Genomic DNA, 130,890 nt, shown 5'->3' on the forward strand with positions numbered 1-130,890 from the left:
GCAAATCTCTATTTTAGTTTTATTTTTTAAACATATACATAAAAATTCGTACTTTCATATTAAATAATAACATATCTTATTTATTGCAATAATAATATTGGAATTTAAATCTGGATTCCAGACTTAAGATTCCAGATTTAATTCCCATAGACAGATCAAATGATCTTTTCGGACAAAAATTACATTTAGAATATTTTCTAAATGTTCATAAGAACCACATTTGGTTCATTACACTTACTATATAAGTGTAAAACAACAAATACAACTTCATGTTGTATTGTGGCAATACTCTATATACTTATATATGTAATGTAATATATGAATTATGTATCATTTTTTAACAAATATTTGTATTATTTTATTACCTGAACATTTCGATATTCGTTAGATGTTATATATTGTAATAGATTACGTTACAAAACGAGAAAGCAACGCCACATAGTGTCGAAACATAGCAAGAGGAATAACACAAATATTAATGACTTTGAACGAAGCGTCTTTATTGTATTTATTTACAGGATATCCCATTCGAAATAATACATGCAGTTTTTTTAACTATTATATTTTTTTAAAAAATTTTTCAAATAGAAATTGTATTTCGAGGAAGACGTTTAAAAAAAAAATCTTATTAAATCTTATTAAATTAAATCTTATTAAAGTAGATGTAAAGCTGATTACTTTAACATATAAATTATTATAATTATAATTAACTTATTTTTTCATAACTATAATATATTATTATTGAAGCTAATTTATTTTTTTATGTGAAATTATTTCTTCATATTTTTTTTTTATTTTTTTAAATTTCTTTAAACATAAAAATTATTACGTGAAATTATTACGAAAGAAGAAATATGATGAAGTAACGAACATTGAAAACTTACAATTATTTTAATACTTAACTAAAGTCCATATCCAATGGAGTAAAATCAATTTTGCAATCAAGTAATTGAAAATCACATTTAATTAAACTGATTAAAAGTGGTTTCTTTTCTTCCATGTACATGATCTATTTTATTTCCAGGCACGATCGAACAAGTGGGAAACTGACTTCCGTTCGAGGACATCAATCTTTTTATTCGCTTCGAATGCAAAGTGTATTCCAATGAATCGATTAGAGATAAACAAAAGAAGTGAATCGTTAACTGAAACGTTTCTTCTTTGTCAATGAAATCCCTTTCTTTCATAAATATAATAGGATGTTACTCGAAGTTAAGCAACATTGTTTGAAAAATGATTGAAATATTATTTATATAAAATAATGATGAGGTAAAAAAATAAATATAAATAAAAATAAAATATAATCTTTTCTTAAAAAATTATGTATATTTTTATATTAGAAAGTTACACAATATTTTATCGTTCAATGTAAATCATATATTTAAATAATTTCATAATCATATATTTAACCAATTTTGAAAAAGAAAAAATTTAATTTAATTTTTTTTAATAAATTTAAAAATTCATAAATTTCATAGATATGCAAAAATATACATTAGTAGATAGAAATTTTATTGTCTCAATAAAATTAAAAATATCTAAAATTACTGCTATTTTTGTCTATTTTATTCTATCTATATTTTATCTATATTCTTTATTAATTATTTAATAAATACATAATTAATAAATTATCTAAATACATAATTTTTTAAATAGATAAAATATTTTAGATTTATTTGTCATGATTACTTTAAAAATCCATTGGTTTTTTATATTTTAGAATGTAATTATAAAAACAGGTACAATTTTGTATTACATTTGTAATTTTGCAATACTCTACATAATTTTTGAAAAGAAATTATTTTTTATTTGAACTTCCACATTTTTTACATGTTAATATGATATTGTATCATAAAATAAGAAAATGATGCCATCTAGTGTGTAACAAGTATGAAATAAATAGTTATGATTTTATATGAAATGTTTTTTTTTATTTATTGACATTTACACAGTTCATATTATTATGAATTAATATCTTTGCTATATAACATTAACATAATTTAGAATAATTTTAATGTATTTTTCAGTAGAATATATTTCTATATTTAAAATTATTTTCTTCTTTCTTTTTGCAAACAATAGATTTTATTTTACATTTTTCATTTATTTTCTCTCAAGAAATTATTTCATATCAATTTATAATATATTTAATATATTTGAACATTATATTAATTTGAATTATTATATAAATTCTATTCATTCTTTTTCATCATATAAGTAGCATATTAACCTCACAATAAATACAAATTTAAGAATATATAAAATAATATCAATTGCATGAAGTTTAAAACTTGATGTAAAATATTTTCATTGATTTTCTTAACATTTCAATTATCAATATTTCTACTATATTATCTGACACTTATTATTAATTTTTAATTTTAATATTTAACGTTCTAATTTTAATTTTTTTATATAACTTTAAATAATTTCAGCAATCGTCACCAGATGTCACATTAATTTATACTTTCTTATAAATTCTTGCCTAGTTCCAATTTTTACAAATATAAAAATGAAATTATTATAATTATTATAATCTTAGGCATTCTTTATCTGCAATAACTCTACTCAATCTAATCTAATAAAATCAAATAATGAAAAGAAAAGTATTTTACAATATATTGTTGCAGATATATATTATTGCTTCATTTAAATTGAATGATTCATTTTATCCTCTTTTTTCTTCAAAAAATCAAATAGTATTAAAAAAAATGTTAAAACTTAACGATAGAAAATTTATAATCAATGAGCGAAAAAGGTGTTATTCTGTATTTACATGTTTTCAACAAGTTAAAGTATTTACGAATCTTTCATGACTTCCGTGACGAAAGAAAGCCACAGCTGGTTTTAAAATAGGCCTAGAAAAATATTTTGGTGAACGGTTGACGCGAAATAAACGGGAATTAACGTCAGCTTGAAAACGTGCCAGGTCCTTTCACACGATTCCAAACCCGAGGACGTGTCGGCGGAATTCCCTGACATGGACAATCCTTATTTTCGGAACGTGTCATCCCGTCCTGTCCATGATTATTTGGGGAATCGGTCTGCTGACTTGCTCTCATTCGTCACTTAGCTCTTCCAACGGCAAACAACGGACCAGGAAGTCGTGCTATAAACTTTTAACTCTTGGTAAATTACACTGGCAAATTGATAGAATAAAATAAAAAATATTTATTAATTATTGCGATTTTATATCAAAATTATATATAAACAAAAGAAAATATTGAATAATAAGTTATTAAAATTTTATTTTGATTATTTTTAATTTCATTTATTGTGCATTTGGTTAATAGTTCAAAACTTTTATTTTATTTAAAAATTAAAAAAGAAAATTTGAAAAGTGATTATAAAAATAATAATAGTTATTGAAATTTTAATTAATTCACTTTCAGTTATTTTTAATTTTATTTATTGTGCGCTTAATTAATCAAGATTTAAATATTTATATTAATATTTGAAAATTAAAATTGATATTTGTCTAATATAAATGTCTAAACAAAGTAGATATAAAGTTTGAAAAGTGATTATAATAATTATTGAAATTTTAATTATTTTTATTTCATTTATTGTACGTTTAATTAACTCTTCAAGCTTAAATTTTTATATTGTTATCTAAAAATTAAAACTAATATTCAAAATGTTTAAATAATATGAATAAAAAATTTAAAGAGTGAGAAAAATAAGTATAAAAATTACATAAAAGAAATAATTTATTGAAGCTTATTATTCAAGCCATAAACAATTTTGTATTAAAGGAAATAAATAATAGCGATAGAAGACAAGATTCTATCTTTATTACACTTTATTTTCATTTAAAAATTAAATTGTTTATAATTTGAAAAATAATCTTCAACTAATATTTTTGCATATCAATTTATATATATTTGTTTTAATGTCTGAAATTGCTCTTTAAATTTTCTATCTTTTATCATTACTTATATATATCCTATTTCATTATATTATAGATAAAATTATTAATATTAAATCTATAAAAAATTCACTATTTTAACGTATGTTTACAGGCAACATCATTCATTAAACAATTTTCAATCAGTCAAACAAAAATTAATCAATTTCACATCATTTAAAATCAGCTTAGCTCTGAAATTGTCTAATAAGCATAAATAGAGGAGAAGAATTACCAGATTTTATTGAATTTTTATTTAGAAAAAAAATTATAAATATTTTGAATAAAAATTATATATATTTAAATAAAAAATTTCTATACAATCATAATTTTTAGAGAAAATTATTAGATATTGTATTGTAGCTAATAATATTTTTGAAATATTCAATGTAATGTTGAAATTATTAAAAAATATTTTTAATTATATATTTTTAATTTTTTAATTTAAATATTTTTGTTTAATTGTATATATATATTTTTTTTGATTACAAAAGAAAATTTAACATTAATCATTAATTTGATTAATTTTTTTTACATCATTTTTATTCTTCTTTTTTTAAATATTTTTAAATATTCAATATCAAATTTCACGATATTAAATTAGAAATAATTCTTAAATAAAGCAATAAAATTATTTTATGTATATTATTTTACATTTTAGGAAGTGTTAAAGAAATTTACAATATTATAACTTATAGATTATATAACAAAAAAAAAATTATGTTTTAAACATATTTTCATATGTAAGTATTTTACGTCAATTGATATTCAAATTACAAGCATATTTATCGTTAAAATTTAAATTATGTATAATTTATAACAAAATAACTTAAAAATAATGTTTTGCAGATAAAATAGAGACAAGTAGCTAACAATAAATTCTCGATTTTTATGTATTTCGAAAACTAAATGTGCATCATTACTATTATATTACTATTATATTACTATATATATATATATATATATAAATGGGTATTATATTATATATTTACATATATAATATATTATTATACATATAATATAAAACATATAAACATACATAATATATGTATGATAATTATTGAACGTAAATCCATTATCTTCTTACAATAATATTTCTTTTAAAATAGTCTTGAAAAGTCTTCTAGATATTTGTCCCATAATATTTGTTAATTTTTAATTTTTCTTTACAATACCAAAACATATTATTTTATAAAACTACATTTGTAGTGCATAATATGATATATAATACGATAAAATTAAATTTTATACAAATTAATATATTATTTTGAATATAAACTTGATATTATCTATTTCATAATATACATATTTCAAAAATATTTGTTAAATACAAAATAATATACATTTTCTTTATTTCTTAATATTTGAAATATTCCATTTTAATAAAAAGTTACGCATTTTTTTTTAAGACAAACAAATAGAATTTGAAATAGAATTTTTGTATTAGATATTTATTTATAATTTTCTTTAAAAATTCAAATATGTTTAAACTTTCAGTAAATCATTTACAAATACATAAACTTAATTTTCAAGAGATAATTATTTGAAACATTATATTATCATTTTCCTTTTCAATATACAAGAAAAAAAATTTTCTTTTCTTAAAAAAAATATTTATTTTTTATTTATATTTAACAATAATTAAAATACTTTAATCTGTTTTATATATGTATATGATACATATATAAATATGATACAAATAATTAATATATTAAAGGCCTAAACAATTTAAGTTAGCAATTTAAATAAATGAAACATAGAGTGAAAAGATTCTATTCATCTTAAATTGCTTATAATTTATTGAATAAAGATATTTGTGTGATCAATTGATATTAATTTTTTTATTTATTGCAAAATTGATTCTCCATATATTAAATATTATACATTTAATTAGTATACTTACATTTATAATTTATCTAAAATCTAAATATTTGACAATAAAATAAACATTGCGATATAAACTTTTAACGTATATTCATTTTTCAATTTGTACAAACATTGTACAATTCATTAATTCATGAAATTTTTAATTTATCTTATTTTTAACAAGCAAAATCGAAACGAACTTAGTGGATCATTCAAAGGTTAAAAATAGTTTAATATTCTAACCGTGTGTAAATTCACGTTAATATATTACAAGTGCAATGCCAAGATCCATGATCTGCGTTCATTCTGCTTCAAACAATTCGTTGATTCACTTTTCGTGATTGATATTATTTACACTAGGAAAGAAAATATAAAGATAAGATTCTTTTCTGCTATTCATAACTTCTAATAAGAAACAAAAGTATTTCACAAAAAAATTTTTGTTACAAGACATTTAAAAACTATCATTTTTATTAATTTTATAAATTTTTATTTAGTAATTGTAAACTATCATTTTTATTAATTTTATAAATTTTTATTTAATAATTGTAAGTAATTTAATTTTTGTGTGAATTATTCATACGAATTTTGAATGTTTTTTTTAATACCTTGAATATATATTTATATTTTATAATCTTTTATGTATATCAGCAACATATCTATTTCCTTAAAATTTCATAAGTCTTAAATTTTGAAATCAGTCATTGTATGTAACCATTGACAAGAGAACAAAAATAAAGATTTTATATTAAATCTCACTGCAATCAAGTTTCAATATTCACAAATTAATTAACAATAAATCATGAAAATACGATTAAACAACTGTTCTTCTCAATGAAGATCCGATGGAAATATAACGAGTTTCTTAATCTAATGTAACTTGAAATAAGGATTTTCTATTCTATAGTGAATGGCTCATACGGTTATGTTATGGATTTTTTTTTTCAAATAAAAAAGTATAAAAAATTTTTCAATTATATAGTTTTCTTTACATACACGTTTTATACGAGTATTCAATATATACAGTTTTGGATTTTTCGTCGTTCTGCAATTTTTTTTTTTTTTTTTTTTTATATATATATCAAAAAATCGATACATCCACTATCGAGAATTGTTCTTTCATTTTTGGTATCGTATTGAATGTGTTAACACCAACACATTCAAGAAATATTTCAGCATTTTTAACAGAGATACAACAAACAAAATATTTTTATCAATATCAACAAAAAACAAAATAACAATAACTCATAAAAATTAGAAATTGGCTGGAAATTAATCACAACAAAGGAAAACAATCTTTCATTGCTCAAATAAAGAATAAAGAAAACTTCATTCTGGTAAGGATATCGATAAGGGTAAATGGTAAATTTCTAGCAACGTCATCGAGTAATCCATTATAAAAATTTCTATTTTACTGATTGATGATACAAATGGAATAGAACCTAGAATCTTTATTATTTAAACTAATGACGAAACTATAAAATATAATTCCGATAAATTTTCAGATAATGAAATATATTTTCTTAGATGAATTATTTATTAATTATTCTATATTTTAAGAAAAATAATAAACTTATTTACAACAAAATTGAGATAATGATAATGAAATAAAAAATGGTTTTTATAAAATTGGAAAAAAAACGTATTTGGTAAATACTTTTCTATTTTTTAATAGTAATGGATTTTCCAATATTATATATATTATATTATATAGCACTTTCATCTCTTTTTCATCTTTTAAAATTTCTTTTTATATATATTGTGTAAATGTATTGTTTAATGTCAAATTAATTTTTTTAATTATTATTGTAAAAGAAAAAAATATTGTCATAACTAGAAATACTATACAGAATAATATAATATTCGAATAACCGATGAGAGATTCTATTAAATCAATATCTGACATTATAATAACACTATTGGTCACATCACAAAATAAATTATTTGTGATTTGATATTATTATTCAATACTTAATTTTGATGAAAATAATTTACTACTTAATGTATAATCATCAATTTTTATATTATTTTTTTTATTATTACTATTATATTATTACTTTTTTTTTTATATTATATTTTTATATTATTACTATTTTTTATCATTACACACTTATTATATTCGATATTTATTCTAAGTATCATTTACAATAAATTTTTAATTAAAAAATAAATGTTATCTTCTCAAATAATCAATTCTTTAATTCTTTAATCATTTTCTAAATAATTTCACTCCACTGAAGTCTGCCTCGCTATAGCTAGCAAAGTAATATTTCTGTAACATTCCTCGAAATACATATATCATCGGAAAGCTTCCATTGCACGTCCACGTTTCATTTTCGATTATTTCACAGAGCAACGATGATGTATCATACAGATTTTGGATTAATCAATGTTCAAATTTCACAATGGAGGAAAGAACATGGTTCGAAGCATAGAAGAGAAGGCTGAGACTTGAAGGGAGACGCGAAACAAAAGTAAGATAACGAAAGAAGAGACGTGTTCTCCGCAATTTTGACGTCAGGTTGGCGATGTGCCATACCCTCACGCGGCATCTCAACATCGAGAGAACGTGGGAGTGGAATTCCCTGATTCTCACGAGCCTTATTTTGGGAGCGGCTCGTTCAGCCGCCCGGAAGCGGGACTAACAAATTTGGAGCGGTGGCCCATTTTTTCCCGCCGCTCCCCAGCTTGCTCTGGCTCAACCGAATTCACCGGCCAATTCTTGGAACCGGTCTTTCTTTGGAATCATCAACCTTTGATTTATTTTCCTTTCGATTTTCCCTCAACGATCTATGTTTTCACTCGTTTCATATTATGTAGGAGAGATGGCACGAAAGAGATGCGTATTGAACGAGATATTGTGAGTTCAAGATGGAAAATCTGCTCAGAATGATCATTTTTTTTTATTTTCTAACGATAATCCTTCATGCCAATTAAATCATTGTATGAAACATAATAATACACGATTGAATTTTGATTAACATCAAAAGTAAAATTTCTGTATTATTAATAATTAATTTCTATTTTGAAGTAATTGTTGATTAAATTTTTAATTTATTACTTATTCAAATTTGTGGATCCAATGAGTGATTATGAAAGGATGTTCCTTTCAGAATTGTATCTTCCAATTTTATTTCTATTTTGAACTTTGCACTTATTTTTTTTTTTTTTAATTTTTAAAATATTAATAAATTTATCTCAAATATATATCTAAAAAACAAAATTATATTATGCAAATAATATAGAAAATAAATTAGAAATAATATAGAAAGAAAGTCAATAAGATTGGTTGTAAAATCTTTTAATATAGCTAAAATTACACTTAATTAGACTACAGATTAAAAACATTAAGAAGTTAAATAAATTAAAAACTTAGAAATTAACTTATTTGTTTATTGAATCAAATATTAATAATACAGAAAAATTTATCATAAATAAAAAATTATTTTTTAAAATTAATTTTTTAAATTATTTAAAAATTTTAATAAAAATATATTATATTAATTATTACATAGATTAAAAACTAAAATATCAATAATGTATCAATATTATACGGCTAAATAACCAGTCTGAACACATATTTAAAAAAAGTGTTATATTGTTAATAGCATAATGTTTAGTTAATGATCATGATCATTTTACAAAAACTTTTATTTTTTAAAAACGAATATTATAATTTATATGAAAATAAGATTTAAAAATAATTAAATGTTTAAAAAGAAATAAAAATTAATACTATCTTGTTACACTTTAAAAATTAATTTAGAATAAAATTTATTTTTTATATATACAATATTTAGAACTAACTTTTTTTAATTTTTTTATACTAAAAAATAATCATATCCAATTTTGGTCTTTTTGTTCCATCCTAATACTCACATTTCCAAGAAGAAGTTCATCGTATTTGAATATCTTTTCCAAGAAAAATAATGTCATTATGGAAAAAGCCTACGTATCTGACAAAGCACAGCCTACACCTACGCAATTGCATTCTTCTCTGTATATCTCTCGCTTCCTTCCCTAGAAAGGACGCACAGTTTGCAAACAGGCAACTGTTACGCTCGAATAAATGAATAGCTAACGGTTCGATAACGATCACGTGGCCATGTCACTTCGACAACACCCACCATTCTGGATCTTGAACGTTCATGCAGCCAGGAAACAGTAGCACGATGACCTTCGTGTGATCTCTCTTTCTCTCTAGGAATTAACGACATTCCTAGCTGGACTATGTCACTAAACCGTCCTATAACCATGGAAGAATCATTTCTTAGAATCTACAAATCATAATACACAAGTTATCACAATTGATATATAATGAATAATTCGAAGAAAGACAAAGAATGTTTGTTACTTTTTACATGTTATTTATCTAGTAAAGTTTTATATTTTACATTTTACGTACATGTTATTTCTATAATTTTTGAAATAACTTTATTATAAAAAGACTTCTTATATTATATATTCATTATTAATTCATTAAATTTAAATAAATCTTATAGTATAAGTCAGATAATATCACTAAATATAAGTTACAAAAATTAAGAGAATTGGATATCAACATCTATATGATTGTTTTAAGTAGAAAATAAAATTATAATATAAATTATAATTTGCTAGATAATTGTTTTTAGTAATTAAATCTGAAAATTTTCGTTATTCAAAAAATGTATTTTTATATCTTTTTAAAATTTTGTTGAATGTATATAATAAGAAAAATGTTTAAGAAAAATGATAGAACGTATTAAATGATTTATAAAAATATTATGACAACATGAATTTATTTATATATAAGTAATAATAATTTAATTAAATTTGTATTTAAATTTAAAAATCACTTTAATTATATTTATAATTAGAATTATTCTATTATAGAAATCATTATAGATCATATCACGAATAATAAATAATTTATATGAAAAAAAATTAAATATTAAAAAATGAATGAAAAAAATTTTATAGATCCAACTAAAATAGAAGTATAAAAGATGTATAATAATATAAAATATAAAAAATTATAAGAAATAATAATTATACTAATGAATATTAATTAAAATTAAAAACTATTAAAAATGTATTATTTGAAATTTTTTACATGAAATAGTATTATACATAAAAATAATCATTTCAAAATAATATCCGCTATATTATTATTTAAAATATTATTTTTTCATATGTACTATTAAAGAAAAGTTTACTTACAAAATCTTATATCGTTTAAAAAAAGAAAAATATTTATTTGAAAAATCTATTTTTCACCAATCCTGCTAATTACAGCAAAACTTTCTTCTATAGCATCATACTGCTTTCCTTTTGAGAATGTTCCTCACATCGGATCAAATAATGACAGTTTATAGTTCTTACTTTTAACCATGATTTATATTTATTATTGCATCAATTATGTTTCTGTTGATATGACTAGCACAAGGAGAGAGATTGTTGTTTAACGATTCTCGACTTTTACGAAATCTCATAATGTCATTGGAAGGGATACATACTTATCTTTATACACTTTCCATTAAGTTGGACGTTTCTAACGATGTCTTGCTCAATTTACCTCCGTAGGTCGTGTGACATTCTCATTAAATTTTCTTAATTATTTTCAGAGAACTAGAAAGAAATTACCACTACTTTATTACATACATTTATTTTTTCATGTATCAACTTCAAGTGTTTAGTTTCTCTTCAAAATGGAGAAATTTTATTAACCCTTTGTAGGCAAATATATTCACACCTTTTATAAGCAATCTTATTGTTAATCATTTACAACGATTCACGAAATCGATCGTATAAGAAAATTGAATAAGAATGTCATAAGAAAATTCATCTAATCCGATTTTAATGAAATTTTGCATGTTTACTGTATAATGAATTATAGCGCGCATTTTTTATCATTGGAAAATTTCTTCAAAGAAATGAAATCAATTTCCAAAGTTTCAACATCTTTTTATGTTTTGAAAGAAATTTCGTTTAAGAATATTTTCACAAGATGATAGAGCGTTAAAAATTAAATATTTTTTATATATGAATACTTTTGCTTTGTTTCAGATCATTATTATTATTTAAAAAATGAACAAAAAATTATTTTATTTTATTTTTAATAAAATCTTTAATAACTTTGATGAAATTAAAATTAAAAGGAAATTAATGTCACATTTCATATAAAGCTAGGATTATAATGCATTTTTATATGAATTACGTTTTAATGAATACATCAGAACAATCAGTTTCACGAACTCTTATGTGAGTACTTATGTGTTTCCTTCTTCAAAAAAGCGAATTAATACAAAAATGCATAACCTAAATGTTAAAAAATACAAATGTATCATGTTCGAACGTCATTGGATAATTAACATGATTATTTTTACAGATTCAGATTTGATCAGATTCAGCACATAATAATATATAAGAAATCTATTTTTTATGCATGTATTGTCATTTTATATCATTAATTTTTCATAAAGTGATTCAAATTTGATAAAAAAAAATGTTAATGTTTGATCTTTTTTAAAGAAAAATATATAAAATTTAAGTATATTTCATATTAATTGTAAGGTACCAATTTTATTTCCAATTCTTGTATTAAAACCAATTTTTTTGAATTTTTTTGAATTCTTTATTTCTTCAATAACAATTAAAATCACGAAATTTAATTTGCTAAGAATTTCGTATAAAAAATAAATTAATATTAAATAATTTGCCACTTTATAGTAAATAAATTAATTATTATACATCAATAAATTTTTTGCTATTATTATTTATTATCTATTTTAATTATCTATAAAAATAATTAGTTTCTTAAATATTTATATTATTACTATTTTTTTTAATAACGTTATTGTAAACTTACTACTATTATTATCTATTAGTCACATTCATTCTGTAACATTTTATTCTGAATATAATTTCAAGAACAAAGTTTAAATTAAGAAATAAAATTATTTTTTCAAATAATAAATTCATCGATTTATTATTCTTCCTCAAATATTTTTGTTATCTCAATTTTTTTTAACCGACAAGTAAAATATATAACATCAATTGAATATTTATCAAATAATAATTAGTTTAATATAAAATGATTTATTACAAATAAATTTCATCTACATATTAATATTTACGGAAAAAAAGAAACAATGTGAATTTTCTAATAATTATACTATACTAATAAGTTACATTTTGGTAAAACACAGTGAATCATAATTAGAGATTTCCATGGCGTTGCAAGTGACGACATATTTAACTACATAAAATGTATCCTCTATTTACGGAACGTTTCTTGGTAAGCTAAATATCCTGCCTTTATATTTCGTTGGAAATCTTCTAGTTTCTGTAAATGCTGACTGTCAATCGATTCATATTAGAGATTTATGATCATCATAAATTCATCAAATAATTGAATAATCGGATTATTGAAAGAGATATATGTTGAAAAATAAACAATGTATTTTCATACAATTAAGAAGAGATCGAATGAAAATGTTGATAAATATAAATTAAATAGTAATTTTTTTATTTTCGTCTTTTTATCTTGTAAAAATAATTATGCAATGAAATGTATTTACTGATACGTTATTCCATGCATTCTTGCATAAATAGAGAACTTCTATTTTCTTGGAAAATAGAAAATAATTCCAGTTAAATAGAAACATTTATTCTACTTTAAAAAAGGTTTAGTTGAAGTTATGACAAATAGATTTCCCGTTATGGGATACATATGTAGATTTGAAGTTAAAACTATTCAAATTCATTGTTGAAGTTGTATATGGTAAAGTTCTATTTATATACAAACTATATATACTATTATTCATTTTCTGAAACTAAAGAAACTCTAGAATATTTATGAGCGAAATATATAAATAATTATCTGCTTTGTTGAAAATCGTTTTGTTCGAAATTTTCCTATTACTGTTTAAAAAATAAAATAATTAGTTATATAAAATTTGCTTTTCCTTTTATACTTATCCTAATTTCAATTTTTTAAATAACGCTAAATAAAAACATAACATTCTATTCTATATTTCGTTTTAAAATATTTGCTAAGAAATATATTCTCAGTCACAAAAGTCTTCATACATATGTCTATCTTACAAGGAAATTCACTTAAGTCAAAAATGTATATGTAAAGCATATAATTTATTAAATCAGTTATGCATGCAGCAATTTTCCTTCCAACGAAAAATTTGATAAAATATGAAATGGAGTATTCCTTTATATTTTCTCTCTATCTAAGATACAATTCTACCTAAGAATATTTTTTTTCAAGAAAGAGATAGAGCATTAGAATCGGAATATTTTGTATTTAAAATTATGCTCTATTTTTCATTATATATTTAAAAAAAAAAATCTTTAAGAATTAATTTCATCTCTCAAAATGATTCTTCTAAAAAAAAAAATTGCTTAAATAATTTTGCTTTACATACAAAGTTTGTAACTGACTGTGTATACATTCTGACAAAAGCACAATTTAATTTTTTAAATTTTGCATAGATACTTATATATACCATAGAATATAAAATATCCCTTTATATAAGAAGATTTTTTTTTTCCAAAATATATTATTTTAATGTTATTCTATTTTTAAAACATATAAATAAAGACTCATTGTACGATATTATTAATTGTTAAAATATTTAAGATACGATACGATATTGTTAAAATTATTTCGATATTCGAAGAATTATAAGTATACATTTTCATTGTATTAATCTTTCATCAGAGTTGGGCATTAATCCATTGAAAAAGTAATTAGTTAAAAATTTCGAATAAAGTTATTTTAAATAATTATTAAAGTACTCGAATAACATTTATTCGTAGATATTATAATCGATTCGATTTTCGTATAATGTTATTTGGTATTACAATTATTATTATATTTTGATATATAATCCATAAAAATTAATATAATAAAATTGAATCGTACAAATCGTAAATATGCATGTATTCTTTTTTTTATTTTTAATAATTTAATAATCTATTATTTTATTATATTAATTTAAAAACAAGAATTTATGAAAAATAAAATTTAAAAGCATTTGATCAAAATATTAGTTATGTAAAAGAATAAAAAATATAATCTTGAATAACAAAATTGATTTATTAAGAAAATAAAACAATTTACTTGTATTCTTATATTGCATTATTTTATAATAGTAAATAGTTTAATTTATTATTAATATATATACTATATTAATATATAATTATTATTACTATGAATATATTAATATTATTGAAATCTTAAAAAATTCATCATCAAAATTTATACATTATTGTATTTGCGTTTTCCACTCTTCAAAGCAGTTATACAATTGAACTTTTGCCAAGACATTTAGCAACTCCGTCGTTTCTTTTTCATTTCCTGTAAATACTGAAAATAGATACACTTCAATATGTTTTATATTTCATAAACTAATCGTATTTCTGATTATTTAATTGTTAGTCAATAATATTAATATTTTACTTTTGAACTAAGAAAAAAAATTTGATGTGAAATGATAATTTTCTTTAATTTATCCTATATATATCTTTATCTAGAATTATTTTTACTACTTTATAATTAAAAAATTTAAATTATAATAAATAAGTGAACAAAAGTTCATAAAATCAATCAATGAAAATTATTATAATTTTATTTATAATTTATATTTTAAATTAATTCTTAATAAATTCTTACATTTTAACAGCTTAAATATAATAGAAAATAACTTCTGTTTATTAATAAAAGTTATCAAAATCAAAAAAATAAAAAAATGTCACTCTATTTTATTATCATTTATTATCATTTTCTTAAAGAAAACTTATTTCGAAAATCGCAATTTAATTAAAATATTACAAATTTAATAAAAAATACATAGAAAAAAATATTGAACTAATATTTTTTTGTTATAATACAATTTTTTAGAATAAAACATTTTATTTAATGGAATCTATTATAAATGTTAGTTTTACTTAATTTAAATAGATTTGGAAAATATATTATAATGTTTAACAAGAATTAATTTAGATCTTTTTTAATTAAATTTTTAATGTTTTTGTGAAATTCTTTTTATATTAAATTATTTCTAATATCGATAAATATTTAATAAAATTATTTAATTAAAATTTGATTAATTAATTTAATTGAATTTAGACAAGTAATGAAATTTTAAGTATTTCGAAATCGATCAATTTTCTTAATCAATCTAAACTTGCTATCTAAACTAACTAATATATGTATAATTTTAATGAACAATATTACATCCAAACGATATTTGTTAAAACAATAAATAATTTATAAATTGATTTAATACACAACTAATACGCTATCATATTATCTTATAAAGAAATTCTAAAATTCAAAAATTTTGATTTTAATAAAAGTTTGTACATATTCTTATAATTTTATTCATAATTTATTTATTTTTTTATTTTAAATAAATTTTTATTCTATTTTGTAAATCTCTTTAAATGCATAAAATCAGTATATTATAATTTTCTTAATTTTTTCATGTTTTGAATACAATTCCGTTTAGGAATATTTTTTTCAACATAAAAAATAAAACATTAAAATTTAAGTTTTTAAAATTATATATAAATTATATATATATATCATTTTTATTATTTTTTATGGCAGATTTTGATGCCATTTTCTTAGCTAATATCAGATTTTCCGTATGAATAGTATTCGTTCCAGTTATTCGATAATATAACTTCCAACAGTTATTTTTTGAAATGACGTCTGAGTAACTTCCCTTGTGAATGTAGACTATCACCATTTACAGCCGATTCGCAGAAGTTAGTTAACGACCTAATACGATGAAGTAGTCGAACCAGCAGAAAATTGAAGCGAGACCTTTCTGTACCCTGCAACTCGTAGACACTCGGATTCACGAAGCTCTTGGAACAAATCTCAATGGTGAAAATTACTTCGAAGTCGGCACGAAACTATTGGAATGCTCGATAAAATCCATATAAAAACCGATCATTGACCGCGCTTCACGAGAATTTGGATGAAATCGTAATTAACTTTTTCTTCGAAAGAGAATTGTGGTTAAGAAGCGTGTAACAGATCTTGAGAAACTTCGTAAAACCTATCCAAAAGTAAATATGCTGTAAAAGTAAAAATTTATAAGAAGTTTTTAATGTAATAATTTAATATAATAAAAATATAATAATAATAATAAAAAATTATAATAAGAATAAAAGGAAAAAAATAGTGACGAGTCATGATAAAAGCATTTATAATGTTACAATGTCATTATATACAATCTAAAATATATTTGGATCGTGTTTAGATATAAGTAAAAGTAAATTTCAAATAAATATTATTTATTATTATTATTTTGAATAAATATATTTTTTATTTTGTTTGAAATAGTTATTAGTTATTTTTATTTCAATTAAAAAATGATCCATCCTCTTTACTACTTTATTTAAAATAAAAAAATAAAAAAAATTAACACAAATTGCTTCGTATTTACAAATTGAATACTTAGAAGAAATTAAACATATTAAATTACGAATTTTTTATTAATTTTCTTATCTTATTATGCACATATTTTTTAAAAATTGATTATTGTGACTTTATGTTATAAAATATAATTGTTCTATTTTAATTGAGAATAGAGAAAAAAAAGCTAACTAAGAATATACTGTCCTATGCATTTATTTAAAATAAAATAAGATTATATTTTATTAAAAGTTTTTTCGCAAAGGATATAATAATTAACATATTACGAAAATCTTAATTATAATGTAGAAGCTAAAATAATGATTAGATTTAAAAAAAAATATTAAATTTATTTCTAAATGTTTAGTAATTTAAACGTATCTCATAGACATAATATATAATACATTTTTCATTTAATATAGAAAGAAAAAAATATCTTATTTAAAAATCTTATTAAAATTCTAAGCTTTTTATATATTTTTTAAATTCTTTTTTAAGATTTACAAAAAAATCATACCAAACCATATATTACAAAAGATTATAGTTATTTTCAATACTAACGGAATTGAAATCTTTAAAATTGAAACACTTTAATCGCTTTTATATTATTTTATATAATTTTTTTTCTTTTAAGTAAATATACTTATTAATCGATTGAAATGGTTTTTATTAAATTTTTCGAAACTTTTCCACGTGATTTTTCTCAAATTAATATATATAATATACACGTTACATATATATGATTTTTATTATCAGCAATTATCAGTAGGCATCATATATGTGTTAGCTACTTGAGCAACTACTCAATAAGTATGTACTGTAACTATATGTTCTGAAATGTGCGTCATCTCTATCGCGTGATATGTTTATAAAATGCAACTTCCGATATTCTAAGCAAGATCTTATCTTATTTTTTTTTGTACATATATATAATTTTTTAAATAAATTTTCAATATATAAATAAAAATAACATCTTCTCTTATTGATCATAATTTATTTTTCCATTCATTATGACGATTAAAAACGATTAAAAATATTAAAAAACAAAATTATTTATAATAAAGTCATCACTTATAAGGTCATATATAGTTTTTTTGTACATGGAAGATCAATTGCAACATTATAGAACAACATCTGGATTAGTAGATTCATTTTTCAATTTTTGATTTTTAATAAATTATGTAAACAAAGTATTATTATAATAGTTGTTGGATCTAATAAGATATATTCAATTATGTGATGAAAATAATTAAAAATGATTAAAATTGAAATATTTAAATGTTTTTCTAGAAATTTCTATATTAGTCAACTAGTTCTATTCGTCGAAATTTATATTTATAAATAAAAAAAATGTTATTAATAATTTATTTTAATGGTAATTAAATAATATAATATCAAGAAAATTATGATATTACAAAATATTAATAATCTTTCACATTTTAATAATGAAAAAAATTATTTAACTAATTGAACATAAATTGTAATGTATTTATAAATTTAAACAAAACATAAAAATTACTTTCTTAATAACAAGATAATAATTTAAATTTTTATAAAAAACAATACAAAGAAGAAATTATAAGTACTAAGTTAAATAGACTCTCATTTTGGATTCAATATTCTTCTTTGATTTTAACAATTTATATGTAAAAAAAAATTGATAATAAACGAAAAATTTATTAAAATTTATTAGAATTTAAAATCATTTAATATCTATAACGTAATTACAAAGAATATAAAAACATAAAACTTACATAGCCAATTTTTCAATAAATAATAACTTTCCAACAATATGTTGGAGCTACAATTGGTACAAATCAAAGATAGATGTCATAATTAATATAGTAAAAGTTATCTCTTATTGTTATATATATTTCCACGGTCCAATATATCTACATGCAATGTTATTAACAATTAATTAATTTACTGCATTTAATCAATCCCTTTTTTCAATTAAATAAAGTTAGGCCTTTAATCAATATATGGAACGAAAAATTTACGTGTTAAAAAAGAATATATTTATCTCGAAGATGAATCATTGAAATTGTATCGTTAATAAAATTGCAACGAAAATTTTTGTTCCTTGAAATTATCTCAGAAATGACCAATTAATCGATATTTTTTAAGATATCCTTCTCCAATTTATCATTTTTGCACTTAACAATTAATCAATTTATTAACTAATCTCGATCTCTTCTATTCATTTATTCGTTCACGAAATAATCGAAAACTTACATATATATAAAAATGCATTATCTTTGAAATTAAAAAAATAAACAAATACCTTAGATCGAAATAAATAAACGAATAGTTAAAATTTATTGAAAATTTATCATGTAACAAAAGTAAACTAGGAATATCTCAGCCGTATTGTTCGGATCTAGTTGGGTCAGAAGCTTGAAAGGAACAAAGCTTCTGGGTACCGTTTCCCTGGAACAAATGCGAAGGAGTTAAACGATGCGAGGCCGACAAAAGAGCTGGGTCCCGCGTGGTGAGACGAGTTCACGAGAGAGTTCTGCTCTCTGCCTGTAAATCGTAAATATCCCGATTCCGCGGAGCTGGTGGAACAAATCCCAATGGTGAAATGTACAGGGGACGAAACGGAGGCTGGAATGCCTCGGCTCCTCGATGGAATCCGTGTAAAGGCGATCGTCAACCAGCGAATCGGGACAAAATCGGCCTCTCCTCCTCGTGGAAAAGAAACAAGATATTCCCCGCGCGTCAGGATTTGCTCTGGAATCTCGTTCGGTAATTCATGGAGGCAAAATCGTACGATCCAATGCCTCTTCCACGAACAGGAGGTTCTTAGTTGGGGATTTCGTCGCGACTTGGTCGTTTCGAGTCGAACTGCCATTGCTTTGTCGCCGATTCTCCTAACTGAATCTTTCTCTCCCTCCCGCCCCCTGCTGCCCCTTCGTATGAACGTGCTCTTTGTCTGTCCTCTTTAATCTAATTATTAATACCGTGAAATGTCAATGCACATCCGGGCATATCTAGAAACGAAATGCAATATATCTCATATAATAATTTAAAAGTAATTATTTTAAATAATTCCAATTATTATTTGACTAAGTAAGTATGTTTCGATTGATGTTGTGGTTTTTATTTAATTAATTAAAGAAATTTTAGGTAAGGCGACATATTTTGGTAAATTATATTCTTACAAGTGAATTAAATAATAAATAATAAATGTGATAAATAATAATTGTAATGATATTTGTGTAATAGTAAAAAAATAAATAATTGAAGACAAATTTCTCATTATTTATATGTATATACATATTTATTACTTGTAATTAATCAAATAAATAAAATAATTTATTATAAATTATTAATAATTTATTAGTTTATGCAATAATATAAAAATAATAGTAGTAAGTAAAAACATTTTATGTTTTCAATTGCTCAGAGATTAAATTCAATGTGAAATATGCAATTCTAATTTTTTTCATGAAATTTTCCATGTCGTGATTGGAATATTGGCAAAATTTATTCCCTGGATGTACAATCTCGAAATTTAAAAAATATTCAAATTTTGAAAAAATATTGAAATTTGGAAGGATTCGTTTACACTCTTATAGAAATTTCCTATATAAAATGTATTATACATATTATAAACTTTCATTAAAATTTTCAAATTAGATAAATTTCTTTGTAAAATAAACATATATATGAAATCTTTTCTAATTGAAGTATGTACATTGTAGTTAGATATTATGTTATATGATATTGTATTAAGCAATACAAGTATTTAAATGATGCAGTTTCTTGATCGATTTCATTTTATTGAATCACTAATAATTGAAAGCATTTACTTTATATTTTTACCAAGAATTTAATTTTCATGTGTATATGTTAGTTTAAAAAAAATATTCTAAGAAAATTTATACATACATATAGAATATAATGGATACATAGAATAATATTATATTAAAATAATTTATTTTTTGATGGAAAATCTCTTAAGTGTGTGCCATCACTGCCCAAATTTTTACCATTTTTTTTTTTATGTTTTATATATTTCAATTAGAAATATTTTTTATAATATCATGTTAAAATATTAAAATTTGAATATTTTATAATTTAATATTTTGTTCTATTTTGTACCATTATATAGTTATATTTAAAAAATATTATTAAATTTTTAAAATTGTGTGATTTTTCATTAAAAAGTTAAAAATTAAAAATTAAAAAATTATTCCATATGTCATTATCATTACAATGTTCCATTCAAAAAAGAATTATTCGTTAATTTTGAATTATTTGTTAATAGAATTTATTAAATGAATTTATTAATGTATATGAATATTTTTGCAACTATATTTTTGCAATTATATAAATCTACTTATTCTATGATTTTAATTTTTTATTTTATATAATCTTTCTATCATCATCCATCAATAATATTATAATAATATTATAATAAATATTTATTCAACTAATATAAATTAAGATCAGATGCAGTATTATTTTTATTCCAATATTACTCTACAATAACCCAACATTATAAATTTTTTTTATAAACAATCAAAAAATTGTATCTTTTTCTCACAATAAATAAATAAATATAATATCTCCAAAATATCATATTTATAATTGAAAAATTAAAAAGAAAGTAATTTTAAAATTAGAAAAAATTTCTTAATTTTATTTTTTTTTTATTTTTGTTCAAACTATTATAAATAATTAAATTAAAAATCTATCCGCTTTTAATTTCATATCATTTTTTTTTCTACAGAATCAATTCTATTATAAAATCATAAATATCACTTTAATATTTAATTCTTTATCCATAATTTACCAATAAAGTTCTCTATTAAGAACTTTCTCTCTATTATATCATTAAAATATTTTTAAATATTTTTATTTTTGGTTTAAACCAAAACTATAAATAAAATGTCTATTTCTATGAGTTTTATATTTCTGCATACTGTAAAATGATGCTGAAAAATTTTGTACAAAAACATTTACCATTTTTACTTTTTTTTTTTTTTTTTAATGAAAAAGATCGTAAATTCAGAGAAAGTAATCCGATCGAACACGAGTCGACGCGTGGGTCCAAAAGAGTTGATCGATTAACGATCGGCATGGACGAACGAAAATCGTGGAGCGGGTCGAGGCGAGACGGCTCGATTCCTCGTATCCACGCCTCGTAGGAAAAAACTGGGGACGCGAAACTCGAGGAAAGAAAGGGAACAGTGCGTGCAGCGGCATGAATCGCGCGCTGGAACGCCGAGGCGCGCGTCTGCCCAGAACTGGAAGAGCGGGAGGGATAGGAAAGAGAAAGGGCAGCAAAGCGAGCGTTCACAGTGCAGGAGGGAAAGAGATATAGTCCATTCAACGGGCAGCATGTACGATTTCCAATCGACGACCGCTTCCTCGAAACGGGTGCCCCTTCTGCGGGATCCTGAACGACGGCACGGGAGACCGCATCTCGCAATACTGGTTCTACCCGTGGCTCCATTCAAGTGTTCTTGCACCGCTGGCATCCCTCGATTGCTCCTCAAGAAACTCCTTGATATTCCATTGCCGTTCCGATCCAGTTTCTTCATGCGAGTTGATAATACCGACTGGGCAAAATGAAACGAGCAAATATGCTAGTTTAGGGGACGCATAGAGATAGATTCATCTGGAACGATTCGGTGATCTAACGCAAAAAAAAAATAATAATGTGTAGACATAGTGATTCTCAAAATTTGAACATTATTTTTTATTTTTTTTGATTGAAATATTATTGAACAATTTTTTATTCTTAATTAGTCAAATAATAAATAATTTATTTCGTAAAATACTATATAATAACGACTATATTTTATAATGTGTAAATATACTTATTTATTTTTCGAAATACTTCATGAAATATTTCATTTCAAAATTTCTACAAGCAAATCTGAATTTTAAGAAATTTTATTATTATTGTATTATTTTTTAAATTATTTGAGAAACAGTTTATTTTCTAAATAACACAAATATTTTTTTTACAGTGTGTTTTATAGGAAAATAAATGAATGTATTTACAATTAAATAATCAATTTGTTACGAAATAAATTATTTGTTACTTAATTTTAATCAAATATATATTTGTTTAATATTGTTAAATATTAATTATTATTATTGCCTTCTAACTAATACTTATTTATTATTGTATTTTTTATTTAATATTCATTCTAAATATTAATTTAAGAATTTTGCAATTAAAAAATGTACATTATTTTTTTAAATAATAAATTGTTCTATTTATTGTTATTTAAAATATTCGTCTTGCTTCAAATTCATTTAATTGACTAATTAAAGAAATAATATCAATTGAAATACATTACTCATTAAATGATAATTAATATTATTTAAAATAATTATTTTTAAATTAAATTATTTGAAATAAATAATGTTTATGTCGATTTATAATTATCTGCAATTTTAGAACTCTAATGTCAAAGCTTAGTTTACAAATAAAAAAAAGAAATAAGAAAATAATTGTTTGAAATTATTATTATTTTAAATAAATTTTTAATATTATCAATTTATATTTTCAAATTGAAAATAATGATCCAAAGCGTCCAATTAAAAATAATTGGATTTTTCTATTATTACTTTTACGATTTTTTGTAAAGTATTATATTAATATTATATTAAGAGTATCTAATAAATTCTGCATAAATAAACAAGAAATCAGAAGATATTCAAGCAGTAATAAAATGAAATATTAATAAAGTTTTAATAATAATAAAAAAGTACTTCTTATTTACCTTCCAATGCTTTATAATGTTTAATTTCAAAAGTAACTAATATGACTAATATGAATAAAATAATTATTTTACTCATTTTTTTTTTATACTTACTAATCAAATTAAAAATATAAAGTTTACGAAAAATATATTTAAACTCGTAGAATCTTGTATTTTATTATTTAATTTTTGAATCTAGATTTCAGATATTTAGAATCTTTTTTTTTTTTACATTTCATATACAATGAAAATCAAAAATATATATATACATTTTAAAAATGGAGAATTTATTTGATAAATATATAAATGTAAATTAATAACAAAAAATATAGACATTTCAAATCATATATTTAAAATTACATATTTACATTTAAATAATTATTTGCATAAAGTATACATACGTACATATTCATTTTTTCATCATATATATATATTTATATATAATAGATTTACATAAAATAGAATACATAAAATCTTTACATTAAATACAGTTTCAAAAATAAACAGAATATTTCAGATTTATATATATATATGTAACTGATAATTTAAAATATATTATACAAACTCTTCTTTCCATATAATTCTACATGTGAAAATAAGCAAAAAATATAGAATAAATTTGTTTCACTTAAAAATTAAGTTTTTAAGAAAATTAAATTTAAAAATTTGCTGATTATTGAATTTATAATGACATATGTTCAATCTTTTTTAAAACAAAAATTTATAACAACTTATAAAAACTTACAACTTTTCAACAAAAAAACTTAAGCGATAAAATTTTATATATTTTGTATATTTTTGTTTATTTTCACATGTAAAATGACTTATATTTGATTCATTTTCAAAATAATTTAATTTTACTTGAAAATTTTTTAAATTTGATTTACTCGAAAGTAAAGCTTCGATTGAAAGAATTTTATTCATTCTTTTCGACTTTTTTATGATATATTGTATCACGAATAATATGCGTATATACATACTTACATATATTCATTATTGATTAACTGTTAATAATTAAAAAAGTAAAAGAAAAATATGAAATATCATTTAGAGATACTCTAGATCTTTACAATATAATATAAAAGAAAAAAATAATACACATTAAAAACACTTGCATATAAGAATAATAAATCATCAATAAATTTTTCCCACTCATAGAAATGTCAATTGCATTCAACAAATACCATAAAACAATCCAATAGTTGATACGATATCTGTCGATCCTCGAGAAAAATCGCGTTAAAAAGCAGGCAAAGGAAAAAAAATTGGGAAAAAGTAGCAACACTGGTTCATGCTCGTAAATACGTACATACAGGTAGGACCACGTGGACGAAGGCGAAATCTCGTGGTGGCGAGTTCCCAGGAGAATAAAGCGCGAGAAGGAGAGAGCTACGTGGCCAAAGCGGTTGAACAAAGACGGAAGAAAGGGACTTGCTCCGGGCCCCACTTCTTTCTCTCAGAAGTTCCACCAGGTCCCACATTACGTGGACATAAAAGGCAACCCCGGCACGGAGACCGTCTCTCTGACACATTGACACAGCCTCTGAACCACCGGCTGCGCCGTGCTTCCCTCCTTCCTATACATTTCTCGAGATTCTCGTTTTTCTTTGGCCGAGATCATCCGCTCCCTTCCTTTCGTTTCCGTTCAGCCACCTCTCTCCTCGATTCGATATCGTTGTTATCCGCCGATCTCGCTGTCGGCTCGCTGCTTTTTTGCACCGCAAAATCGCCAAAGTGTATAAAAGTATGCTACGTGGTCCGACAATGGGATCACGAGATCTTTTTATTTTCAGGGAGTCGAAAGGTTGAAAGATCGTGAATCGGAAAATAAAAGAAAAATGAAAATTCGTGAGAATGAAGGGATTATTCATTTAAAAGTAGTGCTGGCACAAAGAAACTGAAGTATTTCAATACTAAAAATATTGGGGATAGTAATTGGGAGAATTTTATATAAATATAATATTTAAAGATTTTATTTTATTTTAGAATTATAGGTAAGTATAGATAAGTATAGAAATGTATGAAGAATTTTTGAGAATAAATGATTGTTCAGTTGGAAGTAATGTTATGTAATGTACGTTTTAAGCTAAAAGTATTGGAAACAGTAATAGAAAAAATTTAAGTATGTATTGATATTTGATAGTTATACAAATAAGCGAAATATTTATTTGAAACATATGAATTAAAATTATTAATTTTGTAATAATGAAATATATGTTTGATTAATTAATTAATTAAGCATAATAATTGTATTTTGAATCTTATAGGAAATTTTATATATAAAAAAATAATAAAGATAAAATGTTGCACTTTTTTCAAATGATAAAATATTACTATTTTTATTTTAATTTATATATATTATGTTATAATAGCCTATTTAATTTTTATTGTAGTTTATAAATAAGTAAAATAATTTTTTTTCATCAACCCAAATATTTCCAATAAGATAGAGATTTAAATTAAAATCCGAAATTTCTGATTCAAAAGAAGAAATCTTAATTATGACTTATTTTCTTATTTTTATTATTTATATTATTACTTATCTACTAGTTTCCTTCTTTTTTTTTTATTTTAGGATGGTTTGAATAATTATTTATAAAATAAAATATAAAAACAAAATTCTTTTTGTTGCCTTTTATAATAATATTTAAGTATAATAATATTTATATAATATTCAAATTTGAATTCGATTGACAAATTTTTTGAAGTACTGTATATACTGCATATATATATCATTTTATATATCTATTTTAAAATATAAATTTGATATAAAATTTAAAAAATTTAATTATTATAATATTATATAATAATTGATAATATATTAAAAATAAAAATCAAAAAACTAAAAAATATATTTAAAAATACATATTTAAGACTTTTATTATAATTAAAAAATTAAATTTACAAAAACTATTTTTGCACATAAAATCTTAAAATCTAAATCTAAAATTAAAAACAAGTTTTTTCTATTATTAAAATGTAATAATATAATTTTACTTTTTCATTCTATCTTAATTATTATTGAAATTTATAATTAAAAAGTATCATATTTTCATTTTAAAAATCATTATTCAAATAATAATAAAATAAAATAATAATAGTACAATAATAAAAGTATAATTTAATGTTGAATAAAGATATATATATATTATACTATTTTATTATATTCTCAATATATTATATTAATATATATTATATTATATTATATTTCTCAACATATTATATTAATATATAAATATATTGAAAAATAAGTAGTCATTCGAACATCATTACAAAATTTTCTATATAATTAATCATAAATTAAAGTAAATCTAAAAAAAATAAATAGTATCTTTCAAAAACTATTTTGTTATATCCTTGAGACAGCTACGATTAACTAAAAAAGATATTGCATTAATGTATTATTTTACAATAAATAGTTATTAATTATTCGAGTTTTACGTCAAAAAAAAATTTTACTGTTCTAAAAATATTTAATTTTCACATTATCACTTGTTAGAATTATTATTTAACCCACCATGTATCGATAATGAAAAATATTCTTTTTATAGAAATATACAAAATTTACAAAATGTGAATTTTTAAATCAAAAAAAAATTTTTACTTTTCCACAAATATTCACATTATCATTTAACATTACTTAGTGTGACGACCGAAAAATATTTATTTGAGTCGTTTTATAAAAAAAATACAAAATAAATATTACTTTTTCCGATGAGAACATGAATTTTTAAGAAAATATCTCTTGAATTCTCATATGAATATGATCATTCTCTACACAGTTGACATAATGAATCCTTGTACGCGACTGATAGAATCCTTCTCAGCTCGTAAGAAACCAGTCAAGAAAGACTCGTTAGAGTTAAGTCATCATCCATCTCTCGTAATTCAGAACGCGGAGGATGCACGAGTCCATCTGGTCGAAGCAAGATCTCCTTGATATCTATACAACGGTACTGAATAAGGTGAGAGAGGAAAGCTCGACTGGTTTCGCTGCGTGTTGAATCGAACAACAGCAAAAGAATTCGCTTTGAAACGATCTATTTTTTTTTTTTCTAACTCGCGTAACTTATTCCATGAATTTTCTTTCAAAATTATTTTATTTCTATCTTTTATACTATGTAAAAAGACTGTAAAGATTTTTATTTATTTCTATTATAATACAAAATAGATATAAATACAAAGCACTTAAATATTTCAATATTATAATATTCTTTTCTTTAATATTATTTTTAGTTTTGTCAAAAAAGAACTTTATTAAAAAAATTATATATATATATATTTATTTTCTGCTACTTATGAAATTACCTAATATTTCAAATCTAATCTAAATTTCTTTGTTTGAAATTATTTATATATTAGAAAGAAACATTATTTCCTGGAAATAAAAAAGAACTATTATAAATTACAAGAATTTATAAAATCAATGAAAACAATAGTTTTTAAAAAATAATTTTAAAAAATTTACGAATCAAATTCAAATTTGAATAGTTTAAATATTATTATATAAAACAATTTTTGTTCGCTACCAAAACTCATAAATAATTAAAAAAAAAAATTTCTATATATTTCATTTCATTTTATTATATTATTAACAAAAGTTAGTTAGAATTAGAAAATAAAATTAATATTCACTACTTTTCATAAATGTAAAATAAATTTTTAATTATCATATAAATATTATTATTTATATTTATTCTTCCAATTCAATACAAATACGTGTAACCGAGTACCAATATATATATATTACACATAATTTGAATCGATGAGAGATTGTTAGTATTACAACTAGCGACACAGCGGTCGTTAGATCAGGTGAGAGCCAGCGGTATAAGGAGAAAGAGAAAAAGAAAGAAAAGGACGAAGAAAGGAAGGCAGGTGAGGCAAGGTGAGAGACATGGTTGGCCGGTCGGCAAGGTTTAACCACCTAACGAGTAAAAAGCATGAATGGACGCCAGCACGGCGCCGTACATTATCTTGCCTCCTTGTCTCTTTATTATTATTCTCTTGGCCCCTTTTATCATACCTACGCTGCCATGCCGCCACTCAACCATCTTCTCTTTCTCACTCTTCTCTTTTACTCCTTTCATTCTCTTTTCATTTCATTCCTCTCTCTTTCTCTCTCAAACCATGAGAATTTACCTTCGTTTCTCTTTCTCTTTCTTCTCTCTCATACCGATCATTCCATCCTTGCCCCGATGGATTCTCTCGTTCCGATATTCCGCTTGTTTCGAAGGAGATCAGATCCACGTTGCACTGAAAAATCGTGTGTAATCTGCTCCTAAAGGATTGCTATAAATACACACATATATATATATAAGATTTGTTGATATTATTTAAAATCGAATATACAATATTATCCGAGTTTTCATGATATTTTCAGAAAATCTTCCCGAGTTTTTTAGAATCTATGAATTATGACAGATTTCTGTTAATTTGTTGTATGTAATGTGTATGGAAAAATTAATATAAGTAATACATTGTTATTAATAAAACGAAGAATTAAAGAAATTGATGAATTATGAGCTTCTTATATCTTTATAAATCAATAAATAATTAATAAAAATGAAAAATTTCTTAATATTTATTATTTGTTTAATATGTTTAGTTTTATACTTGAACTATAATTTTTGACATAAAAAGAGCTGCGATATAAAAAACGAACGTTAAATATACAAAAATATTTAAAGGATCCATCAAATTTAAAGGAATATTATTTTTAAATATTTATATTATTTATTTTTTTTATCATAAAAATAATTTTATTATACTTTAAGACTATAAATAACAAAAATATGTTATATAATAGATATTTGCAAATTTTTATCTCCTAATTAAACTTGTTAAACAAAATAATTATAAAAAAAAGTGAATTCACAATTTTGTCCGACACTGTAAATGATATCAGTAAGAAGTTCGAATGTTTTTTGATGATTCATAAATGCGACAAAATAATTATCTTATATTATATTATATTATATATGTATATTTATTAAATGCAAATAGTATATATATACTTATTAAATGAATTTATTATATTTTCTAAAAAAATAGAAAATAATATAATATGTATATAATAGTTTTTAGCTTTGGAACAACTTATCATACATAATAAAAGAAATTCAATTTTTTAAATCATTATTTTAGTTTATATTTTTTGCAATTAACTTTTTAAATCGTTTCTTTTTTTTTTTTTGTTAATCTTCATCAATATTTTGTTACGGTAGGTCATTTATATACAAAAGTTTACAATATACTTAATCTTGAGGTCATATTGTTTACATATTCTTCTTATTTTCTTAATTTTTTTATCAGAAATCGAATATTGTTATATACAAAATATTAAATCCAATGTATCATTCTTTTGTATTATTATATGCGTTTGCATAATATAAAGTACTGAGATAAAGTGATCCGTGACACCATCGTTTCATTTTGTTTTTATTCCTCTTTATCTGATAGAAATTTAAATTACACATAACCTAATAAACTTCAATCGATATTTTTGTATACCAATTTTTATGTTTATTTTGACTTCTTGAATCGACCTTCCAAAAGTAAAACACATATATTACGCACAAATGTATTAACATCCTATATTGAATGAAAATAAACAAACTTGTAATCTCTTTTCTTATAGAGGTTTTTATTGAAAGTAAGAAATATCAAAAAAATTATTCTCCATTTTAATCATACTTGCTAATCATACATATTTCGTATAAGGTTACTTCTATTTTAAGTATTACTAGGCGTATAATCACATTGAAAAATAACAGTCGATACGTATGGTAAATAATAAGATACAATATATAATAAATATTAATGCTAAATATTTTAATAACATTTTAATTTTAATTTTTTATTTTAATATTTATTTATTTATGTTATTGAGATATAAACATAATTTTAATTTTTTATTAATGAATAAATAGAAACAAATGCAAAACAAATGAAAAATCATTCGTTGCAATAACACTAAAGAGTAAGTTAATGCTTCAAAATCGATATTAAAAACTATTCAAACTAATTTATTAATAATGTAAACTTTAACTTTAACTCTATAAAAATATATTTATTTTATTATCTTTTGCCAAAATTAAAATAATCCCATTTTAAATAATCCTTCAGATTAAATTCAGATCAAAACTCTATAAAAACTATTATATTGAATATTATTTTCTTCGAAAAATTTCATAATAATTTTTCAGCTTGTATTTGGAATCATTTTATTAAAAAATAAAATAAAATTTTCAACTCTCATTTCGATTGCAAAATCGAGTAAATTTTCTTTCAACATGTCTATACATTTAATTGTTGTTCATTCATCGTTGATAATTATTAAATTGCCTAATCTTTGAGTGAACTGAATCATCTTGAGGTCAAGATCGAGCCATTCTTTTTAAAAGTTTTTCCTGTTTTTCTTTATATATAATATCATTTATAATACTTCAAACATTGACTCATCACTTCATATAATGTTTCTCTAAAAGTTCACCGGATCATTTAAATATTTATATGCAATCATCTCATAAATTAACTTACTCAGAAATAACTTATTTAACTTATTTTGCAAGATTATATATGTACGTGACTTTCATCTTTACATTTTCAAAAAAATTCTCGAGATACGTTTCAAGTATACATATATTTATTTCAAACGATGATGAGAAAGTCCTTTCAAAGTTATAATTTATTTAAAAATTTTAAGTAGTTAATGGTGAAACGTAACCTCCGTTCCAAACGATACGAGCAAACTGTAATAGCACTGTGAATCCCGGAGAAAGAAAATTACGCATAAAAAGAGACATAAATCAGGAGAGTTATCGGGACGCTATATCGATCCAATAAGCGTTGAATTAATCACGCATACATGCATTATACATTCATTTTGCACAATATCCGCTGGTGGAGAAAATCGAATGAATGGAAAGCGATTCCACCCACGTGGTATGATAAAGAACAGAAAGCGGGAGCGTGATATCAATTATCGCGTCCGGTTCATTACTTTTTCGAGTTCTCCCAGAAACAAAGCTGAAACACAAGAATTGAAAATGACTCGTGAAAAAAAAATCATCGATAGAATTTTTTTCTTTCATTAGCCGCTATTATTAGAAATTGATTGTGATATCGTTTCGTTTATTTATCTATAATTAACGAAGTACTGCTTTATTCTACTTTATTTCTTCATTTCATTCTACTTTACATTTTCGTATTTAAATATCTAAAGAAAATATCTAAATTATATATAGGAATACCTACTGTTGGTAATTTGAAGTATCGAGGTGTTTAAAAAAAGTAATGTTACGTAATTTATAATTATATATAATTTATAAATAGTAAAAACGAATGATCCGTTAAACCAATGACATTTGTAAAAATTGTAATTTTAATATTTTTGAATCCGCAGAAGAATATGTATGCGTAACAGGATGGAACGATACATGGAACAAAATTTTTTTCTTGTTATTTATAATTTATATATAATAATCTATTCAAATCTGAATGTGATCGAGAAATTTTTTAAAATTCCAGAAACTGTTTAAAAATTATTTATTTATTAATTAAATTATATATCTATTTTCATTAAATTTGAGAATTTTTATTCAATAATTTACAGCAATATAAATTATTATATTAATTTCCATTTAATAATAATGTTTCTATTTTTTATTTCTTTTTTTTTATAAAAATAATTTCGAAACGAAAAAATTTTTACTATATTTAAACTTAAGGAAAAGAATCATTTCACAAGAATTTTCAATTTATTGTTTTATATTGTAAAATATCAATAAATTTATGAAACAAAATAAGAAAAAAATATTATAATTAATAATATAATAAAAATAAAAATTAAAAATCCAAACACATCAAAATTTTCATGATACTTCGAACATTAATTTTACAAAAATCATCTTTTACACTAAATCTAGATTTAACAAGTTTATTTTAATATTGAAAAATAGTTATACAATTTTGATTGTTTCATTATACTAATTTATTATAATACGTATTTATTATATATGATATAGTATAGTATATTATATATAATACTAATATATGTACAATATGTTTGTAGTATAGTTACAAATATACATACTATGTACCAGATATGTAACTATATTAATAAATAAATATATCATATAATTTATATTTCCATAATATTTCGATAATACATGCTCGAACAAAGAAAAACAAGAAGATAATATATTAGCACATTTTATAAAGATAAAAATCTTTATCCGTCGCAATCCGTTTTGTGCCTTTAGTAAAACAGGAATTCTTTCGTCTCGTATCCCTAAGAGATCATCGACAAAGGGATTCGTCTCATCCTAGTCTGGAAAGCAGGTAGTTCCCGGAAAAATGTTCAGATTTTTCCTGGATACTTGTCCACCACTGCTGCAAAACCACCTTACAGCTCTTTGTCTTGATTCCGGTGCACAGGATTCCGAAACAACCCGGTTTGCATGTTGAGAAACGAAAGTTCGAGCAGGTATATACACAGACATGGAACGAGAAAGAAAAGAGGGAGAGTTGGGTGGCGAAAGAAAGAGGTTGGGACCGAACCCAGCCTCCCTTTTGCTTCGATCGTATAATTTACTGCTCGGATTTCTGGTCGTAGCCCTTCGCCGTCATTTAAAGGGACGATGGACTGTTGTAAAATTCACAAGAAAATAGTTCCTTTTTTAGTTTCCTGGAACGGTGTTCTGATGTAACCTCGAGGATGACGTACATATGTTTTGGATTTTTAGTGGCGCCATAATTAATTTTAAGGACATCAAACTTTGAAAATCTATATAATTAGAGAAACTATTATAGTATGTCATGAACTTTTTTAAATTTTGTATTCTAAAACATTAAATAAATATTTAATTAATTAATTAAGATATTTAATTAATTTTTCAATACTCCTCGATGTAATTCGATGATGACATATGATATATTTTGATTTTTGGTGGTGTTAATTTTAAAAATTTGTGTAACTAGAGAGATAGAATATTAGAATTGTAAATTTTTTCTAAATTTTTCTATTTTTCAAATAGAAAATTTCTGTAACTATAGCATAATAATTTTTATTAACACAACAATTTTTATTAATTTATTTTATTAAAAAATTAAATGAAAGAAAATATTTATATTATAATATTGTTTTGCTAATTTTGTCATGAAAAAAATGTCAATAATATCAATACTCGATCTTAAGATAATAATTCTTCTACATCAATGAACATTGAAATCACTTTATTATTATAATAATTGATTTTTTTTTATATTTACGAAATATAAGTTTCAAATTGATTTCATCTGAATTACAATAATAGAATCTTTCATTTTTAATGGACATACTTCAATATAGAAATTTTAAAATAAATTTCGATTAATTTATAAATCGATATTGATATTTAAATATTTAGATTTAAATATTTTATCAGTTATTTATAAATATATTGTACTTTATACAATATGAATGAAAAATATTATTTTAATCAAATTCATATATACTTATTTTAATAAATTTCCAAATTTGTTTTCTTTCGAAAAAAATATTTTTAATGCAATTTTATTATTCTTAATTTTTATCCTGAAAATGTAAAATATAACAAGTTTATACCAGAACACCTTGTATATTTTACACAGGAAATATTACAGATTAAAGTACTTTTCGAACAACTTTGTGAAACGTGTAACAACTTTTATCTGTTACTTTGCAAGGAAATATCAAGTTACAAATTATGATGAAAAGCTCGATGACTCATCATAATTTGGCAAAACCACTTGTAAATAAAATGATAAGGAAGATTGTACGTATAATTAATCTATGAATTGATAAGATTGCTTTTTACTCTAATTGTCCTTTATTTTATACGTATAATAAATATTCTAACATAAATACAATTAAATTGATAAATAAGGAAATAAGTAAAGATTATTTGATTTGCCATTTTAAAATTTTATTAACTATTAAAATTTTATTAATGTAATAAATTTTATCAACTATTAATATACTCGTAATACTTTCGACTATTCTTTCTAAAAAGATATTATTAAATAGATATATTTAAACAATGGATTATATGCATAAGAAACATTGTAAAAATTTTTACAGATTTTTTTAAATAAATTTAATTCCTTATACATAAAAAAAAAAAATATTGAATTTTCTGATAAACTTAAAAATATAAAAATAGATAAACATATAACATTAATATTTATAATATTTATTGAAAATTTTAAGTAAATTGATTTGCAATTTTAAATTATCTGCGTCTGTCTTAATTCTTCTTCAATCGTAATCTATTCTATCGTTGTTTAAACAAATTTATGCGTAGATTTTTTCCAAAAATCAAAGAAATCACAATTTTTCAATTCTATTTTCATGTTATTTATTTATTCATTTATTCGTTTATTTCGCAATTATAGGTTTGCCAAAAATCTTTTAATAATTTTATTTTAATCATAATCTTTAATAAATCTAAACATCGCTAGATACTTTTATATAAAATATAATAATATTTATATTTTAACTTGCAATTTATAACAGTATATAACAATATCAATTCATTTTTTAATGACCATACAAAGAAAATTGGCATTCGTACAAAATCTAATTCATTTAAATCGGATGACATCAAGATGAGAAACTATAAATAAATTAATCTTTACTACTGACGAATGAGCTTCGCATGTTTGATCCCAGGCGAAATAGACATATATTTTGAAAAATATGGAACTCTTAAAATAAAGCAAATACTTGAATAAATCCAATAAATATTAGTAATATTTACTTAAGGTTTTGTATCATTCACGTAATAGGATATTACGTACAATTAAAAAAATTAATAATATTAATAAAAATTAAAAAAACTAATAATAAAAATTATTATATAAATTATAATTAATTATTTATTTTCTCTAAAAATATAGTTTTGATAGAATACGAGATGCAAAAATTGCGACACTTCTCTTAAACTTTATGATAAAATTGTAAAAATACTTTATAATTTTCAGTATTTCTTTACTTATACAATGTAAGTATCCAAGTTTTATATACCTATATAGATTCGATAAAATATATATTAACAAGATATTGTTATTTGATAAGAGTTTCTTTGCAGAGGTTTCTTATATATTTTCATGTTCTGAATCCAAATTTTAATATAAAAATTGCATATTATATTTATAAAAGTGAAGATATTTCATTTAAAAAATAATTTTTTTTCCAATACTTTTGTTAATTCCATTGTATAATATTATATTCATTATCCTTCTTTCATAAAGTTGAATTTATCATTTCTAGCATTCTCTTTTGCCAAGATATATTTAAAGTTTCATTAAAAACATTAAAACACTGGAATATATTTTATGAGATACTTTTATGTAGTAATTAATATTAATGATAATATTAAAATTTGAATTATTGATAATAAAAATTAATAACAAAATTTAAATTATATTAATCAATTATATTGATATAATTGTATAAAGTAAATATAAATATTCTTTATATGTGATGCTATATACATATAGTATATTATAAATATATTGTAATATACTGTCTTTTATTGTTGCAATACAGATAAGATACAATGAGAAGATGACAAAAAGGAGAATTCATAATTTTCAGAGTAGATAACATTTGCTAAATAAAGAAGAAAAGTCTTAATAAACATGGAGATAATTTATTATCGGAATTAATGAAAATTAATGTCTTCAAAATTATAAACAATTTTTTGCTTCCATTAAAGCGAGTGACTTGCATACTTCAGAGGGAATTCTCTGATACAAAGGTACTAAGTATATGTGGAAAGATGGATGGAGAATATATAAAAAACAAAAATATTAATATAACAAATGTTGTAAAAGAAGAAATGATAACGTAATTCATTATTTTTTCGTGTAAATAACAAACAAGTCACTTGTTTTAATCGGATCAAAAAATATTTAAATTTTGAAAATAATAATTATTCGATCCATCATTCATTAAAATTATTTATTGAAATGAACATTTCAATAAAGAGAAAAAACTTAAGAGAAAGTTATTAATTGATTTGAAAGAATTTTTAAATTTTATTTACACCTAATATTATAATACTATAATATTTATAAAATTTATAGAATTTAATAAAGATAAAATTTACAAAGAATTTCTTTTTAAAAATTTGAAAAATTCAATCGGCTGTAAAAAATATCGAAAAATTTTTTTCGTAACTGAATCCATAATAGATTTAAAGATTGAAATCATCTTTTTATAGTAATTTCCCAAATCTTTTTTCGCCAAGTTAAATTAAACTCTAAATATTGAGATTAGAAGATCGTTTTCAATCACATATTCAAAATTCTAAGTTTTGAAAGACACGAAAGAAAAACGGTTTTGAGAAGAGAAATATCTTTATTTTTCTATATTTCTTACATGAAATTCAGGCTTGTGGAAATAGACATAATTAATTAAATGTTTTAAAACGAGACAAATAATTGTTGTATAATTTTTTCTTTTACAAAGTTACAACAGTTTAAATTATCATCAATTTTTCGTCGAATATTCACTTATGCTCTTCATTATATCTGTCTAATGAATTCGTTTAATAAAGATACTGCGATACGGAAGATTCTACAAATCAAAATATCGATGAAAAATTCAAAATGAATGTTCTGTGACTTCTATTTTTGTCTTGATACCATTCTTGACTCTCTACTTCGAAGAATTCGTTCGATTTCGAGTCTCGACTAACTGGATAATTGGACAGCGAAGTGACAAGCGACAGGTGACACCAGAATCGTGAACTGATTCGCACAATCATTCGGACGGCGAAATGTACAATGAAAATTGATCCAACGAACGATTCGTCACAAAACGGATATCAGAGAATCGATTTTCTTGCTCGGATAACATTATTAATATGCGATCTATTATACGGAATGTTCGATTGTTTAAACATTTAAGGAGTGTTTATTCCAGATAAAATAAGAAAAAGATCAAGATTAAAAAGATGTTTTTCCAAGCAAGTAAGTGACGATTTATGAAACATCTCTGCACGAAAACAGTTCCCTCTACAATGCAAAATGAAGAAGTTTAAGTAGTGGGGATTCTCAAACTGTGATCTTCAATATTATACATTTCTTTTCTACAATTTCTGTAATAAACTACATAAGTTTACAAATTTGAGATTGAGAATCACTGTATATTATTTATATATTCGAAACTTATTTAAATTTATTTTGTTATATGAGTATATGAGTATAAGTAAGTTATTACTCATGTGTTGTTAAATTTGAGAATTACTGTACACCATTTATTATTTCTATATTCGAAATATTTATTCTCAAGTATATTTTATAATAAAAATAATAGGACGAACAAAATCAAATATCTCAGAAACATACTTTATATACATATGTAATATACCTTACTTTTATACTCAAAATTCGCTTTATTGAAATTGGATATAATTATTAGAAATTCTATTTAAAAATACGAATTTGACTTCTGGAATCTTTTTAAATATCAACTTGTAAAGAAATTATTGTTATTATATATATTATTGATAACAATTGTGTTGAAAATCTAGAGTTAATGTTCTCGTGAATCAATCTTTCCGTTTACGCAAAGATAAATAAAATATGAAAAAATTTTATTCTAAATTTTCCATTTTATTTTGAATCATAAAATCTCTCTGACCTCATTTATATTATGAATTATAGGTCATATGTATAACAAGGAAGATATAAAGTCATGCTTGTTCGTATTTTTCTTCTGTTTCATATTAAATAAATATGAAAGAGATGATAAATTTTACAAAATTAAAATTAAAATTCCTTAAACTAGTAGTTTTTGAAATTAGATTTTTTTTAAAGGAAACGATTGCATCATCTACCTAAAAAACAAAGTTGATCTCTATCTGTCCTTTATAGTTCGATTTAAAAAAAAGATCTCTCTCAATTTGGAACTCTTTAAAATATTCAGTTTTTGTTTAAATTACCTTTTAATGTCATTAATATCATTTCAACATTATTTATCTGTTATTTTAATATTTATCTATAAGCTGTTCGAGTGAACTGATTTAAATAGGATATCCTATATATGTTTCTAGGGAAAACAAATTAAAAATAAAGTTTATTTGAATCAGTAAACAGTTATAAATATGCACGTTTATTGAGATATTATTAATCTCTGACACATTTTCAGAACTCGCGTCAGTTTGGTTTTAAATCAATTTGTACGAGTTAATTTCGATCGAATGTAAGATTAAATGGATTCTTGGTGAATTCGTTTAATTTTGAATTAAACTCCATCGCGAAGTTTCTTTAGTGCGACGTGCCTGTCAAATATCAAATGGAACTTTAATAGAGGAAGTGCATTTAACCGCAAAGGATGATCTCACACATCCAGTTGCATTACATATAACAATGGGATCAAATGTATGTATCGCAAATATCAAGTAGCAAACAAAATTTTATCCTTACTTTACAAAAAAAATATATATATATAATAAAATAAATAATTATTCTATAAAGTCTGTATAACTATTATTATTAATATATAAATGTTATGTAATATGTTAATGTAAGACAGATTTGGAGAGTGGATTCTAATGACTGAAATAAATATGAAAATAGATATACAAAAATATAAGTCTATTAAAGCTTATTAAATTATTAAGCTTTATTAAATTATAAGCAATAAATTATGAAGTTTCTATTAGATGAAGTAAGATGGAGAGAGAGTGAAACCGTTTTCTCTCTGTTACACCATTGTTGTACTCTACTCTCACCTCACCTTCAATCTAATATGAACTTCAATAACTTAAATTAAATAAATTTAATAAAGAAACCTTAATAGACACTTTTGTATGTTTTCGACATTTTGTCTAATTCTTATATTTATTTTATCTCTAGAATCTAAAAAAATATGAATTTACATTTACATAACATCTCTTATACACAATTGTAAATAATTATATTGAGACTTAAAATTATATAATGCATAATTAATATATAAGAATTTTTTATATTTTTTATATTTTTACTTTTTATAAATTTAATTTAAAAGGAGAGATTTTTTAAATTATTTTTACTTTGACTTATATTAAATTCGAATCAAATAGATTCATTTTTGAACAGATAAATTCAGATCATCTATGAATAATTTCAAAATTGACGAAAAATATCGTTTCTTTAAGTAAGACGAAATCAATTTTCTTGAGTATTTTTAAAAATAACTAATATTATTGTAATTTTTATGCATAATTCTCATGCATTCGTTATAAATAAATGATTATATTTATATAAAATAGTACTATTTTTCTTTAATACTTATCCTAAAAACATTATTTTCACATTTTTAATGAACATTATTTTATTTTAATATTTCTTCTAAATAGAAAAATAATAAATAAAATATAATAAAAAAATTTTTCTATTTTTTAGCCAAAATTTTATAAATATACAAAATGTCTTGTACTTTTATTCATATTTTTGTCTCATACAGTATAAAACGAAGCAACTGTGCTTATAATATACATATGTATGATATAAATGATATTTATTCACAATTGTAAATATTATGAATATATATATGTATGATATGAATATTTATATATTATGTATCATGTATTTAATGTATTTAACGAATATTGCAATGTATAATAATTAATTTGTAAAAAATATTAAATCAATATTCAAATTTCTGTATCATTAAAATTTACATATAGATCTTACTTTTTCTTCATTCTACATTCGAGAAACATTCGTTTAATTACAAACATTTAAAAATTCCACAATTAATTGAATTAATATACATACATAATATCTTCTTAGAAAACTTCAATTTATCACATTTTTGCAAAACTTTCTATGTTAGAAAATTATCTAAAATTCACTATGTAATATACAAGAATAAAGATTATTAAAAATTTCAAAAAACTTTTTCAAATATTCATAAATATTTCGAAATTATTAATCTTCTTCATGATCTAAATTTTTTTTCTTTAAATCTCTCAATTAAAAAGAGAATCTTAAACACACAATCTCTGTATATCAAAGTTTCATTGTTTATGTTCTAATCTCTTATGTCAATCTGTTTATTGATTGAATCAATGAATTAACTCAAATAATATATTATTTGAACATAATTTATTTATAACTTCATGAAATAAAAATAATAAATTAATTAATATCAAATTGTTATTTATGTTACATGTGTTATTTTATTACAAATAAATTATATCTAATTCTGTTATTTGTAACTAAAAGTACTTTATATAAAGTATCTTATAATAAAACAATCATAATGCAATCAAACATTCTTCATGAAAAAATAAATTAAAAAGAAAGAATAAAATTTTTTCATTTAAAGTTTCATTTTTGAGTAAATTATATTTGATAAATTTTTCAATATACTTTTATATATATATATGTATAATATGATATATAATAAATATAATATATATAATATATATATATAATTTATTACTTCTGTTGATAATAAACTGGGAAATTCTATTCTCTTTTATCTCATAGTGAAATCACACTTTCTTTCTCCTTTCTTGTGAATCTTTATTATTTTAATTTGCAACATTATGTATTACAATGAATATTTTCAGATTAAAGGATTGTTAAGAGATTAAGAGATTTTTGCAATAAAAAATGAAACGAATTTTTAGGATAATTTAACATTTTAATAATAATAATAATATCATTTCAGTTATGTCTAACTATAAATTGATATGCAATATATATATATAATCAATCCCAAGTCGCATACGTATAACTTTATTCGCTTCATTTTAACTCATGTTATTCAAGAATTAACTATACTTTCTTTGCATCCACGTATGTAAATTAAAAAAATTACCTTTATCACTTTAAAACAGTTCAATAAATTATTCGATAAATTCGATGAAAAATTCGATAAAAAATAGCTTATATATTTGACATTGTCTTTATATTTAAAGCAATTTAAAGCAAAAGTTTAATAATTGATACGTATTCATTTTGTTCTCATTCGTCGAACGAAGTGCTTAAATTATTTCAAAGAAATTGGATGAAGTATAAAATAGTAGAATGAAGAATAATTATTAGCCAACTAACTCCACGTGTTCAATTTGGACAGAGACAAAAATCGTTAATTATTATCGTTGACCTACTTATTTGCTGTGTAATCGTATTTTGTTTTACATATGTTGGAAATTTACTAAATAAATTATTATCATAATGCCTCCCGAATATATTCTGAATAATCTTTGAATATGTATCATCGAAACATAATTTTGATATTTACCTTGGCGATTATATAGATTGCCATTTCATTGTTAAAATAGCAAATACAAATCAGAATGTGATTTTACATGCAAAACTGAGATTAAAGAAAAAAAAAAAAAAGAATCTTTTAAGACTAAATTAATAAAAGTAATGTTTATTAATTTTTTTCGTTATAATGATATACAGATTGTTTTGTGTAGGATGATTACAATACTCGAATAGAATATACATAGTATAAAATTTTTTCCATTGAAGCCTTCATTTTCGAGTGAAAAGTCTGAAAAATTTTTAAATACTTAAATTTTTAAGTACTAAGCAACTAAGCATTTCTCGATTAAATGAATTAGATGATTATTCTATTTGTAAAAATAAATGGAAAAATATAGAATAAAATTTTGTTCGAATTTTTTTTAAGAAAATCAAGATTGAATGTATGCAATTGGAGGAATTGTGTAATCGACGAATTTTGAAATTCAAGTTTATTTTTAAATGAAAAAAGTTTATTCTATATTTTTTGCTTATTTTCATTTAAAAAGTAATCAATTATTATTCAATCATATTAATTCATTCTAATCGAGATATAGCCAATTTTAGTTGTACTTGAAAATTTTTTTAACTTGTTTTATTCAAAAAACGAACTTTCAAATGAAAAAATTTTATTCTATATTTTCGATTTATCTTTTCACATAGAATCTGTTTGATTATACTATCAGTTAAAGAATATCTTGTATATTTATTAATATAATTGAACATTTTTAGAGGATTAATTGCCAAAACAAACACAAAAATATCAATTAATGCTTTTATTAAATTACAAGTAATTTAATTTACAATTAGAAGAAATCAAACATATATAAGAAACATCAGAGAGACACCATTTTGTCTCTCTACATTATCGCTGCACTTCATTTCCTTCTTCTTCTAACTTCTTCATCTAATTTAAATTGTAAATTATAATTTAATTAATAAGTTTCGGTATTTTTTTATAATAAGTTTTGTTTGTTTTGATCTCTAAAATCAATTCTTCGAAAATATCTTACGAATATATTAATAATTTGTAAAAAAAAAATACTTAATCGAAATGTAATAAATGAAATTGAAATAATAACTTTTTAAGATTAAAAGTAATTATTTGATACAATACTGACGAATTTTCATCGATAATTATTTAATATTTAATAAAAAAAATAAATAAAGAAATACAGAAAGAAACATATTCATTCAAAAAAAAAATAAACTTCTTATATTTATTAATTAATGAACTTAGATAAATATTAATCAATAGCTCACTCTGCGATATGTAAACACAAATTGTAAGATGTAATCGCAATTACTTGGTGGATACAAGTTTATGAAAATAACATTCAAATATTTCATTGCATGAGCAATGAAATAAAATAAATTAAAATATTAAATTGCAATCGATATATTTATATATTTTAAATAATATTAATTAAAATATTTAATTATAATTTTTCATAAAATCAAGTAAATATATTTAACAATATTTTATTTCGAATAGGAACAATTTATCGTTTCAAATTAATCATGTCTATTTAACAAATATATATACTCCTATTTCTTACTTTAAATATTATTATCAAGAACTGATTATAATATGTAATTTATCTGCGACATTAAACCGTAATATTATAGTGGAATAGAATGTACGCCGATATCATATGATTCATGGAGCAGCATATAAATTAACTCGTTTTACTCATTTTTGGTCAACAGATGAATAAGTATAACATGTATATAATTATTATATTGGATAATGATAAAAGCATGAAAAAGCAGCCGAAAAAATAAATTGCATGTACAGAGTATTCAGACTATAAATTTTGTGTATTTTTTTTTTTTATAAATTATATTTTAGAAAATAAAAAATGAATTATTATTTCATATATGCAATACGACGATTAAAACTTTTTTTAAATTTACAATGAAATTGCAATGACTTTTATTACATTGATAGATATTATATTTTTTAATATTATACTTTATGACGTATTGTCCAACAAATTCGATATCATATAAAATATATAATATATATAAAATAAATAATGATTTATTAATATAATAGGTAAATAACTGTTGTTGTAAATTTTTGGGATATTAAATTTCCCCATTATTTAATTTATTATTTATTACATACAAAAAGTTGTGTCCACTTATTTTTACGAATGTATATTGTTATAAAATAACAATATAATAAAAGAATATATTACATTTAAAATAATCTGTTGGACATTATGATATAATATAAAGTCACTGTATATATCATAAGAACAAAGTAATACATTTCGATATCCAGATGGATTAATTCATATCGATTAATGATTAAATTATATCAGTCGTTACGATTTTAATCTGAGATATACATCGAGATATACATTAAAGATTCCAAGAAAAATAAGTCAACAAAAAACAGTGGCATATACCGATTTACGTCATGATCGATTACTAATGACTACTAATGAGTGAATGACTCTATAGGATCTATTACGTTGCGAAGAAATTGTCTTGCGTTCAAGTAAATAAGTAAGAAAGAAATAAAATGATGGATAGATAATGCTAGATAACCGGTGAGAATAAACAGACGCCAGATATCTTTGGAATTGCCAAACGACTCTTATCAGCTGTAACGATTCCACAGTTTTATTGTTTTTACCGTAAAAACTCAACACTTCAAAGATTATCGATGATTTGCGAAAACAACACAATTGTGTTACGATTATTGTTTCTTTACAAATTAACGCAATTGTATTATAATTAACATTTGGATTTATTTATATATTTAGAAATATATATATTAACACTATTGGATCTATTTATTTTTTATATACATTTGAAAATTATTTGAATTTTTACCACAAGTTCCATAAAATGTAAATATTTATATTGTTTATGATTTTTATTAGATTATATACGATTAAATATATGTATAGTCGATAAGATAAGGTAATAAATATATTAATTATAATGCTATTCCTAAGTGTTAATAAATAGAATATTGTCAAAACTACGCAATTTACGTTAAATCAATCCAATAGGTTGTTCTGAATATTCTGTTTATTGTTGCTCTATATGAGAGCAACGTATTTTATGCTATATTATTTATGAGTGAAACAACATACAATATTTTTTACACTGACTCATTTCTTTGTTCAATATGAATTTCTTCTTTTGTTTTGTTCATAATAGTTGAGATAAAAAATAACTTTTAATAGTTATATAAAATCTGTTGGAAGAAAAATGATCTACTGTGACATATTGCTAGAACAATTGTTATCCTAACTATAATAAAAAAAAAAAAGAAAAAAACATTTAATAACAATCAAAAAAGAAAAATTAATCACTTTTATAAGAATATCATGTTAAATATTATTATATGGTTATTTCAATTGAATTTTAAAGAAAATATTACGTCAAAGATAATTTATAAAAATTTCTTAGAAATATTTTGATTTATTATTTTTTAGTAAAAATTAATATATCTATAAACAAACAATTTATATATATACGTAATTACAGTCCTGATTCATTGATTATCGATTATCGTAAATCAATACTTTCCAATCACACATTTCAAAACTAGTTATATTTTGTTGCCACATTTTTAGGATGAAAAATTCTATTTATTTAAAACGATGACATTTAAAAATTTTGAAATTTGTTATAGTTTATCATTTCTTTAAAAAGAATATTTTCAAAATATGACTAAATATAAAGTTTATAATATCAATCAAAAATTAAAACATTTCTAACTAAATATTGTTAAAGATAATTTAAAATTAAGTAATAATGTGTAGTTTAAAAAATTAATCGGCTCGTCAATGAATCATATTTCTCGATTAATTATAAATATTAATAAATATTAAGAATATTAGAATTAATAGAATTTTAATAAAATTCTTGTAACACATGAGACAATTTTGCAAAACATTGATATACCAGTTAACAAACACTTGTATTAAATTAAATATAATTTAAAAAAATTTATAAGAAACATTTTTAAACATTTTTCATTAAAAATAATAAAATAAATATAATTTATGATATATATCATATACTGATATAGATAATAAATAATATAATTAATATTATTAATCCATATAATAAATCTACATGATAATATCTATGATACTATATATATACTAAACTAAAGACAATTTGAAGAAATTTGTTTTAAAATATTTGTTTCACTAAAAGTAAATATAAATCAATATATATAGAACGAATGTCATTATTAAAATTGAATTAATAAATTATTATAGATATAAACATAAAGATTATAATGAAATGAAGATTATATTAAAATAATAGTTTGTTATTTACAATAATTGTTTGTTATAAAATAATTGAAAGAATATGCTTCAATAGAAACACATATCCTATACAATGACAAACAATATACATACATTTAGTATAATATTTTTACATTTAAGATGAAAGATTGAATATTAATTGTATATTATATCATTTAGTAAATAATGAGAAATAATGCAACAACGTGGAAAGCAAATATTTTTTTCTATTTAAAGTACTTTATTATTTTAGTAGATTTTTTTTTAGAATTTTAATAGATTTGTTAGAAATATATGTTACACATCTAAATACTTACATATGTACAATTTAGAAAAGAGTGGAGAACGAATGGAATTTATTTTAAATTGGAATAATAAAATATAGATAATAATAAAATATAGATAAATAAAATATTAATGATAAAATTAAGTTAATACATGTTAATACAGAAATTAACATGTATAATTTATTATGAAGTTTCTAGAAAATACAAAATACTTAGTTATATTATGTAATTTCAATCATCTGAAGAATAATCATATTAACATCATTCGATTACTTATTGGAAAAAGATATTTATATGTTAATGTAGTATACATTATTTGAGATCTTGATTAATGATCTAATGATTTAGCTTTATTCTAAACATGTTTATTATATTGTTTGAACATTTATTATTATTATTATATATTAACAAATATAATACGCATCAGATTAATTACATAATATTAGCCTAGTGTGTATTCAGATTTCATTTTAAAATTGAAGAAAAAATTTAACTTACGTATTTTCATATATAATTCAGTTTTTTTAACTTCACTTTTAACCATCTACTATTTATACAAATTTATATAAAAAATATAATAAATTATATAATAAATAATATAAATTTTTTCATAATTTCAAATAATATATTTTCCATATTTTAAAAAATATTCCATTTAATGTAAATATTCGACAAAATGTTTCGAATTATTTATTTTCAATTTAATAGATATAGATTCATAAATCTATCGAATGTAATATCAAATTGAATAAAACGAAGATACGATATTTCTTGTAATTACATGATTGCAATTTGAAACATGTAAAGAGATCTATGAATCACTATCTTCTTTTCCAATAAAACAGCTCATTCCCAATAAATTATTATTCCTCGATAAATTATTATTAACAGATTTGGTTCAACGTTCTATGACAATTTGCAAAATTTCGTGTGTATCGAATTGTTCTTCATAATTTCCATATCGATTAACTAATTAATCGAGAAAAGAGCGAGACTGAAGGCAAACGTATCAACGAGTAATTCGCAGTTATGCTGCATTCACACTATGCTTCGAAGATTTGTTCACGAATTGTTTAAAAGATATTTTCAGAACTATTATCAGAAGTACTGCATTTATACTAGAATTTGCAAACAATTGTAATTAATACATAAGCAGTATCAGATTCATTGAAATTTTTATATTGTAATTCACAAACATTTGACTACAGTTGTTCACAAGTTGTTTGGGAACTATTCTTAAATAGCAAAAGTACCGTGTTCATTTCTGCTTTTTAGAAATAGTTTCCAAACATAATCAAACATAGCCAAATGCTCGTGAATTACAATATAAATACGATATAAGAATTTCAATAAATCTAATATTACATATGCATTAAAACTGTTTGCGAATTTTAGTGAATACAATATTTATTTTCGAATAGTTCTTAAATACACTATAGTCAAATATTTATGAATTGCAACATGAAAGCAACATAAAGATTTCAACGAATTTAATATTGCATCTGTACTGACTAAAACTTTAATGTAGAAATACGATATTTCTATTGTTTAATTAAATTAGAAATAGTTAGCATGCAACATTAACTTTGTTAAAATTCTTATGTCGTATTTATTACAGTTTATAACAATTCTTGAATTTGCAAGTTAGGTTAAGTTACTGCGAACAAATATTCGCTCGAGAGACAATATAAAATATAACGAAGAATTTAAGCTCAAATTGTGCGTGAACATATTATTTTATTTTTAACAAACTTTTTAACGATTACAGTCGTTGTCAGCAGACAAATGTTTGCAACTACTCGTGAGTTGTTCGTAAACTCTTATAGATACAACATTTCTGTATTGACAAACTGTGAACAATTCGTGAACTTGGATTAACTAATGTGGACACGGCATTATGAAACGTATCTCTATCTTTTTCTCTGTCTCGTTGGCAACGCGATAACGCATCTGTGTGACGAATGCTCGTGATCGTTCTGGAGAATCCTCTTCGTGACTTTACCGCTGTTTTGCAAGTAAAAACCTTCCAAATAATTTCATATACTTATATACGTATGTATATTAATTTACAGTGATGTTCATTCAGAATTTTTTGTAATCAATTATGGTTTCATAAAGTTTAAAACAATAAATTCAATAATAATACGTAAAATTCATAGAAATGTTATATAATTGATATAACTTGATTTGTTAATTGTCAAGAATTTAACTTAAAAGTTAGAATTAATTTCATATGGATATTCTTAAAAAATTCTTAAAAAATTAGAAGTCAATATGCATTTATTGATAAAAATTAATAAACAAATTAATGAATTTTTTTATATATACTTTATGCATAATATTGTTTTATATATATTGTTACAATATATTTTAATATATTTCTTTTAAAAAGGAATATTCATTGTTTATTATTCAGCAAGAAATAAATCAATAAATTGTTGTTTATTTGCAATGGTATATAATGCAATGATAGATCTATATAATTCACTTTTTTATCCTCTATGAAAAACTGTTAAAAGTATTTACGTTGAAAATTAACTAGTTTAAAAAATATTTTAACTTTAATAATGTCAAATCACTTTATCGCTTTCCTTATCTTTCATATGCTAAAATTTGCAAATTTAGAATTAACGTATTTGTTAAGCTAATCAATTTTTAATACAAATACATTTTTAGAAAACAAAAAATAAATCGATTAGCGTATAAAAAAATATATTCCATTAAAAAAGATATAACTGAATCAATTTTCTATCTGATTAACATAATATATTAATTTATAAAAAATTACAGGAAATTGCTTTTGAAAAATAAAATTTAGACATTAAGAAGTAAAACAATTAATTTATAAACACAGGTGTATATAAATGTTTGCTTACATGTTACGTAATACAATTCCTTATCGATATTTGTTTTATTTCATATGAAAGAATTGCATCCCTGTTTCGAGTATTTTCTCGCATAAATCAGCTATATAAAAAAGAAAATAGATTCCAAAATTCGAATTTTCAACAAGAAATATAAAATGCAAATCCATTTAAAAATTTGTATTTTCAAAAATTATTAAACCTTTAAGCTTTCGAAATTAATTTCTCTCATTATAGTATTCACTTGCGAAAAATATTTTTGAGAGCAATTTTTATAAAATTCTTAAATATAGTTGCATCCATAGAGGTGCTTTTTTCTAAAAATTCATTTAAAGAATAAAACTCTCGAAAATTATTCTTTTTTAATGCATATTATGTTGAAAATGTCATTATCAATCACATTTCATTACAGAATTTATTTACAAAAGATACTTTTGAGAGGCTTTTATTTTAAAATATATATTCGACGTGTTTCATACGCAAAACTGAACAGTTGACTTTCGTGGAATTCGTTCGATAATAGAGGCGTGAGATTCGTGTGCAATACGACGTATCGTATCGAAGGTTCTTGCGAATTTAAACGTGTATTGGCTCGTGCACGGCGAACGTGTGTTTTCGCCTGACTCATCGCGAACACATGGACGAGTAAAATATTTGGTACGTAGGCACTCGAATTGGAGAGGAAAAAAGATGCGAAAAATGTGATTCACTGACCGCATAATATATTATACGTTTGATATATAGATATATTGAAAACCATCGAAACACCAAGAACACAAATGATAAATAAAAAAGTATACTTCAGACTTATCGTCGCGAGATACTTTGCGAGTTTTCTTTCTTTTATAACAAAAATTTGTTATATATTTTTTAGTATTGATTTTTACCAACAACTTATTTAATTTAATATTATAAATTTAATATTGTAAATTGATAAATTTATATTATTATGATTAATACACCATTAAAAACATCACCAAAAACATGTATGACATGCATGGTACAACCCAATAAATATTTATTTTTTTATTATTAATGTATATGTATTTTTATTATCAATTATTCTTTTATTTTTATAAAATTTTATGAATAATTTATAATTATTAAGAATATTAAAAATGCACTTCACTTAAAATATTTCTTAATTAAGATAGAAAATAAGAAATAATTATTTACACTTAATAGATTGTTAAATTACCGAGCAAAAAATAAAATTCTAGAAAATACATTGATATATTTCAAATTGACATAAATTAAACTAAATTAATTTGAAATAAGTATTTAGATAAGATAAGTAAGATAGATTTTGAAATTATTATTAAAAATATAGATAATTTTGATTAAAATAATTAGAAATATATAGGTACAGATTAATAATAGATTTAATACAATATAAATAATAATAAAATTCTTTTTAAAAATTGCTTATAATATATTAAGAAAAGAGATGTAAAATATTGAATAATTATAAATTATAAATGCGAATTTATTAATTATCAATTTATTAATCATTTTAAATATGATTAAAAAATAATCCGTTTAAAGTTATCAAATTGAATAATATTTGTTTAATTATTATTTATTTTCTAATGTTTTTATCGTATTATATATATATATTTAAACATATTTAAACATATATGTAGATATCAATGTTCATATTTTTTTCTTAAACTTTTAGTTTTAATAATAATATAATAATATAACTGTAATAGTATCCTTCAAAAAATGACCATGTTGTTAAAAAAGACTAAATATAATAAAAAAGACTATATTTAAGATTAATATTAAAAAATACATACATATGTATAAACAATAAAGCATGTAAAAGTTGAATTATTTAGATGAAAGAATGTCCAAAAATCTTGATATGATCACAAAATAATATAAGATTGAATCACTTGCAAGATAATAAATTATATTCTACGATTTTAAAATATCTGATAACATAGCAGTTACACAGCAATGATACATACTGGTATTTGTTATATAATAAACGATAATTTTATAAAATACTGTATTAATTAAAATGGGGAGAAAGATTTTTTAAATAAATAAATAGAAATAAATATTTTTATTTAATATTTAATTATTTATTATATTTTCTATTTTTTTTATTAATTTTTATATGTTATGTTTAATTAAATTTAATTATCTATTATGTTTTTATTCTTATTTATTCGAATGAAATTATAAGATTTTGCGAATAAAATAATAATAAAATATACATTGAAAAATAGTATTTCAAATATATTTTTTAATATCAATTTATAAAAATATTTTTATTATTTTGAAATAAATATTCATTGAAATATAAAGAAACAATATTTTAAATAAAAATAGGTAAAAATAACTAAATATCATTTTTAACTATCGTTTTTAACATCATTAAAATACAATATATTGAAATGATGCTATATTGTATAATTATATATATATATATATATATATATATATATAATATAATAAAAAATTGTAAGGAAATAAAAAATAAAATATATAATAAAAAATAAAATCATCTTTGATATATATTGCGTTTCGATTAAATGGAAAATAAATGTTTTATTTACATTTAATCTGAATGTAAATAATAGATAATATTTGTCCATGATTTCAACATTAGATGAAATAGTATGTTCAAGTAATATTTACTTACTAAAAATATTTTAGTTCTCTAACATTTGTTTTAATTTATTTTATCTAACTCTGAAATTAACCAATTCCATGTAAAATATTAATTGTTCCAATTTTTGTCTATGCAAAAATGTAACTAAGTATAATATTAATTTTTATCTATTCCGATTTTACCGTAATAATTATGTATCGATTTTCATTTTAATATTATATAGATAACGAAAAATTTTGACGAAAATTAAATATAAAATTATTTTGGTTTAGTTTTATAATTTATATACTTATATACTTAGATAATGGATATTCAGTATCCAAACAATATAAAAATTAAAAATAGGCACACGTGTAATAAATTATTAATTTTAATAATTTTAAATTTAATATAAAAAACAATTGCAATCATTCGACTATCTAAAAGATTAAATTCAATTTTTCTAATACCAATTAGTTCTTAATACTAATCAGTACATCTTCTACTAATTATTTTGAATACCTTCACATAAACAAATTTTGTACTATTGATACTTAAACGAATTAATCTTTTTATATGTATTATTCTAATTAGACAATTACGTATTATCATGGGATTATAAATATTTAAATTCAATATATACTAACTTATATGATTTAACCTAATCATAAATTAAACTTAAAAATAATTTTTTTTTCATATTACAATCATGTTTCTTTAATATAAATAAATTTGTAATATTAACATTGTTTTAAATAGAAAAATACGTATTATTATATATTATGAACATTTAAATTTGATTATAATAAATCATTTTCATATTAAATAAATGTTAAATAAAAACAAAATACTTAAAATTCAAATGATATAAATATATCGTTAAAAATATTAATATATACTAGAATGAAGGCATCGATATATTTTCGATAAAACCAACGTATAGAGTAAGTACAGTAAGCATTTCATATCCAATCAATCGATTAATTTTATCGATAAGACGTCCAAGTGTCTCACGCGTATTTCAAACTTCATTTGAGGTTATAAAGCAGGTAAGGAATTCCCTGAAGAGGGACGAGAGGCAGGTGTAGAGACGGTACGAAAGGATCCGTTTCACCTGCGGTTTCCACGCTTCAAGGTCCCTTCTCTGCTGGAGCATAGGTGGTTGATCGCCAGTTGGTTCAACCGATATAACAGGTAAACGGTAGCAGTGTTAATTGACGAGTTGATACACTTATGTAAGCAGCAAGAAGAAACTCGATTTTATCTTCGATAGCGAATAATGGCTGTCGAGACACGTGGAAAGCTGGAACATTTAATAAGAGCATTCCTTGGAAAATGGGAATGCCGCAAATGTCTTTATTCCACTTGATTCCGAGCAACTTTTGTAATTATTAGGTCACCGATAGTAGGTCAGAATTTTTTAACCATGCTCTTTCTGTTCCACAAAGAGGGTGCTACGTATTCGGAGCGCGATGTTGAGAACGACAGTGCGATTTTAAATCGAATTTCAGACAGAGCGGGAACGTGATAGTTCGTGGAATCTGTTATCGGTTGAAATTCTCCTTAGAAAGATGCTCAAAGGGGCGTTTACGAGAAATAAAGTAAAAAAGTTAAAATGGAGTTGAAAAGGAAAAAATATCCTGTGCTGGATTATTTCAAATTTTTGAATAATTATATTTTTTAATATCTTCTTTTATCTTCGAAATATTTAAAAATTCGATAAATTTTGTCGTAATGTATTATATGTATGCATATATATATGTATATATACCTATAATATTTTTCGTTAAAATATATCTTTACAATATGTATTTTATGATCAATTAATAAATTTCTTTTCTTGATTATTTGATTGATCAGTTTTATTAATAATTTCATTATTAATGAAATATATCAAAAAAATTTGTAATAACATAAAATAAAATATTATAATTATAGTACAGTAACATCTTACATGAACATTAACATCAAAACAAACAAATTATCACGATGAAGGATTGATATTAATATTAAAATACTTAACGAAAAAAAAATAGAACAATTGAGCCAAAGTTGAGAGTGAAAAAGATTAAAGAATGAAGGAGAGAATCCAGCGAAAAAGTAGAACGAAAATTCGAAAAATGAAAGTAGATAGAAGGAGAAAAGCCGATGGAAAAGTGGAAAGCTATCGCGAAGAATCAACATGAAAAGAGAAAGCAGGTAATAAATGTAGAAAAAAAATGATGAAAAAAATACGCGTAAAAAGATAGAAGAAGAAAAAAAAAGAGCATAAAAAACAGGAATCAGGAGATGATGGAGAGAAGTGGAAGGAAAAGAAAGGACAAAGAAGAAAGGATGGTCGAGGATGAGAAGGGGAAGAGAAAAACTGGTCGTGTAGTATACTATATATATATGTGTGTGAAAAAGAGAGAGAGAGAAAGACATATATATATATATATATACTACGTGAAGAAAAGAAGAAGGAAGAAAGAAAGAGAAGAGACGAAGGAAGACCTCGACCGATGATTGTCGAGCCGACGTAAACTGAACCGTGAAACGTATACGTATAGAAGTCGACCAGACTTGTGTAGACGTAACCAACCAGCTAACCAACCAGTCAAGCCAGAGACGTGGGCCTGTGCTTGATCGGAGTTCCGGAGGAGTCCGGCTGTTGTTCGTTCGAGACGCTAGGACATTCCACGAAATGCCCTGCTGTTCTACTCCTCCCTGCACTTTCCCCCTCCTTTCCTTCTTCCTTTACGCCTCTCCTGATTTCCACTCGCTGCCCCAACGTCCTAAGATCCGTAAGGAGTACTTACTCTACTCCAGTGTAGTGATGGGATCGATCCGCTGTAATCCCAATAAATATTACAAACTTTTTGAAAAATATTTGTTTAATAATTTAACATTCTATTGGGTTTTATTATCTTTTCTCGAATTCGATAATGTTAATCATTTAAACGTAATATAATTGTAGAAAAATTTTGTTAATATTGATAATTTTATCTGTATTAAATAAAATTGATAGAAATGTATACGTGTATGTCAGAATTTGAATATAAAATGTATTTGAATTAATATAAATGTAAATGTTAAATGATTGCATGATTAAAAAAAGTAAAAGAGAATTTAAAAATGACAAATAAATGTTCATATGTTATAAACATTAAACGATAATATTATTATTGTTAAATTCAAGAATCGATTTAAAAAATTCAATTGCAAATTGATTCCATCACTACATAAAGCGTGCACGATCTGTGCATCATATGGCAGTCACTTTTATACATGTGGATCTTCCACATACGCATACAAATTCTATGCAACTGAACGTGCCTTTCTTCATATTCTACTACTACAAATGTATACTGCTTATTGTTCTTTTTACAGGGCCGTACACTCATCGTTGTTTATATAAAAAATTGTGAAAGTTACTCTTTCGTTTTTCACGTAAACATAGTTTTTTATTTTTGTATTAGCTATTTACAAAATTAATTATTTCAAATATATGTATTATATTATACATGAAAATATTTTCTATCAATTTATATATAAAATAATTTTTGAAATATCAATTAAGAATAATTTATATAATTATTACTTATTTCTTTTTTTATCTTGTTAAATTTTTCATTCATCAAATATCTGTTTAAATTAGTAATAAATATTTAACGTGTTTATATTCTTGAAACTTGCAACTTTTTGTATAATTAAGATAATATTCATATTATTTTAATTTAGTATATTAAATTTCAAATATTTTATTAAAAACATATATAATGATATATATATAATAAATATATGTAATACTTACATATATATAAAATCTATTTTTAGTGTTTCTGATAAGAAAATTGATTTTAAAAGAATGATTTTATTATGTTAATTCTAGCAATCAATTTGTTCAAATAAATTCCACCAAAAATCTATATATAAAATCATTAAATCAATATATAATATCTATATATAAATTTTCAGTTATATATGTTTATTGTATATATACAAAGTATTTAAAAAAAATAGCTTCTTCACCAAAAGCAAAAAATATTCAATCAACATAAATTCTGTAATCAATTCTTTCAACATAAAATCATTGGCGAACATTTTACATATGAATGACTTTATTTGTAATATAATAAACGTAAACAAAGCGATAGATTCAGAAGCTCTATTCTAGATTCAAGACTGTAAATTATTAATTGATATTAGTAATATTGTTATCATATAAAATTTCAAAATTAGAAAACTAAAAAGTTTAAATTTTGCACATTGTTACATATTATTATCCAATATCTATATTTAATACTATTACTAACATTTAATATCTAATTGTTTATTCAAATTATTTAAACTTCATATATCTTTCCGTATACGTAACTGTATATAATTATAATTTTCAATTAGCATTCTTTATCACTCAAATATTATTAACTTCAATTCACTTCATTATTATATTATCATCATAAATAAAAGACAGGAACATTAGAAAGTCTTATCATTATTTATCTTTTCTATTTCCTGTTCACTTTCATGATTAGTATTTTCTTCCGATCATTCTTTCCGAGAAACGGATGCTTCGTAGAGGTCAACTCCCTGAAGGCCGTCCTTCCGGGACTGGCAGACGCGTGAGAAGAAGGTTGTATGTATTTGTTAGATAGCAGCTACTCCCTGTACAAGTCTCGAACAGGGACGATGAAACATAGTTGAAGCGACACCTTAGAAGACTGCGTCTGTCCTTGGCTTTACCGATCCGGAATAGATAAGGTAGATTATCACAAAGATTTCCTATTTACCTGTTATTCTCTCTTCTCATATTAGTATTTATAACGGTACTATATATATATATTTGAACACGATGTCACAGAATTTTGTCAATTTCTTTCTCATATTTTTTTTACGTCATTATGAAAATATAGAATTAAAATAAGAATAGAACAGGATATTTTTAAATTCATGGAAATATTATTTTCTCATTAAGAATTTCAATTGAAATTTTTTATGATGTGATATGTGATGAAAAAATGAACAAATTTGTTATCGAATTGCAATGATTTTAAAAAAAATTTTAAGAAAATTGATATGATATAATCTCTTGATTAACATAATCCAGATAATATAATAAAAAACAAAATTACGTTAGCACAAATTATTTTTTATTTTTTATTTTATCTTTCACGGTTATTGAAAAGCAAACTTTTTGATTTATTTTTTATATTGTTTATATATTATAGCAAAGTGTTTAAAAAAAATTCTATTTGAATTCACAAAAGTGTAAATAAGTTTTTTTTATTTTTCTTTTTAAAGTCATTTGTCATTTTTTTTTTTATTTTTTTCGTTATACAATATGTATAACGAAATATTTAAAAAAGTCCATTCATGTTGGAAGTAATACTTCAACAAATTCATCGTATAATATATATTTTAATATAATAAAAGACGTGTATAATAAAAATTGTATTCATTTTTCAATAGGAATTTATAAAAATATAATTTAATTTTTTTTATGATTAAAAATATTGTAAATTACAATATTTCAATATTAAAATTAGTGATAAAAGATTAATAGAACAATAGAATAGATCGATAAAATGTAAGGATAACTTTTGAAATTTAAAAATTTAAATGATTAATAATATTATTTTAATATTAAAAAAATTTCATTATTTAAATGATCGATTATCTGCACACATGATGAACATTCAATTATAAATACATATTTGCATTCTGGAATAATATTTAATAACGATTAATTCATTTTTCATAATACATTTCTCTCACTAAATTTATTTTTTTATATAATAAGCATTCATATTTAAAAATTGTTTAATTTTTAATTGTTTCGTAACAGTATATCAGTAAATTTGATTTTTCCTAATTGATTATTCGAAAAATTATTTATTTGACTAAATTTTTCTTCGAATTAATCCGAATAATAATTAATGTTAAATAATTTAATATTAAGAAACAAATTAATCACAAATCTCATTTATAATTTACGCAATGACGCCAAGAAAATCTATGTGACGTAAAAAATGTGTAAGGAATTGAGATATTTTCTTGATTTTTCATTCAGTATGTAAATTTATAGTTAAAAGTCTCATTATCGTCTTCGAATATGAAGTATAAATCAGAAAGAATTTAGTACAGACTGCGTTCCTAAAGATTTTAACTTACGTATCCGTAATTTTCTCCGAAAACTTTCTGATACCGGTCAGTGTTAATGTTTATCCACATATTTTTTCCACGTTTTATTATACAATACAAAAGTATAAGTTTTCAGATGATATGAAATATATTGCATTGTATATATAAAAATTGCATAGTTTATGTAAATTAAAAAAAACTGTTTATGATTTGCTATTTAACTTTATAATTAAAACAAATTATGAATTATATAAAATTAAAGTACATAAATGCTTAATATTATTACTCAAGAAAATAAATAATTTAAATTGATTTCTATTTGGAATAATTAATGATTAATATTTATAATAATCAATATCTTATTTACGTCATTAAAATTTTTATCAACGAACCTTTGAATAATAAAACAAAATATAAATATTATCGAAATTTGAGAAGAATATTATTTATGAAAATATTATAGTATTTTTTAATAAATTACAATTTTTTTATATAACATTTAAATAACACATATGTAATTAATTATAAAGAATATTTTTTCTCAGTATAATTATTATAATATTTATGTATGTATGTATTTACAATATATTTACAATATATTATTATATATTTTGAAATGAGCAAAAGAAAAACATATAACAAAAATTTATCGATAATTTAAAATACACTAAAATATAAATTATATATCTGAAATATTAAAAATTGTAACTAATTGACCACATTTTTAAATTGGCATTTCCCTCGATGTAATTGCATATTACTAAACAGCTGTAAATCTGAGAAATCGGCTGAAAAGTTCGAACGTGGAGTATTAACCTATCGCAGAGAACCCGTTATAACTCACGAACAGTGTACATATATACATATACATATACCGAGAGCGTTTCGAAAGAGTGAATGCGTGTGGATAGGGCTTTATGCTCGTCTGAACGTCGAATCCGTCCCCTGTCGTCCCACCAGGATCCCCCACTCTGATGGTTCGAGTCCATCCCTTCAGTGGCTCGGCAGTGCGCGTTCGATACACGGAATCGCCTCGTGGTTCTTGGAAGGCAGTAGACTGTCGTCAGCCACGCCAGACGGCGCACTGCTCGCACGCTCATTGCTCTCTCGTCAGAGATACTCGCCCACTGGTTCACCCACGGCTGCTGTTACCTCGCTCTCGCGACCTCCCCTCTCTCTCTCTCTCTTTCTCTGCTGCTGGCAGCAGCACACTCGACTTAGCGGGCCGCCAGTTACGCAATAATAACAACGCCGTCAGGAGGTGTAGCATGCGCGTGCTGTGCCACCTATACGCCGACGAACGACCCTGGAACGACGAGCTGCCGGTTCGTCGTCGTCGCCGCCGCTTCTGCTATTACTGCTGCTGCGATCACTTGTTGAAAACCCGATAGGAGAGCGCGCATCCGTATTGCAAAGCAGTCGTACTACACGAGCATCTTCGTTGGGTGGGAAGAGATTGTGGTGATAGTAGTAGTGGTGGTGGTGGTAGTGGTGGTGGTGTCGACCAACAGGAGCGTGGAAAGTGCGTGTAGTGTTGTTGAACAGGAATTATCTTACAGGAAGAGTGATGAGTAGTAACGTAGTAGACACGGCGGATAGCGGATTGATTCTGTGCCGAGTGAGTGGCGCGGATCAAATGCTCGATACGCGACACGCGCTTCGAGATCCTACCTTACGGTGGATCGAATCAATTCCTTGCCGTTTGAATCAAGGATGAATAAACGAGGAATCGCAATGCTTATAGTGTATCACAATTATTCGCTCAAAGCATCGTTGTCTTTGTTATCTGCCGAGCGAAGATTCGTCGAAACGCGGAAATTGACTTCTATAAGTCTCTACCACAGAAAATTCGTGTGAAAAAAAAAAAAAAAAGAAAAAAAGAAAATTCCGTGATGGATACTTGTTGAATCATTGACTGAAATCGTATCGTTATATATTATTCTTGGGACCCATGTGACAAAAGGAAGAGGAATGACATAAGAAAGATATATCGTTGGAGAAAAACACGAGGTGCACGTTCGAGAGAAGTACACGAAGTGGTAAGTACACGAAATATGTCGCGATTAGGCGCCAATGACGTCAGACAAGAGTCGTGGAGCCGTGTAAGTCGTAAGAGGAATTCATTTGTGGAGTTCGCGGTGCGTTTACCGACACGTTCAAGTCGATGTGTTCGTTATATTACTGCTGGCGATAGTAATCGTAGTAGTAACGACAACAGTATCTGTCAGAATAGTATTGGTGCTGGTAAGAGTTGTGTAGTGGTTTCGGTATCAGTGTTGCCGAACAGAAGAGTGGTGGGGCTAAAGGAGAACCCGTGTGGAATTGCTGCGTGGTCCGTCGTGGTAGCCAATTATATTTTCTACGTGTGTGCTACGCGGGCAATGACTAACTGCTCGCCGTTAAGTGTGTTAGTAGGAGATATCGTCGACGGACTCGTTTCTGCGTTGGTGTTACCGTCTACGTCAGCACCGGTCGGACGGGATTTGCATAGCAAACAGATTGACGCGCTAGTAAGTGGATAACGAGAGAGGAGTCGCGACTTTGTGTCCCACCGCGTACCAAAGAGAAAAGGATAGTGCATGTCTCTCTGTGTTGCTCTCATGTTTCTGTAAGAAAGAAAGAGCGAGGAGAGTAGAGCCAAGAGACGCAGACGACGGGGCAAATGTGGAGCTTAAAATAGAAGAGTGACTTCGGCTTAAGTACGCGCCAGGGGGACAGGCAAATAAAGAGTAACCGAAGAGGGTGTCTCCTTTCCGATTTTCTTCCAAGGAAATCATTATTGTGCTTCTTCTGTGATACGTTACTCTAATATGTTTGGTACTATTGCGATCGTGGTCATATAAGAAGACAAAAGACAGAGAGATAGTATATTTATATGTACAGAAAATTTTTTCATTTGCACCCTGTGTAAAAATAGTGAATGAAGACTTGAATATTGAATAGACGGCGATTGGTTATCGTATCAGAAATTTCGGTAGTGAGTGTTCTGTGATAACGTAGTGCGAATCGAAGAATGAAAAAAAGCAAAGTGTGATTCTTCACTCATTTTTATCAGCCTGACATTTTTTGATTTGAGTAAAAACGGATCATCGTAACCGACAAACTGGAGGCGTCTGCATCTCGGTCTCTCCTATAATGGATCGTGACTCGCGTTCGTATTCCTGCGGAGGCTGCGAGAGGACCGAGGTCCGAGCTATGCCGATGGAGTAACAAGTGAGCGGCGAAGCGGCGTTGCCATGACGACAGGTGAACCATGAGCTATACTCCTCTCTCCTATATCTCTTTCTCTTTCTTTCGCTCTGTTTTTCTCGCTTCTTATCCAGTCTTTCCTTTCCTTCGATCTTTCCTTTTCTTTCTATCTCGTCTCTCTCTCTCCTTTTCTCTTGTATACCTGCCCGCGCGCGTGTATGAATCCTTTCCTCTCTTGGAATCTCCTATTTGCTCTCTTTCTTCTTGTCTCTATCTCCATCTCTGTCTTCGTTCGTGTTCCACCTCCCTTGTAACTTCCCGTTTGCCGACCCTCTTAGAATCTATCCCTCTCTTTTTATCTCTCCTCTCTTCCTATCTTTCTTTCTTTCTTTCGTTCTTTGGCCGATTCTCGCAATTGTCCCTCTTCTCGTCTCTGACCCCGTATACTTGCGAGATACGGCGCGACAACAGTGCCGTCTGTCTTCTTCCTTCCCAGCATAAACCGCATTTATCTACCTGTCTCCGCTTCATGGCCTTTCTTCCCCCTCTCGGTTTTCTGTCCTCTTCTCGTATTCAAGCTCAGTTTCTTTCTTTTTCCTCAACGGTCTTCCCTCGTACGTATTTCCCACTCCTCGAAGGAACCGTGTAATCTCTCGCGCTCTCTCGCACTCGCTTACGCTTGGTGAGCACTCGGTGAACGCCGTTGTAGCATGCCTAACGCGTAGGCCGCGCGATATTCCAAGTACGCTTGGCTATTTTCATGCTACGCCAGAAAGATACCTAGCGACGCGCCACGCTTGTAGGTGACACGACACCGACGACTGATCGTCGACTGCTGTATAAAATCGAAATCGAACAATTAGAATGACTAACCTAGGAATTATTGAAATTCTTTATTTGTTTAATTAGATAATTTGCGAGGAAAGGATATCAAATTAATCATTTTTCTCTTTTTTAATTATTAGTTATTTTTAAATTATTATTTTAATATCTTTTTAACTATATTGCATTTGTAAACATTATATTTTAAATCATTATTTAAAAATAAAAGATATTAAGTCTTTGTATCATTTCAATGAATTATATAAAAGTATGTACATACCTTTTTTATATATATACAAGTATATATGAATAATTTATTCAATGCAATTGAATAATATCTTTTTTTATTGTATATTTATCAATATTTTATAAAATAAAATCTATGAATTATATTTATTATATTTTAAATATAAATATATAAAAATTTTTCACTATTATTCACGAATATTTGGAGTAAATCGATTATATTTAATATAAATATATATATATACATATTTAGTACACAATAATTTATTAACTTTTTTAATTACTACAAATATATGCATTTATAAATATATGCATTTTTCAACTTTTAAATATCATTATTTATTATCTTCTGCTAAATTTTTTCCACAAATTTTTTATATTAATCTTACACCTAATTAGTATATTTTTAAAATTCAAATAGTTCTTTGTAATTCTATATACAATGAAGAACTGCTTTATTATACTGGAGAATAAAAGTTATTTTTTAGCTATTTTACTAGTGAATTTATTCTTAGATTAATATTTTGACATTTTTTTCTTTGTTTACACCACAATGATATATTAAAAATCTTTTTCTTGCATTTTTTACACTATTTTCTTAACTATATATTTACATTATATTACTCTACATATTAATAGGAAATAAATGAATATTTTATAATTAATTTCATCAATATATGTGAATATTTTCAAGCTATCATATATTATAAGTAAATGTTTCGTACGTTTCGTATCTTGAACTACTTAATCCGATTAAACATTATTACAACAAAATTGTGAATTTATTACATATTTATAACTATTTTAACTAATAAATAATTATTGAAAATAAAAAATTAAATATTTATTATCTAATATATATGTGTTCTTTATAGTCTTAGATTATAATAAAATTCTTCTTACAATATAAAAAAATAAGTATAAAATAAATATACAAAAATATTTCAGATCCATTAAATTTGAAAGAATATTATTTTTAAATATTTATTATTTATTTTTTTATTATAAAAATAATTCTATTATAACTTAAAACTGTAAATAAAAATATATTATATAATTTGCAATAAATATTTGCAAATTTCTATCTTTAATAATTGAATAAAATAATTGAATAAAAGAATAGTGAGTTTATAATTTTTGATAGTATATATTACATTATATTTTTTCAATTTTTTTTTTAATATTTTTTTTTAACTATGGAAATAACTACAGTTGAGTTATTTTTATAAGGAAAATATTTGTTCAATCAGAATAGTAAAAATTCGTATTATATATAACTGAAGATATTTCCAGTTAATACTATGAGATAATTAATTCCATTCAATTAAATTCTTTTGATTTTGAACATCACAATAACATATTTTATATTAAGCATGAGAATAGATTGAGAGTGTTTAATTAAAACTTAATTTTGCTGGAACATGTCCCATTCAAACAAACAAACAAACTGAGACACGTGCCAATATTTAAAACCGGGAACAAAATTTTTTTTATATTTCTGTCAGATTAAGAAGTTAAGAAAGAATGAATACATATACACAATATAAATATAATTGTGAAATGAAACTATTTTTATTTTATTATTTTATTTTATCATTTTATCATTTTATATTTTCATTATTAAAATAATATTCTGTGAATGCAAATAATCATATTTATTTTTTATATTTTAAATATTGATTTTAAATATTTAAAATATTCATTTATTCATTCAAATATTTAAATCATGAAAGATATGTGACGAAATACTAAGAAATACAATTTGTACATTCTACGTTTGAATATTTCGTAATTTTTGTCATTTATTTGTATATACATATTTGATTGACAGTAACGTTAATCGTGTATAATTTATAAATTATTACATTGAAGTGCGTTATATATTTCATAATAATATACTTTTGATTCGATATAAATAATGCAATGTATATTATTTGAATAATAATAATTTTTTTTTTTTTTTTACTAAAATTTTATGAAAATTATCTAATTCTTAGTCATAAAATTACATCGTTAAAAAGAAAATTATACAATAATATACACAAGTAAAAATTTTTCAATTTATATAATATTATAAATAACAATATTAAAATATTATTTATACATATTCAAAATTATAAATATATAAAATATTGTTTTCAATTCTCATTGTAAGATTAAATTGTGAAAAAAGTTTTCTTAGCATCTCGATATTAAAGGCGCAAATAATACATATACATATAATGTGTATATGTTGCAGATTTTCTAAGAAGAAATTCCGTTGATATTTATAGGTTTGAAAATTTTTTCTATGATGAAAGTTTTGTGTAAATTCGAGATAAAATTAATTTAAAATGAAGAAATATTATTAACTGGATCACATTATTTTATACGATAATTTTAACATATTGTGAATGATTAAATTATTTTGAATATTTCGAGATTATTAATTATTTGAAGTTAATAATGAATTTGAATTATAGTACGTATCTAGTTTCTATTCTAAAAAATATTATTTTCATAATATATTATTATATTTTATTATTATTATTATGTATTATTAAACAAATAGTATTAAGTATTATGAAATATATAGTAAAATATATTTTACATTTTTTTATTTGTAATTATAACCAAAATTATGATTTTAATATTTAAAATCATATAATTTGACAATGAAAATTTTTTTATCTTTTTACACTTAATTTGTTGCAATTTATTTTAAATTTTAAAACATTAGATTCGCATTTGATTTCAACAAACTTGCTACTTAAAATGATTGTGATATGTTAAAAACAAAAATATATTTAATAACGAAAAAAATATCATTTAGGATTCCTATGTTTTCAATTTTATTCTTGATTGAAATTCGAATAAATCATAATTTTATAGGATTCGTAATAATTTTATCAATCATTGATATGGAGGTATTATTATTTAAGAAATTTATGTATTACACATGCACGAAATTCATTGATTTATTAAAGAATTTTGATTAATTTTGATTATTGTTATATTATTGTTATTCATTATGAAATCAATGAAATTTAAATCAATTATTAGTAACTTTAATGAAATTTTTGTAAGGTTTTTGATGCGTCGTGTTTTTAAGAAGTTTAAAGAAAAAATTCGGGAATAAAATTGGGAAAACAGTTGCGAAACGTTGGCCTAGATTCAAATCTTATTTCACACAGGTGCCACATATGAATGATTTGGGGAATCTAGTTCTATCGAAATATCATTCAAATATACTTAATGAAAGTCTAAAATTTATTTATAATTTAAAAGTAAAGTTTGAAAAATTAATTTACTCGTTTTTTATTTAAAAGTGTGAAAGAGAAATTCTAATATTAACAAATTCATCAATGGAAAATTTTAGTTAACTGTTTGTTATTTTTTACTTTTTAATTCTAGATAAGTTTAATAATTAATGAAGAAATATAATAATTTATATTTTAAAAAAATTTCATATTAAATGTAAGAATAAGTTCGAATCTACATTTGATGAAATGATAAAATGAGGGCAAGTCCAAATTTATCAATATCTGTACTTAATTTATATACATGATGTAGAATTTTTTTTTTTAAATATATAATAATCCAAAAATGTCAAATATTGTCAATGTCAAAAATCCACATTTACTTCAGTTGTAAAGTTTTGAATTTTGGTATTAAAAATTAAAAGCATAAAAAAAGCAAATGCTTAAATTCGATTAAAACATAAAATGACGGTTATCTTTGACAAGAAAATTAAATATGTAACTATATTTAATCTGATGGTCAAATTTGCTTTAATAGCTAGAGTTCTATGTCGAATATCTGGAAAATTTAGTTATGCGTATTGTACATTCGTTCAGTGATACCATAAAGTAGTTACAGCCATATAATAAGCTTAAAAGCACTTGAATGCACTCGCTTTTCTCGTTCAAACTGTATTTTCGATTTTCGATTTTAACTTTGACGGCTTCAATGACATAATTTTTTTTTTTTCGTAATTTTTCAATTAAAAATGATATTAAAATTGTATAAATTGTGTTAAAAAAAAATGTTGCATGTAAATTTGTTTTTCTTCGAAATGCAAATTATCTGTCTTCTTCTCTTATCTTTTATATTTTTATCTTAATGCAAATATTATTTAGCGTGTTATATATTCTTAGTTCATAACGATTACTATAGATATCTATATAAATATATATATATATATATATATATATATATATATATATATATATACATAAGTATATACATATAATTTATATGCATTTTCTATGTAAGAACATATATTATACATTATAACTGAACGCTTATGTGCGTTCAATAAGTTAAATTCTCTTTCTTCAGCAAAAATTACAATGTTTTTAAAGAAACCAAGAATATATATAAAACCACGTATATATCTTATTTCTTTTTATGTTGAACATTGCTGTATAATATAAGAAAGAATTCGGAAAGATTAATATTATTATTAATAATTATTTATTATTATAGGTAAATATCAGGAAATAATTTCATGTATTATGTAATAGAGTTTATAAAGAGTCATATAAGGAACTGAATAGGAAGAATGAATCATCAAGATATTTCTCATCATATTCTTATTCTAGTAATAAAATTATTATCTTATCGAGTTTTTAAATCTAGTTGAAAAATTATATAATTTTAATTTAATTATATATAGTTTTTCCTAATGAAATATAAATGGTTGCAATAAAAAAAACTATTACATTACTTTTTATTTATTCATATTAATTGAAAATTAGCAATAAAAATAGGAGAATGGTAACAATTTATGAAAAAAAATTTGTATCATTCTAGTTTTCATTTAATGATTTACATCAAAAAGTACAATTAACATTTATTTTAAAATTTTTATGATATTCGTATTTTCCACGGAAACACATACTCTAAATAAATATAAAAAATATATAGCGAAATTTTTTGATAAATTGTTCCAATTCCTAGCTAAAAATATGTGTTAAAAATTTATAGAATCAATGGAAAATCATGTACTGTACTTCAAAGATAACGATGTGTTTTGCGATATGACATTGTACTTCGTTGAAAATCAAGATTAGATTAATCAATGTTATTTTGTCACTGCGTAATTTATATTTGAAATCTCAATAAATGAAGAATTATATGAAGAATTTTTACAACTTTTCATTTAAAAGAGATATTGAAGAAAAAATTTAATAATCTTAGATTAAAATATTCGTTCAATGGATTGATATCTTGATTGACAAGTAAAAGTAAATTTAGAAAGAAATCTCTTTTATTTCTAACATATTATATCTAATAATTCTTACTTTAATTCCTTCTTTGTGCATGTAATAATATTTATTACTTTTAAGATTGAAAAATCTACGATAATTTTATATTAAAATTTATAAATATAAATGATACTGATTAAATTATTTAGTTAAACGAATTATTTATAAGTTTTTTCAATGTTTTTTCTTTACTTAATTACATTATATTTAATATATTTTTTTAATATAAAAGAGATTATCCAATATTAATATAGAACTAAAAATAATTGAATAATATTGAAAGAAGCATAAGAAAGAAGTTTAGATATGAAAGAATATATAAAAAAACAATTAATTTTCTATCAATATTGTTTGAAATATTTATAAATATTTAGGAATACAGATGATATTATTATCATGCGATAATAAAAAAAAATAATTTTTCTTCTTCTTTATTAATTATTTATTTACTTCTTCGAATATTGTAATCGGTCTTATAAATCATTCTAGTTAATAAAAAGAACAGTTAAAGATGTTTTTCATCATAGTATTAATGAATAAACTGTGAGTAAACAATGAACGATTCTTGGCTGTGAATGTCCTACGATATGCTGTGCTTAGGACTTGTGACCTAATCACCCATTCACATACATATGTATAGTATTCCATCATTACCGTGCAATGAATGCTATTACAACGATGAGAAACTAAGAATGCCATATGAAATTCATTAATAAAAAGATACAATATTTATCAGTTTTTAATTTTTAATTATTTTTTTTTATAATTTTTTTAGAAATATAAATTTATTACGAGTTACGAAAATATTTCAACGTTGAAACGAAATAATAGCAAAATGAAAAGATGAATGAATAGGTGGAATGAATCTATTTTAAAAAGATAATCGAATTCTTAACATTCTTGTTCACTGAATTATTGTGAACTATTAATTTCACATTATACTAATATGAATGGTAAAATAAAAATAAAAATAATATTTTGTCATATTTTATTTTTAAATAAAAATAAAAAATAAAAAAAATTACTATTTGTTTAAAAAATTATTTGTATAATATAAAATATGTGAAAAAGAAATAATAAAATTGTTAGAAGAATCAATAATAGAAATAAAAATATGATATTTATCGTGAATTATTGTTATTTTTTATTTCTTTACTATTTATATATTTTTATTCTGATTAATAACAAACATTAAAGAATAAGGATAAAAAGAAAAAATATTTAAGAATTTTTATTCAAATCTTAAAAATACTATATAATACAGTGAAATATATAGAAATTACTTACTTGTGGCAAAGATACAAAACAAGCAATTCTATTTTTAAGTTATATATTTATCTTTAGAGCATCTTCAATGTTCAGTAGCAATCTGCCAGCTTGAGTATCAACTGTCAATTATGAATATTTCTTGGTAAAACCACTTACATTATTGTGATATTTACATTCTTAAAAGCATGTAAGTTTAGAAAAATTCTCTGCAGTAATATCCATTTTTTATTATTTTTTACTCTATTATTCCATTATGACGTATTAATTTTTCAAAAATATTTTCAATTTTTTAAAAACATTGTTTAAAAAAAAAGATTATGCTTTCGTCTTTTTAATTTTATATTAAAAATGATATTATTAAGTAATTATAAGACATTACTAAAATTTAACGATAATAATAAAATTTTTTTTATTTATCATCATTATTATATTCATTAAACTTATTATTATTAAAAAAATTATTTCAGAAACAATATTAAATTTAAAAAAAATTCCTTTCATCCGATTTCTCTATTCTAACTCGTAATTCATTCAAACTAGTTTTAATCATTTCGAATTATGTTTAAAAAATACATAAAAAAATTATCTCGATACAAAGAAGAAAAAAGTCATCATGTTAATATTATAATTTGTATAAAGAATAAAACAGTTTGCAACGAATTATGAAAGTCGTGCATTCCAGATTGCGCTCGAAATCGCGCCTCGAAAACGCTCGTAATAATAGGTAGCGAGGTGATCCGTGGCTCTTAAAAACAACAGGGAATTCCGTGGACACACGGCCGTGAACGGCCTAGGGCACATAGACGATATACGGGGTGCGTGACCTAATATCATCCGTTCACCGCTCTATTGGAGCGACGCGGCGCAAGTCGAACCGATGCGAATTTACGCCGAGTTTACTGCTTCTCTTCTTGGAAAGGGATCTATGGGAGAAGGAAGCGAGGAGCGAAGAGCAGCGAGAGTGTGAGCGCGGCGAGGTGAGGATTGGGTGGGGAAAAGTTGGGGGTTTCCTCGTGGCTGGCAAGGCGAGCGGAGCCGAGTCAAGTCGAGTATTGTCGACTCACGGAGACACAGCGGGGGAACTGACAACCGTCTCCGGGTATGCTCGGCTGCTGGCAAGACGCTCGCGGGGAGGGTGTTGGCGCTTCGTCTAAACAGGGATGCGGGGAAGTGAGGAGAATGTAGTTGATCAGACCGAGGGACGTGGAAGGACGCTTCGTCAGACGAGCGAGCCCAGTCCTACGTGTGACTCACTTGCTTGCGGCGGGAATCTCCCGCTTCTCTACCGATGGCAGCACTATACGAATTACTGTCGTCACAATTGTCTTGACGTGCTTTATTTTATCGTTACTCTCCACGAAACTTTATTTATACGAATGAAATTCTAATGGATTACACGAACTTTAATTAAATTAAATTAAAATTAAATTAAATTCTTATTATCTAAATTATTGCCAACCATTATTCTGTTAATGCGAATGTTTTTACAACATAATAATTGGAAATATATTTTGTATTTTTTATAGAAAATAAATGAGAAATTAATTAATTAAACATTCAACAATTATCGTACTTGTAAAATTGTTTTCATTTCTAATTTTTGATACATATTATGCATTTTAGAAAAAAATTATAATTGATAAGAAGAATACTTATATTTCTATTATATGAATAACAAATCTATTTGTTTTCTATTGTAGCATAATGTATGTATTTAAATATAAACACAATTTAAATATGTATATTTAAATATATTTTTTACAAGTTATACAATTTCGTAAAGATATTAGTATGCCTAAATAATTAATATAATTTTATATGAAAAATAACTGATATAGGTTAAATAGAATATCTAAGTCTTGTTTCGACTAAATTATTTGAAGACAAAAAAAGAATGCTTATCGGTAGACAGTGATTCATTCCAATGCTTCTCATCCATAAATAGATTGCAGACTGCTGCAGCTTATATATTTTTTTCTTAGTTTAATGCAGAAACGGAATAAAAAATCTTCCACCTATATATAAATTTATCCTATGCGAAATTTCTAAGTCTGAATTGGTACGAAGAATATTTCAATTCTAACAAAGTTTTTGATACAAATAAATAATTAATGTATTTGATAAAGTTGTTTTTTTTTACTTTTGATTTATTGATATAAATATAATTATTTTATATTGATTTTAATTTTTAATATTATATCTTATAGTCCTAAATTAAATATCAGAAATTTTAAGGAATTTTTTTATATTTATGTATAAGAAAACATTTAATAAATATTATAAACCAAAAAATAATTTTATTATTAAAATATTATTAAATATAAATATAGAACAATTTAGATATAGAACAATTAATAATAAATATTCATATTATATAAACACAATATCAAATTTTTATATCTTTAATTAATACTTTATGTCTTATAATATAAATAAAATTATTTTTTTAAAATAATTTTCCAATCATAAAAACGCTATGTATAACTTTCAATATTAAATTGAAAATCAATTTTAAATATATATTCTTTTTAAAAAAAAAATTTATGTACATTTTCATTCATTGTAATATATTTAATAACTTAATTCGAATTCTTTAAAAATATATATGCAAATATTTTTTAGAAATAAAAGATGTTCAAACATAAAAATTAAATTGCAATTTTAAAATGCTTTATAAATTTTTAATAAAATAAAATTAAGATATTATTTAGTTTATTATTTAGTTTAATGAGAAAATTTATGAAATATTTTATAAATGTAATTATATTTTCTAAATACATTTTATATTTTCTATTTTAACTAAAGAATCTTTTTATTTTTAAAATTTATGAAGCATATAAAATTTATATTTACATAGCATTTAAATAGCAATTACGCTACTCTTTTTATCCAAAATACTTTAGATCAATCATTCCAAATTATAAATTTAAAATTTTCATTTTGATTTCTGATTGATATTTAATTGTCATTGAACTCTTCCAACTTTTATCAACGTCGTTCCTGCGTCCTTATTTATCATTGGTGTGTCCCGCTTTTTTAACCTTTAACCCATTAACGGTTCAACGTCGATGGTAACCGAAGAGATTTTATTCTGTCTGTAACGTTATGTACCAATCAACAGCTAACTTCTGTGGCAATTTAATGATAAGTTGAGTTAGATGGAAATTTTTAGAATACTTTGTAAAATGTATCCGAAACTCAAATAATACAAAAGTTTAATTTTTAGGTATAATAAAATATTTTTTTTATTCAATATTAAAAAAATTTGTGTAATATTATATTTGAATAATAAAATATCAAATTTGTTTCTAATTGTTTATAAAATTATGGATTTTTAGAAAAATTTATGACAGGAAAAAATAAAAAAATAATTTAAAAAAATTTTAAATTTAAATTTTTATATTATATTATATTATATTACATTTATATAAATATTATTTTTATATTATGCAAATTGTTATATCATTGTGTTGATTTTTTTATTTAATTAATTTTATAATATATATAATAAATAATTTTTTTATTTAATGCACATTCTTTGGATGTATTAGTCACTGAAGTATTCAGTATATTTTATGAAAAATCGTATATAAGTAAAAAAATAGCAATTTGATATCAATTTTTGATATTTTATTTTGAAATGATAACTAATTATTTTAAAAAAATGTAATATAATGAATGATAAAAAATCATATGTCAAGAATTAAATATAAAATAGAAACTGGATACTTTTGGGACAAATTGTAAACATTTGTGCTATTTACAGAAAATCAGATATAGTAATATAGTGCATATTATAAGTTATAATATTTATAGATAATAATATAATTGTATGGTATTATACATGTATTTATATTAAAATAAAAATAAGAATAAAAATGTTTACTTAAATGATATTACTTTTCTATATATTATCATTTATATTTAAACATATTTTATTACATATAACTATGTTATAGTAATACGTATTGCATCTATTATAATATAATAAATAAAACTCTTCATTCATATGAAATTTAATATGTAATGTGTAATGTGGACTTATAAATTAAATTTTTTTTTTAATTATATCAGTACATTACGCCTAATTATTTGTTTAAATTAAACATTAAATTTCGCTTATAGTATGATGACAAAAAATTTCTTTTTTATATATTTTTTTTATAAACTTTATATCGTAAAGTTCAACTAATTACTTTAAATTTTTTAAATAAAACCATTTGCTTTATCGCTCCAGAAAGAACTATTTAAAAAAACATAACTTTTTATTAAATATATAAATAAAATGTAAATTGTAAATAAGATATTAATCTATTCTAGTTTTATCAAACAAGTATTTAAAAGCATGATGATGACTCGTCTATATTCTATGCGACCGCGTTTTATAATGTAATGATTGAGCATGCGGCCAATAATGACATGGCCGAGTTCTTGGTTTAATCGAAGTTAAACTCTGATTTGTAACTTATCTGGTTTGTAGTTCTGAATATTTAAATATCATCATATATAATATAAATATTTAAATATATTTAATTAATTAACTTAATTATCGATTAGAAATATCATAATTATAAGAATAATAAGAATATATTCTTTTGTATAAAAAAATATCATTTCTTCAATTTTGTTAATCTAATAAAAATAATTATATTAAAAATATATTTTTTAAAGAAATTGTATTATTCATCTAATCATTTGTGATGATTGCTATTTTTATATCTCTGAAAGAGAAAAAAAAAACAAACAAAAATTCAATTTTAATTCTAATATATAGACAACTTTATATTATTTGATTCAGAGAAAAAAAATTATCATAAAACACATACTAAATTTATTTTTAGTAACTTCAAAGAATATATATTTTATCGTTTATTTTGTGTCGAAAGCATTACTATATCTTTGTAGATTGGTTATGATATATGAATTTATAAATGCTCAAAATACTATATAAAATTATAATCAATATAAATATTCAATATATATATATTTTTTATTAACAATATTTTATATAATTTAAAGAAAGTATTTAAATTTTTCTTCGAATATAATTTATTATATAATAATTCTGTAATATTTTTTCTCATTAATTTATTATATTTCATTTCTTTTTTGATTATTATTATTATTATAATATAATTATATATTCACGCAAACAAATAAAAAACCAGATCGAAAATAATTTACATATTAATACATCTTAAATTTATGTTATTATGTTTTATATTATAAAATATACCAATTTTTAATAAAAAAAAATATATCTTTGAATGTATATTGATTAATTTCCTATAGAAAACTTATACAATAATAACTAAATGAGAGAAAAAAAATTAATAAATCTTGTGTTCTGAAGGGTTAAAGAGAATTTATATTTTAGGAGGATATATAAATAAGGATATATATAATAAATAAAGATATAATAAGTGATAAACTTAAAATTGAAATTATCTTTTGTAATAAAAAGGTTATTTGCTAATTAATTAATCTCATTTGATAAAAATGCTAGTGTAGCAAAGCCTATCGAGACTTTTTAAAAATCTTCTAATTTATGACACGTCTGTATATCTACATATTGGTAATAAATTTAATTATATTTTAAATATAACAATTTATAACATTAATATATAATATAATATATATAAGTTTTTTTATAATATATTAACAAATAACAAATTTTCTAAGATACTGATTTTCAATTTCATTTCATTTTCAATATATATTATACATATGATATGATACAATAAAACATCTGAATGATTTAGAAAACAAATTTAGATAATCAGTCAGAATAAAATTGATTGATATATTGTCAATAAATTTAATTTAGAAACAAATAAATTATAAATTTAGTAATAATTAAAATAAATAATGAAAAATTAAATAATTTTTAATTTAAATAAAGAAGTTTTATTATATAAAAAATATATTATAATATATAGAAAATGCATTGGAAGAAGAAATAATTGTTTTTAAATGAACCTAAGACGTGTTTCAAATGTATTGGTTTAAATATATATTCATCCTATGTTCGGATCAATGAAAAACATATAAAATAAATAATTAAATGACTAATATATATATTTACTATGTCTGTGTATAAGATATGATCATAAATGTTGAGAGATTAATGAAATGCAAAAAATTCACAGCTTACAATTAGAAGAAGCACTTGACATTGTAAAATGCGAAAGAGATTCATGACATCATTCCAATTATCATTTAACACATACTGTTTCCCACATTCATGTTTAAAAAAATTGCAAATCATAGTCGATAAATATTTTAATAAGTTTTATGAAACCAATATTCTTTCTCATTTTATTTTTCTATTGAAATCTATTGAATTCTGTTTTATAAACGATTCATTAAAAAATTATAATTTTAGAGAATATAATTAAGAAAAATTTATTTTGAAATTAAAAAGATAAAAGGATTTATTAAATTGGTGATTATATAAGTATACATATTGCTATTTCACTGAAAAAAATATAAATTTACAAATTTTGAGGTAAATATATTGTTCTTAAAAATACATAATCTTTTACTATAAAAGTTTTATAATTCTTTGAACATCCTTGGCCATATTATAAAACATTTTCTTCATTATTTTATTAGAAATTTTTTTTAAATGAAATTAGTTTTTTTTTCTCTTGAAAAAATCACTTTTTTGAAATTGTATCATTATTAAACGGTTATATATTCATAGTTAATGGCAATGGTCGAATATAATCTATTGCATTATTTAATTTGACGTTTTGTTAATTCATTAGCACAAATATTATTAATGTACAAGTGTTGTAAATTATGAAACGTGTGCATAAATTTTTTATCTTATACATTTCTGTTCAGAAGTTTTATAACGTCATCTACTTCTAATCAAACTTCAGCCTTGGTATAACTTCTTGAATTTTAATTTTATGCTTTTCTTGGTAAAATTTTGAATATGTCAACTTTTCCTATTATAAAAAATATTACAATTATAAAATGTTATTAAAGTATTAAAATTATATAATAGTTTTTTTTTTCAATTTTTGACAAAACACCATAAATATTTAAAAATTTTTAAGCAAAGATATATAATTTCAGCAGAGATATATTACAGTATAAAGAATATATAACAAACTTCACTATTAGAATTCTAAAATTTATTTCGTCTTTTCTTTTTTTCTTTGTGTATAAAAATTTTAAGATAAAATTGTTAAATACAAGTTTTTTATATAATATAAAATATAAATCTTTGATTATGAACTTATTGTTTGCAAACAAAAAATATTGCAAAAGAAATTATTATCTCAAATCTAACAAATAATTATTTGAAGAAAATAGTCTTGTCCCTAATCTTTAACAAAATAATTTTATCAAATATACATAAGAAAAATGAAAAAAGAAAAAAGATATGATCTTATCAATCATATATTCAAAATATATTTACTACTATTTCTATAAAAACAAGAATATTCGAAAGAGTTCGGGAATTATTAGTTTTATGAATGGATAGAAAAAAGAAATTTTGAATATAACTGTCAAAATAATTTATAAAAATTGTTAAAGATTTATAATTAATAGATTTAAGTTTTAATCTTAAATCTCATTAATAGTTAGTATAAATTTGGTCTTAATCTTTTTGGACATCCTATATATATTTGATATTTATTACGACAGATTATTTTATTAATTCTCATGTTGTGTGTGTGTAAGCATGCATTTACGTATACATTCTTAAAAATAAAATATTATATTTATTTTATTTTATTAAAAAAATTTTTTTAAATAATTATGAGAAGAAAAAACACAACTTATTTAATTATAAAAAAGAATTATCTCGAGAAAGACACATAATAGACACGTAATAAAGATGCATTGTATATAAATTGGTTCAGATAATTTTTTCCAATATAAATATTACTCTGGTTTGGTTTTTATGTTATATTTGATTTTTATAAAAAAAATAAAATTTTTTTTAAGTAACTTAAAATTACAAAAGACTATTATCTTTTTGTAATAACATTTTGAAACAATATTTAATATTATATTCTAATACATAATATATGATATAATATATTTTTATATAAAAAAGTGTCTATATGAAATTTTACGAAACAAAAGAGATTGGTCTAATCGATATTATTTCATTTATAATAACCTTTTTATCGATGTATTTAATTTTAATATCATCTCAAAACTCTTGGAATGTAGTATTAAAGATTATGTTTTTTAGATAAAGATAAATCAGGAAATCATGAATGCTTTGCTTCCTAGAAATACTTATCTTCCGCGGAACAACTGTTTTTTCCTGTTATGAAAGAAATCAAAAATTAAAGTTTGTTGACATATTACTTTCAGAAATAAATCATTATTTTTTACATACGTATTTTTGTTTTCTTTCATTTTTTTTTTTCATAAAAATTCTTTTTCATTTAAATTGTGCAAATTAAAGCTTATTGATACAAAATATTAATTATAAAATATTACCAAGTTTATCGATATAATTTAAATTGGATTTTTCGAAAAAGAAAATATATTATAATAAAATAATAATATTTGATTAGTTAATTATCATTAACATATAAGTTAATACAATTAATTCATTATTAACATATAAAAATTGTGAATGGATTTTTGAAAATTGATATTTGATTTTTAAAGCATTCGCAAATTGAATATTTTTGAATTGATTGTATTCATTAGATTGTCAGTAATCATTTAAATCAATTCCCTTAGCATACTTGATAACAGGAATGGATTTGATAGATATCAATTGATTTATGAAAACTTTATATTTCTCCATGAATCGTCTTTGTTACTATTTTAATATTTCTAATTTTTCAAATATTTTAAATGTTTTAACAAAACTATCTAGTAAAAAATTTTCTTAATTTTAAAAATAAAATAATCCTTGATTAATTCACAACGTCGAAATTTTCACAAATCGAAACAAATATTGAAAACAAATTATTTTAAGATGCAATTAAATGTTAACAATTCATAAAGAATCTATATTTATATCATATGTTCTCGTAGAGAATTTATTATTCAATTATTAATATTATATCTATTATTAAAATTCTTGAATTCTGCAAAATTCTGCAAATGTTTAATTGATATATCCATTTTAATCCATAATTAATATTTATTTTTTAATGTATAATATATATATATATATTAATTTTATATATATATATTAATTTTTTTCAATTTGTTCAAAATTGATGAAAATAAATTTATATCCTTTACTTGTAGTAAATTTCAAAAGAGACGTTGTTGCAGTTTTTAACATTTATCTAACATAGCATAAAACGATTAACAAATTACAAAGGCCGACCATTGGATAACTGTACAATGTACAGTAGCCTGAACAGACTTATTCATGGTTCGTAATTGATCGTTTTGTCGTGCGAGTTACGCTTAATTTCTTGAACTGAAACGTTATCTCGGCTGCAACCTTCGTGTGTCACTGGTACTCACTATCCAATGACGTGTTTTACTCTCTTATCAATCCCATACTAATTCTGGTGCAATGATTCCACGCTTGCCGCCAGAATTATTAGACTGGAATAATTGAAAGTTGAATGACTTGTATAATAAACGGTCCCATTATTGATCCAACAATCGAACATTGCTAATTGATCGTGTTTTTATTGTTACACTTATAATTATTTTACCAAGAATACTATACTACTATATCGCTCGCTCTAATATTTTAGTCTTTTTATTCGATATTATGATATATAATGCTTTAATTATTTATTAAATGATTAAACAAATGTATAATATTTTTTGTTAAAGTATATGTATTATGAAAATTAAATAAAGCATTTTAAAAAATATGAAAATATTTAACATTTCTTAATTTTTATACATAATATTAAAAAATACGATCTAGACAAATCAATCAACGTGAAAGTAAAAAATCGTTATTGATTGCAAAACAAATATTGATATTGATATTAATATTATTTTGCTAAAATGATATTTATATTAATTAATAAGTATTTTACATTTCAAAAACTACAATTATTTTGAATAAATTTCGGATATTAATATTGATATTATTTACATCGAAGTATCAATCTTTAGATAAGCTATAAATATTTAATAATATATATATTTTAAATATCTTTTCATTTTTAAATAAATAAATGTCAAAATGTATTATCAGTTTAAGTGAATAAAAATTTTTATTCTAAAAATTATGGTGCTGTAAAAATCTAATTAATTTCAAAATGTATCGCTAATCTATAAAATCAAGAAAATATCGATAAAAGTATATATATATATATGTATTTTTTACAAACATTTAATATAAATTTAATATAATAAAGATATAATATAATATAGATCAAAAAAATCATAAAAGAAAACATACAGTGATAGAAAGCATAAAAATCCTATAATTTATATTATTTTTGTTTTTTACACTAAATATGAGATATATAAAATATAAAAAATGCATAGAGATTTTTATTTTACAATAATTAATATATAGTAAATAATTTCATAATCAAAAATGTGCATAAATAAAAAAGAACAAAAATTATTACCATATTATAAAGATATTCCTACATATAATGGAAATGTCCTTGTTGTGAAGTTAAATATAGTCTCTGATCATTGGTAATATATTCCAATATAACAAAAGATTTCAAAGAGACAAATTTGATTCAAATTTAATAAGAATATTTAATCAATGATATTATTTTAAAATAAGGGCATTGAGAAATATGTTAGATAATAAAGGATTAAATATGAAAAAATTGTTATCGCGGATTTGCAATCAGTTTCTGTAGAAAAATAATCCCCATTATATGCACAATTGTTTCGATTTTAAATTCATATGTATTTTAAATTATAATTCTGAAATTATTTATCAATTATAATCAATTTTTATAGGATAGAAATAAAATATTTTGTTTCAATTGATTGATTCAATTCAATAGAAAATGATTTGAAAAAAATTTTTAGGCTTTATATTCGAAAAAATCGAGTTCGACATTTTTTCAAATACAAACTCAGATTCATCAATTCTTGATTGAATACAAATAAATTATCGAAGATAATTAAGTAAAAGTAAATGAAATATGTAAATATATAAATTTTTAAGTCTTTTGCTTTTTCAAAATTCGAGATTGAACATATAACAATTATAAAATCGTATGAACGAATTTTCAAATTCGATTTTCTCGAAAATTTTATTTAAAAGTTTTAAATTAAACAATTTTTTAAATAATTTTTATCTTATATTTTTCAATGTAATTGATAATAAATTTCCAAATAAGCTTCGAAAAACACAGCAATAATCGAAATCAAAGCTTCGTTTCATTTACGAGCACGTGATTCGAAATTTTTAATTTTCAACTTATGACCAGCTCAAACGGCATTGATTTTATTGATTTAACGATAACCACGTATGTCTGACCGATAACGTGGTAGACATATTCTATGCAACTGAGAACCTAGGAATAAAAAGTTTTACTTCGAGATACTAAAAAATTTTCGAATTATATAAATTCTATTATGATCATTATACCACACGAAGCACTAAAACTAAACTAAAACATGTTCAAATTTTTAAATATTCAATTAATATTTAAAATATAAAATTATAAATGTAGAGTAGATGTATATAAGTATATTTGTAAAATATTAGTAATTTTATTACGTACTTTTATTTATTATAATATACATAATAATTTTCTTCATGGTTTTCTATGTATCGTTTCCTATTTGAAAAAATTAATTATAAATATATAATAAAATCGTTTTACAAGATATAATAGAATATATATCAATTTATACAATCATTATATAATTTATACAGGCAATTTTTAAATAATTTTTTTATTAAATTTTTAGATTACCATTTTTATCTATAGATACATCAATATATTGGATAATTATATATTCGTGGGATATTATATCTTTAAAGGATCAATTTTAAAAACCAAAGTAAACAAAAATTGATATACAAAAATATCAATTGAAACTTATGTATTAGATTATAAATAATTAAAGTTCAATTGTTTATAACCTAATAAATAAGTTAATTTTAATTTTTATACATTAACTTTTTTGTTTATTTTAGTCTCTAGAAATTCTTAATCCTCCAAAAGTGTCCTATGAATATTAACATCCTATATATATATATCATAAATTACACATTTCACATATTTCATATATTAGAAAAAAAATTTGTGTTTACAAATATATGAATAATTATATTACTAGTTTTTACTCCTCCTATTATTTTTCTCAGTCACTTTAATTTTCTTAATCTTTTAAGTTTATTTTATTGTACCAATAAATTATTGCATATTACATAAACTTTTGAGAAATGAATATACTATTCCTTAAACTCCCTTTATTGAGAAATAAAAATAATTGTTGAAACAAATAAAACTACATGAATAAAAAACTAATATATTTCAAACTCTAAATAATATTAAAAAATATCTGAAATTTTGATTTAATTAAAAAATAATATGATATAAGAATTTCATTAAGATGAAGATTATATGGAATAGCGTGATTCCAAATTACTTTCGCTTTACAAAATTAAAATAAAAATATTTATTAAAATTATTAATAAATAAATCTCTTGATAACATTATTTCTATAATATCTTCAAATAATAGTAATATCGACTTACGGAAATACTTCAATCTTCTAGAACTTCCAACTTATTTTAATATTTCCCCAACTTTTCTTCTTGTTTATCTCTCTCGTGCGTTCCTTCTCTTTGTTGCTCCTTAGTAGAAGAAATGAAACATGAAAGAACGTTATAAGGAAGCAGTGTTTGTAAGAGATGATCGGCTGGGTAGAATGGAGGGACATGAGGTCAGGGAAGGAGCTATCGAGATAGAGAGCAAACAATAATAACAGCAATACATCAAGAAAATGCTAGCGGTGCTCGTAGATCATCAACAAACGCTGCATCAAAGCTTTATTCGGTTCAGTGGCCATCTAAGTGTGTAGTTGTAAAACGACATACTCGGTTCATCCTCGGCCATGGCTTAAACGAGATTAATCGATGAACGCGCTCGTTTTCACGTTTTCTCTTATAGATAAGAGATGTTTGATCGAGGGATACGAAACGATACACAGTATATCTCAATGAATAAAAAATTTAAAAATTCGATGTGTGTAAAATAAGAAAATTCTTACAAATAATGTGAAATATTATAATTATAATAAATGTAATAAATATTATAATGAATAATGATGATAAATTAAAAATATTGATAATAAATATTTGATAAATATTTACAAAAAGCTATCTTGATGATTTTTTAATATATTGTCATCATATTGAATGTGTTATGAAATTGTGATTTTATTTGGCAGTCGTTATTTGTAAAAAGATATTATTATTTATTAACATTATCATTAATCATAATAAGGATACTAATCTAATCGAAATTCAAAACCATGAAACCAAAAATTAAATTGTTTGACATCAATTAATTTATATTAATTCTAAGTTCAATAAAAACTTTTAAGCTAAATCAAAATTAATAATTTATTCAACTGTTATCACTTAGCTGCATTCACTTCAATCAAAAATTAATCAATACACATACATGTATCGAGATTTCAAATTTATCATTGTTAAATTATTAATAGAGATATGTAAAATAAGATAAGAGTAAATATTAAAATTAAAATTAAAATAAGATCTAACGAAATCAGAAATGTATATTATCTTAAAATTGGCATTCAGAAAATTGCATAGATTTTTTTTCTTTTTAATTTTGATGAATCTTTAATTTTGTATGATATTATATTAATGATATATTCAAGTATGTTATAAGTAAATTAATATCATTATAAAATATAAAGAAAATTTTAGGATTACTTAATAAAAATTAATACTGTAGTAAATAGATTATATTATATTATACAATTACTAACTTATATCTATTTAAAATATTTTAATGATTCACAATATTAATTCCATATTATATATAATTAATTATACAATGAAAAAATTTATAATATAATGTAGAATTAATATAGAATATAATATATACAATGTTCTAAAAATGTTCGAATATTTGTAACTAAGAGATTGAAGTAATTTCAAGCAACATTTTTCTTTGCATAAATCTTCATTTATGACTTTAATGAGTTAAAAACAAGACTTTAACGATTTGTTAACAAGTTATTAACAAAAAACACTGGTCAATCATAGAGCATGTAACCTAGTCGAATCGCGATGATAGTTTTTAATATTATCAACAAAAGATTTATCAATAATAATATTTATATTATAATATATATTATTAATATAATTAGTAATAAAATTATATATTTCACTTTAAAAATTAAATACTTTCTTTTTTTTATTTACCATATCATATTTTATATTATCATAATATCCATTAAAATAAAAATCGAAGTAATTTAACATTGGAAAATTCTAACTTTTGAAATCATTTGAATCAAAAACAAAGAGATTAATGAAACTTTAAAAATTGTTTGCCATAAGAAGTGTGAAGTGAATTTCACACTATTGTAAAAAAAAAAAATCTCTTCTTTTTTCCCAAATAAATCATGATATTGATACTAGATTTAATAAATTTCTTATTTGAAAAAATGAAACCTGTATTCGTACAATTGAGATCTTCATCAAACAAAATTTTGTTTAATTTAAAATCATATTGTTTCACGTTTCTGGACTCGACATGAAAAATGCTTGAATATTTTATACGACAAATTATAGGCCATCGAAACTCGTGGATAGACGTTTATTTTGAATGAGAACAAAACGAATCGTGACCTAATATTGCCGCGCAGATGCAACTGCGAAAACGCGAGTTGTAATATTTGTGAACGCAAAACAGTAAATGGATTAGACCCCGTTTGGACGAATATAACGAATGCATGCTTTAAACCAGGTTGTTATTTTGAAAGATATATCTCGGTATAGATAGATCAAATTTTCTTCAGTATGTATTTCGTGAATTGGACGAGATGATCTTTCGGTTATTATCGACCGGCTTACTGATATTAATCGAAAATAATCGAAAGACTATTGATTTTTGGATCGAAATTTTCAGCTATTGCTTTACAGATTTCACGAATTTTATATTTGTAGGTACCAGTTACTGTGCTCTATGACGTGATCTTCATCTAATTCTTGTTAAAATAAATATTTTGTTTACTTCCAATATATTCACAGTATAATTTATTGTTTTTGTGTTAAAACGATTTCAAATAATAATAAAAATAATAAAAAATAATAAGGAAAAAAGGAATTTATGAATCAATTATTGTAAATTTTAAAAGAAAAAAGTGAGTATCAATATTCAAAATATCAATGTATTCTATGTATTAGATGTAATATTGTAAAATAAGGTTATTTTTATTTATGAATTGAAAGATTTTATTATTACTTAATTGATTATTTATTTTTTAATATTAAATTTAAAGTATTAAATTTATTTCTGAATTAATTGAATAGAATATTTTCAATATTTTAAACATATTTTATGAAAGTAACATATAGTTTTCATTTAATAGAAAATAAAAGTATTCAATTTCTTAAACTTCTAAATAACTTCTTAAGTTTATAAAATAAAATTTACAAAAAAATGAATATCAATACAAATTTAATAAATTCTTTTCGAAATAAAAAAAAAGAATTTTAGTTTGATTAAACGAATTAAAAATTAAATCAATTATTTTATTTTGATTGTTTGATAATATTACAATTGCTTATATAAAAAAAAGTAATTGCAATAATTACTTAGAGTTCAATCGATAATCAATATAAATATCCTAGATATATTAAAATTATGTATAAATAATGTAACGTATGAGAAAAATTTGATATTGAATTTTATTTTTGATTAATATCAGTAAATTAGCCATGTATATCTTACAGATTATTGATTTTTAATTCGATTGATTTTTAAGCTATTTCATTGATTTAAAAATTTCATCAGTTTTATAGGATACTTATAGAATACTATATAATACTATATAACAATTTTTATTTGCTTATTTTTGAACTTCGATTATTCGAATATTTTAACCCTTTAACCCTTGACATATCAGTTATAGGTCGAATGACCAACATTTATCAAGCAGATTCTTAAATGACCTTATAATTTTTTTTTTTTATTTTTATATTGTAAAATTAATCTATAGAAATCGAGAAAAAATGAAGGAATATCAATTAGATTCAATTCATTAAAAGTTATAAATCTGTAATAAAAAATAATTTACTTCAAATTTATACATAAGTTAAAAATAATTAAGTTAAAATAAAAGAATTCTATTTCTATTCTAAATTTTTCTACATATTTTTATTTAAATTCTTTCTTTTTTCTTTCTTTCTATTGCTTTTGCTTTTTCATTAAATTTTTATTTCTTGGAATATTATTCTGATTCTCAAAACTTCTGATTCTCTTTTTGGAAGAGAAAATTTAAATTTGAAATTGAAAGAAAGAAATCAATTTTCAATCTAAATGACATTTAATTTATATCATTTATTTTATTTTGCTTATTAAAATAATAAAATAAAACTTTATTGTAAATATTTCCATTACTGAAAAATTTTCATAATTTGACTTTTACAATATTCTTGGAAATATTTTATCACCATTTTTTTTTTCCATCTTTTTAAATTTATTTCTTTTTAAATACAATTGTAAGTACAATATGTATTTACCTCAGCCACTTCATTACTAAATAGCAATGTATAAAGTATAAAGAGTCATAACGATTTTCTTAATAATAAAAGGTCTTTCACAGGAAAAAACTTGAATGTTTCATTGAACAAATAGAATATTTTATTCAAATACTTAACTCATATTGATTGACATTATGTATTATATAAGTAAGAGTTTAATAGTAAAATTTATAGTTTTTTTGTAATATATTATTGTTATTATACACATACTTCTGTTCTTGTTATATTGCATTATTTCGTTATTTTTTTATTTGTTTTTATATGTTATAAAATTATAGACAAATATTCAATGTAGTTATAAATATATGTATAGTAGCAGATTCGATAATTATCTTTAATCATCTTATATTCCCTGTAATATACATAAAAAATTAACAAATAAAATTAATTTATTATTTATCATTTAAAAAATTAAGAGATTGAATAATGTAATAAGTCAAAAGTTTTTATTTTACATTTCATTATATGCAAAATAACCAATTCCTATGAACAATATCAATTATTAGAGCATCAATAGAAAAGTATAAATATGCTAATGGTTTTGTATGGAAACACCAAAAACTGCAAACAATAAGAAAACAAATTTTTTTTATTATGTTTCATTTACATTTAAGAGAATATTATATTGAATAATTATAATAATATAATTTATTTCATTCCACTATTGACGCCATTAATATACTTCTTTAATCAAGGAAATCTATCCTTATAACTCTTTGTATTTCTAAATTTTTCTTTAGCATTTTTCTAACAAATCTGATTATTTGCACTAATTTCAAAATTAATAAAGTTATTGCTATTAACGATTGATAATGAATTTAAATCCGGTATCTCTTTAATCTTGAATATCTGTTCATCATCTTAACTTAATCTAGCTTAATCTAACTTAGACGAAATTTCCGTACAAAAACATATCATTGAATTCGTTCTTTCAATATCATCTTCCATAAAATGAAACGAAATCGAAATAATCATAAAATTGTTATTTTTTTCTTAGCATAATGTTCAATTTTTTTTACAAATAATATCTAATTCAATAAAAATTCATTGAAATGAAAACAAAAACGATCCTTCAATTTTCAATAATTCATATAATTCAATAACAAGTCTTTCACTTTTTTCAATGAGAGTTTTATTCGTTAAAATCAATGGAGGAAGAGAGTTGATGTTTTAAATAGGGACCATAAACAAATGAACATAAAATATCCTGGGCGCGATAATTTTCTATTAATATTAGACGCGTGGTTGTAGAAGTGAATTTGTAAGAATGAACCAACTCAACTGATTCTGATACAAGAATGGACTCGTTGTAGTTTCATTCATTTCTCGGGATTTCTTGTCGGACAATCCAATAAAGTTGCGAGCGTTGGGTAATTCCAGAGACCGTTTATCTGTTTATAAAGGGGCTTCTGCGTATTCAATGAATCTGTTATCCATACAGTTTGCAAAATTCCACTTATTATTTCCTCTGAAACGGTATTGATCTCGTTATCGCCAATTCGTTAAATTCATTCATCATGTGTTTATTATTATTTTCTTTTTTAAAATTGATTTCCTTAAAAAAGTTTCCTCCTAATTGATTGTTACTAAATCTATTAATTATCGTAAGAGTAAACTTATTAAATTAAATAATCCTCCTTTATTTTATGTGGAAAAAAATAATTTTATTGCACAAATAAAGCATTTTAATTCACCAATAAAAAAAAATATATATTCATAACGTGGAGATATACATGTACGTTAAATAAAGAGAAACATAAAAATTAATAATAATGTAAAATGACATTCTACGTGGAAAAAAAATGAGAAATATTCATTTATCAAACCCATTTTCTGATTATCTAATTAATATTCAAATATTTACTTTATCCCATGTTCATTTGTACTGCATACAACTCTATTACTTCATTGCAAATTTACATTAGCCGGAAATAATGGCATTCCTTGTTTCTTATCAGTTGAAGGTGAACATTTTTCTATTTTTTTTTTTTTTTGTTATCTTTTCTTATCATTTTCCATCATAAAAATTCGCCATTGTTATCCAAAATTTTCATAATTGCTATTTTAATTATTAACTTGCATAATTTAAGTATGAATTAATTAACTTCTAAATACTTTTCGTATAAAATAGTAGTACGATTGTCGACATATTAATACTATACAATAATATTAAACTTGAAAACTATTTACTTGAAGTATTATTTTCTTATATTTTAATGATGAATTAAAAACAATATGTTTGAAATTTGATTTGTACTCGAAGAGATGCAAATGTTTATTTTTATTATTAAAATTTTTTTAATGTATCTGCTTTTACGAAAATTTGTTTTCCCTGACATTTTTAAATTCCTCACATTTGTGAAAATATATGCAACAATATATGTATATAATAATAATAATAATAATAAAATGATTGGAAATATACTCGTATCAAAGCGGATTTTCTTCTCGTGGAAAATAAAGGGATGATTATTTGATGGAAAATAGATGGAGGACGTAAGAGGTTTGCATCGCAACGAGCTCTCTGCTCGGAGATGCTTCCGGCGACGAGGCAGGTTGGTTAGTCTTCTGCCCAGTCTCTCTCATTCTCTTCTCGAGTTCCCAGTATCGTCCGTTGCCATGTATAAATAGCGTGTTCCAAAATTATTCGGGCATTTCAATGATCAGTACCGTGGAAAATGAAGTCGTCGAAGGTAAGTCTCACGCAGGTCTCGTAATGTCTCGATTCATGATAGAAACGCGCAGAAATAGAGATGAAATTTTTTTCTTCGCATTCCTTTCGGCTTCCTTCGGATTCTTTCAGGTTATTTCAGATTCTTATTTCAGATCCACGGAAATATAATATATGTGGTAGTTAGCACACGTGTGTAGAAAATATTTTTATCAAAGGTAATTGTCTATATTGCCGTTAGTCGGGTATTATGCAATTTTAAGCAGAAACGTAGAAAAGAGATTTTATGCATATAGATCACTTGAGAAAAAATTTCAAATAATAATTTCGAAATAAATATTTTAACGAATGTTAGTTATTGTTTATATGAAAATAATGTATTTCAATTGAATCATTAAAATTTATGTTAATTTAAATATATAAATTGAATAATTAAAAAGCTTTGAGGCAATATTTGGAATAATAATTCTATTTCAAATAATTATTATTTGATAATGTATTTCAATTGAGGTTATATATTTTTCATTTGAATAATTAAAATAAAAATAATATTTCTTCGAATATTAATTATTCCTTAATCCCTAAAATATTGAGAATGAATATTGAATAATATATATATTAATAATCATAATAAACTTATAATAAGATATTAATAAGAAATTGTAAAACATTATAGTAAATAATTAGTGAGTAACAAAATAAATAACTAAATAATTTATTTCATGGAAGATTAATTGTAAATATATTAATTTTGTATAAAACACGATTGAAATTGATATTCATCGAATTAAACTCATTCTAGTAACATTGATAAATCTAGTAATTGATGAAACTAATATCTGATACAATTTAATAATTTATATTTTCATAACAATTCACAAAGACACTTCGACTTTTTCAGAATTTAATTTCTTCTTGAAAAAAATATGATTAATTATTTCGAAATTTGTAAAATTTTCTATGAATCGTATTTTGTCTATGTGACAAAATGAAAAATCATCATATTAATAATTGATTATATTTCATTCTTTCGTTTCTTTCAATTATAATGTACGATGTTTTGTTATGTAATAACTTCTTCGTAATATAAAAAATACTAGTATAAAATAAATAAATGAATAATTTCGTATAATCGATATTTTTAAAATTCCTATCAACATATTTGTGAAATTTCTCTAATTAAATTAATTCCAAACAGTATAATTTAAATAACATATTGCGTATTTATTATATTCTTTACTTGTTAACTGCAAAGATACAAAAAATATAATCTATTAAATAAATAAATATAATCTAAATTATATCACATTTGATCATATTTTAATCATAAAAATTTCACAAATATGATTAGTAAAAATTTTCTTAAAAAAAAAAAATTTATTGTTGTATTAATATTCTTTCACAATTTATATTCATGCCAATCATGTTTTTCTTCCAATGATGAATCTTTTACAGTTATGTCGTACATAGGTTTTGCAGTTATAAAATACAGTTATAAAATACATTCTTTAAATGATAATGATATGCTCGAATTTTATCGAAGAATCGCATGAAAATCAACGATTCGTCCAAAAATTTTTGAAATATTTTACCATAATTTCCAAAAATATATGTATTAATTGATTTCTATCGAGATTTCAATTAACATGCTTCTATATAAGTGAATTGTGATCATCTTTCCATATATATATATATAGACTTTTATTTGAAGAGAATATAATTTGCTTGGATGAACATTAGACTTTTTAACAAATTATCTTGAGATAATATAGTATTTCATTTATAAATTCATTTATTATATAAATTTGATAAATGATTAATTTATTGATTTTTCTTAATTTTAATAATATCCTTCTATCTTTTTTAATTTTTTACTTTCTTTTCATTATTAAGAGAAAATTTCAATAAAGTTTGAAAAAAATTTTGTACTTCTATTTGTTTTTGTGAAACGATAAGTTTATTATAAAAATATAGATACATATATTTAAATAGTAACACCTGAAAATCACGAAATCGCGATTTCTTTTCTTATTAATATTACATCATATATGATATTATACTTTATCGTTCGATCAAATTTTATTGCTTTCTTATCAAATTCAATTTTTTTTATTTTTTTAAATTTAAAAATACTTTTTCTTCGAATAAATCTTTAAATAGACATTTATTTCTCTTTAAAATTCTTTTTAAAAATTGAAATTATTAAATATCTCTTATTTTTTATTTATTTCATTGTCCAAAAGAAAGATTTCATTATTAATGCGAACTTCAAAAAATTGAAATTTATAAAAAATATCTCTAAAAATAAATTATCTTCAATTTTCTTAAGAGTATGAATATAATAATATTTTTTATTCATATTATTAGTATACATTTAAATTAATTAAAAGAAAAAGAAAGAAAAGGCAATAGAATACAGAGTATATTAAATATTGAAATACTGGAGGAGAACAGCGTTCCTCTAATTCCAAGAATGACATCGCGATTTAATGTCATAATTCGATAACAATATCGTTGGAAACGGTGAAAACACAAGAGAGTAATAATCATCAAATAAAGAAAAGGTATGCAAAAATCTTTTGACGAGACAAGGCAAAGAGAATTGCACATGGGAATTCACCTAATCCTAAATAAAATAAATGACGCACAGATAAAATAAATGATACATAGTTAATTGATGCACAATTAATATATGATCGTATGCAAATTATTACATCATCATGTAAAAGAAATTTCCGCAGTTTCAATTGCCAAGAATCATTGCGCAAATTATTGAAATAAAATCAAATCATCAGAATTTATATTAAATTTACATGTTGATTAAATATTAAAATAACAAAAAGTTTGATAAACAAACATTAATAAAATCTAAGAAAGATCTCGTTCGTTAAAACGAAATTCGATTATACATAAGAAAAACAGCATCAAGAATTAATATATATTTATTTCATTCTCTTGAATCAATGAATCACCAACGAATCATCATTTGTTCATTCCAATCATTTTATTCGTCAATAAAATTATTTGAATTGAAATGACAAAATTTTATTTTAATTCAATTCAATTGTAAAGATAAAATATTTTTTTAAAAAGAAATTTACAATAAAATCTTTATTATTTAAATATTTTAATAATTCGAATATCCTACTAATCGAACATTTAAATATTCGGACTGTATACTATATCTATTCATAAAACAATATAAATAATTTTCCTTATCGCAATGGAAATAAAATTTAATTTGAAATTGACGTTGTGCACGTTCACAGTATATACAATGTGTTAACTATTGAAATAAAATCAAAGAAATTAAAAAATTATTATTGGAAAAAGTATATAACATTGAGAGAAAGCATTATAATACTAAATAATTAAATAATTATTAGCATTAAAAAACAGAATAACTTAAATGGAAAATTATGCAAATATTGCAAACTGTATGTTCTATTGTATATTAAAAAATTTGTGTAATTTGGCAACTAAAAAACTGAAATGTAATAGGAATATTACATTTAGGAATGTTGTAATATTAACATATAATAAGAATTGTTTTTATATCATTTATTATCCCAATTTCAATATAAATTAATTGATTTCATTTTTTGTACAAAGTAATAAATCTGTAATAATATGCCTTTATATATTTTGTATGAAAAGGATAATCCAATATATACATATACATATGTTTTGAATAGAAATTTCAGGTTTGAATTTTTGAAACTTTGTTAACTAATTTGAATTAATAATTGTGAAAATGGTAGAAATATTCAGACAATTGAGACTTGTTGGAAAGATGCTAAATAGAAATTTAAAAATGCAAAAATCTGTAAGAATAAGTGGTTGAAAAAGTACCAATGAATCAAATGGAATAGATCAATTTAAGCGATTATTACAAACTATCAAAAAACAATACTCTTCTATTTAAACTTAAGTGAAATATAATAAAGAAAATTTTTTTTAATCTTCTGTAGTTTCCGTTATTTTCCAACATATTTACAAAATTTATTCTTTATCGATGCTCTAACGATATCTTGTTCATGATCTCTATCTAATGATATCTTTACATAAAAAATTCCTTTATCCACACAAACGATCTTGTCTCCCTAGTTCAAATGATATTCTACTATATTTGGAAAATAAATTATAAATTAAAATTAAATATTAAGTATTATGACTTTTTTATTGAAATTAACTTTTTAAACATTACCAATGAAATAACCTATTTTATGAAATAATAATAAAAAAGCAAGGAATTAATAATCGAATATCAATCAATTAGTATGGATATTAATTAAAATTTAAATAACAGGTATTAATAATAAGATATTAGCAATATTCGATAAGATGATAGTCGTTTGAAAGTTGAATAATTCCTAATAGATTTAATGGCATATAAAAATCTGGTTTAACGAGTTTCAAGTAAGTTAAGAATTGAAATTCCAATGAAGGAAAATTTTGTTCTTGAATAAACAAAATTCTGAATTGTTGAACTTGACTTTATCCATTTTCATAATGCAACAAAATGTATAAATTAATGATGAACGACTTTTCAGGCCTTGAATATTAAGTGAACTGATAATTACGCGTCAAATGCGTTTACGTATTGTTTTAATTCGAAATAATTAAGACACATTTCGATAGCAATCGATAATATTCAGAGTAAATTTCATTTCAGATTAAAATAAAATATAACAATTTGAGATGAGAAACGAATTCAATCAGTTTTTTTATTTTAAATTTAAATATGATAATCGAAAAATTAAATAAATAATTTTTATATTATTTTTTTATTATTGCTTTCAGATAAAATAATAAATAATTCAGATTTTAATATCAATAATTAAAACTTTATATAGGATGAGCAATATGACAAATTTCAAATAATCCAATAAATTACTCGTTTTATGAAAAAATTTTCATGTGAAAATTGTATGCTGTAGAAAAATAATATATGTTAAATATTATTAAATATTATTAATTTTTTTTACAAGTGAATAATATATCTCAATTACGTTTCTTTTAAATGGAATCATAAATTTTTTAATAAATTAATACAGATTGTTACAATATATTTATTATAAAAACTAATCCAATTATGACAAAAAAATTAAATTTTAACTTGGATTTTTTTAAAACTTATTATAAAGAAAAGAAACATATAAATATTCCCATTCTTCATCTATCGTTTTCCTTGTCTATTATATGATAAATTTATAGATCAATCAAACAGAATTAATTAACAAAAATAAATGATAGAGAAGAAATGTTTAAAATTTGCAAAATATTCTAAATTATTAAGAAAATTAACAAATTTGTAAATTAATAATTGATAAATGAATTATAAGATATTTAAGAAAAACGAATAAGAAGCTCTAATTTAATATTAAATATTTAATGAAGTAATAAAATAATAAATCGATTATCTTTTTCATTATCTCTTTAAATTTTACAAGATTTCATTTATAACATTTAGATAGAATTAATTAAATAGATATTATTATTATTTAATGAATCTTATCCCTAATGTAAAAAAGAAATAATTGTATATTTATATTTTAATATTGAACTGAATTTAGATTTCAATAAAAACTTGTGCTTTATTCATTGCAATAACGTATATATCGTAAAACAGATTTGTTTAACATAAATTCGAATTAAAAAATAATCATAAAGTATCATACATCTATTAAAAATATTCATAAGCAATGAAGCATCGAATGAATATTCTTATCGTGCTTCCACGTTATACGCTTGTTTGTTTCATCGTTTGTTTCATCATTGTATATTTGCGACATATTTTAATGAGTACGTCACTGACCAATAATAAATTATAACTATTTATGCGTCCTATTTTTCTACATCGGTATACCTTATATATATATATATATATATTTCAGACTTAGATTATATATATTTAAGTAAATATATTTCGAGATTCGTTATTCGTAAATATCGTAATAATGGTAATAAATTTATAAATATCATTTTCCTTTCCTTATATAATACTATGATATAATAATTTAATAAAATAATTTATTTGAACGAGAGAATAATATATTTTATTTTAAGTTATTTTATACGTTTGAACACGAGCAAGATTTTTTTAATTTTATTTTTCACTTAAATAAATACCTTTAGAAATAATTTCTGATTTTATTATCGAGTATATCAAAAATATAAATTGAGAATAATTTTTACAAAAAATTACTGGCTTCATTATTCAAAATTCATACACATGTATATATTAAATGTTATAATGAAAACAACAACATTTGATATTTTTTAGAGAGAGAGAGAGAGAGAGAGAGAGAGAGAGAGAGAGAGAGAGAATATTAATAGAAATATAAAGTTATTTAAAAATGATTTAATTACTCTTGATATAAAATAAATTTATTTTTTTACGCTTTATCTCACGAAACAAAATTATAGTTACACCGGCGGCAAAAGAATTGTTATTTTTATACTTATAGTTATATTTTACTTCATTTTCCACGTTTTAAAACTATTTACAAAGCAAATACTCGTTTTTGCGTATGAGATTATATTTTTCACACGAAATAACGAGATGTAAATAAAATTCTATGTGTAAAAAATATTTTCTAAACATTTGTTTAAAGGTTGTTTTATTGAAAAATGAAACTTAAAAAAAAAAAAAAGTTAAACTTCGTTCGATATATCGTGAAAAACATGGGATGTAGTGAGGAAATCAATAATTTATCGCTGTTTTCAGAATATCATAACAAATTTTTTTCTTACATATTTCTCAGAATTTCCTACTCTTCACGTTTGTAAGCTATTAGTCTATTCAACACATATGATTCATTATGATGTTCCTGGTAGAATGATTCTCGGAACAATCTAGTTGATTCGCAGTTCAGTATTGGAAAATAGTTGGGATCTGTTCATGAATCACGCTTCCCACCGTACAATATTTCTTTGTTTCCGGTTTGCATGTGATTCGCGTAATTCTATTTGTCATTTCCTTGCTCTATTCCTCCTACATATATACTCCTCTAATAATATTTAATATTTTCTTATTATTTCCAATTTCGAGAATTTTTGCATAAATTTTTTCGAGTAGATCGAATATTAATTTTTTTATGTGTTTTTATATTTTCACGTGAAGCGAAAATAATACGAAAATGGTAATCAATGGTAATCGCCATCAGAATTCAGTAATTAGAAATAATTTATATGAAAAATTTTGAATTTTTTAGAGATTTTTTTGTCAGTTATGTCGCTATATTGAATTTTTAATTTACTTGGCACGCAAATTGAAATTGTTCCTCGGATAAAGGATTTAAATTATATTATAAAATTGAATTATGTGATGACGGAAATTAAATATTTGCAATTCAATAGTCGCAAGCAACTAAAATACAAAAAAGAAAACAATATTATAATGAAGATATTATGTATTGCAATAATTTTTTAATATTAATATTGTAGTATTAATTATTGCATTTTACAATTATTATTTCAATTAAATTAAATATTATAAATTTATAAATAATTATATATTGATTTTTTTGATTTAATGATAATTCGAATTTAGCGCGAGATAATACTATTCTATGAATGAATTGAGCAAAAGTTTAATATAATGACATTTAAAAATTCTTAAAAATTCATGAATTCGTATGCAAATAACTTCTAGATATCTGAATTTTGTTCATTAAAATTCATTTTTATATTCTGCAAGTCAAAATCTATAAAAAAAAAAAAAAAAAAAAAAAAAACATTCAAAAAAAAAAGTTGAAAAATTTCAAAATTTAAAATTCGTCTTTATTTATACTATTATAGGTAAAAAAGTTTTTTTCAATATATGTTGATAGTATTTTCTGTTATTATATTATTCGATTTATATTCAAATTGTATGATTTCATTATTATAATTTTTGTGCAATCACGGTTTTATTGAATAACATGAATGCATACTTATTTTTAATTAGATGCTAAAGACATAAATATATATATAGCATATTATTATCTCAATAATCTTCAACATATTTTTTTTAATTTAATTCATTGTTCTTTCAAAAGATTACAAAATATCTTATACTCCATAACATATCATCATCATTACATTAACACAAATTACAATTATCACAAAATCACTCGAACTCGTAATAGAGACCGCTGTTAATTGCATAGTTTAATAAAAAAAAATTACTACAATACTGTCAATATCAAAAATTTCACGAATTCTTTATAGGAGATACGAACAATCATTTGTGAGTCGAAATCTTTTCACATCAAGGAAACCAAAGTATTCTAAAATCAAATTCGCATCATTTGCCTTTTCCAGAGACTCACACTGTGGCGATGACAGACCCACAGTTGGCAAATAACAACAATAACAATAACAACAACAACAATAATAACAATAACAACAATAACGATGGCGAGCCAAAGTACCTGCACAAGAAGTTCAAGAAGATCGCGACGACCGAGGTTGCATCGAGGGTGGAGCCGAAGAAGGACGCTGTGGTCAACAACGGTTCTCCGGAACCAGCCAAGAGAAAGGACTTGGAGAAGGACTCTAGAGAATCGTCGAAAGACCCGATCAAGATCGAAATCTCCCCGGAACCAGTGGACGGAGAACCGACCGAGTCGAGGAAAAATGGCTACGTGTGTCCTTATTGCAGACTGTCGTGCGCGAAACCGAGTGTTCTGCAAAAACACATCAGAGCTCACACAAATGAGAGGCCGTATCCTTGTGTGCCTTGCGGGTTCGCGTTCAAGACCAAGTCGAATCTCTACAAGCACTGCAGGTCCCGCGCTCACGCCCTCAAGATGGAGGGTGGTGATGCCAGCAAGGTACGTCCTGATTAATTTTCACATAACTAGTAGCACTTTTTTTAGAAAAGTATTCGAGAAATACTTGTAGCTAATTCTTTTGTTTTGTTACTGCTTGCGAGCAAAGTTGTGAGCATGATATGAATAGACACTCTTTTTATTATAGATGACTCAGTTCCTTTGCAGTGAAATTCAATATTCATAGGAATTTATTATTTCCATATTATTTCCATTAAGTAACATATCTATTGCAATTGGTATATTAATTGGTAGAGTTACATCACGTGATTGTTTTCACCAAAAATCAAGCATCGTGTCACGTGATATTGTATTATTCTCAATGCCACTCCTACATTAAGAGAAGAGGTACACCATGTGACTAGGCTTCCAAGATGCATCACGCGATATATTTCTCTCAAATTTAGCAACGAAAATAATGTAACATCATTCTCTTGCGAAAATTGGATGTAAGAGAATTGAGTATACCATATTCTTCTTTGTTTGCGAGACTTGCCTCACTCGCCTCTTATGTGGAGAATAGTTAAATTTATATAGTTTATTATTTATATGTAAGTTTATATATTTGAAATATGTTGGTTTTGAGATATATATTGGTTCAAAAGTTATACATAAATAAAAATTCTGGTATTCTTTGAATATTATATGATTTCACTTGATGAATGAAGAAATAGATTAAGTTAAATTTTAAATCTAGATTATTTTTTTAAAAATTATTATAGAAATGTATATATGTTAAGTTAAATTAGATGAACTTTGAAGAACTAGATTTAAACCAATTATATTTCTTTCATTGAATGCTTATTAAAAAATACAAAAATATTTTAAACAGAAGTAATATCTCAAAATAAAGTTTTTTTTTAAACTTTTATTATTACTAATATCAAAAAAATTAATATTATTATGAGCATGATTTAATTGAAAATCAATATTATATATAATTGATTAATATAATTGAACTTTATTATTCATTATATAATGAGATGATAAAAATGTTTTATATTATTACTATCAAAAATACCGATTGCTTTAAATGTCATCTCGTTCATTGTTCCGAAAGAAACAATTTTCGTTTTCGTTTTGTTCATAAATTTTTTTGTATCGAGGAGAGATCCATAATAGATATATTAAAAATAGTTTTATATTGTAAAGTTCCATTCAATAATATACTAGAATATTATATCATAATAGCAAAATATATCTAAAATAGATATGCATTAATAGATATGTACATTAAATATACAGAAAATAAAACATTTGTCCAACTGCGCCATCTTCATGATAAATGTAATAAATTGCATAATTCTAATTATATAATTTTCATGGAAGCATTATTTTTAGAAACCTTATAATATTATAATATCTTAACGCCACCATCATAGCTTCTAATTCGTTCTTGCCCTTCAGATCCCTTAATTACAACAATTATTGATATAACTTTAAATGTTATATGACCAGAAAAACATTTAATTAGATCCCAATTAACCTAATATAAACAAATATTCGTTAAAAAAAATTTTCTGTATAAAAAAAAAATATACAATTATTTTCTTAGGTATCGGAGGATTCGGACATAAGTTTATCCGATAGCGCGAGCAACGGTACTGGCACACCACCCCCTCCTCCGTCATCAACACCTACGATGACCGTGGCCAGTGTGAAAACAATTAAAACGGGAAAAATTTACAAGCCAAAATTCCACACGGCCCTCCAGTGTGCCAACAACGATATCGAAACGTCTTCCCTCTCCTCCACTTCTTCCACGAGCAGTTCTTCCTCGACGATAGCTATAACCACGCCGAAACCGAATCCGGAACAAGTGCAGGAGCACATCGATAAAATTATCACGGACAATCAGGCGATCGTGGTCGCGGTGGATCCCCGATTGCACAAACTGGTTCAAAGACAGCAGAGTCTCGTGGAGACGAAGCAATCTGTCGACCAACCGTTGAATCTCTCCTCCGCAAAGGAATCTTCGAGGAAACGGTGCTACAGCGAGAGCTTCGTTCAAGAAAGCAAGGATTGCCCGAACGACTCGGAGGGCGGTTCCATAATCAAGGATCTCCTGCTGAAAAATCAAACCTCGTCGTGCCAAGAGAGAACGGCGGAGAACGAGAACTATTTCTGCCCCTCTTGCGACATCCCCTACTCGGGCATCGATGTTCTCGACGTTCATCACAGGTACTACTGGAACGGTAGCGCGAGTCCCCGAAGGGAGTATCAGTTGGAGATCGAGAAAGGGGAATCCGATTTCGATTCAAAGTCTTCCGATTATTACAACAACTTGCAACCTCTTCCCTCCCCTGGCCCCCTTCTGGGCAATACAAGGCTGGTCGACACGTACGTGCCACCCGTGAAGAAACAGAGGCCGGAATCCGTGCCGACCACGTTGCGATCCCTCGAGGAGCTGAGCAAGTATCCACGCCCGAACTCGTTACAGATGTTTGGGGGCGAGGTGAGAATATTAGACAACACGGGCGAGACGAAGACGATGAGGATCGAGCCGCGTCAAACGAATTCTCCGACGAACGAGCAGGCCGTGAACAGTAAATGCGTCACTTCGGAGACCGCTTCGATCGTGGTGAGATCGGGCCTCCATTCGGGCGGCACGATGGTGTACAAACCGCCAGGCACACCGGCCACCATTCCGAGCTCCTCCATATCTTTGCCCAACATGCCGAAAATGTTGGCGCCGATCATACCAAACATATCAACTCCCAATATGCCGAGTATACCTTCCGTAGATTTAATCGCGAAAACGGACAAAGTCGAGGCGAAGTTGGGGAAAAATGGTGACGCGCCGCCTAAGGAAGAGACAAAGCCGAACAAGTTTTTGAGGCCAACCTCGTTACCGTTGAAACCTGGCACGTTCACGCCCAAGAAGCATCACGGTATCACCCCAACGGCGAACACGCTTCCGCTCATAAGCCCGGAAACACCGCGGCCCAAGAAATCGTACGGGCAGCTTTACTTGAACGGGCACGCTTATACATATCTTGGCCTGAAATGTTCGACCAGGGTGTTTTATTGCACTCTGAACAGACCCCAGCCTATGTATGTCACGCAGCAACACGGTTTATCCATGTACTCGAATTGGGAGATATGCAAAGAAGCGCCACCTGATGTTGATATGGCGCATTACGATTCGAGGCATAGACCGCTTAATTATACAACCGCGTGGAAAAAGCAGGAGGATATTTTAACGCATTCCTCGCACAGGCCGACCACGCCGACTAGTTCGGACAGTGATATGCAAGATAAAGCGAAGAGAGTGAAGATATTCGACGGGGGCTTCGAGAGCAACGAAGATTATACGTACGTTAGAGGCAGAGGTAAGGGAATGGAAATAATACAATTTTTGTCTATGCGTTAACGTATGTAATAACGTGTGTGCTTTCGTTTTTCCTTCGAATAATAATTTTAATAACTGTTGCAAATACAATCATCGATTTATATATTGCCAGATCAGAAGCTTTGGATTTTTAGTACGTGACGTTATACTTTATTTGGCGATAGATGAACGCTTTATAGGAGATCTTATATATATCTTATAGCCTTCGAGGATATTGCATCCTGAACATTTTTCCATTATTTATTGAAGAATAAAATATGATAAAGTAAATGATAAAGTTTATATGACTTTATATTGATATAATCTTTCTCTTCTTAACTATTTTTATGGTCTTTAATAAAAGTTCACTTTTCTTTTTCTATATTATTTGTAATTACTTACAATATTAGCAAATCTAATTACTTTTTTTAATTTTCTTGGTATTACTATCTTAGATTTGAATATTTTGAGATAATATACTATGAATTGAATTTAAATATAAATTTAAGACATTTAATAAATAGAAACATTTATTTAAAATTACTGAGATTAACATTAAAATAATTTATATTAATTTTTATAAGATTATATGCATGACTAAACATGACTATGACTCAATTTAAAATAAATCACAAGAATGATGATTATCAAGATTGCAATGTCATTCAAAGACAACTAATATGTTTTATATTTTAAAGAATGGCCGAAATTAATATTAATATTTATTAGTATGTTTATAAATTTCAAAATTCAATTTTAATAAGTAATTATACAAAGACTTTAATAAGTAAAATAAATATACACGTATCATAGTTCTTGAGTTACGTTTTTTTTTTTTATATCGTTTACTGAGATCAATAATTCCTAAGAGATTAAATATTAGAAAATAATGATTAATTCCAAGAAACATTTGTATTTATATCTTTTTACTTTTAAAAATTTTCATTTCTTAGTCAATGCTTCGTTTATATTTAAAATTGAGATAAATCGAAACAATTTTTTTATCTCTTTAATTTAGAATAACGATATAAGTATATTTTACGTATATTTGTAATAAATCTTAAATCAAATATGATATTGTGAAAAAATATTGGGCTATAATATTATAAATATTTAACAAAATAATTTATGCAAATATTGCAAAATTAAAGTATTAATAAAAAACATTAAAATATTAATATTATATTTTATTATATTTCGAACGAGAAAATTGAACGAAATATTATTATTTTATTTTACCATATATAATACGTTTAATATTTACTGCCATATTCAGAATATCAACGACTGATATTTGCATTTATGTGTGTTCCTACTGCGATATGCATTTATATGTATATTTTATAAGTAATTTTTTTTTTTTTTTGCAAATAACATATCATTATTCCTCATGGTTGAATTTTAACTTATTTTATTATGTAAGGTCGAGGTCGCTATGTTTGTGAAGAATGTGGCATACGTTGTAAAAAACCATCCATGTTAAAGAAACATATCAGAACACATACGGACGTAAGGCCATACACGTGTAAACATTGTGCTTTTAGGTAAGTCATTTTTTTTAAATTCTTCTTTTTTATCTCTTTTTAATTACATTTATATATACTTTAATACATTGAACAGTTAAAAATTTTTTTTTGTTTTACATATGTACGACAATAATATTAATAAATTATTATATTTAATTACATTTAATAATGCTCAAATTTTTTGATTTTTAAATATTTTAATACATTTTAAATATTTTTAAATTACATTTTTTTGTAATTATAATTATTTTTTTTATAATCAAATATGGTATGTATCGTGTACATACTTTTTTATGGTATAATACAATAAAATATTTAATAATTATATTTTCATTTTTTTAAAGTAATAATATAATTTCAATTTTAATTATTTCTATAATTATATTATTTTAAAAGTAAATATTTTTTATAAAATATTAGCAAATATATTTCCAAAAGAAAATTTTTTTATTTTGAAATCCTAAATTCAAATTTGTGTATAGCTATATAAAATTTAAATTAAATTGGTTCTATATATATATATATATATTTTTTAGAATAGTGCATTTATAATTTCGAGACAGATCTGTTTATAAGCTATAGTTTTGATGTAACAAACTTTTTTTTTTTATATTATAATTTGATCCATTAAGTCCAAGCTATCTATAGAATTTTTTAATAATATTTTAAAAATGTTACAATTTTGAATTAAATTAAATTAAATTATCTTTTTTTTTTTTTTTTTTACTTTATAAGATATATAATTTTTTAAATATATATATATTTATGGTATATTTATATACATATTTTCAAATATGTTACATAAAACGAGACATATAAAATATACAGAAATGTATAAAAAAAATTATCATCCTATAAATGACTTTCATTTTTTATTATAATTATGGCTTTATGTGTTTCAAAACTATAAAAATTTAGTGTAAAATTTTATTTGAAAATAGATAATGCGAAGAATATATTATAATGTATACGTATTGAAACATAAAATATCTCATTATAATTATATCGGTTGATAAGTAAAAAAACAAAAGATATTTGTGAAATGATAATCTTTTATGTATTTGTCGTTCAGTAATTTTTTTCAAATAGTTATATAAAGTTACATTTCGATACATATATTACATTCCTATTACATAGGAAACTCTTTTAATGATTATTTTAATTCATTATAATTATTTTAATATTATTTGCAATTTTTATTATAAAAAAAGGAAAAAAGAATTTTTATTTTTATCTAAAAAAATCTATTATAAAAAATAAAAGTTGATTTTAAAATTTCGAAAAATACAAATATTATAAAAATCAAAAAATTTATTTGAATCAATGATATTCATTTAAATTAATATTTTCGAATCTTGGAACCTTTGAAGGATAAATCCTTTTTATGTAATCAAATAAACTTTAACATATTCTCATAATTATATAAAATATATTTCCAATGAGAAAAAGCAAATATATATAATATTCATTTTTAGAGATAAATCAAAGAGAATATCAATGAAATGTTAAAAATATAAAATGTTCAACTTTCACAGATACAAAATCTTTTTGATTCAACGATATACGTTGATACTCTGATTTTTGTTTTAAAAGTAATCAAAATATATTGAAATACATTGCATTTCATCAACAATTTTTTTTAATTAATCTAAAACGAATAAAATAAACATAATACGATGAATTTTTGCATAATTATAACACATAAATGTATTGTAATAATAACATTAATAATTAACCGAACCATACTGATTTTCATGATGACAAAGTGGAAACGAAATATGAAATCTCAATTTCGATAATTCGGAAGATACAGATATTTTCATATATAATATTAAATTTAGCATTTAGTAATAATATAAGAAACAACAATAAAAATAATTAAATAAATTTGATGAGTTTCGATGATCTTGAAAAAAAATAAATAAAAAAGAATTAGTTTATGCTTTACAAATTTGAGATTCGAAAGTCGACATTATCTTTATTCACCTTACAACGATTGATTACATTGATATTTCATTTAACTGGATAAATTTGAATAAAATTGAAAGTTATCAAAAAAATATTTCAAGAAAAACATAATGCAAAATAAAAAAATTTTTAAATTAATAACATTTATAAAAAAAATAAGTTAAATCTATACATGCAAAAGCAATAAAAATGGCGCCTATAAATTGATAATATTTCTTATAAATAGTATATGAAGATAAATCGATTAATAAAAATCATTCAAAATGATGATTTTACTTAAAAAAAAAAAAGTTGACTTGAAATCTTTCCTATTATTTTAATCTAAATAGTTTATATAATTACTTAAAACTTTTACCTATATATATCTTTAAAACTTTTCGATCAAATTTTGTTGAAACATTTTTTTGATAAGTTTAATTCGAGATATCTTCTATATAAATTTCATTAATAATTGTAAATGCTTTTTGAATTTCGAAGTTAAGATTCCCTATGACATCCACGAAATGACACTCGTGAATTGCTAATAAAATCTGGTGACTCATATTTGCTTCCTACATCCTTTCGAATCGAATGCAATATTACTTTTCAATCAATCCATCTGTATCCACGTATTCATATCTATGGTTCACACACATCATACAAATATTTCTTCTCTTTTTTCCCCCACGAACAGCTTTAAAACCAAAGGCAACCTCACGAAGCATATGAAATCAAAAGCTCATTACAAAAAGTGCGTGGAATTAGGCGTTGTCCCAGTGCCAACGGCAGTCTGCGATGAAAACATCGATAAAGACGCTATAGCCCGGTTAGCGGCAGGTGGCAATATCGAGGAGTCCTCGGAGGAAGAGGAAGAGAGCGAAGGAGAGGAGAGCGAGGAATCGAGGAGCGAGGAGCAAGAAGCTGCACAGAGTTTGCTAAGCCTGTCGCAACGCAACACGAATAGATATCCGGGGCTGTTGCCGTTTGGACGACCCACGACTTATCCTTACACTCTCACCTTCCCGACAACCTCCACGTTCGCGAGCGTATCCACCACGATAAGCAACAATACATGTCTGGCCAGCCAACCTGTCACCATGCAAAAGACCACTCTCGTTCGAAACGAATTGTCCCAACGCTACTATTTTTCGAGCCGAATCGGGCCCGAGGACTCGAGAACGAGCGTGATCCAATCGTCGAAGAAAGAAGAATGCCCCGAAGACGTCGAGGCGAACGAGATGGTCGATACCGATCCAGCAAATAGTTTGCCGCAGCCCATAGATCTGACAACGAAGCCAGCCTTGCAAACATTGCCCTCTTCCATACCGCAAAGAGCCAGGCCAGCGGACATTTTAACTCCCGTTTCGGAACCGGTCTTGTTACAAACGATCGTTCAAACTATGGAAAGACTGCCGATACAGGGGAGAGAGTGGAAACCGGATGCCGAGGGACATATGTTGCAAGCGTATCTCACTGAAAGGCATGTTATGGATAGCAAGATTAAACAACAGTATCGGGTGGGGAACATTAAGAAACAAGGGAAGGAGAGGGATATTTATCCGCAACAGAATTCCCCGAAATCGAGAAGCGTCGAACTAATGGAAAGTATTCCAGCAACGACTTACACCGATCCAACCAAGATGCAAATGCAGGCAGCGATGGATTCGAGAATCAAGCATACATCGAAGCACACACAGGAGAATATCGGCTTAACGAGCCCTGCCAATTCGAAATTGAATCACGACATACGTTTGAGCCAAGATATGCCTTCCTCGAATAACATGGAGACCGTCAGACCGATCAACATGGATAACAGACCCCCGAGCAGAGATATGATTTTATTGCCGGACACCAACAGACACCATGCTCAGCCTCAAGAATCAAGAGTTAATTTCGAAAAGTTGCCGTTAATGATGCACGAATCGTCTAAGATGCACGAAGTCTCGAGACCGCAGAACGTTGACATGAGAAGCATGGATCGCGTCGAGATGAATCATACGGATATAACGAAACAAAGCATCGCGGAAAGCATTAAGCATACGGTTGCGCGGAAGATGGTTGTCGGAGGGCCAGGTTTCAGATCACCCTTTCCTAACGCGTCAACCACCAAACCACAAGCTGAATTCTTGCAGCCTTCGAATGGACCTGCTCCTAATTACGTCAGGTGAGTGATATTTCACGTGGTGATTCGATTATATCTTATTAACTTTAAAATGGTTTCGATTAATTTTAGAAAGATCGTTGCAATAGGACTTGTGTGCAAAAGAAAAATAGAGAGAGAAAAAAATAGAAAGAAATATATTTAATTGCTGATTTTTCTACGTGAATTTAAAAATGGCAATAAATAATTTTTTAAAAATTTTTGAAATGAGAAAAATTATACTTTTTTTTCAAATTTCTTAAGTAGACTCGAGTTCTTTTGATCTTTTTAAAATTAAATTACTTCATTTATATATATTTTATTTATATATGTACACATTTTTTTCTTATTAAATATATTTTATCTAATAAAAATTATCGATAGTTATTAATGCTCAAAATATAAATTAAAGTCATTAGATAATGTTAATTTCAATATAGTATTAAGTTATTAATCTATTATTTTTAATATTTCATGTATAAATTTCTAAATATTTATCTAGTATCTATTTCTTTCATAATGATTATTTCTTTCATCTTATAAATTATACATTCAAAATTTGAAAAAGTGAAAATATTTATAACATTTTAATAAACTAAATATTTTTTTTAAATTAAGGAAATCTTTTAAATTTTTACAGTAGAATATTTATTGTTATTATTGTATATTAATATATTTTTTTGAATATAAATAAAATAATTCACGTATTCACTATTTATTTTTAACATATTTTTCAATAATATTGATATGTTGTATATTGTTGATATTAAGGGTTAGAAGAGATTTGTATTAAAATTAATAAAATATGTTATTTCTTTACATTTATGGTTAAATGTCTGGTCTCTGCTAAAATGAAGATCAAAATTAAATAATTTAATTAAAATAATTAAATAATTTAATTTAATTAAAAATTAAGTGACTATTAAATCTAGTTTTACTATTGTGGTCAATGATATATAATTGGTTAATACATATATATTGATTTTCAAAAATGAAATAATTAGTTTTGATAAATGAATAAAAAAATTTTTACTGATTATATTTAAATTTATCAAGGCTAATTATTTCATTTCTGAAAATCATAATGTTACTAAAATTAAGAAAGTAAAATTAATCAATGATTTCTTTGAGTCATTTTATAATTTAAAGATCAGCAATTTTTAAATGAAAATATAATAATGTTTTAATTCTATTGTATATAAAAATGAATATTTCCTTTTTTAATATTTTATAGCATTTAACTTCAAAAAAAAAAAACAAAATTAAAGTAACTAAAAGATTTTACTATTTTTGTTTTAACATTTAATAAATATAAACTTCATATTCTGCTACACTCTTGTGTTCTACATTATTCTAACAATTAAAGCTTATAAACAACTCGAATAAAAAAAAATTAATACTTTGATTTAATATATTATGTTATTATATTAAATAATAATTGAATAAATGTATTATATTTTAACATAATAATATTCATTGATTTATGAAGTTTTTATTTTTCAAAAATTCAAAATTAAAATATTTTTGATTTATACCAAAATAAAAAAAAGATTATTTTTTATTAATAATTAATAAAATATAATTTATTGATTTATTATTGTTTTATTAATTAAAAATGTCGTTTTCTGTTAAAAATAAAAAAGAGGTAAGCTCAAATTTGCATTCTTATTTCACGAAATAATTTAAAATCTGTAATTACTTATTTTTTATTGTTTTTTATATTTGCAATTTATGTATATTATTATGTAGAATTTTTTTTTATGTATATTACGCATATCTAAAAGTGTATCTGCAAGATCTTTAATTGTATAGTACACAATAATATAATACAATAATAATTAATTAATAATTATAAAGTAACAGAAATGATTCATTTTTCAATATTTTCAGAACTAATGTATGATAACTATAGACTATCAACCATTTTCTTTACTTCATCCGTAAAACTTAGTTATAGTTTTCAATGTTTATAACAATATTATTAACTTTATTAATAAATAAAAATATTAATTAATTTTTTAAACAATATTTTGATATATACATTTCATATTAATTATAAACATAATGATATATTTTTAGAACATATACAATCATAAAATAATATTATTATACACCAGGTTTTTAGTTAAAAAAAGTTACTGTTAGATATTCATATTAAATTAAGTTACATACATTAAAATATAGTGGCAATCAAAATAAATTATCATTTTTCACAATTCAAAAATTTTATAAGAAAAAAAAAATATTTCAATGAAATATAAAAATCTATGTGCAATTTTAAAAATATGAAAAAATATATTTAAAAGTTAATTAATTCGAAGAAATCAAAGAAATTCCGATTCATTCACTATTCTTTGATACCATCAACAACATAGTAATTTACGATGAAAGAACTGAATCTACCGAATGTAGTTACAGTGTGACTGAGGATGGAAGAAGCGTGTGCGGAATTTGTAATAAGGTGTTCAGCAAACCTAGTCAGTTACGGTTGCATATCAACATTCATTACTTCGAGAGACCATTTAGATGTGAAAGTTGCGCTGTCTCTTTTCGAACCAAGGGTCATTTGACAAAGCATGAGAGATCTGTTTCTCACCATAATAAGGTAATCAATTTTTTTTATTTGAATATTAATTATTTTATTTATATATAATAATGAATCGTCTTAATTAATTTATATATTTCTTTCAGATTCTTAGCCTATAATTATTAATATGATTAAATTTATGTAATGTTTTGATCATTTATGTGATTTTCCTAGAATAGACGAATATTTTTATTAAAATATTTCAGTATATATATTTATCATTGGATTTGATAATTATTTTAAATCTCATTTATCATTCATTTAATTATCACTTGATGAATGAATTTATAAATAAAAATAAATGTAAGGAAGAAAAAAAAATTATCTTAAAGAAATGCATATATATTTATTTATTATGATTGAAAACTATTTTATATTTATCTATATCATATATACTAATTTGCATTTGTTTTTATAAAACTACTAACTATTATTTTTTGTGATTAATTATATATTAAAAATGATATTATTTTATTTTATTGTTCAATAAATACTTAAAATTAATATTTTTGATGCAATTAAACTATTCTTCTTTTTAACAATGATTACTATTAATATTTATTATATCAAATTGATATTTATATTTTTCGAAAGTTTTTTATTAAATTTATTTACAGATTATTATGTTAGATAAAAAATTAATAATATATAATATTATAATATAATATAATATTAATAATAATGATGTCTTAATTTAATTAATTTTTTATTTATCTTATTAAATTTTATTAACAATATATTGTTCTATATGAATATTTTATTCATATATTGTGCCATAATTTATTGATTAAATTTCAATAAATCATACTTGGAGAACCATGCCAAATTTTTAAAAATAATTCACATTGGGATCTAAGACATATAATCATCTTCTTGTCTTTTTTCTAATTATTTGATAATAAATTATCAAATTAATAAAATATTATTGAATCCTTGTTATTCATTAATTTCTATTACCTTATTAACTTCTATTTTTATTTTTATTAACTATAAGTTTTATTAATTTCTATATTTTTATTGAAATATTTTACATGCAAAATTTCATAATTATATCTATTTTCAAAAAATATTGATATAATTATATATATAAATTTCAATTTATAAAAATTATGGTATAAAAACAGAATACTGAAAAGATTTCTTCGTTACAATTAAAATTAATTATTTTCTTATAACTTAATATTGATTTAACAAATATATTATAATATTTTTAAATAAAATTAATTGTCTTTGCTTTTAAAAATTATATAACATAAGTATTTATAAAAATAAATAAAAAATACTTAGATGATCATTCAATTAATTAAAAAAGAATTATCAACGAAACAATATTTAACAATAATTTTAATTAAAAAGCAAATATAAAATCGAGAAAATCAAAATAAATATTAATAACAGCATCCATAAATAGAATAAAATAGAATAAATTATAATTATTTAATATTAATCGTTATTGCTTCCATATGTGTACAAGTGATATTTTTTAAAAATCTAAAATAGATTGGATTTTATAATTTTGTTATTTGATTGCATAATTGAATTGTTATAGGTTAGTATGACTTCTACATTCGGAGCTGCAACCACCAGCAATCCTAGACCATTCAAATGTACTGACTGTAAAATAGCATTCAGAATACACGGTCACTTAGCAAAGCATCTTCGTAGCAAAATGCATATTATGAAATTAGAATGTTTAGGAAAATTACCGTTCGGAACATACGCTGAAATGGAAAGATCTGGTATCAATTTGAATGATATTGATACTACTGACTGTGATAATAGTCTTACTAGTCTTCAGGTAAGCAATATCTTTAAAAATTCTCAAAGATTTTATATTTACGTAGTATTAGTTAGTATTCTATTAAATATAATGAGATATTAATAAGAAATATTATTATTTAAATTCATATCATATTTCGTTGAAAAAAATTTTGGAATAAAAATGAATTATTTTTATTTTAATATAATAATTATAGAAAATTCAAATATTTAAAAAAATATATGTATATGTATATATATGTATACAATGTGGAAGATTACTATGAATAATGTTATATAATATATATTATATTATATTATATTATATAAAAATAATTTTTATTTCGTTACATGTAATAATATTAGTTTAATACTATCAATTTTGACATTTATACCTTTCAACAGATGCTGGCTCAAAGACTTTGTGAAAAAGATCCTACTAAAATAGGACAATGGGATCCTGAAACGATTCCAAGTCAAGTGATCAGCGGTGGTGAAACTTCATCGGATGAGGGTGAGCCTGTGCCACAACACATGATGCATCCAGATCCTGTGAAAGTGACAGACGCGGACATGTCTCGATAGTATCATGTGCCAATCTCGAACGAAGATTCGAAATTCGATGTTCCCCATACGAATCTTCAATTTAGTTAACAAAGACGCGAGTACGGTATAAAAGGCTAAATCAACTTACATTTCTCATAGATGATACGAGGGCCGAAGTCATACAATCATACAAGTGCCAACTTTATACGGTGTCTTGCGTAATATGAAAAAGTTAAAAGTACATTTGCTTTGTTGAACATAATATCAAATCAGATTCTAGTACAAATATCCAAGGGAATAGAAACAAAACTTTGGACAAGTGTAGAGAGAAGAAAGAATACTCAAAAAAAAACTATGGAGAAATTTGTAATCAAGAAAGATTACAAAAGAGAATAATCGAAGACTCATAGTGCCAAAATAATGCAGCGAACAATATAGACAATCTGCGGTGAAATTATTTCAAAAAAACTCGTTGCCGTAATCGATAAAATAGTTATAAATAGTTATAAATAGTAACAAAATATTATCTTTTTTCGAAGGAAATTTATTAAAAGTATCATTAATTATTAATAGTGTTTATTGATAAAAATTGAAGCAAATGTTTCCAATATGCTAAAAATGCAATTTAAATAAATTAAATATTATGGTGATGTACAGCAAATATTATTGAAAAAAATTATTATTATTATAATGAAATTCTGGTTTATTTAATATTTATTCAATGCGCCAAAGTACATAATAAATGCATATCTTTAAAATGAAAATAAAACAAAATTTTGTTATTTTTAATATTTTGATGAATAAATTTTTTCTTTTCACTAAATTATATAATTTAAATATAATTAAAAAATGATATCTGATGATTCAAAAATTTTTAATCGATATTACCTCTTGAAATTTTAACAATTATATTAAAATAGAAAAAATATTGTTTTTATATATATTTTTGATTACTTTTTAGCTTCCAATTAGTTTTTTCTAAACCTAATTAATTATTATAAAATGTATTAATTTGAATTTGTTTTGTGTTAGTTGTAGAAATAAACAGAAAGAATAAAATAAATGATATTTGTTTATTTAATGAGCAGGATATTTTCTGTACATTTATATCAAATTGAAGTAAAATTTCATATTTAAGTTAAAACGTTACATTTTAATTTTATATAAATAGCATTATTCATTTTACTTTGCTTCAATCTCTCAAAAAAATTTTTTAAATGTACATATATAACCAAGTTTTCAATATTTAATATAGTTATATATGTACATAATAATAAATATATATTGTACAGATTTATAACCAATACCAGATGTATCACACAGTGTACCAAAATGAAAATGATTTATTTAAATGTCATTCTTAGATTGAAAGAAAAATGAAATTAATTTAATTTTGTTTAAATTTCAAGAATTTATGAAAAAATATTATTATATTTCTATTAAAAAAATAATTATAAATAGGAATTGAATGAAACTGTTTAAATTTTCAATTAGATAAAAAAATAATAATATATATAACATATTCGTTCAAAGAAGTTATAATTATATAATATTATAAAATTATACTAATATATGAATTATTTATATATTTTAAAATTAAAAAATTTCTGAAATCTGAATATATGTTTATTTATAATATGTTAATAGTCACTTGAAACTCTTATTAATTGAATACAAAATAATTATAAAAATACTTTTATAACATAATTTTATCATAAATTAATTAAAAACAGGAAAGAAATGATTTAAAAGTTAAAAATTCAGCAAATAACTTTTATTTATAAAAATGAACACTTTTATTCAATCTCTAATTATAAACTATTACTTCATATTATATGTTCTAATACTTCATATTATATTTTCTAATTTTAATTTTAATTAGTCAAATAAATACATTTATCATAAAGTTGTTAAAATTTCCTAATAAATATAATTAAAATAATAATGTGCCAAATATTTATTAACATGCAATATTATAATTTTAATATTTTATTTAATTATCATGAAAATTATTTTTTGAATGACATGATATAAATTATTAAAATTTTATTTAAAAATTTTGGTACATATGTGGGAAGATACAATTACAGAGTAAAGCGGACATTCTAACTCATTAATAAGGAACATAAAGTTCTATTTTAGTAAGTGTTGTTTACATTGCTATAATGTTCCAGATAATAGTCTTTTATTATTGCTTATATTTTTGAAAAAGTGAATTTATACATATTTGATATTACCATTACTTCCAACATTTATACATAAACATTATACACTACAATTAAAACTAGATCCAAATAGTACAATTTGAAAAAAAAATAATTCTAAAATATTGTTTTGATTAATTTATTCAAAACATTTACAATTTTTTCAAAAATTTTTTAAAAGTTATTATATAAATATATCATTTATATTGTTTTAAATATGGAAAAATAATTATTTATATGATCTATTACAAATTCTATGAAATATACGAAATAATAGTTTATAATTTAATCATTTAAATCTTAAAATTTATTAAATTTTGTAACCTGAATAATATGCTATTGAGTATTTATATTTAAATACATATAAATATAATTTTGTTTACAAATTTAGTTTACAAAATTTTATTTGTCTATTTTTCTATATTATTTTCCTGCAATTTACAAATTCACATTTTAATTAAAACAATTTAATTTATTATTTTCTTTATTTTTGATTTCTATTATTGTATATAAATTAAACAAATTAAAAACGAAAATAAAAAATTTATTTAAATTTAATTTTCTGAAAAAATTGTCAAATGTCAACATTTATGTTTATTCTTGCAATTTATGTTGTAATATAATTTTATTTTATGATAAAATATTTCTTCATTATTATAATATGCACGAATCTTTTTCTTTATAATCATATTGTTATAAGACCATAACATATTTATAAACGAAATATACATTTAATTTTAATTTAAAAAACTATAAGAGAAACAATTTGTAACTTTTTCCTATTTATCTTTTATAGGAAATTATCAATATGGGATAACCTTTAATATCTTGTCTTAATTACGTGTTTAATGAATGTGTAAGAGCAAATTATATAAATAAATTCAAATAAATAGAATATGATCGTTTATAATGCTCACCTTTTACATATGTATTTCCATGGTTCTTATAACACTATTGAGAGTTAGGATTGTAAAATTATAATTTACATTAATTTAATAAAACTAACAATTATTTATTATTAAAACTTATCTCTTTCTTAAATATTATGTTTCAAAGCTAAGACATAAGAAAATCTTGGCTTAAGATCTAATAAAATTTCCTTCGAAAATTGATAAAATGTAATTTGTAGGAACATAGTTCATTAGTAAAAGATAATATTTATATAGTAGTGTTGTATCAATATAAGGTGCAATGGACTGGTATGTGATTCTGTATTTAAAGTGCAACTGTTGCGTTCAACGTTAAAGAGTATTCTAATATTAAAAATTAATATTATATCTAATTATTAATACATGAATCATATATATACATATATTTGTATAATATTAGTATGATCAATTATGAGAATTATTGTTGACATAAGAGAAAAATATGTTTGTATATATTTATGTATAATATAATGAAATCATTTTAGTTAATGTTAAGAAGTTCGTAATTGGGAACAGAATCGGTTATTCAGATTATTTATAAAACATAATTTCAATGAATCATTATATATATATATTCTTTATTTTTTTTGAATTCTTTATTTTTAAAACAGAATTAGGTAAAATATTTATAAAATCTTCTTAAATACACTTTTATTTATTTTTTTATCAATAATTATTGTTGTTTTAATTATATTAATTATATTATTTATAACAACAAAATATTAATTAATTCAAAAAAATTGTATTTTAATATGTACAATCAAAAAAACAATTTATATCAATATTAACAAAAATTAAACTTATAATAATATTATTGTAAGTATTAAAGTTTAAAAGTAATAAATTTAGTAATGCAATATATACAAAATAAATATATAATATTTAAAATAAATAATTAAAAAATTTATTCAGTTTTTAAATGGAAATATGCATGTTTGAAATGAAATTAATTAGAATTTTATTTTATCAATTTAATAAATATAAAAATATAAATTTTTTATATAACAATTTAATAATAATTTATTCCTAATTCTGTTTAATAATTGATTAAAAATAATATATTCTTGATAAGTTTAATTAAATTTAATTGTTGATCAGATTATTATCAAACTGAATAACCGATTTTTTGATTTTGCTTAAAATATTTAAGCAGTATATACTTCCAGAAGCGACAGCTATCTACTGTATCTTATAACTATTTACATAATACATAAAGCCCAGTTTTTATACATGTCCCTTATAATATGTTCCTCAAGCACAACTTGTCTTTCCTATTGCATAATCAAATTTTGATTATCACAATTTGTACCTATACGTGCTTGAGACAAAATAGGAGACGAATTGAATGATCGCACAATCATGTATATGAGGTCCAGTTGAAGTATCGCCAAACAATATCAATATGGTATAGTTTGACATAGTATTTGATGTATATTCATTCTAATACAAACCAATTAAATCATGTATGAATTTTTAAAGTGTGCATGTATGTATGTTCACAATGCCAAGCCAACAATATTTATATTTTGAAGAAATAATAAGATAAACAAAACACAACTTTTTCATTAAAATATAAAATAAATAATATTAAAAAAAAAAATTCCATGAAAGAAACAAATTTTGGAATACAGCTAAAGCCAAATTTAAAATAGTTTAATGTTCATTCTCTGAACTATACTCATGTGATAATTAAGGTAGTTTTTTCAAAATATTATTCTCAATATATTTTCGAAATAATTATTTTTTGTAAAAGTATCAAAAATTTTAAGAAGCATACATAACAGAGAATCTTTTACATATCAAATCTATTAATTTAGATCTAAGAAATCATAAATATCTACTTTTTGTCATTTGTGTACGTACAGTATAATAAACAATTTGATCTAACAAGAGAAGAATTTTAACTGGTCGTCTTCAATTTTATTGCTTTTGTACAATATTATAGATTTTTGATAATTATAATATATGTAAAATATTAGACATAGTTATTCAATACTTTTAAAAATATAAATAATTTTTTATTAAATTTATAATTTTATTTATAATTACGTCATACATAATCTTAAATCGTAACTATCATATACATATATTCGAAGCATAAAAAATTTCGATACATTATAATAAATAATTGTTTATTATATTTGCATTTCTTTCTTTCTTTAATTTATCTGGAAAAACTATTTGATATTGAAAAATATTTCGCAGAATGCTATTCATATAATATCATATTTATATAAATTGATGATAATGGATGATGGAATGAAATGCAAATTAATTCATTTGAAAACCTATTTTAAATTATATTACTAATATTTATATATATTATTAATCTATATCATCATTGTACAAAAGCTTGTTAAAATCGAAGTTAGGGTTCTTCCCTCGTAAGATAAACTTGTATCCTATTAAAAAACAAACATTGCAAGTATGTTAAATAACATATTTTTTCTATTGTAATTTGCAAATATTTTTAGATAATTTATACGTAAGTATTACGTAATATATAAATATTTACAAGTCCATTTTGTGTTAATACACAAGCAAGAAATTTTTATAAAATTAATACATGAAATTCAAGTTTGTTATATTATCGTTCGTACAATTAATCTGATAAAATATAAATCTTATTTTAAAATAAATTAGATTACAAAATATATAAATACATAAATACATAAATAAACAAAGAATTTTAGAATATTTCTGTACATATTTGGTATATATAATATTGTTTAATATATGCAAAGTATTTATCATTTATAGTAATTAGTGTCATTGAAATTATTACATGAAAATATAATTTTTAAAAGAAATTCGGAAAATTATCACATTATTAATTTTAAAATTTTTAAAATCATATTTACAGAAAAAGAAAAATATATTTCAAAAAAAAATTATATATTGGTTAAAAAAAAAAATTAAATTAAATCACTAAATATTATTAAATATTAATAAATATAGAATACAAATAAAAAAAATATTTAACTCAATTTTGTGCCTAGATATTTTATTAATAATATTACTTATTAAAAGTTTCTAAGAAAATAAGAATTTAAAAAAGCATTTTGAAAGAAAATAGTTTATTATGTTTTATGTATTAGAAAAAAAGAAAAAATTATAAACTAGTTACAAATTCTTTCTATTTTTATATCTATTAAAAAAAAAAAACAAAAAAAATAGTTAGCTATTAACTTAATATTAATAAAATATAATTTGTATGGCAATAATTTTTTTTAAAAACAAATATTAATGAATTTTTTAAAAACACAAAGAATAAGTTCTTTTATTGTTTGTTTATTTGTTATTAGTGTGTTTAATAATATATTTTTTAAACAACAGAAAAAAATACTATAAGTGATAAAATGCTTTGCCTTGTATATTATCATTATCACTGCGCATTATCGACTAGTCGCAATTTAGAATTCAAAATAATATATTTAGTATAAACTCATATGCACAGCTATTAACTATTAGTTATTATAATTTTGAAAACATAGTTATTGAACATTATAAAACATATTTATTGAACATGACGATCAATGAAATATATTAAATGAATTAAATCCATGATAAATAACTTTTATCCAAGATAAAATTTTTTAATAAAATGAATTGACATATAAATATTTACTTTAGAAACTGAATCTTTCTAAAAATTATTTATAATATAATATTTAATGATTGCGCCAATTATGATATGATATTTAAAAAAAAATTCGGTGAATATTTCTTTTATACGATCTTGCAATAAAAAATATTTCTAATATTTCCTTATAGTAATCCTCTCAATAATCCAATATCCATTTGATTTGACAATCTCTGTGATAATAATATTTTTGATCATTAAATTTGATCGTTAAGTTCAATCTCCTGATTTATTTTTTGGTGATCTGATTGGTCGATAATGCAAAACTGATTTATATAACTTTTATATAAAAAGTTGGCTTGGCTCCTTCCAAAATCAGTATTAAAAAATTGTAAAACAAGCAGGTTCTAAACTTACATATTTTTGATTAAATTATTTTTTTAACAAGATCTTTCAAAATTATTAAAAAAAAAATTATTTTCATTTTATTTCAAGAATTTCTAAAAGAAATTTGTTTGTGTTCATAAATGATTTAAATTTTATGAGTGTTGTTGACAGTAATACTTATAAATAGTTGACAAACTAATATTTTATGTATATTACTAAGATTTTATAGATACTTTTCCAGGCACATAATCTAAATTATGCTTATACAAAAAGTATGTATTATATTTTATAGTTAGAAATGCTACAATAATGAAACATTTTAAATTCAAAAATTTATTAGTGAAAAAGTATTTTGATAGAGGCCAATTAAGCTTCTGCTAGTAAATATCATAATATAATGGGACCGTATTAAAACTTTATACAATATATATAAAAATATGTCGGCTTTTATGAAATGTGAGAATGCTAACATTTTGCTAGTATTGCCATCAGTTTTCTTCCTGATTCTGTGACTCTGTTGAACTACTGATAAAAATGTAATTTATTTATTGTAAATAAAAACATATATTGCTTAAAATGTTTTATATTACATGATTTGCATTAATATATAATTGATAAAATTTTGGTAAATAAAATAAAAAATTAAAAATTTCTAAGTTTATCAAGAAAAACTATGAAAAATATTTGAATCAATATATTTTAATCATGATAATTTTTTAAGATAATATCACAAATATAAAAAGTACAATTTTATGAATTACATGGATTGGGAATAAATATATACTTAATTTACTATAATTGTGTGTATTATTTTATTAAAATTATTTAATCCTTATATTTATCGTGCATCAAATACAACAACTAAATATTTATTAAGGAAAATTAATTTGCTTATTATATTTATAATTTCTAATTATATATAAAAGAATATTATAATTATATTATAATATATACATTATAAATAATGTAATATACTAATTTATTACCAACAATATTTAATAATTTTTAGTATTTTTTTATTTCAAAAAGGATACGTCTTTTAGTTCGTTTTTTGTACATGATTCTATATCCACATTCTCTGCATCGAATAGGATCTCTTGGTCGTATTTCATTATCATGGTGACATTCTATAAACAAAAAAAAAGTTGTTTGATAAAAATTAATATTATTATATGCTATTTTTATAATATAAAAATTTGCAATATTCTAAGTGTTTTTATAAAAAGCATTATTGTCCAAACAATCATAATTTAATATCATTTTTGTATTTTATAAAAAAAATATTTTTTTCATAAGAATTTACTGTATAATTTATGATCTATATCAAATATTACTATCAAATATATAGAAATTTTTTAATAAAAATTTTATTTTTTAATATATTTTTCAAAATTGTTTATTTACATTATATTTTATAAATAATAATTACTTTAAAAATATAAGAGATAAACAAAATATAATAACAATATAAAAAATTATTTGATATGTCAAGATAGAAATACATAAAGAATAAAATACAAAATTTATAATATATGATTAAATACAAAAATATATAAATTATATAAAATTGATAAATAATTCCGTTTTTTTAAATAAAAAATATGTAATGTTATTAAAAATTAAATAATATTTTATATTTTATAATATATTTATATATATTAATATACTGTCATCAATATTTGTTTAAATACAATAAAAACTTAATAAATATGTACTACATCTTCATTAATATTAAAATTTAATTCAATCATATAATAAAAAGATAAAAAAAATAACATTTATATAAAGTTCATATTTATTTTAAAAATTATATATTGTTACTTATTTAATTGCAACATGTAAAATGTGAGGTTAAAAAATCTATTTATATGTTTTTAGACATACCTCCACAAATATATACCATAGCTTGTTTTGGAGTTGATTCTGACTTGCTGGATTCCATTTTTATAAGCTTTCTATTTGTGATTTGTTCGCAAAAGAAGTTTTTATATTTTTAATAAATTTTTTGACTACAAATATAACAACATACTGTTATACGACATACTATTCACTAAACCACGTGATTCTATCTTTGTTTCTGATTGGTAACTTATTTGAGCAAACACAAGACAAATATAAAAAAGTTATCCTTTATGACAATTTTTTAACATAATAGTTAACAGGAGTAGAATGTTTATAGTGTCAAATAAATAATTTAGTAGTAAAACAGGTATTATGTATACAGCAATATTATTGTGTTATGATGAATATTTTTACTTCTCTTTTCAATTGAAAATAACAAAACAGATCCAAATTCAAATCGTGCAATAAATGTTCATCAGCATCGGGCCTTAAGCTATAGTAATCCTGGTGTAATTGATTGAGTTTTAAAATAATTATAAAATATAACGGCAAAAATCAAATTCATTTTTGTTCATATCAAATTTAAACTATTCACTCGCGGCAAATATTTTTTATTGATTTTTTTTTATTTTTCCAGTGATCAATTTCTTTTATATGTGAAATAATTCATTGTTGAATAAAAAAAATTCACTTTTGTTACTTATTTTAGAAGAAAATGTTACTTTTGTAAGTAATTTTTTTATATATATAATATAAATATCATTCATAAATGATTTCCAATGAATTTATTAACATTTACAAAATAAAATGATATATCATAAAAATTAAAAGAAGAATGAGAAAAATATAAAGAATTTTATATTTTGCCAGAATTTTTAAAAAATAATTTGATATCTATTTTTGAATGAATATTGAATACTTTATCAAAATTCTAAAATATCTTAAATATAATATGATATATTAAAAATAATAATATATTTGTATTTTTATATTTGATTTTATAATAAATTTAATTTAAAAAAATTAAAAATTTAATATTCTTTATATTTTAATAAAATAAAATTTATTAAAAGTTATTATTATATTATAACTTAAAATATAATAGAAATTAATAAAATTTTTTTTGAATATTTTCAAATATATTTTTATTTTTCTTATAATTCAATATAATTAGACATAAATTTCATTCTAATATCTAATCTGTCTGGAATGATTTTATTTCAATTGTTTAGACTATATATTCAAATGAAACGTTTTAGATTGTAATATTATTATTCATTTTATTGTAATATATTTCACATTTATTCATATTTATATTAAATAATTACAAGATTAAGAACTGATATAATAAAAATAATGTGACATTTAATAATACAAAACTATAATATAAATTATTATATTGTAATATAAATATCAATTATATAAATATAAAAAAAGTTTTGTTAAAAAAATCATATATATCGATTGATGAAATATATTTATTTTATCAATGTAAATATATTTAAATAGTCAATATTTTATATTTTGATCATTAATTTGTAAATCTTTTTTTAATTTTCAATATTTCCCTTCTATATGGAATTTTTTTTTTCTTTTGAAATTTTTTTTATTTCCTTTTAAAAACTTCTGTATGAAAAATTAGTTTTGATATTATTAATTTTTTTATGATTTGAAGTTTATTTTTTTTCAATTTTCTAATAATGATTTGTGATACTTTTGAATATTTATATATTTTATTCTCAGAAATATTCAATAAGATTTAATTTAGATAATTATAAAACTATTTTGATATATATTTATATTAAATAATAATTTTTTGTTGTATGTTTGGATTTCTATTATTTTGTAACTATATATGTATAATATCAAATTCCAAAAATTATATGTTTGTTCATATGAGTTCTTGTAAAATTTTTGCAAAATCATTTTCTTATTTACTTTATTAAATCGTTAACTGGAAAATTAACTTGTAACTTATTCTTAATTCATTGAAAAATATTTGTCCAGCATGTAGTTAATTTATTACAGCTAAAGATATATGTAATTAACATAAATTTTTAGTATTTTCCTTACAATTCTAATAAATTGTAATTTTGTTTAAGATTTTTTTACATATCTCTTTTTATATGTTATATAATATAATATCTAATAAATATTATCTAATAAACTAATTTTTTTAGTATCACAAAATAATTCAATAAGTTAAATTTTAAAAAAATTATCGTCTTTTAACATGCTAATATTTTTTAATGTCATTATATATAAATTTTAAAATAAATTCCACAATATTTGTTTAAGTTAGAGAAAATTCGTTGCAAAGATATTATATTGTAAAAAAAAGGTCACAAAAATTCAAAACTTAAAAGCGGTTTTGAAGCGAACTGTGTTTACATTGAATTTATATAATATATGTTGATATGAGAAATGACGAATTCAGTTTGTGTTAAGACGTCGTTTTAATAAGTTTGGTGTGCTAATTATAATTATTAGAATATAGACGATATATTCAAAAAAATTTTAAACACAAGTGCAAGTGAAAATTAATATTAAAAGTTTATAAAAAAGGAAAGTCTTACAAAAAATAACTAATCTCTTTAATAGAAGTAAAAGAATGATCTAGTATTAAAAAATGGAATATAGGAAGTTTTATAAATATCTTAAAACTCATCCGAGTAAAAATCGAAAAAAGATAATTATACGTAAAATAATCAGCTATATTATCTTTAAAATTTTATTTGAATTATACTTAAATTTTACTTAAGAGATATTTTTCAGGATGATAATATTTTATAAAGTGAAACATTTTATAATTTAAAATTTTATTTATCTCGTAGAAGATTATATTCAAAATAATGAAAAATTAAAACTTTAAACCTATTCCAAAAAAAATTATATAATCCATATAATGCATATATAATCCATTAAACTTTACATGTACTCAAAATTTCATTGAAAATAAAAAAATAAAAGTTTTGTAATATATAGTATAAATATTTTTGTGAAATACATCATAAATTAATAATATTAATTTTATCGAATATTTATTTAAATGTTAAAGAAAATATTATTAAGTATTAAAAATATTATTTATTAAAAAATTAAATAATTATGAAATATAATAATTATAATATAATAACAAAATGTTATTAAAACAAATAATTATTAAAATATGAAATTCTATAAACATATATGAAATACTATAAACATATAATACATAAACATAAATGTTATACAGAAATTAGTGTAAAATGTATAAAAAACCGTTTCAGAATTTTGAAATGTCTATTAATTTTTTTTAACTTTAACAAATATTATTGAAATTTATATAAAATCTTGTATTTTACTATAGTTATAATATTGATTTTGAAAAATCAAATATAACACATATTTTTATTGTTTAATGTTTCTAATATTCGAGCCAATAGATAATAACAATTCCATGAGCTTTTCACATTTTTCTAAGTATTTATAGAAAGTTTTTTACTTCCATTTCGTCAGATATGATGTTCACATTTAGTAAAAGATTTTTTATAACTTTTTTATTTTTATTATTCAAAATCTTTTCGAAATAAATAGATAAAAATAATTCTTTAACTACATCGCGAATTACGAAGACTTTTATCTAACAAAAAGATAAATAATATTCAGTGTAGTAATTTGTAGCAGAAATAAATTATGCGACATAATACAAACAAATTTTTTTGATATAGAACAAAATATATTGGATAGTTTGAATCTTTTTTTTTTTTTTTTTTTAATTTTTTTGATTGGAAATTAAAATTATATATTTTTATTTCAATACACAAATTATGTCCAAATTATTCAATGTATTCTATTCTATTCAAATTACTTATATTTAAAATATAATAAATATTATTTAAAAAATAATTTATTTATTTATCAATTAATTATTATACAGAGTATTAATTTGACCTTTAAAAGATCAAATCTAGAGAAAAACAAATGTAAAATTGATATATAAAAATATGAGATAAAATAAGGAAATAAAATACAATAATAATGTAACAGAGATAAAACGATTTTATTCTCTTTTTGTTTCGCTTTATCTAATACAAACTTTTATTAGTTTTAATTTAATAAATAAATCTTAACTGGTACCCTTGTATATTAACTCATATGTTTTTGGAAATTTGTCACCTCTAGATTGAAAGAACATTTTCGAATGATTTCTGTATTTAAGTCCTTGTATAAGATAACTATAAGATAACTAGATCAAAATTGAATATTGATTACTTCAATTTTTATCTATTATGCTTAGATTATAATATGACTATAATAATACGGATTGTGATATTTTGATGTAATTTTTAAACTTTAAAAAATATTGAAATGAAATTTTCATTAAAAAATAATTCGTATTCGAATATATTAAATTCTTTATAAGATAATTAGATCAACATTGAATATTGATTATTTTAATTTTTGCAACTCCATTGCATGCTAAAATATTCGAACTGATACATAATGTGATCCAGATTGTAGAATTTAGTGACATTTTGATGTAGAAAAATATTTTGATGAAGAAGAACATTTTAGATTTTAAAGAATATCGAAATGAAAAAATATTCTTTACTAAAAAATATTAAAAAATAATTATTATCTGATTATATATAATATAATATATATATATATTATAATATCGAAATGATAAATATTGTATATAATATTATATATATAATTTTGTATATAATATTGTATATAATATAAATGATATGATGTATATTATATTATACATAATCAGAAAATGATTATTTTTTTAATATATATATATTTATATGAGAATAAAAAATAATATTATTATTGTATTTAATAGATATTGCTAAATATAAAAATTCAATTAATTAATGTACCATTATATTTCAATTATATTATACCATTATATTATATGATTGAATAATGAATTTTTCAGTGATAAAATTCAGTGTCGTTATTAATTATTAATTATTAATTTTACTCTATTAAGAACTCAAAAATTTTCATTTTCTTTTTATATGAATTTATTCTTACTATATGAATGAGAACTTATGAATAAAAACAATTAATAAAATATATCTTCGTAATTTTTGAAATTTTCTTATTGTTTCTATTTCTAAATTTTTTAAAATCTTTACTTTCTTTTGGTTTTTCCGATAATTGTTAAATAGGAGAATAATGTGTGTCTTTTGTTTTAAGCATAAAAACAGAATTTGACATGTAATATCATTCATAGTGACTAATAAAATATCTTGTTGTATACCGAATATATTTTTCGAATTTTTCATAATCAATTTATTTCATAAAAAGAGAAAATTAATAATACTGTGAAACTTTTTAATTAATTAATCCCTGTTATCTTTGTTAAGAGTTTTGCATTTTAAAAAAAATCACCTAGTATTATTTCCATTATTAAATGAGTTCCATTTGTTTTACAACAATAAAAAGTTTAGTTCTTTTTAAGTTGTTTTTGAATTTATTCTTGAATTTTTCGAATTTATGTTGAATTTTTTCTTCCAATTGAATTTTCTTTGTTCAAACTTGCATTTTATTTTTTAAACCATGTTACATGATATATGTATATTTGTTGCGGGAAATATGTTGAAATATTCCAAAAATATGATTTTTAAATTTGTTTGATCAAAAAAATTCTAAAAATTAATTAGAAAAAATTTATTGATTATATATAGTTGAAGCACTGATTTTAAAAATGCTTTATATATTTCTTGTTAATTTTTCCAATTTTAAACAATACAAACACATTTGTTATATATGTGTTGTATATATTACTGTAATTTATTTTTTTTTATTAATTGATTATAACATTAATTATAATATTATATCAATATTTCTGATAAATTTTCACATATAAAATATGAATATTATTTGTAATCTTTGAAATTTTTTGTTTATAAGGAAAGCCTTTTTTTCTTTAGTTGTTAATGATCTTTCAAAGATAAATTATGCATTTTATTCATTATTTATGTATTTATAATTAATTATATATTTTGTAGTAAATTACGAATTAGTAAATTTTCATGAATTTTATCATTTTATGAAACTCTGCTTTTATTGTTCATCAAAATATATAATTTTTTTAAAGAGATGTATTTTGTTATCTTTTTTAAATGCGTTGTTTCTTTTAAATATTTATTAAAAAAAAATTTTAAACTGGAAATCATTGATTTTGAGTTTAGTCAGAATCTATTGCTGAAGATGACGTGCAGTAACTTGCTAGATATTTAAACGAGCTTCTTTAAACTAATAATAAATCCATTGATCGATGATATTTTTTTTATCGAGATTATCTCTTTTTCTTTAATTTCTAGTGTATTTTTTTAAAAATTTGATGTTTTTGATATTGACTGGTTTCTGTCAGAATTCTTTGATGAAGTAACGTGATAATTTGCTAGATATTTAAATGAACTTTTTTGAATTGATTATAAATCTATTAATTAATGGTATTTTTTTTAAAAAATTTAATCCTTTTTGATTAAAAACTATCCAAAGAATGGATGGCAAACAGGAATGATTTTACATTCTAATGGAATGTTATCTAAATCTTTTTTTTTTTTTTTTCTGTAAATTCCAACTATTCGTTCCCTTTCTAAACTTTTAAATGGAATGTTATCTAAATCTTTTTTTTTTTTTTTTTTTCTGTAAATTCAAACTATTCGTTCTCTTTCTAAAGCTTTTAAATGCATTTCTTCATATATGTTTTCATGATTCATTTCATTACTATCAATAAGACATTTTTTTATAATTATTTTATATTCATCGAGTATATCATCAATTTTCATAAATTTGTTTATTTATTCATTATTTCCATTGCAAATACTAGAAATCAGAACAAATGGTTTCATCAGCAAGTAAATTTTCTTTTCAAAAAGATTTTTTCGAATACATTAAAGTATCATTTAATTGTTGTTTTCAATAATAACATTATTGTTTTATTATATTTTCACAAATTTATTCATTCAGCATTATCAGAAATCACAACAAATAGTTTCATCAGCAAATAAGTTTTCTTTTCAAGGAAATTATTTCTGATACATAAAAGATCATTTAATTGTTGCTTTTCAATAATGGCATTATTGAACAATTATTTGAGGCGTAAATTAAAATTCAATTTTTACAATATCTATTTATCCATTTGTTAATGGTACATTCTTTTCAAAGAATATTTTTCATTATTGCATGCAAGATTTCAAATTATAAATTTCGAATTTCTTCTTGAATATTATTCTCAATTCTCTATATTATTTGTGATTTAAGCTATAATGAACCGACTTGTGAAATAAAAAAATTCATTTTAATATATTGGATGTCAGACATTATCCTGAGATACCATATCCTTACAGAAGAAAGCCATTGTTTTCCAGGCCTTCATTGCATATCTTGCAGTTTTGTATTTTTTTAAAGAAATTCTTAATTTATTAATAGAAATATACATCATATGAATGAACCAATGATTTGGAAAAAACAATAATAATTTCAATGATGCAAATGCAATTCTCTTCATTGTCAAACAAATCATTGTATATTTTTAAATTTATTTGATTACTCTAAAAATTATAGGAAAAATTTTTTGTTGTTTGCATAATTAATTTTTTTGATTTTCATTACGATACAAATATTTTTTTATCTATATTATTATTAATAATTATTAATAATTAATTTTCATCCATTATTTTTTCTTATCAACTACTCTAAAATTTTTAATAGATTCTTGCATCCAGAAAATTGACAATTTATATATTCGAAATTATTATTGCACATTTTCGTAAAAGTCTTTAAAAATAATAATTTTTCTTTCTTATTTAAAAAATTGTCTTTTTTGTTTTTAGTTATTAATAATCATTCAAAGATAGATTAACATCTATCTATATTGTATCACCTAAATTTATAAGTTTCTTTGATGAAATATATTTTATTACAATCCTTTGAAAAATTCAGAATACTTTTTTTTTAAAGTATGTCCTTTGAAATGAAATTTTAAATTTAAAATTGTTCGAATGTTTAGATTCTGATCAGAATTTACTGCTAATGACGATATTTTACCTCGGATGATTTTACTAAATATTTAGATGAACTTCTTTATAATCATAGATCCATTCATCATTTTTTTTTTTTTCAAGATTTTTTTCCTTTCTTCTTTAATTGCTTTTTTACAGCATACCATTTTTTCTTTTTAAAAATTTGATACTTGACTGCAGTAACTAGAAATTCTCCAAATAATGAATGACGAACACGAATGACAGATTTAATTTTATATTTTAATAGAATATTATCCAAATAATTTTTTTTTTTCTGCAAGATAATTGTAGTATAAAATTTTCGTGTTTAATTTCTTCATATATGTCTTCATATCCGATTCATTATTATCGATAAAACATTTTTTATTTTATATTTTATATTTTATATTTATCGAGTATATCGTCAATATTTTTTAAATATTTGTTCATCTACTATATATCAAAAATTATAGCAATTAAATTTTTGTTTTGAATGTTTCATGTGTATAATGTTATATTTTACGTATAAAAAATTTTAGTATAATTTTTTTTTAATATTTTTTTTATTTATCATTTTTTTTTATATATTGTTAATTTCGTATCTTTGAAATTTGGATCTAAACTTATTGTGAGTATTTATACAATGAAATGTACAATAATTCATTTAATGAGAAATGTTCGTATCGATAAAACCTTTGCAATTCTATTTGTTCTATTTGTTTCATATTTCTCGATATTTTTCTCAATTAATTATCGTTAATTAATATTCACGATCAATAGACACAGTTATCTTTTTCCTTATAAGTATTTCAAATTTGTTCATATTGATGTTCCCAATGATATTTATAAAGTAATTAAATAACCGATTGTATGCTTAGATATTCGATATTATTCTTCACTAGAGTAAAAATGTTGAGTAAAAAACAACAAAAGAAAATTGTTTAAAAATAGAGTCTATTAAAAAATAGATGTGAACTTAAATTATTTATAACTTAATAAATAAATCTTGATTAATCTTTTACCTTTTTATACTAACTTTTGTGTTTACTTTTGCTTTTAGAATCGATTCTCCAAAAATATGCCACGAATATATTAATGCTACGAATGATTCTCGAAAATTTTGTATAAATTGTGAGTCAGATCACATAGGTTGAATCTGTCTTATGTTGTTTCGTTCTGTCAAAAATATTGCACGACTCCTATTCAATATATTGATCTCTCCATTATTAACCATTCTATATTTCCCTACCATGCTTTATGCTATTCATGTGATTGTAAATATAGTCTTATTCCTCTTTCCATACTTCTTGATACTTCTTGATTGAAAAAAGAATAGACAAGAGACTAGGAGTCTATATAATTATAAATATACTCACAATTAAATAAGACAAAGCATAGTAAGGGGAGTATAGAATAATTAAATAGGGAAACTGGCATATTGGAGTAAGAATCGACGAAAAAGTTGTTTAAAGACTGATAGAAGACTCCTAATTTTCTTTAATATTCCAAAGAATGTAAAGGGAAGAACTCAGAAGTGGAAGAACAGTAGGCTGCCGAATTGTTCCATAGACATGCGTTATGTTTTCGCCTTCTATTTGAATTGAGTAAGTATTTCTTAATTCATAATGTATAATTCTTTACAAAAATTTATCCAATCGAGTGCTAGCTGCGCACAAATGTCTAATTTTTGCATTAGGTATGTTTTTTAAGGAAGTTGAAGTATTATATGAATGTATAATTGTATAATGTAAATATTTTGATATATATTTTTTTATGTGGAACCAAGTATTATGAATTGCACTAATTTAATTATGTATTATTATGTATTAAGAATTTTATATACTGTTTTTAATTTTTACGTAGAAGAAATATATATCATATGATTGAACCAATGGCGTATACAAGTGCACAATTTGAACGATACAAGTGCAATTTTTTTCATTATTGATAAATTATTATTAATTATATTTCTAAATTTATTTAATTATTTCAAGAAATGATTAATAAGAAGAAATTTTTCATTGTTCACATGAGTTTAAAAACGTCTTATGTATTTATTGTGTTAATTTTTTTGATTTTTATTTTAGAGATTTATTTATTTTTTTTTATTAACAGGTTCAAAATTTTCGAATAAATTCTTGCTTATAAAGGAATATATGGGATAATATTTTTGATAATTTTATTATACTAGATTATAAGTGGATAATCTCTAAAATACTTTTTTTGTTTATAAGGAAAGCTTTCTCTTTTTTAATTGTTAATGATCTTTCAAATATAATTTATTTGTTCTGTTAATTATTAATTATATATTAATTTTATATCAAATTATGGATTAATGAACTTTATTATTTTAGGAAAAATTTCATTTTTTATTTCTTTGTTATTTCATACAAATTTTCTTGATGAAACATCCCCTTTTTGAAACTATTCATTGAGAAGAAATTTTAAATTTAAAATAAAAATAAAATTTTGATTGATATTCAATCGATTATAGATCTATAAATTAATGGCATTTTTTCGAAGATCATCTCTTTTTTTTTTAATTCGTTTTTTCTTTTCAATGTATCATTTTTCTTTAAAAATTTAATGCATTTGGATTACAATGATTGTAAACACCTTGAACAATGATGACTAGCATAATTAACGGATTTGATTTTACATTATATTAAAATATTGTTGTTATTATTTTTTTTTTTTTTGTAAATTCAAACCATTCGTTTTCTATAGAATCTTCATGTATATATTTTTTAATATATCTTTATGATTTGATTCATTACTATTA

General features: G+C 22.5%; 2 protein-coding genes and 2 long non-coding RNA genes across 7 annotated transcripts; 2 read left to right on the forward strand and 2 right to left on the reverse strand.

Moving 5' to 3' along the window:
- Window positions 1-58,793: 58,793 nt before the first annotated feature.
- On the reverse strand, window positions 58,794-59,792 carry LOC147658635 (uncharacterized). Its single transcript, XR_015293493.1, has 2 exons — window positions 59,240-59,792; window positions 58,794-59,152 (listed from the first exon to the last, which is right to left on the reverse strand). It is a non-coding gene; the product is annotated as an uncharacterized LOC147658635 (long non-coding RNA).
- A 145-nt stretch (window positions 59,793-59,937) lies between these two features.
- shn (zinc finger protein schnurri) lies at window positions 59,938-112,773 on the forward strand. 4 transcript variants are annotated; one of them, XM_086912811.1, is made up of 8 exons: window positions 59,938-61,610; window positions 96,811-97,322; window positions 98,875-100,651; window positions 102,074-102,194; window positions 104,818-106,287; window positions 108,676-108,868; window positions 110,400-110,648; window positions 111,014-112,773. In XM_086912811.1, the coding sequence occupies exons 1-8, from the start codon at window positions 61,601-61,603 to the stop codon at window positions 111,191-111,193; spliced, it is 4,512 nt and encodes a 1,503-aa protein (XP_086768937.1). In that variant the 5' UTR covers window positions 59,938-61,600; the 3' UTR covers window positions 111,194-112,773. The 4 variants fall into 4 exon arrangements, with proteins under 4 accessions (XP_086768937.1, XP_086768938.1, XP_086768949.1 ...); XM_086912812.1 differs by having other exon boundaries at window positions 108,682-108,868; XM_086912823.1 differs by lacking the exons at window positions 110,400-110,648; window positions 111,014-112,773 and adding an exon at window positions 108,955-109,185 and having other exon boundaries at window positions 108,682-108,868.
- Window positions 69,155-70,704, forward strand: LOC147658636 (uncharacterized). Its single transcript, XR_015293576.1, has 2 exons — window positions 69,155-69,326; window positions 69,822-70,704. It is a non-coding gene; the product is annotated as an uncharacterized LOC147658636 (long non-coding RNA).
- A 6,163-nt stretch (window positions 112,774-118,936) lies between the features above and the next one.
- Rpb12 (DNA-directed RNA polymerases I, II, and III subunit Rpb12) lies at window positions 118,937-120,309 on the reverse strand. The gene is made up of 3 exons (XM_003695027.4): window positions 120,142-120,309; window positions 119,292-119,384; window positions 118,937-119,118 (listed from the first exon to the last, which is right to left on the reverse strand). The coding sequence occupies exons 1-3, from the start codon at window positions 120,197-120,199 to the stop codon at window positions 119,096-119,098; spliced, it is 174 nt and encodes a 57-aa protein (XP_003695075.1). The 5' UTR covers window positions 120,200-120,309; the 3' UTR covers window positions 118,937-119,095.
- Between the last annotated feature and the right edge of the window lie 10,581 nt (window positions 120,310-130,890).

This window comes from Apis florea, unplaced genomic scaffold, assembly GCF_048593485.1.
Source record: "Apis florea isolate Af1SG1 unplaced genomic scaffold, ASM4859348v1 contig_1794_pilon, whole genome shotgun sequence".
Taxonomy (NCBI): Eukaryota; Metazoa; Arthropoda; class Insecta; order Hymenoptera; family Apidae; genus Apis; species Apis florea.

Bases quoted from the DNA above. Each gene is read 5' to 3' on its own strand.
- shn (XM_086912811.1), top strand. The intron at 100,652-102,073 runs GTAAGGGAATGG...TTATTATGTAAG, and splicing joins TACGTACGTTAGAGGCAGAG to GTCGAGGTCGCTATGTTTGT. The intron at 108,869-110,399 runs GTAATCAATTTT...GAATTGTTATAG, and splicing joins CTGTTTCTCACCATAATAAG to GTTAGTATGACTTCTACATT.
- Rpb12 (XM_003695027.4), bottom strand. From the start codon at position 120,199: ATGGAATCCAGCAAGTCAGAATCAACTCCAAAACAAGCTATGGTATAT. The intron at 119,385-120,141 runs GTATGTCTAAAA...TTTTGTTTATAG, and splicing joins TATGGTATATATTTGTGGAG to AATGTCACCATGATAATGAA. The intron at 119,119-119,291 runs GTATCCTTTTTG...ATAAATATTTAG, and splicing joins CAAAAAACGAACTAAAAGAC to TTGTTGTATTTGATGCACGA.